At 32.8% G+C, this 105939-nt stretch overlaps 2 protein-coding genes across 3 annotated transcripts; one reads left to right on the forward strand and one right to left on the reverse strand.

The window, feature by feature from the left end:
• Positions 1 to 3975: 3975 nt before the first annotated feature.
• On the forward strand, positions 3976 to 66299 carry LOC124360178 (monocarboxylate transporter 10). Of its 2 annotated transcripts, none has more exons than XM_046813561.1 (9): positions 3976 to 4211; positions 22785 to 23111; positions 31218 to 31369; positions 33871 to 34082; positions 37683 to 37881; positions 43113 to 43253; positions 50703 to 50928; positions 52170 to 52392; positions 63618 to 66299. In XM_046813561.1, the coding sequence occupies exons 2-8, from the start codon at positions 22931 to 22933 to the stop codon at positions 52358 to 52360; spliced, it is 1302 nt and encodes a 433-aa protein (XP_046669517.1). In that variant the 5' UTR covers positions 3976 to 4211; positions 22785 to 22930; the 3' UTR covers positions 52361 to 52392; positions 63618 to 66299. The 2 variants fall into 2 exon arrangements, with proteins under 2 accessions (XP_046669517.1, XP_046669516.1); XM_046813560.1 differs by having other exon boundaries at positions 3978 to 4211; positions 52170 to 52295.
• Positions 66300 to 66797: 498 nt separating this feature from the next.
• On the reverse strand, positions 66798 to 95420 carry LOC124360177 (glutamate receptor ionotropic, kainate 2-like). Its single transcript, XM_046813559.1, has 17 exons — positions 94930 to 95420; positions 90757 to 90918; positions 86643 to 86827; positions 83682 to 83839; positions 82853 to 82994; positions 82485 to 82655; positions 80032 to 80184; positions 77927 to 78151; positions 77636 to 77842; positions 76474 to 76558; positions 75561 to 75699; positions 75105 to 75242; positions 74128 to 74332; positions 73233 to 73461; positions 70294 to 70409; positions 69050 to 69193; positions 66798 to 67945 (listed from the first exon to the last, which is right to left on the reverse strand). Exons 1-17 carry the CDS (start codon positions 94994 to 94996, stop codon positions 67769 to 67771), a joined length of 2703 nt encoding a protein of 900 aa, XP_046669515.1. The 5' UTR covers positions 94997 to 95420; the 3' UTR covers positions 66798 to 67768.
• Positions 95421 to 105939: the final 10519 nt, after the last annotated feature.

Here is a 105939-nt window from a genome sequence, read left to right on the forward strand (position 1 = left end):
TCTCACTGTCAAAGTGAATAAACAAAGTGAGACAATGATGGTCAACAAGGAAAACTAACTCGCATAGCAAAATCGCTATTGATCTGGAAGTTTGTCTGTAGTTGTCACATGAATTAACCTCAAGACAATGATGGTCAACAAGCAGAACTAAGTTACACAGTAAAATCGCTATTGATCTGTAGCTGTGAATAAATCTGAGGCATTCGTGGTCAGCGAGCAGAATCGATTCATCTCACAAAGCAAAATCACTATTGACATGAATATCTGTATTTATTGTCAGCTGAATACACAAAAGACTTCTTTCTTAGCACTGAGAGATATTTCTGAAATTGTTGAGCTTTATCTTTACTGTGATTTATTATTACTAAGATGGTTCATTACTAGATGTTATATCTGTTAGGCAGCATAGCATAGGAGAGACCGGAACAATGAGTTAATAACCTACTTAGGTTTCAGTAACCAAGGGAGTAAGCATATCCTGCTAATCATGACCAAATATATGCTAGTATGTATGTGTAAAACTGGAGCTTTAATGTTTTATGAAGATATAGCTGAACAGTAAAGATAGAAATACAGGATTGGTCAAAACTGGTGATGTAAATTCATTCCTGCCATCTTAATTTCTTCTATTGTTATTGTCAGAGTTTAAGGGAAAAGAATGACTTTTTCTGATGAAAGGCCAACAGAAACAGCTTCTGTAAGTTATTAATAATTATAATGAAAACTGCTATCATTGAACTTGTAAAGAAATTAATTTTGCTTAATACCTTTGTCATACAATCCAATAAGAAAATAAGTAGGTACCATCAATCTCTTTGTCCTATTCAATTCTAATGCAAATTGTTTTCAAAAAAGGTCTTCATTCCACCGTTTGAAAATAACTTCTGATATGTATCATATTTCTTGATTTGTTTTCCACCATATATTTATCTAAAATGATGTTAATAAACTTAATTTTACTATCTTATTATGTATTGTGTTGAATGGTTATATCCAAATCCTGAATTATATTTAAGTAGGGGACTCTGTAGTTGATCATTTCAATAAGAGTAGAGCAATCAATGAAGCCATTCAGTAGCTTGTGAACAAGATCCTGAACACTCCATTTGCTGTGGAGACTTCATTTCCAGCATAACTGCTACAATATCCAAAGAAACCTCTCTCTAGGAAAATCCCATCTTCAAACCGGCCAGACGTAGAAATGATTTTTCAACTCTGGAGCATATATGTGATTGCTGGAAAGGGGGCCATACCACAGCAGTAATGCAGTATACCCAAACAGAGGTCATAGAGTACTTGTGACTAATGAAGTAATTTGCAGGTTGACGGCCTTTAGAGAAGTTTAGAGAATCGAGAAACAAGTCTTAACATTACTGGCACGATTTATTATTACATTTATATGATTTTCATGACTAAGAGAAGGCAATAGTTGAACACCCAGATCTTTTGTTTCAAATGTTCTTGTATGTGGCAGGAAATTCCTTTAAGTCAGAAGCCGCAAACTTCACTTTAAGTATTCTAACGGAGATGTAGCATGCAAACCACTCCAGTAGGATGCCCTCAATCCCTTAAGCCTGCAATTTCCTCAAAAGTTAGACATGACATACTCTGTCAAAGGCGTTGTAAGCCAAATAAATTGCATCAACCTGTTCTCTCTCAGCTTCATTAGTGAAAGTTTCATAACATAAGAGGTTTGTCATTGTAGATCTTCCCGGAAGAAAAGTATGCTGTGTCGAACTGGATGGAGAAGTGATATAAACCTTAATAACACTAATCTTTCAAACAATGGCAATTATTGATTGAATGGAATAGGTTGGTAGTTCTTTACGTGCTTCTTTGGCCCGGATTTATGGATAGGAATGACGTAGCTAGCCATCAAAGCATCAGTATACATACCTTTATTCACTGAGGTTAAAGAGGCATTGCAGTATAGGAGCCAGTTCTTCATTATAATGCATCAGTACCTCTGTACTAAGTCCAGCCCACAACCCTTGGTCACATCCAGCTGGCTCAAACAAGTGAAAATGTCCTTAACCGCAAAAATGACAGGACGTTAGGGTGCCGTATCCTGGTTGATACTTATAATAAAATGAGCATGATAGATTTCCAAATATGAAGGAGAAAAAGTTTGCAAAAAAATCACACATATATTTGTTGATCTGACGGGATGGTCCCGTGTGATCTTCCAACGATAAATTAAGCGTAATTTCATCATAAGTTTTCAGATATAGTTCCAAAAACCGTTGGATTGGATGAAATATCACTTTTACATTGTTTGAGTATGCCAATATGCATTCTTTAGCAGTGCTTTCAATTAGCCCTTAAACGAGTTAACACAAAGTAATAATGATCAGATAAGGACTCCCCATATTTGTTTGATTTTAATAATAGTTCTCTTCAGGTTATTATTGAACCAATGAGGGAACTTAGTACCACCAAGCTTCACGAGAGGTGTGTCTAATAGAATATTTGTCTGCAGGAAATTAGTAAAGGAATGAAATATCAAATTTAAATATTTGCTCATGTCTATCGAACTCAAATTAACTTTTTTCGAGTTCTTATATTTGTGTGAGTGTGCATATCTCGGTTACATTTGAAGGTCCCGTCAATCTTTGAATATATGATAACAAACTTTATCCGACGCATCATATTTGTTGTTTCTGTCGTGATATATTCCTACATATCATACCACAATCAAGGGTTTTAACTGCACCACTGAAATAAATAACTCAACCTTCATAAAGTACTAAGACTGAATATGCCAGAAGACTACTGAAATAGCCGTAAAGGGATGGCTTGCTAAAGTGAAACGGTTGACAGTCACGTCCGTGTAAATAAAGGCAGTAATAAAATTGTAACCTGTAACGTCTATCAAGTATATCATTTAAACTGAACATACCTGTATTGCCTGGTTGCATTATGACAGACGCTTAGGCAGCATACGTGTCTACTGACTGACGTTGCTCACGTGTGCAATTACATTATGATTAACTATAACCAGTGATGGACATCAACGTCCGTTTATCAATGTCAAGAACTAAACCGATCCAGACTGAGGAGACTCATTCATCAATTGATAAATTCGTACTTGGTGTTAAACTATTGCAACTACTGTGTTTCTGAACTAATTAGCACTAAAAACTATTGGCTAACCAAGTAGTTGCTTCTCTTTTACCAATCTTTGAATGTTATAGTTATCTTGGTTCAGTAACTATTATTTATTAGAACATTTTCTTGCTGGCTCTGGTGCTTAAGTGCTAAGCGTCTCAGCTTATCATCAAAGGGGTCCAGACAAAAAAATCCCTGTTTTATTAAGACATCTTTGCAACCTAACAAAATAGTCACCCATTTTACAGTTAAACCCGATCCAGTTTAAAATTACAAACATACAACAAAAAATCTTCGAAAATGAATATTTATTAGTCTCGGGAATGGAACAGATCTGGCCGTATACAATCACATTATGTAGCCTATTAGTCAATGAGAAGATATTGCATCCAATGATAAAATCTTTTGCTCTTTGAAACATCGTGGTTGTGCGCTATCTAGGAGGAAATAGTGATCATAAATTATATTGCAGAAAACACATGTTATACTGAGTACCAAATAGTAAAAATACTCAATATTCTAAATTCAATTTATAGAAATGAGGTAATTACTATAAGGTCTAAATAAATTAAAATTCTGAACAAAAGATTTTGTAAAGTAGCGATTTTGTAAAGATTTTGTTCTATGCTTTTAAGAACAGAACTAACTTTACTGAACAAAACCTTTGCCACAAAATCCCTCATGTAGATGAAAAATCTTTTCTGCAAAATCGGAGATTATATCTTTATCCACCGTATTAATGATCACCATCACAAAAGCACTTACTTAGAACGTTATAAGGGTTACATGGATAAAAAAAGTCCACTCCTAACCGTCAGCTGACTGCGTTACAGATTTTATTAATACTTCTTGGCGTCTGCCTTGTCCTCATGGCTTACTGTTTGTTATTGTATTAGGTTATGTTTTCTGTTTGTCTGCAAATGAGTAGTACCATTAATTTACCACAATAAATTAACTTACTTCGTTTATAAATAGATAAAAAGTAAAATAACGAACGTTATTGTTACGGGCATTTATTTTGAAAATATTGGTGTGTATTGCATGTTTTTAAAAGTTTTTTTAGGTTAAATATAAATCGTTTCCAGCGACATTCAAATGTATTGGTAAGTAGACCTAGCTTGATTATGTATGTTTTTATTTACAATTAGTGTTAAATTGATTTACTAGCTGATTCCAAACTTTATTATAGGCCTAATTCTTCAGAAAGATGTTTGATTGAATTGTTAAGCAATGAACTCTGAAGGACATGAGGATAGGTCAGGAACTACATAGTGGAGAAAAACAATATTATAAATAGTCATGAAAGACAAAAAAACTATTTCTGTATCTTTTTTACCATTGTAGTATGAACATTTTTTTAAATTCCAGTAAAAAGTGCCGAGAGTATTTTAAAGTTTTGTCCAAAATTACAGATATTTTTAGTAATGAACATATGATGATTAAAAAGTGTCATAACTTTGTTACTTAGTAGCAAATTATTATAACTTTTTTGTGCAAAAATATGTACAGGCCAGAGGCACTCTGACAAGGGAGGAAGAACGGGACTTGTCCTCCACCTCCCAATCATTGCCAGGAATCTACTTAGTTGTTTCAAGTTTTTAGGAGCAAGGAACTTGGCTTGCATCTACCTGTGTGAATAATCACAATATGATTGGCAAATGTGTAGCCTAAAAACTGGATGTTATTTGCTGCCAGGGTAATTTTCTCCGGATTGTTAATCCCACTTGCTTTAGCCGACTTATTACTTCTCGGAGGTAGCACAAGTGCTTATCAAAAGTTACATTTGTGTATATGCACAAATCATCAAAATCTTGGAACACATATTTGTATTTGATATCTCCAAAAATTTGATCAATGAAACATGTGAGGACTTGAGAACTGGTTGCAAGGCTAAAGGCAGAAAATTGTACTCAAATTGTCCCAAAGGTAGAATAAACTCTGTATTTCTTTGAGTCTTAATGACAAGGGACCTGTAAATATGCCTGATTCAAGTCCACCAAGCTAATGAATGTTGCTTGCCCTAAATGTTGAAAAGCAGACTCTATGGTTGACATGGGAGTTGCCCAAGATTTATTAATGAGTTAAGCTGTCTACAATTAACAACCATGCACGTTTTTCCACCTTTCTTTGGTACTAAAAATGCTGGAGATGCATAGAGAGACTTAGATGGTCTGATCACCCTGTTGGTTAATAAATGATCAACATGTTCTATGATTGCCTCCATTCTTAGTAGAGCGAACTGATAGGGTCCAACTGATAGGGCTGTGTTGTTTTTATAACGATTGCATCCAAATTTATTTTTTATTTTATATTCAACTAAATTTATACGACCTAATTTAGTGGTAATTGTTTCTGAAAATTCATTTACCAGTCTTAATAGTTTGTCTGTTTGACCTGATGAGTGGTTTTCTTTATGGGACATTTTGTTGAACTTGGTAATTCAGCTGATTGAGATTCATAACCGAAGGAGTGCCATATGGGAATGTTAATGTTTGATTTGCCATATTAATGATCACTGATTTTAGATAAAAAGTCACAGCCTACAGTAATTGGCATTGGAATTTCTGTAGCCACCAGAAAAATAAAATTCCATGACAAGATTGAAATTAATTTAAAGTGTAATGTAGTCTTTAAATTAAATATAATATTTTGTCCAGAAGCCGATATGTCTGACACATGTGTCGTTAAAACAAATTTTATCACTGGGGATATATCAAAACTGAATTCGTGGGAAAGAAGGAGCTTGCGCCGACTTGGTGAAAGGTATCTTCACTAATGGCTTAATTTTATCCAAACGGTTGGTTAAAGTTAAAAGAGGGGAGTTTGCGCCCAATAGAACCCTCTTTGGTGGTTTAAATAACCACGTTGAGATTGATTTCCTGAGAATTTATGGCGAAGTTGATTACTAGCCATGGCATACACATGTTGAAAAGGAGGTATATGTTGGGCCAATTACTCTGATTGACTGCGGTTATGGGAACTATTTTGCAGATTTCGTATGGGATAACGATTATAAATTACATTATCTCTCTAACATTTATCTCTATAACATTTATAGCCGATCAGTGAAGATAAAACTGGTTATAGGCATTTAATTCTTTTGCCATGTCTAAGCACCATTGAGTACGAGCTGAATCGTAAGCTGAAAAATTAGAACTTTTTAATTAGGACATAGTTGTGGAATACATTTTAAAAGAGCTACAAATTGTTATTTTAAAATGTCAGCGGGCATGGCGTTAAGAGTATCATATGTGCCTATCAGCAGGAATAAGTGGTAATCAGGATTTAAAAAAGGTCGTTTAGATTTGATCTTAGTTTTAAAATCACACTTCTTAACTGCTGAAAAACTAACATTTGTTTCAACCTTTAATTGAGAACTTTCAAAATTGCTTAAATAAAAGAAATAACGTCAGGCTAGTCCCATTAATTGAATTATGTGAGAATTATTCATTTACATTTTGGTAGTGCGAGGCGTATGGCTTTAAAAAAGGTAGAAAATTCATTAATTTGCTTGATCTATATGGAGTCTACAATCTATTATTTTTAGTTAAAGACAAATTTCTGATAACAAGGTAAAAAAATAGTCATTGTTTTGTTTGATCCAACTATTGATTCTTAAAACTATGCCAAACATGAAAATAACCGTAATAACTATATTAGGCAAGTATATTTCTTTTCAGCTAGCTGAAATATTTAAGGTTTATGGGACTAGGTATATAAATAACAATTTAATAGCATTGTAATTAAATATGTTATAATTAAACAGGTTTCAATTAAATAACGCAATACTTTAAATAACTATCAGACGTTACTTTTACTTCAATATTTTCAGGGGTTTCATGTTTGAGATTTTCCCATAATAATATAAAAAAAACCAAAATTTTAAATGTGCTCAATAAATAAATTATGTAAACCCAAAGGACGTTGTATAAATCCAGCCAAAGCCAAACAATAGGGCCAATTTCCGATAACGAAATGAGAAGATAGAAAACCCAGTTGAAGGGTAGAAGAGAGAGCAGACTTATTTCTAGCAAATTTATTATCACACTATCAGTAACGTACATTAAGCTTTATTAATATTATAACTATTCTAAGGTAATTAATATGTAATTTGTACTTACTGTGAGTGTAGTGTTGTGGCTCTAACAATCTGAATTGCAGATATAAGTGGAAGAGTGAATACAAAGCAACCTTACTTGGAATTCAACAATATTGTACCGTTTTATCAAACCTTACCTATCCACTCCCTATCCTGGAACCAAAATGTAAAATCAACTCACTTAGCTAGTGTCTTAAAAGTTATAGTGAATGAATAAAAGTTACAATTTTTAATAAAAAAGAACCTTAGATATTGTTCAAATTAGCCTCATTGCTAGGATCAAACATACCTCGATGAGAGCTGTAATGAAAGCTTTTAATCAACAGAATAGCTGGCAGAGAAAATACTGTTAAGTGAAATAACTGTTACTAAAAGATACCTCCACGTTTATTTATGAAATTACTCATATTAATTTTAAATCGTACTACCGTTATAGTAATCAACAATAATGATTCTTTAAGCACGGCTAATAATTTTGTATTACTTGAATAAACGACACATTATTGAGTGCTAATGCAGCAAATATGTTACTAATTAATAAGTCAAATTACAAAACCAGCCATCTATTATTCAATGTATATTGTAACAAGTAGATAATTACTATTGCAAAAAGATTAATTATATCTTAGTTAATTTTCACTAAGCTTGTATAAATAAAATAATAATAGGGTGGATATGCAAAATAAATAAATTGTGGATGTGAGCATTCCAGGTTAAAAGTATTATGTAATTTAAAGTATTTTTGTTAATTTTTTTGCATTTTTTATGTCTTATTTTTTGAATACTTGAAATAAAAATAGATCAACACTGTTGTATTTGTTTAGTTTTATGCAATTTTTTTTCAAATATCACAACTCAGTATTTTTTAAGACATTACTTCTAATGTCTATATCATTTATACGCCAATAGCTATAGAAACTAAATTTAAATTAATTTTGAAAAAATGCCACTTGACAAAAAAGTTATATTAGTTATATACAGGGCTACACTTACAGTTATATATACAGGGCTATTAAACTGGAAGTATTGCCGAATATTTCCAAAATAAATTGTTCATATTTAATATTTTATACGGTTATAATACAAAATAAAAGGTTTTTAAATAAAAATGTAAACAAAATTATTTTGTAATGTACGCCAATTCCCCATTTTCGGCCGTGGTGTCAGCCATGTCAAAAACTAATTGTATCGATTTTCGTATTATAATGAAAGTAATGAGATAAATAACCATCGTAAGTATAGCTAAAGAATTCAATTATTGGCAGGAGATATAATTGTTTAAAAATAACTGTGATAAACTGCCGATAATAACACGACAGTTTGAGGGCAAACTCATTAACTTTTCGCGATAAAAAATAATCTGTAGGTAATAAAAATATTCAAATTGATAATTTGTTCAGTAATAGATACTCAATTAAAAAAAGGTTGTATATTGTTAATAGAGTTGTTTTCCGTTCTATTAAATATGGTTTATAAAATGGTTTTGAGATGTGAAAATAAAATAATATGAATATTGTTGACAGCAGTTTTTATAACGGTTATAAAATAATTTGGTTTTATTAAATTTGTATTTTTCGCCTGCTACCAATTGTGGTGATCTGGTATTTTATTTTAATGATTGTGGGTGTGTAAGGTAGAAGCGATAAAGACATCGTGCAGGGCTAGGCACGTTCCCGTACACGATAAGGTCGTGGAGCGACCAGAACCCTTAATTACACCCATTCTCCTGCACAGCTTTGATAATTAATTAATATACTAAAGAAAAGAGCTAAAACATTAAAAACCCTTTATTAAATTAAACCGGACAAAATAAGATCACACACATGCCTATACAACACCACGCTGATTTCCCAATCATGCTAAAACCAGTTTCTACATATTTTAATTTAGAAAACCAATTCACCCCTCACAATTTTTTTGCACCTACCATTTTCCTACTAATTACATTATTCCATAATAACGCTAATATCAAATATGCAACAAATTACGGTAAGAATTGCGGTATCCTTGCCTCCGGAATGGTACGCCACAGCCCATCACTCAATCGCGACTCCACAGTTCCGCTCGGTTCCGAACTCATGTTATCAGTCCGAAGAACCGGTCGGTGATCCACAGTTCGGCCAGCTACCTTATCAACACATGATATGTTGTCCCAACTGCCGACCCGATTGCCTGATATAAGTGGTAATTAGCCACCAGTCACCCCAAAAGACCATCGCAGTGCAAACATGATGATAATAAGATCGACCTAGTCGACGTATTCAGTGCACCTCCAAATCCTCGACATTTTCTAAAAATCGTGTGATAAGGGATAAGGGTATTTATTTATCAATAATGTTAATTTAAATAATGTTCAATCAAATTTTAAACATTTTCAGCTTAACTAATAAATTAAATACAGGATTAGTACAAATGATGTTCTCGATTTTAATAATCGACACTTTGTACGCCTCAAGAAAATTAAAGTTGGCATCACTGCGAAGAAAACTTTATAAAGTTTATTATCAGCTGTTTGGGAATGTCAACAATCTAAATTGTATCTTCGTCTGCAAGACAGATGGGTCGCTCGTTCCGGTGCTGATGGCGGCGGACTCTTGACAATGGCCGCCTCGATCCCCTGATATCACTCTCTGTGATTTTTTATTGTTGGAATTTGTGTGGAAGGTGTATACCACGTTTACCAGAAATAATAGGTGATCTCCAACAATGGATTACAACCGCCATCGAATCAATCGACCAAGACAGTCTTGTAAACGTATGACAAAAGCTCGATTACAGACGATGACACGGATAAAACTTTTTGACATATTTGTTAATTGTATCCATTTTTATTTGTATGGTGAATGAAATCAGAATTGCGTACACTTAAAATTGTGAACTTCGTTTGTATTAGCCCCGTTTGAAGGATTCGCATGACTTAACCCCACGAGGTCGGTTCGGTTGGCGGTGTTTGGCACGGCGCGATTGAGACGCACGTCTCGACTTACCTGCTGTTCGTGCATCGAGTTTCAGTGGTGCATCCTGAGTTATGTCGTGTCAGGCAGGGGTGTATTTAGGGACCCCGAAACGCATAAGAAAAATAATACAATTATCTGAAAAGGATTTAATTATGATTAAAACTGTAACACTAAATCAAATTGTATATTTTACGACTTTTTGTTTTAAATATAAATATAGAACACTTGATAAATTGATTTTGGGGTGATAATTTTTATTAGTTACTTTCATCGCTTGGATGGTTGCGTGCGTTGATTCTTGATACGTACTTGTAATTTAGATTTATTTCGAGGGTTACATTTAATATATATGGTTACAATCCATTACAACATAGTAAGTAGGTAGGGCCTACGCACCTTCTAGCACGGTATTAAGTAGTTGACAAAGATATATAAATTCATTTCGGTCTTTTGCTGTCGTTATAAGTTACAGAATGTGTGACACACATTTTTGTATAAAAAGTTTTACATATCATAAATTTGAACAATTTTTCAAAATTGGAAATGTGTTGAAAATTAACAACTGTGACATATTTAAAAAAAAAGAGACTTCTTTGGTGACCTTGGATAAAAAATTTAGATTTGCTAAAGTTTTGAACGATGTAACTGTAAAAAATGAACTCTGAAACAGTACAACTTTGTCATTTTGTATACAAGAAACGAAATAAATTAACACTTTTTAGTGACTAGTATATTAAAAACATTTAAAATGAGGTACGGCTCCACTTACCTTTGCATTTGAAATCATTCGACAATTACTCCTCCCTCCTCTCCCCCGCGACATTTTTGGGTGTTATTTTCTTCTAATTATTTGGGGTCGAAATATGGAGGTTTTAGTTAAAACGGAAAAGGCAGGTTTCTCGGTTCAGTCGCTATACTTGGCGGACAGGTGGTCTGCCTCACCCTTTATAATGGTACAAAAGCTATTTTGTTTCAGAATCAAAATAATTTATTCACACACAGCACAAAGGTTTTCTGTGGTTTCTGGATCTATCGACTTCTCTAAGTTTTGGTCCATATTTTTCAAATATTCTGTATCTTCAATATATAATAGAATAACTACAAGGCTGCCATAACCACCCCTTTCCCATGACTTCCTATTAAATATGAGTTGATAGGTTTTGACCCCCAAATTAAAATTATGGGTACGCCACTGGTGTCAGGTATAGGGTTTCAGGTATATATGTTAATTGGATGTTTAATTGTCAACTTTGACTTTGACGAGTTCATCATCTATCTTTGAGTTGTTTAGTGCCTTTATATGATTAATATGTTTGACTTTACATCTGAGGAGGAGGGTAAATAACCAATTCTCGAAACGTTTATTTTCTGTTGTGACGATTCAACTCAAAATCTATTTAGTGCTGTGTATTTTATTGCTTTATTAATATATTTTGGACGTGTGTAGGTTTGGGAATTTCTATTATACCTACAGAAACCAGATTTGGAAGTTTCCAGATAGTAGTTGGACACTACTATCCCTTAAAGAGAATACTTTAGGGATAGTAGTGTCCAATACACGTTTCAGTAGGAAACGTAAACACGGTATTTCAGGCGTTAGATAAACCTGCTTACAGGGTGAAATGATGCTTAAAGAGGCTATAATAAAACTTATAAAATAGAAGAAACACTATTTGGTCTCATTCATATCATTATCTTTCCAGTATCAGTCCAAATTGTCCGAACATTCTGTACATCCAATAGATAATATTAAAAAATAAGATATCGAACAGCATCGTCCCTCAAATTCAAATTATAGATACACTACTTTACCTTTACCTATAATTCAATTGAATTTCATTTGTGTTTTTAGCAATTTAGTATAATTTCAATGAGGAATATTTCCCCTACAATTGCCCTCAATAACATAATATCCTCCATACCATAGAGATACCATATACCATAGGTGCCCGCCTGCCCGGCCATTGGTGGTGGTTCGGAAGTCGCCTTTAAGCCGTTGGTCCCCAGTTTGTGTTAGAGAGGGCTTCTTAGCCCTAACTTCGCATGGTAAAACATTATTGCCATAAAACCGATTTCTATGGTTCTTTTGTCTCGTATTTTTAACCCACGTTTTCTTTTTTACAGGATAAGAATTACTAGACTATATTAATTTGAACATTTATACTCCAGGTTTAATATCAAATTGCATTTCTATCTATGCAAATCTATTTGGCTAAGCGTTAGCGAATTCTGTTTCTCGTGTTGCTGTAAAATTTAATTTATGTCTAGCTGCACAATATTTTGAAAACAAATTTACCAGTAGACTTTAAATTTTGCTTGAAGTTTTATTGATATACGAGGAACACTGAGGTCGATGATGGTGCATGTCACTCCATGGGATTTGGCTGTGCATCAGCGAATACTTCTACACTGGTCTTATGGGTAGCCATGACGGAAACGAGAAAATAGCTGAATAAATAAATGTGTTAACAAACTGAATACAATCTTATGAGATTTTAATAAGTGACATTTATTCATAGAATAAAAACAAAATATAATAGAATCAATGTTAAAAGTCGGTGACAATATTTGACTTCATTACATTATTACGACGGTGTAGCTTACCGGAACTTTGTTTGTACATTGCTATAAATTCTAACAAACATATGAATTTAATACATGGCAAGATATCTCGAAGAAGTTTACATATGTTTTGAATTTTGCATGAAAGTTCAGGGACAAGAATGAGTTTTATGGTGGTGCATATCCAACCCTGGAATTAGACTGAACGCCATTTATGCTTATCACTCATTAGGCTAACACATTTTCTCTTTTGCCAGTCGGGAGGGTGTAAACATTTTTTTCTGTATAATTTCATGTATGTCTATCTGTCCGTAGAACATCTAGAGGAGTTATACAGATTTGAATTTTTGCATGCCACCTTAGCGAAGTCTGTAATGCGACACGTGGTTTGGCGTACTGTTACCTTGTTATTAATATAAATGTGTTTTATTCTCTTCTAGACAATAAGTTGCAATAATCTAATGCCACAGTCACAACTTCAGACTTGGTTCATTTGTCTGCTCGACGGGTTGTCGGGCGCATAAACACGTGGAATGAGGAAAACGGAACGGAAACTTCTCTTTTGGAATAGAAAAGTCGGTTAACTGGTTGTCAGTGCAGATTATTGTTCGAGGTGGCCGTTCCAGTGTTTGGCCGCTGCCACCTCAATCATGTCACCCGCCATAGATGTTAACTCTGCCGCCTAAATAAGGCCGTGGCGCAACATCAGCGTCGCTTTCGTGTACGTCCACGACCATCCGTTTCAAGTTACTCGTTCTTTCATCATCATTGTTTCCGCAGCTGCCATTGTAGACATTTTAACATTTCAGCCGATATTATTTTTGTAATTTTGGAGTAATGGATAAAAAAGAAGCCGAATCCCCAGCGACGACTCTTGCTAATGAATTCTCTTGCTATGTTCATTACTTCCGCTTTGTAGCCAAATTAGTAATTGAATAACAGAATTTGGAGGATTTTTCGACATTTGAGAAAAGTAAAAACATTAAGTAAAAAATATATTTTGCCGCTTTATACAAATACGACAAAATTACTAACAAAATAACAATTGCTAGGCTACATAAACAGTAACATTATTTATTACTGGTTCATTCAATGTGAGATTTTCAGGACCGCCTTGATCGGGAGTGCTTACTCATTGTCTTTATGTTATACAAAATGGCTGTGTGTATAGTAGAAATATATCCGTAAATCAATTTTATTATTTATCATAATAGAAATTTAGAATGTTTAATTACTCAAACAATACTGTTGGAATACAAGTATTAACCGTCAACAAATATAATAATAAATTATTGTTATTATTATTATTAGTGTGCACATCAACTCAACTCAAATCAAATCAGTTTTATTGCAGCGGCAATATTACATTGTATAGTAAACGTCACAAATTTTAATCTAAAATTTCTTACATCCATACCACAAAATTCTCATTCACACATACAATTTTACACTTCTTATGCACCGCACCTTTCATCCTTCGCCAATATACGAGGCACGTCCAGAAAGTAAGTGTACTGGTACTCTCACAGCTGTAGGGAATACTTTTTCGACATGTTTGCATCACTGCCGCGTAGCCTGAATCCTTCCCTTCAAAACGAGACCAATCCGAGGTTAGTATGTTGAAAACTCTTGACGCAGTAGCATCTCTCGCGAAAAATGTCGATCATAGCTCCCGCCAAATGCGAAATTCACTCCGTCATTCGCTACCTCGTTGTGAAGGGAAAAGATCCGGTTGAAATGTATAATGAGGTGAAAACTGTTTACGGTAATGGAGCTATGAATCGTACGAACGTGTACACGTGGTGTCACGAGTTTAAAAATGGGCATACTCCGTACATGAAGATCAGAGGAGCGGAAGACCTTTAATTGTGACTGATGAACTTGTGTAAAATATCGTGAATGCGGTCCGTGACGATCGCAGTTGACGTTAGATGAACTTTCTGTGATGTTTCCGCAAATCTCCAGATCCCTGATACACGAAACAATCACTGAAACTCTCGCATATCGGAAATTGTCTATGAGGTGGGTCCCAAAACAATTGACAGAACAGCACAAGTTGAATCGAGTGCAAAGCTCTAGAGTTTTTGGAACGCTACGAACTCAAAGACGATCATTTTCTCAACTCTATTGTTACTGGAGACGATACTTGGGTTACCCACTACACGCCTGAAACTAAGAGGCAGTCTAAACAGTTTTCACCTCAAATTTCAACCGGAGCTTTTACCTTCACAACGAGGTAGCGAATGACGGCGCGAATTTCGCATTTGGCTGGGAATATGATCGAAATTTTTCGCGAGAGATGCTACTGCGTCAAGAGTTTTCAACACACTAATTTCGGATTGGTCTCGTTTTGAAGGGGAGGATTCAGGCTACGCGGCAGTGATGCCAATATGTCGAACAAGTATTCCATACATCTGTGAGAGTACCGGTACACTTACTTTCTGCACGTGCCTCGTATATCCCACTTTAAACAGCAGAAACAGTCGTGTAATTGGGCGGTCTCCCAGTTAAATGCTAAAAATTCCCCTGCATTATAAAATGCTTATGACACCAAAAGGTGTTTAAGGCACATTTTGAACGCCTTGGGCGATAGGGAATTTGTTATTGAATTTGGCAGTCTGTTAATAAAATTAACCCTCACAGGCAGGTGTTCAAAAACCACTGTTCTGTGGCTTGCAGTTCGTAGTAGTTCTCTACCTCGTGTCTCATGCGTATGTATGTCCCGACCTCTGGTTAAGGCACACTTATACATACAAAACAAAGTGGTTTCCAAAATGTACAGACACACGGTAAAGTTAACAGCTGCAATTCCTTAAAAGCTTGCCTGCACGACTCTCTGAATTTTATGTTTGCAATTATTCGAATAGCTTTTTCTGGAGTTTGAATGCTCTCTGAAACTGAGAGCTTGCCCACGCTTCCCACAGGACCACTCCATAGGACAAATGGGGGTAAATTAAGCCATAATACGCCGTTATCAGTACCTGGCTTGGGCAGTATTTTGCTAAGGATCTCAAGACATAAATGCCTGAAGAAATGTTTGCGCAAACATGATTGATGTGCTCATTCCAAGTCAACCCTCGATCAAGGTGTATTCCTAGGAATTTTGAAGAGAGGACTTCTTCCAGTGTGGAATCAGCTAACAAGACGGCAGGTCCACAATGGTTGCCTACATCGCGCAAAGCAAAATCTAAAACGTTGGATTTTGAGGTGTTTGTTGTGAGATTGAGGCTTTGGAAGTATTGTAAAAAGTTATTGATGTGAACAAACGCCTGTTGTTCCAACACTTCACTTGATATTGCACTAAAACAGAGAGTCGTATCATCAGCATACTGCACTAGTCCTTCATGCAGAAGTGATGATCCTATGTCGTTGACATAAAGCAAGAAAAGCACAGGACTGAGAATGGATCCCTGGGGAACACCGTAACTCAGTTCTATTGGTTTTGACGATTGATTTGATATTTGGTCAACTTGGAATCTATGACTTAGAAATGACCTAAGCCATTTAAGGGGCACGCCTCTGATGCCATGTCTGTCGAGCAGTATGCTATGATCAACGCAGTCGAATGCTTTGGACAAGTCTAAGAACACACTCATTGTGTGGTTCCTACATTCTATTCCCTCTACAATCATATCGACAAGACTCAGTACTGTATCTGTCGTCGATTTGCCCTTTCTGAATCCAAATTGTTTCATTTGAGAGCTGACTATATTTGTCCAAAAATTTAAGCATTCTTATGAGAAAAAGCTTTTCAAAAATGTTGCTCAATACTGGCAAAATATATAGCGCTAACGAACGAGGAGGTATACAGAAATGATAATGACATAATATGTAAAATTATGTTTTAATTATTTAAAAAAATTAATTTGCAATATAAAATATTTTCTACGCCGACCATCTTCTATTAAAAAAGTTACGCCTGAAGAAGAGAGCAGATACTAGTTTTCGAAACGCCCTGTCTATGTTGTGTCACACATGACCGTGACAAATGTCTGTAACCTTCATATAATCCATTGTTGAACAAAAAAAGTACGTGTTGTCTAAACTGAGAGGATAAACCATTACATAAGTTAAATGTGGCCTAGCTGATATTTTCAGATTGATTATACTTTATGACTTCCTTTATGATGCCTTACAAATATATGTAGCCATTAAACTTTATCTCGCAAATGATTGTTAGGTTAGAAGGGGGGGGGTTGTTTTGCACGGGGTTGCGAAATAGCTAGTGTCGGTCCCTGGAAATTTGATCATGTGATAGATAAAAGACACAAATACAATCAGAATCGAGACTGTGAGTAATAAGGACTTGATTTACTTGTATATGTAATACTGTGAACAATTGGAAGAGATTTATCATTATCCTCTTGTATAACCATTATCCTGTTAAATGTTTCAGTTGTGTGTTGATGAAATGTTGTTGATCTTTTTCTCTATTTGAAATCGACCTATTGGCCTACTCTCTGAATACTCTTCGTCATACTTATCGTATATTAGCATGACTAAACATTAAGTAATTATGTGAGAGTAGCGAGGACAACTCTGGCACGCTAGGGAGAGAGGAATCAATATACCGATAACCACATCTGACCTACACTGACTAATACTCAACACACGGTAGTCTATTTGTTTCATTATTGTACCCACCTGTGTCGCCCCCATGAAATTTAGAAGAAATCCATTGTAGTAGTTAGTAAGGTCGGCAGCTACCGGAACAGTGCAAATCTCCTTATAGGAATAGGTGCAATTTCTAAGCTTCTTGGCCTAAGATAACAAAAAAGTCAGCAGATCATTCGGTTCATCGTATTTAGCTTTCTGTGGAAATGTTGTTTTCTAGTAGGCTACGACAATAATGTGTTTTTATTTGAAAATATACAGGTGTTTACGATCTCTCCAGTAATATTTTTAGAATTTGTTTGTTTGTTATCATGGGTTAGGAATGCTTAGTGTCTGTCTGTGTGTATTTTATTATATTTTATTTGTTATTTCAGAAATAAGTAAAGATTAAATAACTCAAATTACACTTTTATTTTTCATAAAACTGAAATTTGTTACAATTATTTTTCTTGCCGTCTTAATTCAAAAGAAAAATTAATATTTTATTATCATATCACGTTTCAAGATACCTGATGATTAATTATTTTAAAGCTTAGTAACTTAAAAACGATTTACATTATACTAGTTTTTAAGGAACAATACAAGTTGCTACATTTAAATACAAACAGTTTTATACCTAGATATAAAAATCGGTCAGTCAATAATGTATATATAAGTTTTGCTGTCGTAAACAATAACAATTTATTTCTTGAATTAATTGAGACTGCAAGAACAATAATTGTTGTAATTTATATTACATTTTTGTTACCTTGTCCCGAAGAACAAATTCCCAAAATTGTTACCGGAAAGTTCGTAAACATTCTACATGTTCAAAAATAGACAATCACAGTGGAAATGTGTCGGCTATTTTCAGTTAATGAAAGATAATGGTTTTTACATCGTTTACAAACAATAATTACTATGAATAACTGTGACGGCAACAAGAAGATTTAGGAAAAATACATTTGTATAAAGTTGAGTTCATGCATGTTTTATTTTAACATGTGACCTATCATATATAGATTATTCATACAAAAAAAAATGAAAATAATACAGTGCATGTCAATGTTAAAAGTTGGTGACAAGATCTGATTTCAGCGCATTCTGGCGGTGTAGTACCCTCTCTCAAATGAAAATAAAAATATAGTTATTTTCCCAGAAAGAGTACAACATAAACTACAATAAACTGTATATATTTTAAGAATTTTGTAAGCATAGAGTTAAACCATACCGATAACTAAAGAATGAACACAATAATTTAAACATTACATTTATGAAATGATGCTTATGTAGTAAAATAATGAAAATAAAAATAGGCTGTGGGGAAAAGGCTGTATGGGCACCGGTGGAACCTACTTTTCGGAACTCTTTATTATTTACACACTGCTATAAAACTCAATGAACAAAAATGTCAATGTATCATGTGGCATGATATCTAAATAAAGAACATCTGCAGGCTTTGCAAATTTTGCGTGCAACTTCTTTCTGCATGGACAAGAATAAGTTATATGTCCGACTATGCTATTTGGCTGAGCGTCGAGTTAAGACAACCACTTATTAGGTTGATACTATTTTCTTTTTTGCCAGCCGGGAGGATATAAACGTTCTTTTCTGTATGATGTCTGTCTGTCTATCTGCCGCAGGACATCTCGAGAATGTAACTAGGTATAGGCTTGAAATGTTGTATGCAACTTAGTGAAGCCTGTTGCACGACACTTGGTGTGGCGTACTCCTACATTGTTAAATATACGTATAAAAAGTGTTTAACTGTGGGTGTTTCATGTTGGGGAGGGAGAGCGTAACGATATTGGAACATAAAGTCATAAAAAGATTTCAGAAGTCCCAGTAGAGTAAATTTTGGCCCTGATCGCAACAGTAAGGATTTTTTCAAAATCCAAAATAATTAATGTATTTTCAGATAGTTGTTTTTAAATTTACATTTACTAGTTTATCCTTCTTTGGTACCTCTTTAATTTACATAACTATCGTGGATATTTCGTCATCACTAACAGAACAACGCTCGGAACGAATAACGAATTATGTAATTGGTGTGAATAATAATTTATAAAAATTGTGAAATCTTTTCGTAACGAGTAATCTCATTTAGCTTACTAAGTTTTATTGTACCTAATAGTATATGAAAGAGAAGTGTCAAACTTATCCTGCCATGATGTCAAAAACAAGCATCTAACACTAAAGGAACATGCTCAAAACAACTTACGTGTGAATATCGTCACATAGTCATAGCTCAAATGATACGTTCATATCTCCCAATAACTTTTGAAAGTTTTTATTGAGTAAATAAAAGTTATTCAAACTGTGTGTTGCCAGCAGGGTTACTCCGAGTAGGATCACCCAAACAGGTTTTTCAGATAGAGGAATTCTTAGTCCTGTCTTCTGCTGAATCGCTTTGGCCAAACAGGATTGTGCAGAGCAGAAAAAGCGGATTGGTGATAATACTGTAATGCGCTCCGGAAAAGTCCAAGGTAAACAAGAGAGGAATTTCAATCTTGTGTAGCCCCGACCCTGTCCCACACGGCAGTGAACTTGTTATGGATTCGGTGCGGTGACATGTGAACCAAAAATAAAGGATGTAGAAACTTGAATATTTACTTCATACATAGTTTTTCTCTGAAACAACAATGATTGCGTGGTCGGAGAAGTTCATTTTGGAGTGCACCCGATCGCGAAGTTCTCGCAATGAGCGTTCTCTTGAGCCTGCAGTCAATACCAGTGAAACTAACGAGGGATTGAGTTCACGAGCCAAACTAGCAGATGCCTGTTTACGTGTTGATGACATATAGTTAACTTTCGATCGGTAACTCAGATAACTCAGGTATCAGATAACGGTAGATAAGTTAAATTTGGGAGCTTGAAATACATTCCACCACAGAATCAACCATTTCTATAAATGACAACTACGTAGTAACAGGATGCAGTCTTTTTCATGGAGCAGTCTTTTATGGAGAAATAAAAGCGCATTCTCTCTTATGAACAAAACTATGAGGATCCGTCCAAAAGTAGTCTTTGTAAAAGACCAACGGTAAACAAATTAGTGCTTAATTCATTTTTTGCACATTTACTGCCAGAATAGTGTTTACTGCTGGTGGTTGGGGGAAGAAATTCTAATAACTCCGGCCTAAACAAACAAGCACAGAGATGACATCGAGCATATTTGTTTCTTTTTTTTAGATGTGGGATTATCATCGCTTCCGCTTATGAGCAGAATGTAGCTTTCTTGCTGGCAGTCGGTCAATGTTAGCATTGACGACCTAACGAAGTTTTTGCCTGATTAACGAAATATATGATTACGTGTCGAATGAAAGGGTGGAGCGGGACTTGATACAGACGATCCTACTACACTTGTACAAATTCCTTCCCCTGAAGGTGTCAACTTTTTATGGCTGCCTTAGTAGCTCCCAGCTGTTCTATAGTTTATTCATTACACATGTTTTATCTATTCATACTCATCCATCGTACTTTCACCCTGCTGTTGCATATCAGCACGTTTCTGGGACAAGTTACTTGCAGGGCAATGTCGGGTGTTAGTGGCCATGAGAAGGAGATATAAATGTGTGATAAAACAACAGATTGTATAGTTGCCAACAAATTAAAGTTAAAACACATATATTTATTGTGCAAGAGTGCATTTAGAATATTAAAATAAAATGTGTGTCGGATAAGTTAAGAAAAGATTCGATTGAGATAGACCCAGCTTTGGCCGAATGTTTGCCATTTGGTTTGGCTTCCGAACTTGCACGGAGTAATTTAAAACATATATTTAGATTAGCACCAATTTAGAGAACTAGGCGGGGAGTAATCGGAATGGATGTTGTATTTGGTTTACATACATGTATATTATAAATTTGAAATTCATAATTGTATTAATACAATAAGTTTGCATTGTTTTTACAAATTCCCACCTCTCTGACATATCCAACGCACGGTTTAGAAAATTTATGCTTTCTAAAACACCTGTTTTACTTTATCTAGGACCATAAGTAGCGGAGTTGTGAATTTGTTTTAAAATGTGAACGTTCATATTGGAACGAAATAGTGTACCAAGCTGGGTAGTAGCCTTAGCCAAGATATGTATAAGGTCGGTTTTTGTACCAAGATTATACTTGTTTTTGCATTCATTACTCCAGTTTTTAGGTGGTAGTAAAGGTCTTATAGCATTTAATATAATCGATATTACGAAAACCGTTTCAGATACAAAAATGCTTGCTACAAAATGTTTAAGAAAACTTTTAGGTCAATAAATAATAGATCTGTGATTCTGTTAAAGTTTGAACGACCGCCTTGTACAAACAAAATGAGGTATAACAGCTGGACAATGAAATTAGCCAATGAAATATTTGTAAGACCACTACGTTTTTGTACCAAGTTTCAACTTTTTGGGTTTTTTTTGTGACAGTTATGTTTATATATGTAAACTTTGGAACGATTAGTGATTTGAACTCTGGGGGGTCATGTTCGGTGAAGTTTGCAGTCATTTTTGCTAATTTCTACCACGAGGACAATTGTAATAGGCTGATTGGGATTGTGGATAATCCTGTTAGCGATGAGAAAGACGTTGAATAAACAAACAGATTGAGCTTTGTCGTACGAGTCAACATCGACTATATATTTATTTTTCATAAAGTTAGCTACACGTGATATATTATTTTGTGGATTTAGCTGATTTTGTAAAAAGCTAGACATTCATGCAGTGTTGATATATTGGAAAATCTTATTAATCCAGCGGAAGGCTTTGCCAAAAAGTTTAGAAAAAGGGCTTTCCGAGCATATGGTCTCAGAACTTGTCATAATACCGTCTCCAAGAGTTTACTTTCAAGTTGATGCGTTAATGTTAACAACGAGTGATTAAATTATAACTTTTAGTACTAACCCGGTGTCAGTAATTGTAAATATTTTCCGTACGTTTTTAAATAGTATGGTATAACGTATAACTTGTTTAAATTACACTAAATACAAGGGGCACTAAATTACGTTTGAAGTTTGTAGTACAGTAAATAAAAGTATGGTTTTAGAAAGGTGTTTCCCTACATTAATAACTCTCATATGTAAAATTGAATTTGAATACTGTGTTTTAGTTTGAGCGGTACGTAATCAGCTGTTTCCACACACATTCGATTCTACCGCATATATAGCCTATTAAGGCATGGTTTTAATATGCATAGTTTATTGTTATTATTTAAAAAAAAAACTATAAATAAACGTGTCAAAGAGTTACAGTACTGTATCTTAACAAGCGTAACACTGTCGAAGGCAAGTGCAGTAGGTCTAGCGTAGCGCAACCGCACATGTCGGCCAGTGACTGATTGACAACAAGGCGTTTGTCGCAGTGGCAAGTTCTCGCACATGTTACGTCAACAGTCGGTGTCAAAGTGTAACTTTATTATAGAGATGGGTGAGATAGCATCGCCATAAGGGACAGTATCTGATGTCGATATTTTTTTCAGACGTCAGCTGCACCGGCCTCCCCCACCACTGCGGCCTGTAGTGCGGTGGTGGGGAGGACACACTCGCTGTAACCGTGGTCGCCGTGGTTAACCCGAGCTTCAGTTGGCGTTGGCGCCGCAAGCTCCTGAGACACGCCTGCCAGGCCATGGACGCGCCCGCTCGCCAAGTCCCACCTGACGGGGGTACACGTGCATGGCTCGTCATGATCGCGAGCTTCTTCTGCAACGGTGTCATCTTCGGCGTCATCAACTGCTACAGTGTCATCTATGTCGAGCTGCAGAACAAACTCAACGAGGAGGGTGTCGCCGAGTCCTCCTCCAAAGCCGGTAATCCACCCTACTTTTCAGTGACGGTCGGTAAAATGTATTTACCACACAACAGTAATGCAATATGAGGAAATAATGAAAGTCCACTCAGATATTTCATCACATTCAAAACTTCTACTAACTTTTTATGTTCGAAAACCAGGAATGATCTAAAATCTTCAAAAGTTTGTTTAGGACAGCAACAAGTTGTTGACCCCACTGCTTCCCTTTGATTAAAGCAAGTAATCTTCACAAAATAAAGTATTGGAAATGAAAATATTGTAATTTTCCAAAATATTCTAAAATTTTCATGATTGAAATCATTATTTACATCATTCAGAATATGTATCTTACTTAATATGTTGGTACATTTTTACGTAAGACCAAGGGAAGCTTCTCCTACAGGTTTTTAGTTGACTATGAGATTGTGTCAGCATATAAAACCTTATACCTTAGAATTTTGCACAAAAGAAATTATCCATATGTAAGCTTCCTTAAGTTTCCTGGTATCGTGGACCTTTGAACATTAAGTGAATCAAATCTGAACCTTCAAAACCAATTTGAAACCTTTTTCCGGATATCTGAGCATTCATTAGCAATTTTTATTTCCATCCAGCACTAGCAAAAAAGAAATTCACATGTTTGTTATAAGATGTATGAAGTCCAAATATTTTAGTTGTTTTTATTAGCAAGTTGTCATAGACAATTACATGGGTCGCCCTCACAGCAATACCTTAGTTTAGTAACTCCTAAAACACATGTTGAGCGTCTTTATAATATTTATATAATCAAATTATTGAACAGATCTTCACATCATTAAAATTGGCACAAACTTTCTTATGAAGTTATCTAGGATGTGCTTGTTATTTGATTTTTATTAAGGAAATGAGATTTTAAAAATATTTACTAAGAAAACATGTTTTTAGAAATTCTTTTTATTTTAGAGCAAAATTTGAAATTAGTCAAGCTCGTAAGAGTTTTTTTAAACCTAAATTATTTACCCAATACTGTTATTGTTAATCAAAACTTACTTTTATCTGGTGGTCTTATCATCAAACTTCTTTCAGAAATATTGTTATTTCTTCTATTAACTACATAATCGATTACAGACTACATAGTAAATCAAATATGGATATGGTTCAATGAAATTTAATTGAAAAACATTAGTCGTGAACATTAGAAAATAATGAATGGCAATGTTCTTGTTTATATGTCTGAAGGTAACATTTTCACTTTATTATGTATGTCCAGGTATAAAAATCTCATAAAATAAATAACTGATTGACATTATATTTACATACATATTCATGATGCCTCAGAGTTACTGACTAAGAAACTGTAACATATTTCAGTTTCAATATAAATTACTAAAACTACGGAACTGAATACCAGGAGGAACACTATTGAAATCTTGAAATATTTCGTCCTTGCTCATCTTTAGTCAACAAATATTTTAGCCCAACACTTGTTAACTGACAAACGAGATTTGATGGTTCCCCATACAAGGATAATATATTTTAATATTTAAACTGTGGTAACATTAAAAAAAATAATTTTTATCTGGGAAATCTTGACGTTATCTCATTTTACTAACAAACACAATAAAAAAAGAATCTGACTTCAGGGTTTCACTCTTTTTGTGTTTGCAGTAGAAATGACTGAAATCTCATCAGATACTGAAATCAACACAATGTAATGCAATGTAGCTAATGTTACCTCAGATATTTCCTCTGGAAAATGGTTATAGTACCCAAATTTAGTGCTCTACCCCACTCATCTTAAATATTTCTATAGCAAACACTGAAATCTTGAACCTACTTTACTAAATACCATGAAATGTTGCATACACATTTTGTTACCACATCATTGCTCACTGAGGAACTGTTTTGCCCTCGACCTTCTGTTACTAATGTGTGTTAATATATGTATTCACCACTTTGCTAGAATAGAATTAAATTTAGATTTGTCTGGAAGATGTTGAGTAGTATTTTCTGATGTAAAAGTTATCTCTTAGTTACCATAATTTATCCTACAGATTTTTGAAATGTCGTTTAAAGAGTTTACCTATTTATTGCTTTTTTGTTATGCTGTTGAAAGATGTATATTGGTTTTCCATAACTTTACCATTTTAACTTAAACTATTCCTAATTGACTTTAGGAATAAGATAATAGTCATTCCATCCAGGATTATAATAGTTCACTTCATTTTCACCTTCCGCCTATTGAATTGTAAGAAATCGTCAGATGTAGTGTAGTAAATCATAGTGCACTCAATTTTGTACTGGATAAGATGATGAGAACACCTCATCTAGATCACCCACTTGATTTTGTAGTCTAAGTGATACTGTAGTTGAACGATGCAAAAAGTTTGTTTTGAGCTTTTTTGTCACTGACTCGTTTTGGATGGATGCGGATTCCAGATTCCAGGAGTCAAGTCGAAAGGAAAAAAGGAGCTGAACTCAATATTTTCCTTAAATCAACCTCTCGCATCATATCTATTATTTGGATTTATTCCTTGTATTTAATAACATTTTGGAAATAGGTTTATCAATATTTGAGTGGATTCTCAATTATTGAGTAGTAAAAGAAGAAAACAAATAATTTATTAATTTAAAATTCTCTCTAATGTTATGCATTTTCATTGTTTTATAAATGACACACATTTGATAGATTAGTTTAAAACTATAAACTATTAAACTTTAAAACATAAGAGTAATTAGTTAAAAACTAATTACTCTTTACACTTTACATTTAGTTTTAAACTTAAGTTATTCTGGTAATGGCTGAGATATATAAGGAGAAATTTTAACATTCTATTCACAATTACTAAATATTTAGAGAGACATTTAAAAAGTTTTGAAACAATAACAAATAAGGCATGTCAAGCTTTACTTATTTCTCTGTTTTCATGTTTGCATAGTTTGTTATATACCTAGACATTAATAGATAATTTTATTTGAATGTGTAATAAATGTACAGGCAGGCAAATTTATATATACTTATAGTTATATATTTTTGTATAAACTTCATGAATTTATAGTTGCTTGTTTTGCAGTTATTTCAGTAAATATCATTTTAAAATATCAGTTGTAATATATTTGCTTGATAAAATTAATGTGAAAATTCTTAATTCAAAGGTTAATTTTGGGTGTATGGCTATTTATAACTAAATCAACATCGGCTCCTTAGAATGTTTGTGTGTGTAAGTATTTCACATCTAATCCTTTAACTGACATTCTTAATGCAATGAAGATATGTACCAAAACACCTGTTTACTAAAACTTCCTCATACTGGTTTAATGTTACAAGTTTGATATCATACATTGTTTTTCTATTCCCATTAATACAGCTTTACATTTTGTTCCATGTTATGTAAAAATTCAATTCTTCGTACATTTTACATGCCATCTTAAGTTCCACATGTTTGGGTTGCACTACTGTGCCTATCATCACAACTTCAGATGGAGCTTAGTGTAAACTATGAAAATGCCTCTTCCAACTATACCAATTTTATCACCCACATAGACAGAAATAGCATCTACCGATTAGAGATTGAAGTTTGTAAACACTTACTGTACTGAAAGTGTTGTCAGAAACATCTAATTGCTGAGAGGGGGAGCTAATTGAAGTGAGGAAAGTGTTCCACTGAAGACACAGTGAGTCAATCAATAGATGAAGGTTCAATGCCAACAATATGTTATAGACCATAACTGACATAAGGACATAAGGTGGATACTTGATGTCTAATTAAAAGTTTAGGAATCACAAAGCTGTTAACACAACTTTTGATGTTCAGTTGTACATGTTAAGAAAGCGTAGTTAAATGTATATTATGATTAGTCATTCAGGATGTTAAATTTCAAATGTACTGGCAAAATAAAATAATAAATCAAGAAAAACCATTTCGTTCATTTACAGCATAAGCAATTTTCAAATTTATTAAGCATTTTTTTAAATAAATGTTGTATCTTATACAGTATACATAGATATTTCCAACCATTCATACAAAAAGCAGTAAAAAATACAAAGTTTAAATTATGCTCATAGAATTATTTTTAGTGTGTTTATTCGCTTATTCTATATAGTTGGCACATCTACTTAGATCTCCTTCAGCATTTAAAATTGCAGACTCAGCATTTGGTACAAAGCTTGTTTGTGTAATATCTTCGTTTCAGTGAGTAATATTGAGTGTAATGTTTCAGTATAATTACAAGGAGATGATATCCATCTGACATTTGTCAGCTGCGATTTAAATCAAGTACTATTAATAATGTTTTGCTATTATAAAACTATCTTATATAATAAGAGTATGATGTAAACAACTTTATGACAAACTTCTTGTATAATTCTGCCACTAGTTCTGTTTCATAAATATAGAAATAAACGAAGTAGAAGATCAATTGTTTTGATAAAATTATACTGTACTGACCCAGTGAACTAGATTTTTCGTACTAAATTGTCAAAGATTATCTTCATGTGGGATTATGACCTATTACAAGTATGGTCAAGGTTGAAGCGGTTTTAGAGATAAATAAATATGCAAAGTTCAATTATTGTTCTATGCAATGAACAATCTTTGTTATTAATTCATTGACCCAAATAATTTTACTTTTTGGCTTTATTACACACAAGCTCAATGCCAGTGTCAAAGATAAATCCCGATAAGATCCTAACAATACAAAAGGAAACTATCAGTGTAGTATTTAATTCAAAGTGGAAAGAAACTGTGAAACCCCTATTTTACGATCTGAACACGTTTACAGTATACAATCTAAAAAATACTTAATTTAAAATCCTTTTTATTAATTTGAAGAATTTTTTAGGTTAGAGCAAAATTCTAAATTTAGTATCAAACATGAGCTAGTTTTACATTCCCAACAATAAATAATAATATTATTTATATTTTAGATTCAAATATTGTTTATTGTAACTTATTGTAAAAAAATTTATTATTTCTTTTAGTTAAAAATATGTGTTAGCCATAAATTTCTGAAAAATTTTGTTTTAAATGTAATACTTTAAGCCCATATAATGTCCCTATTCAATTTGTATTTTCTGTATTTATAAAGTAATGATAATAAATAATAATAAATTCATATAGAAGCATGAATTTTAATGTATTATATTATATGGGAACCTGGTGTATTAACAACAGAATGAAAATAAATGCTGAAAAAACAAACTTTATTAATTTTGACCTAAAACAATACTCTTTCCCTAATACTTTAAAATATCACGATTATTTAAATTGCTCAATCAATGATAACTGTCCCTGCCCGATTATTAGTCAAGTAACTCATATAAAATATCTGGGCGTAATTCTAGACGAAAACGCTTCATGGAAGCAACACATCTATCATCTACAGACCCAATTAAGAAAAAATATAAGAACGTTCTATTATTTAAGAAATCTTTTAACCGATGACCTTTTACGTATGCTATATTTTGCCTTAATCCACTCAAGACTGACTTATGGTATAGAAGTGTGGGGTGCAGCAAACAATACCACAATAAATCCATTAGAAATCATACAAAAACACTTTATAAGGATCATAACATTTAAATCCAAACACGAACCGTCCTTGCCTCTATTTCGCCTCCTAAAAATTCTGCCTCTGAAATACCTTTTTATTTTTAAAGTATTAAAAATGTTTTACATACGTAGTGGAAATAAATGTTCAAAACAATTTCGCTTCTATACCAGGGCAGCTTCTAAAGTAACATACATTAGACCAAAAGTGAATAAAACTATGTTCAGTAAAACATTTATATTTTTAGGCCCAAAAATTTTTAATATTTTACCAATAGACATAAAAAACAGTCAAAACATAAGGCTATTTCAGATTAAATTAAAATCATGGCTGTTTGATAAAGACAACATTAATGACCTGGTAGAAATATTACATTAGCTATAATTATAAAAATTAAAAACGAATTCCTATTGTAGATATATGGAATAGAGTTTATATGCGTTTGTGTAAATATTTTTAAGTATTCAATTGTTTGGCTTTATTTAATGTATTGGATGTTTTTAGTTCACCTACTGACGAGGTTACTTAGTGAAGTGAATAGTTTACTTAGTTTATTTTACTTACTCGTATTAATGTAAAGTGTACTTTGGTTCAGTTAAATAAATAAGTGCTGACACTGCAGCGGACCGCTAGGTTATAAGTAATATTTAGACTGTTTGATGTAAGAAGTTCTTGTTTATTTTCATTGTGCTAGTCACCTTTACTTGATGCGGTGACTAGTCATTCCAAGTTTTTTTACATATGTTTACCTTTGTTATTTGATGATGGAATAAATACATTCTTATTCTTATTCTTATTCTTATTCTTATTCTGATAAATAACATAAATATATTTACAAACATCCTGTCTATTTTAAATTTTGTTTGCATTAAAATAGTTTGTCCTTTTGCAAAAGTTCAGATCTTCGCAATACCAGGAAACTAAGGAAAGCTCTGTTATCTTGCCTATTTTCTCTTTTTTTAGTCATAACCCCTTTACGGTTTTGGACGTTATATTGCATTCATAGCAATTGTGTAAAACTGAATACTGTGCAAGAAGCATTTATAGGACAATCGCGCATCTCACAAGTAGTTCTGGCGTTTACTGAATGTCAGCACTTCCTTGGTCCTTTGTCATGAGTGTTTGCACATTGGTGAGTTTGCTGTAGTTGCATAGTGAAAACAGCTACCAGGTGTTGTTGTTGCATTGAGTATTTTGTGGTTTTATTTCTAGTGTTTATTGTACCATAGAAATATCTGACACTCAAATAGACAATTGGTTTTGTTTGATGATAACATGGACACAGATAATGAAAATGACTTTATGGGGTTTAAAATCGGTAGCTGTTATTCAATAAACTATAATCTCCTTTTGTATGGTAATATGTTATTCTTTTTATATAAATTGTAAATAAAGGTTTATATAATATAATAATGTTAATGCTAGAGAACATTAGAAAGTTATGTAGAAAATAATGGACTTGAGAGAATGTTTATACAAAATAAGAACTTTCATCCAAAAGTAAATGCTGGCAAATATATAATTACGGCAAACATAAGTATTAGTCTATGTACTAATAAACATTCCATACATATTCTCAGCAGTTAAATTACAAATGCAACATATTATTCTTTACCAAAGTCAATAAAGCTATTCATTAGGAAATACTGTAACAACTTAAGTGATAAAAAAATAGATGTTGAGGAAATATAATAAAAATTCAGAAATACAGATGTTATCAATTTGAGGTAGAAATATATTTTACAATAAATTATTTTAGTACTTTACTATAAAAACATTAGTTTTGCGTTTTTATATGTTTTTCTATAGTAAAACATAATTCTAATTTGTTTGGGGGTTTGGTAAGCGAAGCAGTCTTGGGATTGGATGTTTTGTAATAAAAAATTAGACTAAAAAAAATTCAAATTAAAATTTGATCACCTTAAGTGTTATTTGAGATGTAATTGTGATGTTCACTTTTTTGAACTAAAACCTGTTGAATATAAACTGATATTTTAATATTAATTTGATTTATATTTTAAATTAAATATAGCTCTTTTGTAGTTCAATAACTTTTTAATATCTCACCTTATCTCCAAAAATAATTATTCAGTTTTTTAATAGTTTATTGAAGACATTTTGAAACTTTGAAAATTCCATAGCATGTAAAATACATCTGAATAATGACTCCATTTTTAGTATGATTGTTCACAAATTTAATAATTATTTTAGCTAAATACAAATAAAATAAAAACTGTATTTAGAAATCATAATCACAATTATTCATCAAAGTATTGATTGTAAGATTACTGGTGCTGTTATTGCCCTAAAATAATGTCAATGGTTTCAGTACCTACTTAAATAATAGATTGTTTTTGTGTTTTCCTTTAAAAATCTTATTTTTCAATAAGATATAGTAACTATTGTATATACATAGGCAGGTAGAGGATGTTTTGTTTAGAGATTAAAAATCTTCTCATTCTTCAGGTGAATCCTCACAAGTATTTATTAAACTTTCTCTAGCAGATCGGCTAAAACTATTTTTTTTAGTTTTTTAATTGTTGCACTATTATTCCAAAAACGAACCAGTTGCATTTTCACATGTTTTCTGTTTCAGCTCTTGTTGGATCGCTAACAATTGGAACTACATTTTTTCTATCCCCCATAGCTGGGATTTTGACTGATAAAATAGGAATCAGATTAACGACATTCATCGGGGGCTTAATGGCGACAGGAGGCATGTTTCTGTCTTCCTTCTGTACCAACAGTGTGAGTTTGCTTCTTTCTCAGTAATATTGTTAGCATTCCACATACCAAAGTAATTGGTAATATGTTTACTGAAGTAGTAGTATTTGAGCAATAGAAACAAAGTTAATATTTTTGTAAATTTGATTTTTTTCCCTCTTAACTGTTATTATGTTATCTTAGTAAGATTCTGCTGCCTGTGTATGTAAATAATCACGGTGGAGGTTAGATTCCACTCCATTGAATGTCTTATTTGTTCAACATTAACATAAAAAATTCATGTTTCATTGTCAGTGACTATGTGGTTCTCTTTATTTTGAATTCATCAGTCAAGAGTTGAGGTACCCAATAGACATAAAATGTACAATATTAAAGTTTCTAAAGTTTCTTAATCATAGTTTCCACTGGATATAGCTACACAGCACCTCCCAGATCATACGCTAATCCCTCCCTCTCTCCTCCCCCTCCCTGGTGATCTGATGCCTTCAACAACTTACTCTGTGGACAGCTCTCATAGAATTCAAGGTGTCAGATATTTTTTTATTTTGGTTATTTTTTTATATAAATTAAATATACAAATTCAAAGCATTTTACTACCTTAGAAGCTAATTAACTAAAGATTCTACAAGCCTGATATAATGTTTGTGTAAATTAACTTTTCACATAGAAAATTGTTTATTTTTGTCTTGTGTAGTCGTAATATTTAAATAAAATGTCAAAATTTCAACAAAACATTATTCTTTTACAAAATGCAAATTATAAAATAAATGAATCACTTGTTTTCTGGCAATAATAATTGGTGATAACGTCAATTTATCACCTAGAAGGGGATTGTTATTTTACTTTTAGTCTCTTGTTGTAAGCTTATTTTAATGTTGTTTTTGTCTTGTACTTTTGTTTAGTAGTAATTTTGCCCAAAAGGTGTTTAATTTCATAGAACTGTATAAATATTCAAATGAATGCATTAACAAAATATAGGTAAACAAAAAAGTTAACAAAAAGACACTGGGTTATTTTAGTTCACGCAGGGTGGGGATAATTCCCCTCCACCGCTGTGATGCTGCCCTCTCCCAGTATCCCCACCACTGCTCGGCAGTCACCTGTCCCCTGACTTGGCCACTGCCACTTAGCGGCTAACCTCACACCAAAATGCAAGTTCCCTGTATACTTCTATGGCTACATTAGTCTGTTCAATTAATATTTTACACTTGGACTGTGTATAGGCCTACACTAAAAAATACAATATAGTTATAGAGTAGGTAAGTAGCTGCAGTGTAAACAAAAAAGACACGATCGACGCAGCTGATAAAACAGAAAGAAGAGATGCTTGTCCCACTCCCCACCACTGGAGGGGGTCCTCCTGTGCGCGGCTGCTCAGTTATTTACTTCTGCGCAGGTTTCTCTATGAGGGGTTTATCTATAGTTGAAATATCCAAATCTCCTTGAAAAATTCACTTACATCTTTTAACCCTCATTCTGTTATTTAATAGTTGTCCGCATCCTTTTTCTGGTTACCTGCAAGTATACAAATGCCATTGTAATTGTTTTATTTCGTTTTATATAGTATGTTACTGTCATTTAGAGTTATGATATAATTTTTGAATGGTGCTGAAATGTCTGTGAATGAAACATGGTTTATAATTGATTTGATTTATAACTTTGATAGTGACATTGGTCAACATTAATAGAGTTTTTCAGTTTGTCACATTTACATCACATTTTTATTTGTAAAAATTTACTATGCATTCTGTATATTATGTTTTAAAAACTACAAAAATATACTTGCTAAATGCTATCAGATTGTTTATTTCCTACAAAGTTGATACATTTTCAAAGCATAGTTTTTCTCCCATTCCATAGTTTATTCAATAAATTTGTAAATAAATATATAAATATGTATTTTTAAAGTGATTATTTTGTCAAAACGTTACATATTTCTTCTAGAAAATAATAATATTGAACATGACATATATTATTTTATTTTTCTAAAAATACTCTAATATGATGCTCAAAAATAGTCTGTCAATAACAGTAGAAATGACTGCCAGAAGGGGATTAACTCAGACCTTAGAAACTCAAAAACATTAAGTCTCAAACGTTTTTGTCTTGCTAAAATTGTTAAGACTAATTCTGACAAACAATGAGGTATGTTGATAATTTTAATTGTTGTAACTAATTAGTAATTAGTGTAGAATGTTATTTATTTCAAAAAAAAAAAAAAAAAAAAAAAGTGATAAATCTTTAGAATATTAATTTAATATACTGTATAAATAGATTAGAGTTTTGGTCCTCATCAGTCACTGGATGTTGGTATGACTCATTAAACTATTTTAACTGTCAATTATTAATTGATTGGTTTTAATAAAGAGGTTAATTGATAGCATCACCCACATAAGAGAGTACTGAGATCTTAATCAGTTGTAATCAACATTTCACTGACAACTGGACGTTGGAATTGAAAGACCTTCAAGTCCTTTTTCATTCTTCTCAAAATAATTATGTTGACTACTCTGAACTGTCCGCAGGTGTTGCTGCTGTATATGACATACGGTGTGCTGTTTGGTGTTGGCGCCTCGCTAGCGTACACACCCTCGCTAGTAATCCTAGGTCATTACTTCCACCGTTACATGGGTCTCGTTAACGGCTTTGTAACAGCGGGCAGCTCCGTCTTCACCATGATCATGCCCTACCTCATAGATTTTTTGCTCAAACAATTCGGGTTGAACGTCTGCTTAAGGTGCGGAAAATCAAGTTGAATATCCACTAGTTTTTATAAACCAGATATTTGATATTGTAAATCAATTCAATAATATAGGTTTGTACTGTAAAATTGTTAAAGAATATAGATGTATATTTACTATGCATTTTTTAATGAATATATTCAGAAAATAAGATGAATATAAAGAAATTAAGCATTACATATTTTTCTGGAACTAACTATTTTCCTTCAGATTGAATTAATTACTAAAGAATCATAACATAAAGTTTAATTCAGCTTTGTGTAAAAGGCCAATGTCAAAAATAACATTGATGAACTAAAAATTGTATATGCTCACCCATATAAATTACTAATAAAATAGGTTTATATATACATACAACTAATTCAAACCAATACCAACAACTTGTTATAAAAATGGATTTTTAGCAGAAATATTACAAATATTGAACATTATAATAATGTCTCGGGTGTACATTAAATTTTATGTAGTTTAATTTGTTACCAAAACAAAAATCCTGTATTACTGTAATGGATTTATTTGTATAATAATTATATTTAATAAGTAATTGAAAAAAAACCAGGTTAAAACAGTAACAAGAGGAATTTTAAAGTAATTGTTTTAAAATGAACATATTTTTTATATTCTCTAAGAGGAAATTCGCTTCTGAGTATTCCATAACTAACCTTCCTGAATAAAAATCTTAAAAAATAACATAGTTATGGGACTTAATCTGTTCAATAACACATTCATATCTGCTTTTACATTATTAGAGGAGTTGAATTTTTGCCCACATCTCAACATTAGCATTTGTACTACTAATTATTTTCATGAACATAAGACATATACAGTAGAGTCCCGTTAATCCGACCTAATTGGGACCGAGCCCTATTCGGATTATGTGATTGTTCGGATTAGCCAGAATTACAGAAAAAATACGGTTTTAAACTTGAGAATGGGTCTATTTTGTTATAGAATTATCAACATTGTTTTATTAAAACATGTTTTCTGACTGTTGCATTGTATTTCTTGACAAATAAACGTGTTTGCGAATACTAAGCACATTTACCGTATTTAGTGTGAGAGTTCTATTGTTAAGCAATGTGAGCGTACTGGATATTGTACGGGTCCACGTGTTCAATAGTTGTACGAAACTACGCGTCATCCAATAGACTCTCTTTAATGCGACAGAAGACAATAACTGAATTTATGTCTTTTAACAATTAATATTGTACTCAATAATAATATCAGTACTGTACGTCCAATTTTTGTTTGATTTCACTTCTTAATACAGTAATTTAACTCATACTTAACCTATAAGTTTCAATTTGGTACTGTATTTAACTTCATTATTTATGTACTGTACCGTACACAATTTGTCTTAATAAAATACTGTATGTCTATTTAATTAAAGTTTTCTTTGTTTATGTACGAAATGATGCACCCATTTTCATTTTTTAAGTAATTAGTTCCTATAACTGTTCATTATCGTTATAAATAATTCCTCCTGGACCTGTTCGGATTAACCGACGTTCGGATTACACGTGTTCGGATTAGCGGGACTCCACTGTAAATGTAGGATTTGTTTTATAGTCAATAATATTAGATTCAATTCAAAACAGCTTTATTCACTTGGCATATACACATATATACAAGAATAGTGTCAGGATTTAATTCATGTTCTTACCAAATTAGAAAAAAACAAGAATACATAATAGCTACAAGATAAAATGTAATACGTTGACTGCAGTAGACTAAGAGTAGCCAGTCTCACTCAGTATAGAGCTTCAGTGAAGAAGCGTTATGAAGAATTGTCAATATCTGTGACAACTGTTTGTTTTAATAAGCGACAACTTAAATATTGTGACAACCTGTCACAACATTTGTAAGTCATGCAACGTAATACTATCATTTGAAATTACAAAGAAAGAAGTTATTGAAATAATTAGAATTAGAATAAAATGTTCTCAATGCCTGTAAAAATGTATAACATTTTGTGATCAAACTAAATGTAATGGAATAGTAGGGGTTATATAGACTGTTTTTTGTAGAAAATAAACCTTACAGCTATTCTAAATTTCCGGATGATACATGGAGGATCAATACCAAACAATTCTCAGGTTTATCAAGAAGTGTTACGGAATAAACAGAAAATTTTATCACCAAATATTGATAATAAAGTCCCTTGCCATTGTGTTATTGAACTCGAGTTACATTTGGTTTTGTTGATCAACCAGCTTCTGAATAATTGTTGCAAATGTTTACACTGACAACATTGTACGGATGTGGCCAAAGTTTCTCCTGATTAAAAGTAGAGTTATCATATTGATAGTACTAATCTGTTTATTTATTTTAAAAGAGGAAAATTTGGGAATTTTATTAAATGTTTCTACTTGATTGTAATGTCAATAGATTGTTGACTATATGCATTTAAAAACAGTGATAATATAATAGACTTTATTGTTTTCTCACAAGATGTATATTTAATCAAAAACATTTCATTTTCTAAACGTACATTTAACAACAAAATATCTCTTAGGTCAGAAATCTTAAAAAAATACACAGTGTGTATCACTCATGTGTCTATTGTAAAATTCACATTTTAATATTAAAGCTAATTTATTTGGACTTAGATTCAATATTGCCCTAAATTACACCTAATTTCTTGTGTTGTGATAAAAAAGTTTTTGGCTATTCTTCCTGTCTTCAATGAAGTGATATTATAGGTTGTGACTCTGTAATTAAAAAATTATGGGACACACTTATTGTAGCATCTCAAACTTACAATTTGACCCATTTTTATTTAACACACTCACGACGACGTGTACCCCATAGGTTACACACAATCTTTCACAACTACCTTCCTATACCTGATTGGTATAGGAAGGTACAACTGGGTCAAGGAAAGGTACCTGATCGGTCAAGGGTACACACTGGGCTTCGTGAGGGGGTGTTGTGTGCTCGATGGGGCACATGTTGCTATTCATTTCCTTATTGCGTTTTTATTGTTTGCCTGTCTTGGTAATTTGTTAAATTTGATCCCGCACTTGAATAAATACCTCAGACTATCGTGTACCCTGTTGGATGCACCATTGTTTAATTTTTTATTATGAACTATTTTTTAGGTGTCCCTTGGGGTAAACAAAGAAAATTAAAAAACATATTGAAATACATTTTTTTGCTAAATTGAGAAGCCTCATACATTTCTTATTATACGTAGATGTTTAACATTAAAAAATTTCAGTTTTTTTGCCATTATTATTATTGAAAATTTTGACTGCAAATAAAAAAGTCCGAAAATAAGCCATTATCATAAACGTGTTAGATAAATATATAAATGACAATATTTGTCCTATTTTTCATATAATATTAATGAATCGATTTGTTCAATCTCACCATGAAATTAACAATAATTTTTTTCTGTCTTCAGGGATGTTATATTAAAAGTTTTGATTCTAAAGTTAAAAAAAATAATGCAATATGGAAATAAATATAAATGACAGGCTATATTATTTATTTATATTATCCTACTTTTTAGCATTTTGTGAATTAACCTATTTTCACATTTCTACATACCATAAAGTACTTAAACCACAACTGTATAATGGTGATATGTACAGGGTGCTGGCCCTGTTCATGTGTCTCATTATGGGCAGTGCTCTGCTGTTCAAGCCCATACCTCTCTCTGGTGCTGGAGCCGAGAAGAAAGAGTTCAAGGCTCTCATCAATACAGACATCTGGCATCTGAAGAAATATGTGATATGGGCTCTGGCTATACCTGTAGCTTTATTTGGCTACTTTGTTCCGTATGTCCACATGGTAAGTTTACTTCCTTGGTCAGCTACAATTTTACTCAATTCAATTCTTTATTCATACATTTGATTTGTACAATTTTACAAAAAATATGCAAATATTGTGTTTTGTCAAGTAATATAATGGAGTAAAGTATAATCAATGAAGGAAAAGCAAGAACGAGATACCTTGACTTTCTAAGTAAAAATTGAGAGGAAGTCAAAAATTAAACTCAAGGTACTCCTTAAGAGAATAAAACACTGAACTCTTTAAGAGGTTTCTCAGCGATCTCTTAAATCCAGAAAAGGAGGTTTCTGCTCTTATTCGTTTCGGTAACTTATTGAACAGCCGAATACCAAAGTAAAACGGATTCTTCTCAAACTTGGCCATTCTGCGCTGTGGAAAGCATAGTTTAGTTTGCTGAACATATCCATCAATAATACTGAACAAATGGAAAAACAGGCCCTACAACTGATGGTCGATGGCACAGAAGTTAATTTATACAGTTTGTAAACACGGCACGTCAATCGGTGAATTTTCCTCTGCTTATAAATAAAAATTAATTTTGTATAGTTTACAAGAATATTCGTTATACTACATGTTATCAGCTAACATCGATCCAAAGGCCACACGGCATGTAGCTGACAGACCTCAGTACTCGCCACGTGGATGATGGCTTTGTACCGATTGTATTAAATAATAATTCTGGGGTAACTGGATTACCGGTGGAAGGAGTAGGCCCAGAAGAATGATAAGGACTGGACTGTACAAAAGAGGCTTCTAACAGCGAGGTGCACATCGCAGATGGGAGTGTTTGATAACGAAATTGAGAGGTGGGGTGAGTTAGACGTGCCGTACCTCCCGTCTCAGTTGATCGGAAGTAGTAGTAACGAGTATAGTCTTTGAAAGTGCTTAGAGTTAATTTTTACTAATCGTCATCGAACCTGCGGGTAAGTGAACCTTTTAACTGGAGTCCAATCAATATTCATTCTTAATTATTTTGAATAATTTTGGGGAAAGAAATATTGTAAAAATTAAATTTAATGGGAATTTAGGAACTTGTCCTTTTGATCTGTGCAATATAAAACTTTTTGGTGCAGTGAGCACATGTATATAAAATTTTATGTAAAAATACTAAAAGAGTTTTGTGGTTGTTACAGATGCTTTCAGCATTATATAAATTCTAACACTGAAAAGAAGTAATAGTTAAAGTAAAGTAAAGAAAATTAGTAATAAAATAAAATTGAATTTTGAAGATAAATTAAAGTGAAGAATTGCCAGATCAGACTAGAGTGTGAAAGTTTTGAATTTTGAAAATTGAATAAAAGACAAGCTGTAAGAACTTTGTACATTTTTGAGTGACGAATATATTACAAGTTTGAACTTAAAAGTCATCAAGAAGCTTTTATTTTAATTTTAAATCCAGTAATTATTTTCAAGAAGGTTTATTTTAGTTTGAACTTTATTTATTTCAGAAGATTTTCTTTTCCTTTTTGAACCTTCACAAAAATTTAAATTTCAAAGCTAACCCCTCATGTGCTAGTAAAACGGTACAGCTTGATCATTGTTGATGTTTATTGTTTCCACTGTTGCTAGACTTTTATGAAGTTGCTCATGTTTAATTGTTTTGTTATAAAATGGGCTTTGGTTAGCGAGGGAGACCAACATACAACCCAAATAATACAGGTTATGGTGGTCGTTTACTTGCATATTCATATGGAAAAAACACAAAAATTTACATTGTTTGCGCTCATAACCTTTGTATAAAAAAAATAAGTGTTTTCTGGTGTCTTAGTTGCAACTGTGGCATCCATCCTACATGTTACAATAAATTTAGCTCTACTCTGTGCTTACACATTCAGGGATGAGAAAGATTCCTGACTGGAGGTGGTGACTACGAAAGTGTAATAAATACCGTACTTTCAATTGTTATAATAAATTTCTTTGGTTGTATCAATAATTGTGCATGTGTTACGTATTCTTATGTACCACAAATCTATGTACATTTGAAGTATTTTACTATCTCAAGTTATGTGAAAGCTGCAATGAGGAAACTTGGAAAAAATAAACATTTTTTAATTTACGTTGATATAAATAAACAAGGCTATGGTAAATTCATACTATGATTATATACCACTTATTCCTTACCATTTAGCATATATTTTTATAAATATCCGAAAAATCTGCTGCAGAAGGACAAATACCTAAGCATTATTCTGTGAATTTACTATTATCAGTCGGTGGTGAGAGGGGGGGGGGTCAATAAGTTAAATTTACAAATCTTAGAGAGACTAATCAGTGAGTTCCAAATCAATTTAAAAAAAAAATAGGTTGAATTTATAATGTCCTTGGTCACATAAAGAAAAGTTATAATTTGAATTAATTTTAATCTAAAGCCAGTTTACGAGCATAAGTATATCATCCGCTGTATGTATATTATCTTTATACCAAGCACAAGCCATTAAGCTACAGCAATGAGGGTCATTATTACCCATACCAATAAAAAAAAAACTGCAAGTTCTATAGTAAACTGTATTTTTCTTTGAATTTAGTTACCTTCACTTTGTTGCCACAAGTTGCCTGTATCTTCTGTTGATAATCTAGTAATAATAATTTTTTTTTTAATTGGACTAGTAATAAAAATATCAATCCTGTTTTTATTTAAAAGACAAGACACGTCCAAGTGAGGTTATAATTTATAATTTATTAATACGTTATAATTCTCCTTCAGTGCCAAGCACTTTACTTCTCAAGATACCTTAGTTTTATCTGGTGAGTGAGATAGGTTTGTTATGTAATTTCATATTGTTTCCTATATCGAACTTTCTTTGATATATTGCTGCCAACAACATGGTTGCAGTTTCATGTCTATTTTCAACTGGTTACTTTAATATATTAAAGGATGTCAACTAACTATTTGTAAAACATATTCCATTTAAAATTTCGTTTCCCCACTCCACTCACTCATGTATGCACTTCTTATTTTATTTTGGAATTATGGTTTAATAGATTTTTACTATACGTAATGTCGCTATGGTGACAAGGGTTGATGCAATGTGAATTTTAGGTTTCATTTCATTCACCTTCTACTTAGTGTAGCATCTGAAATCTGACACTGTCACAGACTTGACTCATGGAATCATTTGTATCATGATTTTGTAATTGTATTTAAACACATTAAAATGTTTTTTTTTTGTATCCAACTGTGGCTCCAGTGTGTTGGCTGACTAAAAAGCATGTGGTCATTGAGGATTTTGTAGTTTTCTGTTAAAATGTTCATAATGAGTACCTAGAATCCTAACATGATTCATACTTCAAATGACAAACAACCTTTAAACCAATATTACCCATGTAAACTACCAGCAGCTGGTAGAATAAATCTTAAATTAGATATATGTATCACAAAGTATTCTCCATACAATGTTCACAATTCACATGCTGATGTCATCAAATATTCTTTTAGAGAATCACACTAGAGGTCCAAATAGACAATACTGACACAGTGCTAGTTTAGATTTAAATTTCCAGAAGTATGATTTCTTTCTGTCTACCTAGCTTAGATCATTCTATCTAGCTGGGCTTTTAAGAGGACCTTATCATACATCCACAAAAGTTACATGGACAGAACATATCATTGTGGCTTGTGCTGTGATAAGTGTTTTTTTTTTTATAAGTAACACTATATATCACTCATTTCTGATGTAGTCACATTATAACCAAATTAAAATAACTTGCAAAATTGAACTGAAGTTATAGTTTTTTATTTGTCATGAAAGGAATAGTACTGAAATGGGTGCATGGGGCAAAGCGGGCAGTAGACTAATAGATGTTAATTGTTGAATGGTCATCAGTGTACAATTAGCTGTCCAACAGATTGGAAAATGACTCTGGGCCAGAAAGGTTAACAGATTGACAGGAGGCTTTCTAGACTTACCTAAATGGAGGATAGGAAAAAATATAGGCATTAAATACATACATGAAATATATTAATATTTCACTATTTCTTATAAAATAACTACAAGAACATGTTCACAACACAAGTTACGGATTTAGCTCTTCAAGTTAACTTCTGGCTTATTTCAAATGACAAAATAATAATAAATCATTTTACTTGAGACCAGAATCAAGAGACATAATTTCAAACTGGCCCAACTTAAAAGCTTTTTTAAATATTCTTAGTATACAATAACATCTAATTTATCGTTTTGAAAAGTTAAATTGATATTAAATCAGGTGTGTGGGTTATAAAATGCAACAGAGTGATTTGTATCTCAACTTATTATTTGGGGAATTACATTTGAATCCTGATTCGAGCAGGACTGTTGCGTATCCTCATATTATTCTTTAAATCTAATCAGAAAATAGATTGTTACAATGATACATCGAAATCACCAAATAACTCGTGGAAAGAAGACTAATATGAGGAACTCATTAGCTTAATGATTTGAATACTGTTTCGAGCAGGATATTTACGTATCCTCATGCTATTCTTTAAACCTACTCAAAAATAGATTGTTACAATGATGCATCGAAATCACCAAATAACTTGTGGAAAGAAGACTAATATGAGGAACTCATTAGCTTAATGATTTGAATACTATTTCGAGCAGGATATTTAAGTATCCTCATACTATTCTTTAAACCTACTCAAAAATAGATTGTTAAAATGATGCATCGAAATCACCAAATAACTCGTGGAAAGAAGACTAATATGAGGAACTCATTAGCTTAATGATTTGAATACTGTTTCGAGCAGGATATTTACGTATCCTCATACTATTCTTTAAACCTACTCAAAAATAGATTGTTACAATGATGCATCGAAATCACCAAATAACTCATGCAAATAAGACTAACATGAGGAACTCATTAGCTTAATTAAATTCACTGAGAGAAACCTCATAATGGGAAGAGTCATAGTACCCACAAAAACAAAAAAGTAAATCATTCTTTTGATTGTGTGACCTACCATGGGCTTGTAGTTTTTTTCATATAAAGATGAAATTTTAAGTTTGCATTTTCATGTTGTCAATATTTTACTGTAGTTATTATCAATTGTTTTATGTAGGTTATACAGATATTGAGAGGATTTACAAAGTAGATGGAGTGCTTAGCAGCACTCCATCTGCTTGAAACTGCAGAGAAGAATTTAGGTCAAAATCCATGTAATAATTAGTAGTTCCTACTTTTAAGTATTGGATTTAGTACCTAAGTCAATGCTAAATTTATAGCTTTATAAATACATTCTTATATTACAGGTGAAGTTTGTAGCTGACAAATTTCCTGAGGGAGATGGCAAGTCACTGGTGTTCTGTATAGGAGTGGCGTCAGGGACAGGTCGACTGCTGTTCGGCCGCATCGCAGACAATCAGCGAGTCAACAGAGTTCTTCTACAACAGGTAGTGTTGTCTTTACAGCAGGAGAGTGTATTCCATAGTCAAATCATTGCATGTATGGTACAAATGTATGGTCACATCAAACCTTGATGTCTCTATTTCAAACAGAAGTAAAAACTGGACAGTTTGTTATAGGTGGGAAATGTCAATTCTTCCCAAATGATGTTGTATTGTACAGTTTTAGCCACCACAACTTATTATGATTAAACCTTCAAAGATTGACACTTGAATAATTTAGCAAAATTATTATGGTCTGTATATACTTTTTTATAGTTGTATTGAAATACTGCAAACTAAGATGGTAAATTATGTAGACCTTCAGAAAAAATAAAAACTTATCAAATATTGTATTATTATAGTTGTTATGTAACTTACAAAATTTTAAATATCTTATTTTTCCAGTTTTTTGAGAAAAAAAGTCATGAACTTTTTTCAAAGATATTTATATTAATATCAATTTGTATAACCTGTATATACCATAATGTGATTTAACTTTTAAATATATTAAAACTGTGAAAAAGTTCATGAGTTTTATAAAATAAATTTATAATTTTGTTAAAATGTATTAATATTTATTAGTTTCAGGTCTGTGCAACATTTCATCAATCAAATTAAACCACTATAATCACAGTTAGAAAGTATGCACAAAAAAGAGCAGATAGTCTATTACTTTATTGAACTCAAATTTAATCTACACAATATTTGTTTTATATTAATAATATTTATTCTATTTAACACTCTGTCACCTAATCCTGACAGTTATGCAGGAGTACACTGCACGTGACAGTGGTAATCCCGATCACCATGTGGAAATTCTACAGTGCTATTCTCTAGATAAACTGTTTTGTGAACCATTTTCTCCACAACTACTCTAGATGATTTGTGATTGGATGTAGCTTAATAAAAATTGTTGTTAATGTTTAATGGAAAAAGCGTTAATTGAGCTAGTTTGTAAACGGCTTTGGAGTGAAGAAGTCAGAGCCTTCCTGCAACATAGAGAAAGCACAATTCTAGTGCTGGACCAGTAGCCTTTGTCAGAAACTATACAGGACTTTATACATCTAATACAAAGTTACTACATTCATGATGGATATAGTAAATGTTATAAAAAGGCGTTGTTCAATACTTGTGACACTGTTAAATGAATATAGTGTGTTAAGCAGACAATAATCTGTGTGTTAAGCAGATAATAATCTGTGTGTTAAACAGACACACAGATCTGTGTGTGTGTGTGTGTTTTATCTGTGTGTCATGTGCATGTTAATGAGTGTGCTCAAAACTCAAGTGTGCAAATATGGAAAGAAACAGCTGTTGAGACTTGTCTGTCGCAGAAATGGCGCCTGCTAGTAAGAACCCGGTTTGTGGTGGATGTCCAAGAAAAGTGACTAATACGAGGGTCGTCCACAAAGTAACCTCCGTTTTGAAATAAAAAATAAACCAGTTGAGATACAAAAAGTTTATTATATAAATGTTAAAAACTACAGCTTTTCTCTACTTTTCTACATATTCACCAAACAAATTCAAGCACTTATCATATCTTTTAACAGTTTTTGAAATTCCGTCTTTAAAAGAATCTGCCTCCTGAGAACGTAGCCAAACCTGTCACAGCGTTTTGGAGCTCTTATATCACTCGCAAACCTCTGAGATGCAAGCCACCGCTTCATGTACGGGAAATGATAGAAATCACTGGGAGCCAGGTCCGGGCTGTAGGGGGGTGGGTCAAAAACGTTCCCATTTGAACTTTTCCAAAAGTTCTGTTGTTCTTTGAGCTGTATGAAGACGGGCGTTGTCATGGACAAACCCAACACCAGATGTCAGAAGACCATGACGCTTGTTTTGAATCGCTCGTCGTAGCCATTTTAAGGTTTCACAGTAAAAGGTTTCAGGAAAATGATCCGAAAGTTCCGAGATTGTGAAGCGATGGTTCTTGCGAATTTTCTCATCCACTTTTTTCACCAAGTCATCACTGACGAGAGATGGCCTACCACTCGGTCTTCATCGTGAACGTTCGTTCTTCCATTTAAAAAAAAACGAACCCATTGACGGACTACACCTTCCCTCATAATGTTTGGGCCATACACCGCACTCAATTCACGGTGAATTTCAGCTGCTGTGTAACTTTTCGACCACAGAAATCTTATTACACCACGTACTTCACACTTGGCGGGATTTTCTATCATGGCGCTCATGTTTTTACGTTTGTAACAAAAGAACGTGCGATCGCACGATGCTCTCCCTTGCACAGCTAGAAGCGTACTGAAGGGCTGCGCACACCGATGTGAGAATGGCGGCGCTACCCCCACTACTTATCGCGCCACGCCCAAACGGCGGTTTACTTTATGGGACGACCCTCGTAGCTCTGGAGGAGTTATGTGTACCGGAAATTGTAAAAAATTGGTTTCATTTTGATTGTGCGGGTAAATCTAAGAAGGATTACTCTTTCTCCAAAGGTGAAAAGTCGAACTTTCAATGCAGTGAGTGTACGCAGCAGCAGTTGGAGAAACGTGTATCAGTGAGTAAGCCGCTCGATGCAGTGGCTGATTGCAGGGAATTGATATAAACTCGTGTGAGTGCTCGGTGCATATTAGAATTCTAACAGACCAGATTTTTGATATAACTCAGAATCAAAAGGATCTTCGTAAACAGGTTACCGATCTGTTGGCCCGAGAAACGCTAGACTAACCTCAATTTTGACCGATCATTCAGAAGTGATTAGCAATATCTTAACTAGTAATAGTAGTCGGACCTCTTATTCTAGTGCTTTAAAATCATCTCCTAAAAACACAAGCTCATTATATTTGGTAAATAATTCAAATAGGACTGATGGTGAAACTAACATTAGTGAGGTTATTAATGATGAATTTGATTTGACTCCAGGTGGTTAACTCTGACATCTCTTCATGCATAGGCAGACGAAATTCTGTTCCGTCAAATAGCTTTTTGAGGGAAATAACTATTCCAAAGAGGAAGGAAAAAGTTTCTAAGCCTGCAGAAGATCCAATTGGTCGTGTTAATGGGGCAAACAACTGTGAGGCTTCATGACAATACTCAGTCTCCTAACTCTAAAGCAAGGCAGTTCTGTTCCAGTCCCCAATTCCTATTCTACTGTTGTTTGGGGTAAACAGTCACTATCAGAATCAGGGACAATAATTACGAAGATGAGTAAAGTTGAATCCGATCGTACGGATTTCAAAGTAGTTCAAGCCAAAAGAAAAGCGTGGTGTAAATATTGGTTTCAATAAACTGCAAAACCGAAATCGCGCTGATTTTATTATGGGACGTGCAACAAAGAAATGACCAACTCAAAGTTGTCGAGAAGAGTAGGTTTCTGTTTGTATCCAGGTTTGATGAGGATGTTGACTGTATGGCCATGAAAAGATATATTAATGAAGGTGCAAACGGTAACTGTGGAGTTACGAAACATAAGAACAGGTAAACCCCGGTTATAGTTCTTTTAAGGTTAGTGTTCCCGTTACCCTCTGGGATAAAGTGTACGATGCAGATTTCTGGCCAGTTGGGGACTTATGTGGCTCGTTTTTCGATATAATCAGAAGAATAATTCTCATAATGTTCCCAGTGAGTCTTTTTTGGAATCAAACCATGGTGCGAGTTTGGTAACTTTAGGCCTACCAAAGTTTGCAGTTAAGGTGAGTGATCCTATTCCTTCTCAATCTATATCTGGTTTGAAATTGGATGTAAATTTTGTGCACATAAACACTCAGTCAATTAAAAATAAAGTTAACGAGCTGGAATGTTTTCCTTGAGGATGTCAATTGTGACATACTTTGCATTAATGAACACTGGTGTGTAGATAATGAAATATTGCTCTATCAACCAGCAGGTTTTCTACTAGCTGCTAGTTATTGTAGGCCTACTTCATTTGGCGGAGGTGGCAATATTTGTGAAAAAAACACTTTTTTACATGCGTTTTGAAGTTGTTGACATCCATTGCCTGTGTGAAATTAAGCAATTTGAAGTGGCTGTGATAGTTTTTCCTACTTTGCGCTTACTGACTGTGTCTGTTATCGTACACCTGATTCGTCAGTCGACATCTTTACGGAGAAGCTGGCTAATCTTATTGACTTTTTAAATAAATACAGAAATTTCAAGATGATAATTGCTGGCGATATAAACATGGATCCAAAAAGTGACGACCCTAAAGTGCAAAACTTTGTTAATATTCTACGATCTCTTGATTTTGTCTGTTTAAATTTTCCAGCCCACCCGCCTTACCTCCTGTCTTGATAATTTTATCACTAACCTACACCCCTCAATGCTCACCTGTGAAATTATCCAACCTCATCTTTCTGACCATTGTGCTCTTCTTTTAAATTATAATATGCAACACCTAACCTCATCTTCTGAACCTTTTCAAAATATTCACTGTACATTTGATACACATAGGCTTTTGAGCAAAACCTTGTTCTAGATAGACTTAAGCATAGGTTAAGATCTGTAACCTGGGATAGCATTTTTTTAACAGTAACTAATGTTGAGTTAGCTTTTCAAACTTTTCTGCAAGTTTTATCTGACTGTTTTAAATGAATCATGCCCTCTAAAAATGAAAAGTCTTGTCAACCATAGTAGGCCTAGATATAAGTCAAAAAGCTTAAAGTTGAACTGGTACACTCCTCTGCTAAGGGAAATGAGGCTATTGCTAGACTTAAGTCATGAAAAAGGAAGGACTGATCCTCAGTGCATGGCAATTCATGGTAGGCTTAAGAAAATGTATAGGCAGGAAATTATTTTGGCTAAAAAAAGAGCAAATGAAAAGTTTATTTTTGAGTCACACAATAAATGTAAAGCTGCATGGAAAGTTATAAACGCTGAAACAGGTCGTGTGCCTAACAAAGCCAAAGAAAAAATCCCAATAACAGCTGATGATTTTAATAGCTTTTTTATTAATGTTGTTAATGTGTTAAAAAATAACTGTGATATTTTAGATGTAGCAAGTTCTGTTGATATGTTGAAATCGTCAGGTATTAAACCCCCTGGGCCTATCTAGTTTTAAGTGGACAGTTGTAAATAGTAGAGATGGTATATAGTTCTGTGTATAGGTTAAGTAATTCCAGATCAGAAGATGTCTATGGACTTTCCAACTTTGTATTAAAGGAAATATTAGATGCTATAATCTATCCTTTAACACAGCTGATAAAAACTGGTGCTTACTGATGGAATATATCCACAGTGCCTTAAAAATAACAATTAAACAGTACCTATACATAAGAAGGGTGACAAAATGAATTTAAACAATTACCGTCCTATTGCCCTAGTACCTGTTATATCAAAAGTTAATAGAGACTATTGTGAAAAACCAATTGGAATATTACTTTGAGTACAATAATTTGATTTCTTCATCTCAGTATGGGTTTAGGAAAAATCTGTCAACTGTTAAAGCTGTAGAAAATATTGTCTCTTATGTATTGAATAGCTTTGAAAATAAGGAAGAAACAGCTGCTGTGTTATTGGATTTAAGTAAGGCATTTGACGTTGTACCTCATGATGAACTCATTCAAAAAATTGAAATATTATGGTCTGGAGAACAATGCTTTGTCTTTGATTATGTCTTATTGAGCAATAGACTTCAGCTTGTCAAAGTAGGTGACCAGAGATCAGGACTTAAGAGGGTAGCAAGCGGGGTTCCCCAGGGCTCAGTCTTAGGCCCCTTCTTGTTTACTGTCTTCATTAATGATCTCCCTAAATTTGTCCCTGGTAAGGTTGTCTTGTATGCTGATGATACTACTCTGTTATCATCAGACAGAGACTCAAAATTAAATGATGTCGTTATGGGCTATATGAGGGAAAGGTCCTATCTCTGGTTCTCTGCTAATAAATTAACTGTGAATAATAACAAGACCGAGGAAATTGTCTTTAGTTTACGTAATTCTGTAAATAAGTCTGTAAAACTGCTTGGTATCAATTTAGACTCAAAGCTTAGCTGGGGAATCCATACAAACCATTTATGTATTAGATTGGCAAGAGTAATATTTTCTACTAAAAAAAACTAAAATTGTATACAAGTCTTAATCTTGTCATTAGTGCATATTTACGCTTTCTTTAATGTACACCTTCTGTATGGGGTTTTTACTGTGGGGCAACTCTAGTGGAGCCAAGACTGTGTTTAAGTGGCAAAAGAAAGCTATACGCTGCATAGTAGGAATTAGCGACAATGAGTCCTATAGGCCATTTTTTGAAGAACTGGGTATACTTACGCTTCCATGTATATATATATTACACAGTTTTAGTTTTTGTTAAGGAAAATCTCGACTCTTTCAATCTTAGAAGCTTTAACCATGAACACAACACTAGAATTAAAAAATACAATTGATGTGCAATATGCTAGGTTAAGTAAAACTCAACAGAACTATGCAATAACCGGAGCTAGGCTATTCAATAAGTTTACCATTAAGTGCTAGATCAATTTCTGTTGGTAGGTTTAAGAATGTTGTTGCAGAGTGGCTCAAGAGGAAAAAAACATTTTATTGTGTAGATGAGATTTTTAATGCTAATTTTAGTGACTTACAATTTTTAAACAATTTTAAAATTTTAAACAATTTTAAACTTTTAACAAATAGATATAGATTGTATTTATTTTAGGCTCTGTAGGCCTACTTAGTGATATTTTTAATATCATATTTGACTTTGTCAATACAATTTTGTAATTGTTGGGACGACAATAAAATGATTCTGATTCTGATTCAGAAGTATATTGTTAATAAAATCACCTTTCTTTTGTGCATGATCACTTACACAAAACTTAATTGTTTTAGAGCACAGGGATTTTATTGAATTTAGGCTTCTCATCTCAGTTGCTTAACACATTCACTGCGAGAAATGTGATGACATGCAACCACAAAATGCAAACCACTTTAAATTGTATTACTCACCCTAAAATGAGATGTGGGTGTCCAAGATATGGATGGAAAGTGTCCAGCAACCCTTTTGGACTTGAATTGATGACGTAATTTCCGGGTCTGAATAGCAGCCCGTCACCACTGGTGTCAGTCCCCCACAGGCATCCATGAACCAGTGTAACTTTTATTTTTTAAATGTTTATTTAGTAAACAAAAAGTTAAAATTATCATCATCAGAGCTGCCTGAACTTGATCAGATTCTTTTCTGTCAAAAGCAGGTGTTCATTGAGTTTAATATCTTCTTCCATCGGACTACAGTTACATATACATAGTCACGATACAATAAACACAACATAGAAGGCGATCCGAGAACAGTTTGCATGAAAAGAAACCGGGACTACATTGGTATGCAGCAGTACTACAAAAGCAGCCCACCGCAGCAAATGTGTAAAGGAAATCAAAAATAGGATTATTAGAGACAATTATTTTTATTTTAGTAATTTGAACAAGCTAGCCACTCTGCAACAATTAAGTTTTGTGGGTTCAAATAGGTCAAAATATTCAGCTCGAGGTTAAAGGCTGTTCTTTTTTATTGCAGTTGTCATTTCTGTTCATTGGACTCCTGACCATGTTAATGACGGTCAGCCCCAGCTTTCATCTGCTGCAGCTGATTGCTCTGGCCATGGGTCTCTTTGATGGTTGCTTCATCAGTTTACTCGGGCCTATAGCCTTTGACCTGTGTGGCCAGGAAGGAGCGGGACAGGCTATTGGCTTCCTCTTAGGCTTCTGTAGCATCCCTCTTACGGTTGGCCCTCCTATTGCAGGTAACGGTAGTGCCTTTATTAGATAGAAGGGATCATAACCATGTTTCATTTCATAGAATTAATGAGCTATTCATTGAGATGCTCCTATCCCCTTTCAATTTTAGTTTTATTGAAAATGGAAAGATTAAAATTAAAATTGATAAGATAATGCTATCCAATATTTGAAAAAGTCATTTATGAGTATAATTATCAAAATTGATCAAAAGACTGTTATGACTGTTCCAGGAAAAACATTATGACCTCACATTATAAATCTATGGAAACATACTGACTACCTAGTGGTATCAAGAAGGCAGAATCATCTCGAAGCCAAAATTGTTATTATGTGTTACCCATACCATTCTCTACATCACTTTAAGGCGGTGGAATAGGTTTTTGACGGAGAAATTTTTTAATTTTAAATCCATAGCTTTTTAAGGCTTAAGGCAGAAAAAATAAATATTTTTTATCACTCCACGGGAAATTACAGGCATTCAAAGTATGACATTTAGGCAATTTTCTAATCAAGCCCAAATAAATCCGGCTGAAGACAAAAAGGTTAAATTTTTACATGAGTTATAGATTCATGGAGTAGCACGTTTTACTGGCATTTTATCGTTTATGGCTGAAGAAAATTATATTTTTAAAATTAAGTACAATTTCTTAAGATTATAGATATTGCGCTTAGGAAGGCGCTTTTCTTAGGAATTTTGTAATAATTAAAAACATGTCAATACTTCCAGTCATCTTAATGTGCTTACTATACAAATTTTATATCCTTATAGGGAACCATTTTTCTTTGGTCCTGATTATAATCCTAAATTCTGCATTAAATATCTAAAAGAATTTGTAAATTGTAAATTTTATTTCTGCCTTCAAAAATAGTGCATTGAGGGGCTGGGAAAATTTTATTTTCTATAAAAAATAGTCAACCCAAATCCAAATAGACCACCTTAATGAAGAGATTTAAATATTAACCATTAAATTAAATTAATTTAAACCGATAAGTTTGTCAAAATAAATAAGTTTTGTTTCCCAAGGATAAAACAAGCGATTTCCTGTCATGCAGTGGATACAAAACCGAACTTCCAAAGCTAAATCAATGTGTGATCCATCAGTACTTGGAAATCAATATTAGTCTCAATAGCAAATTCTTTATATTCTATTTATACTATGTTCATGACTGTAATTAGTGAATGTTTATTTATGTAATTAAAGGGACAGTGATAACATTTAATAGTTATGTTTTCATTGTTTTTCAGGGTTAATATATGACCACACCAAGTCGTACACAATGCCCTTTCTACTAGCAGGTGTTCCCCCTATAGTTTGTGCAGTTGTGTTATGCTTGGTCCATTACGTTCCTAACCAAAGACTCACCGACACTGGTAAGAGTGATCGACAACCTCTGCTTGGCTCTTCCTGCACTCGCATGCACACGGAGGTCACTTGACTGGCTTGGTTCACTGTTTTCTCTCTTTCTCTGTAAATATACTATCCTGTCTCTTTCTCTATCTCTGTTTCCCATAGAATCTTTGTAATCTTTTAATGATTTCAATGCGTGGCTTTGTAATTCTAAAAAAATAGTATGGAATGTAAGTAGTAGCAGTAGTAGTATTAAGGAGAACATCATTTGATGGGTTAAGGTCATGCAATTATGTTTCATCGAGAACACTATTAAATGAAATAACATTTTATTGATTATTTTTGAGTTTATTCCATGCAAAATAAGTCCTGTTTTTCTAAAATATTGATTGGTTAAAAAGTCATACTGTCAACAAGAGTGATTTTGTTACTTTTTTAGTAAAAAGTCTGATAATATACTAATTTTTATTTACTGTTAATTTACAATACCTAATAGGAGCCAATTCGTAGAATTTTTAGTGAATAATTATATTAAATATAAAACTGTTTCTATAGTAAAAATTCAAATAGTTAATTTGCCTCCTCAACCCTTCCACTGACATTCTCTTTGGTTTTCATATTTCACATTGTTTGAATATGTTTCACCAAACTTAAAAATTATATTTCTTTCACTGTAGTATTCATTAATCTTTTTACATTAGACAGTCTGGCAGTTCACATTTCAGTTTATCATTAGTAGTTAATTATTTACTTGTTTTGTTTTACATGTAGATTAAGTCAAGAATTTAAAATAACATGAGCTTGTCATTCAAGATTTCATAATACATTGTTTTTGTGTTGAATATGTTATATCAATAACAAAATCTCTGGTTTTTAATATGTCTGCTGTGGCCGATGCAGATTGTGTTATGTTTCACACAAAATTATTAAATAACTGAAAATTGATGGATTTGTCATTGTAAAAATATTTACTAGTCAGAAATGGTCTCGTTTTTTTCTTTAATGTAATTGGTTATCAAATCCAACAGAATTACAACGGGTTAATTGTATAAAATAATCAACAATGCTTTGCCTCACTTGCTTTTCAACATTATGTACTTTACATTGGGCAACCTGAATATTCATTTTATGTCTTACCAATTAGGCAGCTTCATCAAAACACATGTGCCACTCATAACTCATTGGTCTAGTGACAATCTTTACCCTTCTTGGTACAAAATTGAAGTTACACAATTACTGCTAAATTTGATTATTGGCTAAAACTTACAACAATGTTCACAACCAGTGCAGGTCTCAAGACCTGAAAGGTTTCATGGATCTTCTCACTGTATCAGTTGAATCATTCACATATTTCAAGAACATACTCATTGAGAATGTTCTTCATCTGGGTTTTTAGATGATTCTTGGTGAGGATAATGTGGATTTGATTCATGGGTTGTTAGTTACCACTTTATCATAATTGCTCATATAAAAAAGACAACAATATAAATAGAAAGAACTACAAACTCTCATTAGAGAAATCAGTTATCTACTCTAGAAGATAATTAGAAAGACTAGTATCTCGGGAGTACATTAAAACATAAATCTTTATAATATAATAAGTTATTTGTTATATTTACATCTTTTAATTTGTTTACTTTTATTATTTCTATATTTATCTGCACACAATGAGAAAAATAGAAGACCAAAGCAGAAACATCTAGAATATCACAGCCGCAGCAGACATTTTAAAACATTGAAGCAATGCATAATGCTGCCATTCATATACTTTTAATTTTAATATTTTTGTTGAAATTAGTACAATACAAGGTGTGTCCATAAAGTATCCGACCTTGACGTCTGGTATGAACTGACGTTACTCGGTGGCAACGGCAAAGTACTCCCCTCCACAAGCCACTACCTTATTCCAACGCTCCTCCCACTTCCGGAAACACTCCTTAAATTCATTTTGCGGAATGGCTAACAGGTCCTTCGTCGCATTTTGTTTTATTTGTTCAACATCGTCAAATCTTTTTCCTTTTAAAGAATTTTTAATTTCGGAAATAGCCAGAAGTCACAAGGAGCTATGTCAGGAGGCTGTTGTAGTTGGTTGATGTCGTGTTTGACCAAAAAACGCTGAATAAGATTTGAGGAATGAGCTGGCGTGTTGTCGTGGTGCAGGATCCAGTCACAGCTTGTCCACAGTTCAGGTCGTTTCCTTCGCACTGCATCTCGTAGCCGCCTTAGGACCCCAAGATAATACTCCTTATTCACTGTCTGGCCTCTTGGAGCATATTTGTGATGAACAACGCCGTCCTGGTAAAAAAAAAACTGTCAGCATTGTCTTGACATTGCTTCGACTTTGTCTTGCTTTTTTCGGCCATTGCTCTTCGCAAGTTTTCCACTGTGAAGATTGAGCCTTTGTTTCAGGGTCGTAGCCATAAACCCATGACTCATCACCAGTAATAACTTTTTTAAATAGTCCTGGGTCACTTTTTATCTAATCCAGATTGTCCTGTGCCATTTCAAGTTGATAGTTCTTTTGGTCTTCTGTAAGCAGCCAAGGAACAAATTTTGCCGAAACACGGTTCATTTTTAAATCTTCGTGTAAAATGTTACAAACTGACGATTTTGGTATTCCTAAATCTTCTTCCAGCTCTCGGACAGTCAATCGACGGTTTTCATTAATTGGTGCACGAACACGTTCAACATTTTCCAGTGTTTCTGGCTGTTGAAGTCCTGCCAGATTGGTCATCACTCTCCACTTATATGCGGCCAATTTTAAACCGCCATATAACACTCTTTATTTGTGTATCGCCCATAGACACGTCACCATAAACTTTCCGTATCATAGTAATCATCTCTGATGCTGAATGGCCAAGTTTTTTGCAAAATTTAATACAAATGCGCTGCTCAACACGTTCAGTCATATTGAAATGTGACGCACACATACAGCAGTACTGTACGGAACGAGCGCTGTGACTCACTGAGTGACCGGATCGTATTCAATGCCTAATATGGGAAGGAGTAGGCTCACCCCTCCCCTCCAATAACCGGTTCGAGCTGGTCGGTTACGCCGCAGCCGCCTACTGGATACTTTTAGGACAGACCTCGTACATTATTTTAGATTTTAATTCATATAATGTTGTATCAGTAATTCTAACAAGTAGTTGCATGTTTTGAAATTTAAGATCAGTTTATTTTTAATGTTTTTTATCCATTTGTAAATAAATTTATATAGTATACGTATAGAGAAACATAAAATTTATATAGTATACGTTTAGAGAAACATAAAATTTGCACATTGTATTTACCTATAGCTCAAATAGTTATTGCAATTAATGTTTTTTATTATTTAAGACCACAGTTCAACTTTAATCACTCCAGATGAACTTGGTATATAGATGTAATCAAACATGTGAAATTGGTTACAACTTATAATTATTTTGTAGAAAGAAACCTAGCACAGATATATAACTGTCATTTTCTATATACTTACCACCACAATTTGGCCCATTTCTCATCTTGGATTTACCATGTGTTGTTCTCACAGGAAGAAACACAGAATATTCCATTATTGACTTATGTTAATTTTTCCTTTTTTAGCAGAATATAATGTTGTGTCTAATATAAATGTGCTTTTTAAAAGGTAATCTATGTACGTGTGGTTCATAGATGTATGAAAATTGTTCAAACTAAACTAGTTGGCCATATGAAATGTAAGAAGGTTACACATAAAAGCATTGATAATCTAGATTAATTGGGACTGGACCCCTTCTGGATTTTCAAATTACCTGGATTTTTAATATGAAGCCATAAAAAAATTGGTAGAATTCTCAAATGTACAAACTTTGATACATCCGACCATAATTCTTTCTAGCGGTTAATTGTGAAGTGGAGTCTATGTTAAAAACCAATAACCATAATACTCTTTGGTACAGTGATGCACTTATTAATTGAGTTATTTTATCAGGTATGTATATACACATACATATATACATTGTTATTTAAACACATAAGTGACAGGAATGGCTAAATAAAATATAATTGAATTGTAAAAAGTAAGGGCTCTCTGGTGTGGTGGTAACACACTTACGGGCAAGTGGATATCCAGGTTCGAGTCCCGGTGGAGCAAGTACTTTTTGTGATTCAATATTTACTGAAATTTTATGTGTGTGTGTGTGTGTGTGTGTGATTATTTATTCATTAATTGATTAATTTCTATAATGATTAAATCACAAAAAGTACTTCCTCCGCCGAGACTTGAACCTGTACCTCTCATTTGTTGGGCGAGAATGCTAGCACTACACCACAGAGCCCTTATTTTGTACTGTTCAATTATCTTGTATTTGACCGTCTCTGTCACATATTTATTTAAATAACCAAACCAACATATAATTAGAAGACCAAATACCTGTCAAGCGACTTTTTCATTTATTAAATTTGTATAAACGCCAATAGCCTGGTTTAATTTCAATAAAATTGGTATTTAGTCTTCTAATCGTATGTTAGTTTTGTTATTTAAACTCATGTGATAGATATGGTCAAATACAAAATAATTTAATCATAAAAAGTAAGGGCTCTGTGGTGTAGTGGTAGCATTCTCTCCCGGCAAGTGAAAGATCCGGGTTCGAGTCAAAGCAGAGCAAATTATTTTTGTGATTCAATCTTTTTTTAAATTATAAATATATTTATATACTTATATATTGCTGCAAAAAATACATTGCTTTCATAAATATACCAATTTTTGAGGAATGGCTGAAAGCAAATTTTGGGGTAGTGGGGTATAGGGTAGAGCAGCAAGATTGCCGTCTGTGTTTCCTTGATGTTTCAGTCATTACTGCCCCATTCCTGCCACTGCCCAATACACAATTTGCTTCAATATCCATAGTACTCAGCAAGTTGAAACTAAACTAACACAATGCTGTATGTATTTATATAATGCAATTAATCCAAATTATTGATAGTCCGGATTTTTGACATCCGAATTATTGATGCTCATCTGTGTTCACATCAGTGGGTTGTGGTTGGTAACACATTAGGTTAATGCTTTCTTTGCTGGTTGTGGGGAATGAGAGTAATGGTTACAGGGTTCCTTGTTGAAATTATCTAAGAAATTACATTTGTATAAATAGTGTATATTTATATTTTATGTTTGGAGAAATTACAACAAGGTAGGAGTATACCACACCAAGTATTGTATAACAGGCTTCCCTGAGGCTACATTTTAAGTCTACTGCTATTTTCATTATTGTACATGTCATACTATGTAACATGTTAAAATATTGTACGATTGTATTCAGTTTGCTTACATATTTATTCATTCTGCTATTTTCTTATTGCTATCATAGTTACCTATAAGACCAATTAATTAGTCCAGTCGTATTACCTGATTGAAAAAAATAAATGTTTTCTTACAGCAAACTAATGGCACAATTTAGTCAAATACATCATAAATAAATAAAAAAAAAAACCATTCCGAACCAAAATCGTCTATTAGGGGGTATAGGAGGGGTGGTTTTTAGGGGTGAAAATGGTTTTTTTTGCAATTTGTGAGTAAAAAATGCATCCTATTGAAAAAAAGTCAAATGTAAAAGTTGTTGGAAATAATAAAATCTACAACTTATGTAGTAATCATTTTTGCCCTACAACCTCAAAAATTTCCCCCAAAAAATTCAAATAAAAAACAGTTTTTTTGGTTTTTTAATTTTTTTCTTTTACAAAAAATGGTTCGATTGAGCTCACAGTTTGATCAAATATACTTTGTTCTATTGTAAAAATACTGTATTTTTTCATTAAGAAATATTCAGCCGTTATAATAAAATTTTACTTTAAAAAAATATTTTGATAATTTTCAATCACCATTTTGAAAACATTTTTTTAATCAAAAAAGGTTCTCTGACGGCTCATTATTTTCGTTTTTTTTGTCTATTTTGAAGAAATGAAATAAAAAAAATGTAGTTTAATTGAAAAAACTGCAGAAAAATTGAAAAAATAAACAAAATATTGACATTTTTTTCATTATACATTGTATTATTTACGTGGAAAAATTGTTATTATTTATTTAAATTATAATTTTTTTATACCAGTGCTATTTGTAAGCATTAAGCAAAATAATAATGAATCATGCATATTTAACAATTACGTGGATATTTTTTAAATAAATCAAGAAACAGAATTCGAGTCTTAGTAAAATTTTTTTTTTAATTTGTATTTTTCATTATAAATTTTTTATTTCTTTACAATTATTTTTCACAATTCTTATTGAAATTGAATCAATAAACCATTATTTATTTCCAAAAAGTTTTTTTTAAATATTTATGTATTTTTTTCAGTGAACTTAAAAATATAAATATCTTTTTTTTCATATTCTACATCATCTGATCGTGATTCATAAACCATATTCTACTCAATTTTTTCTCTGATTTTTTTTAAATGTAATGATTGTATCTCCTTTCATTGAAGTAAAACCAAGATCGTTATCAAAACTATCACTCAATTTTTTTATAAATGTATTTAATGTTGGGATATCACCATCAAAATCTTCTTCGTTAATTTCGTTAAGGGAAAATTGGCACTCGGATGAATTTCTTTTTTAGGTAATACACGCAGTAACTTATGAAATCTTTAGAATCTACACTCGATGTATGTCTACAAGATGTTGAGCTTGTCCCATCATAAAAAGATGACATGCACCTATTATGATAATAAGTTTGAACTTCATCTGATTCTTTGAGAAAAATTCAGTCTAACTAACAGACTTTTATTAAATGATTCTGAAACATCTCTTCCTTTTAAAGTTGATAAAATTTTTTCTTTAGTCTCAACCTTCTGCATGCCATGAAATGCTCTATTTTTGGTTACAAGGTTCTTCACAAAAAACACAATGATGCTCAAAATCAAAATCACATGCTTCTTTCATAATCTTCTTCCCAATAGATTTTTTTTCTTGTTTGTTCTTTGGAAGCTGTAACAATTGATCGATGTCTATTGTATGCCGATTGACAACCATCATGAATGTGTGCTTCAGTCAATTTCTGAAATGTTTTTGTACCGCTGATCATTGCTTTGTTTACTTGACGAAATAAGAGTATCTATCCCTCGACTTTTTATTTTCACCAAATCTCCATCGCCGCTTTTACAAATGATACAAGAAGGTACCTTTTCCACCATTTACACAAATCTATAAAATGCAGAAAGCACAAATAAAATTAGTATACTGAAAATACGTAAAAATTACTAGATAAATAGCTTGCGTAAAATTGTATGTACAGAGACAAAGATTTATGGTCTGTATTATTTTTTAATAATTTTTATTGAAATAATTTGTATACAATTTTGTTTCGCAAAATTTTAAAGTTTTACTTACGATTTGTATTTTATATGGACAAAAATCTTGTAAAGTGCTAATCACGAGGCTTATTTCACGACACTACTCCAATATAACTTGACTGACGACAAAGCAGCTGCTTATTAAATGCTTAGAAACATACTGAGACCTGTATAATAGAAGAATAGGATTGACCCCGCCCTTTTGCTTCAAGGACACTATTATATACCTGTACTATATATACCTGTAATCCAACTTTCACATCAACAATGTTTTTTAAACACTTTTCAAAATATTCGAAAATTCTTCAACATAAAAAAAATTGTAATTTAAATGAATAATAACAATTTTTTTTTTCCACGTAAATAATGCAATGTATAATGAAAAATGTCAATATTTTTTGTTTATTTTTCAATTTTTATGCAGTTTTTTCAATTAAACAACTACATATTTTTTATTTCATTTCTTCAAAATAGACAAAAAAAAAAAAACGAAAATAATGAGCCGTCAGAGAACCTTTTTTGATTAAAAAAAATGTTTCAAAATGGTGATTGAAAATTATCAAAATATTTTTTTTAAAGTAAAATTTTATTATAACGGCTGAATATTTCTTAATGAAAAAAATACAGTATTTTTAAAATAGAACAAAGTATATTTGATCAAACTGTGAGCTCAATCGAACCATTTTTGTAAAAGAAAAAAATTAAAAACCAAAAAAAACTGTTTTTTGAATTTTTTGGGGCAAAAATGGGGCAAAAATGATTACTACATAAGTTGTAGATTTTTGTTATTTCCAACAACTTTTACATTTTGACTTTTTTCAATAGGATGCATGTTTTACTCACAAATTGCAAAAAACCATTTTCACCCCTAAAAACCACCCCTCCTATACCCCCTAATGGACGATTTTGGTTCGGAATGGTTTTTTTTTATTTTATTTATGATGTATTTGACCTAAATTGTGCCATTAGTTTTGCTGTAAGAAAACATTTATTTATTTGACCATTTTTAACTTCTATTTCTCCTGGACTAAATGTAAAAATGTTCAGTAACACTTAGAAAAATCCCATGAATTGGCATGCACCATCACAAAACTCATATAGAATAATAACCTTCCTTATATAGAAAAGAAGCATCATGCAAAATTTCAAGTCTTAGGCAAAAAGTCATGTTGAAATGTACAGAAATAATCTTATGGCTTTGTCCTCATTCTATTATTGCATCAGTTCTGATTACCTTTGCTTAGAGAACGTTGTGCTGTTATAGCATTGTGTACCAACTAAGTCCTGTTAGATTTTTGTTCATGCCTTTTTGTAATTAATAAATCTAATTGTATAATAAGTATTTGTGAATATTTATACGTAATAACAAATTTCACTTTTTTGTTATGTCGGTACTACGAGTTATAAGTAAATGTAAAGTAAAAAATTAACTAATATTGAATATGTTTTCCATTGCAAGTAACGTACCAGCAGTCCAGGTGTGTTTTTTTTTGTTTTTTGTTTTTTTTGTATGAATTTACCTGGAATTTATTACATCATTACAACCTAATCATACAACCTTGAACCTTCATTACATCAGTTTCATATTTGACATTAATACTGGAATTTTGTTCATGAATATCTTTGACAGGTGTTGATTATGAAATTTCTGCTTTAAATTTAAAAAAAAGAAAGTGTAATGAGTTTAGCATTATCCTTGTTTTTTCATAATTAATTGTATTTTCCATTTCTAAACTCAATATTTTACAATGTTTCAATAAAATAATTTTGGATTCAAACAAAAATTCACTGTAATAAATTTCCACAAAAATGAGTTTTTAAAAAAGAAACTTTTAGTTTAACAGAGAGAGCTAATTTTATGAAAACCGTTAAGAGTGTGGTGGGCTATATAAAGTGGTAAAAGTGAGAAGATGCTGCTTTGAAGGTTGAAGAACTGACTGCAGGGTGGTGTCAGGGATGTTGGGTTATTATTTAATTGTTTTCTATAGGGTTAGATAAGATTACTCGGGCATACCTAGCTTGCTCTCCCTTACGCCAAACATACAGAGTGCAGCACCTATCGGTGAGGCTTACAACTATGATAGTGAAATGAACAAAGAACAATGTGTGTTGAGTTTAGCTTAAGTTCACCTTCCTCTTAGTGCAGTATCTAATATAGCTACATTATGTGGAGAAAAGAATATTTCAAAAATCTGTTTGAGATGCAAAAAAAATTATCTTTGACAAAAAGATTAGGAAATGTTATAAATATTCCAGAATTATTTTTAGTTTGTCATATTTATAAATAACGAAGCTGGCCAACGAATTTAGTCTAGATACATATTTACAAGATCAATTTTTATTCAAAAATTGTAATTTGTTTGGGCTCGTTTATTATATATATATACTTACTTACTCTTACTCCCAGGGCCATTTATATCGGAGGTGATATTTAGCCACACCAACAAAGCTCCTCCATCTTGAACGGTCCTCTGCATCTTCCTCTGAAGCGCCCATCTTCTCCATATCAGCCTTCACCTGGTTCCACCGTCTCACTTTTGGTCTCCCCCGGGGCCGTCTTCCTTCTGGGTTACCGTACATTACCCTCTTCAGTTTGCATTCCTCTTCTCTTCTCAAAACATGGCCTGCCCAACGGAGTCTTCTGCACTTTATTTCTCCTATTACATCCGTACTATTGTAGAGCTCCCTGATTTCTCTATTATGTTTTCTTCTCCATACCCCTTGTTCATATGATGGCCCATAAATTTTACGTAGAATTCTATTCTCGAAAACTAGAAGCTTTTTCTCATCCTTCTTATTTAGCCTCCACGTTTCGGATCCGTACAAAAGCACTGGACATATAATTGTTTTGTGTATTCTAGTTTTAGTTTTGTGGGAGAGAGATTTGGTTGAAAGTATCCTATTGCATGCATATACACATCTATTTGCTGAGTTGATCCTATTTTGTATCTCTGGTTCATCTGTGTTTTTATTTGATATTGTGACCCCAAGGTACTTAAAGTTCTCCACTTGTTCAAAAACATGCCCATCAATTTGTAGGGGTCCTCCTCTTTGATTTTGATTCCTTCTAAAGTGCATATATTTAGTTTTTGCATCATTCGTCTTCAACCCCACTTTCTCTGCCTCACTCATAAATAGTCTAGTTAGTGACCTCAAATCATCTACATTTTCTGCAAATATGACAACATCATCTGCAAAAGCTAGGATGTTTAGTTTAGCTCCAACTTCCACCCCTAACTCCCTCTCTGCTACACTCTGAAGTGCTTCTTCTATGGCAATATTAAATAAGATTGGAGAAAGACCATCTCCTTGCCTGACTCCTGAGTTTATCCCAAAAGGTACACAGTCCCGACCATTAATTCTTACTGAGCCTCTTGACTCTGTGACACTCATCTTAACTAAGTTTATTAATTTTCTCGGGATGCCAAATTTATCTAGTTGTGTCCACAACTCCTTTCTGATTATGCTATCGTATGCTTTTTGAAAGTCAATAAATATGGCAAAAAATTCTTTATTATATTCCCAGTATTTAGCTAATATTTCTTTGAAAATGAAAATCTGATTTGTGGTTGATCTGCCCTTTATGAACCCTGCCTGTTCTTTCATTTGTCATATCAACCCTGATTATTTCATTTGTATAATGTTCAAGTCATATTTGAAGTTTATATATATAAAGTTTTATATATATATAAGTTTTATATATATATAAAACATTTTGAACCGAGGTTGATTTTAAGCTCTGGGGGTTGATACTCGGCAAAGTTATGCTGAAATGCTTAAGTGCTCTACGAGGACAATTAATAGGCTCATTTTGTATACCTAAAAGAACTGGCATCTGTTTTAAGTAAGTTTTTTTTAAAGTACGTGTTACAGAATAGTAGTTTTAATGTAAAAGTTGTATAATATACATATGATGTTTAGCATAATCTAACTCACCACTCACCACCTGTTCACCTATGACACTAGTGCCGTTGGTTTAAACAATAACTGGTTGAATTACTTGTATGATGACTTATGAAATGTTGATGTTTTAGAAAACCGAAATGGCGAAGCCAATAACAAGACTGAAGAAGTTCCTGAAAGTTCGGAATTCAATGCATTATTACATATCAATTCAAGTGACAAGGAAATCAGCAGATAGTCAAGTATGACATTTATTTTGTATACAGTATTTTTATCTGCTAAGTGATGTTTATTGTTAAGCAAACTGAAATGGTTTAATGTTATATTTGACAAATAGGACACAGTATTTTTGTTATAATGGTTTAGACTGTTGAATTATAAAATTTTAAGTAATTTTATTGTTAAAATTATTGTTTCATTGTTATAGCAATATGTTGATCAGATGAAGGGTATCAAATACTCTTTATTACTTTAACAATGAAAGGTGTAACTCTCAAGTGTTTTGTAGACCAATTGAATTGTTTGTTTTAGAAACAGATGTGCATTTTAAAGTTTTAGTGTAAGTGGATTTATATGACTTTATTGTTATCTAATAATTTTTTGTTATAGACTTTTGTATTTCCTATCAAAATGTAAGTTATTAGGGGTCTTGTTTATTAGCCCACACCAAACCATGCAAAATCGAATGTATAAAACCATCTTTTTACTTTGTTTTCAAAAATGAGGATAAGAAACGTTCCTAATGACGACAAGAATAACATCCCTCGAGATAGTTCCTATCTTTTACTAGCAAAATAAAATTCTAAACAATTCTTTTGTGTGGGCTTACAAAAAACCTATAATTATTAATCCAGTGTTTTATATATCACCAAAAACACCAGGAACTCACAAACATCAAACTCGAACTAGATCACTAACACTCTGCTTTAGCAGCTGACACCTTAACAACATAGAAATCCTGATAGCGTTCCTTGTTACATAAAATGTTCTCTTAGTTATCAAGTTCATCAGCTTAGCTCTTCTTTATAGTTAAAATTAAGTAGCAATTAAAATGTCATCATTTTGTTGTCTCTGAAACAAACAGTTCATTTTCAAAACATTATTGATCTCAATATATGTTCCATTTTTATCATGTTAACTTTTTCTTTTGCAAAAGTCTGAAGTATAAGATAATGTAAATCCCAATAATAAAATTCAGTGTTTCTATGCTATATAATTTGTAAATATTAATTTTTTATTCCACTTTTTTTTTGTTCATCTTCAAAGACATATTTAGCTTATGATTATAAGATTTTCGTAACACATTGACTGTCTTACGCACGAACTTCCAGTAAATTATTTTATGCTACAATAGCATGGAATCAACCTGATATATCAATAGCGGATGATGTGGATGTAATTTTAAGTTTTATACTCTCATGGATAGGTAAGGTTCCGTTTTGTTAGCCGACTTTAATGCTGATTAACATTTGATTACTCTCTCACGTAGTTGTGAACAGATCCTTCAGAATTTTATTTTGTACTGTAAGCTCATAAAGCCTGAAGTCTAAATGACAATGGTTTATGAACCTCATCAAAATCATTGTCTTGAAACTTGTGGTTAACAAGTTTGTGCAATATGCTAAATTATCTTGGACAGCACGGAAAAAAACAAACACAAAATGTAAAATTACTTGTAAGTGGTAGTGCTCATTAGTTGACAAAAAATGTTAATGCCCTTAAATTTGCAATGATTTTATGAATTAACAATCCTTTAAAGTTACAAATGAACAATTACTAAGGTACAATAGTGAAAATTTTTAATTACACATTATCTATCCATGATAAAATAACTAATACGTAATCACTATTATGATGATTAGTTCTCACAGTGAATAATCATTTTGCCAATTGTTGTTACTTATCACCATAAATTTGAAATGACCAATCGTTATAACATGTTTAAAAGAGATGAATAAAAAAAAAAAAGAAAAAAAAAGAAAAGTATGAAATAAGTTTATATTAGCCGATATGTAGCCCTTAACAAGTGTCATGTAATTAAACATTGTGGTTTTATATTTATTTGGGTATATAACTATATTATATGGTCAAAGTTTTGATTCAAATTAGGAAGACCCATTTAGTTTCTTTTTTTACAATGGCATCAAGCCAAATGGTAATTCACTGTGAACTTCACTCAGTAGTTTTTTACTCAATTTCACTTCCACATCACAAAATGTATTAATAATTTTATCTTACACAGATTAGAAGAAAAACAATTAACATTTTCTTCCCACTATTTTGGAATTCCACTTCACAAAAGCAAACAAAATATGTAGTAATTTACAAGCACCCAACATATAATACAAACATAATTTTAGAATCGGGTGATAGTGATAGGTCAGTAAATAAATGAATTGATTAGGCCTATCGTAAGACTAGTTAGTTGTATATTTTTTTTTTAATTTTATTATTTGATCTTTAAAAATTAATCTACACCGTGTTAGGAAAAAGAGATGGACATATCTCTAAGATAGCATATCATAAGCTTTTGTAGTTAAAATGTTGGTAATTTTAAATAATCAAACCCATTCATTGGTAATGTGCATTTAATAAAATCCACTTTTATCAATATAAGTTTCTTATTATATCTTCAAACAACAATGAATTTTGTATACTTGTAATTTTATATGTTTACTGCCACTTTAGAAGGAGATTTATTGAATAGTAATTTATGTATTGTTAAAAAATTTGTTTTTTTATCTGAACGTTATACTTTTGGTTAATTTTTATTTATATATATTTGAATATTACAAATTTTCAAACAGTCACTATTTATGTGAGTTTTATTTTTAACCTATATTCTCCTTTATAAATTGTTTTTAAAATAACATACTAATTGTATACAAACTGTGTATACAATTAATACAATTACCGAAGATGTTATTATATTTGAACTAAGTCTACATATCCTATATATGTTACCAGGCATTACCGTGTCTGTTATATGGTTTATTATTTTCATACATAAAACAGCATTACTTAAATTTTTGATGTCTGAAATGTGTGAAAAATGACTTTAGTCACACTTACAGAAGAATAAGAGTACTTCTAGAAATAACTTTGTTTTTTTCTGACTATCTCTAACAGACCCCATAATAGTTAAAATTTTCAGTAAAACTGTGTATATCAAATGCCACCTTGAAGCTGTTCAATTCACTATTGCAATTGTGATCGATTTGGAGTGTTGTCTGATTGTGATATATGTCATAATTACTGAACGAGTAGGATAATATACACATAACAACTTGGAGCATTAAGGAAAAAATTAACACAATTCAGAATTTTTTTTATTTTTAAGATGAAAATAAATCAATTTTTTTTTCAAAAATGTTATCTTAATTCAATTATGGACTAATCAAACATAGAAACAATAATTCTAACAGCTTCAGCTTCAAAAGCTAAAGCATTTTAGCTTTTTAAAATTTTTATATATTTTAAAATACAAGTTTATTAATTATTACTGAATATTTTACAAAAGATAGCCTACAGATATTTTCTTGTAGACCTTTGCGTGCCTCTCTATATTACTGTATATAAAAAACTCATTTTCAATCATTAATATTTGTGTAAGCTGAGTGAAACCCATTAAAAACATTTAGTATAGTGAATAGAGTAGACAATATCTTTATTTGTGTTAACAAGTAATAGTGCATACAAAGCATCATAATCTTTCAACCTTTAATCATTTACATAAAGATTGACAAAGGTTCTCATCAAATTCAATCATTTTCAAACACACATGGTGCTTGCTTATACATACTAGACTTGGAACATTGTAAGGCCATTCATTTGAATGATACATAATCAGTGGATTTAGGGGAGAAGTCATAGGGTTCATGATCCTTCCCCAAATATTTACCAAAAATAAATTATTTAGTTCGGGTTTTAAAGTAAATTTTTAGACTCTAAATGCATAAAAATGTATTTTAATAAGTTTATTTTTTTTAACTTTTTTGTTAACTTTTGCTTTTTCCTGGACTCCTTATGTCATGAAGGTTATTATCCATTGATCATCCAATTATGACTCTTCCCAAAATCTCATGCTAAATCCACCCCTAAACATATTCATCGAAACATAATCATAGTTCTTATAAGAAGCCTTACAATCATGTTTTTTTAATTATGAATCTCACATGATATTAATTGCCTGCACATTAAAAAAATTATTAGGAACATCTAGTTGGGTCCTATTCCCTGAATTGGAACTACTTGCTCAGAACCAAACACACAAAATATGATGTCAATCCAGAGGGTGCTTCACATCGACGTGGTATTTGTTGTAATGACCGCCATAGAGATCAGGGTTGTCTGTTGAAGTGGTTTCTTCCGTCCTATTTCCCCTTCGCATTGGTTTCATAGACCCTTGGCAACTTGTTATGAACTTAACCTCTTCTACCAATTCATTCCAAAATGAAACCTGGAAAATTTCACTTGAGTTAGATACACAAAAATAAACTAACCCTTGCATGTCTGAAATATCCTTGAACAATTAAATATTAATCACTGGAAATTTTTAATGGTGAATATAATAATTATGATGCACTTATGGAAGAGATTTGGAAATCGAAGAGACTGCTTTTTGACATAAACATAGGTAAAAATGTATTTTTACACATTCATGAGTAGTTGTACTTCAGCCTTTTTTATTCCATCTGACAAATGCATTTTAAAATTTTAAATACAAGGTACGCTTATTCAACAATATTTTATAATTTAAGTATTATAACTGCACAATAAACTTTTTTTAACCATTTAGTTTAAAATTTGTGTTTTTAATAATAAAAAATAATTCATTAGTTTTGCTATGCTTTGATTAATATGATTTAGTTATTTGATTAGTTGAATGTAAATTATTCTCTCATTTTGTGAAATTTTAATAATAAAAGTCTAATAAAGTAACATTAAGACTTGCAAACAAATTTACATACTTCCCTGTTTCTATTGAAAAAAAATATTTACACCCATATTCCATGACTGTCAGTTTGTATCAGTTTATATAATTTTTTCTATTTTAAAGTCAGTCTTTTCAAATAATCTTCCTAAACAGAACATCTTTTTGATCACTCTGTGAGAAATTACAGATGTTAATTGTAGAATATTTGGGAAATTTTGTATAAAGACAAAAAATGTATGAGGATAAAAATGTAATTATTTTACAATTTGTATATAATTTATAGCTTTAAGGAGTGACATATTTTTAAATGGCAGACAATTTAAGAAAATTACATCTCTTTAATTAAACTATTTCTCTAAAAAATTAAACTCTTAAGAGTAAAAAAACATGTCATTCCCATCAATTCATAGTTAAACAATTCATATAAGGATTGGTAAGGATCATCAAATGTTTTTATTGGACCTGGTTATTAAAAGCCCCTATATTTTGCTTCAAATACCTACAACTTCTTGAGGAATTATTCAACATTTTTTTATGTATTCAGAAAAGGTATCTAAAAGAGCTGTACTTTCATTGCAACCAAAAACAGACTTTATCACCTTAACTAAACAGGCCATAAAACATCACCTTGTCCTTCTTCTTGTAGATCTCCCACACAAGTTCAATAAATGCAATAAAGCAAGCGCATGACGCCCCAATCAAGAGGACCAGAAACACACCACCAACATTGTTTAGATCCAACTCTGCTGCGTCCCCTCCAGGTTCATCGTCCTACACAGATACAAGTGGATCAACATACAATTAAAATGACCAGAAACACACCAATGATATTGTTCAGATCCAACCCTCCTGCGTCTCCTCTTGGTTCATCGTCAGACAAATCCAGATAGATCCCTAGACAAATAAAATGATTTTTCTATAAAGAACAACTGATTCAATATGCAAATGCAAGACACGTGAATTATATAACTTTTTTCTCTTCTCTCCATTTCACAATATAGACAATCTCTAACTAATTTTCAGAAAGGTTTAAAAAAATATTGTAATGCCACAGTTCCATTAATTTTCTGGGGAAGTAAATGCCCTAAAATGGTTGAACTTTTGTTAATTTTGTAAGATTAAGGATCTATAAATCCCATTCATACCATTTAAAACATATAGTTTAATTAGCAAAATATATGAATCTATCATCAGGTTATTTTTCTGTGCAATGCTCTTTATATTTTTCAGATAGTGTTCAGTACAATCAGTGTTTTGTTATATTTAAATATAAAAAACTGTTTTTCAACTTTTAAAAATATATTTCTGTTAAAATTAGTAAACAATTAAACTCAAATTTAATTTGTAAAAGTAACTGACTTTGTTTTTAAGTGAGAATAATAAACTTAATTAATGAGTATGTCAAAATTATATGTGGTTTGAACTCACAAAAAAACTATGTTCCCTAAACAGTGACAGACTTCAAATTTCTGAGGTCCTGGTCAAAAAATGTTTGTAGTTCCTCCAAAAAGTCTTTTAAATGTTTCTACCAAAAGGTGACAAAAACACAATTTCTATAAAAGATATTTCTATTGAATTTGAAGCACTTGAAAATAAAATACATAATTTTTTAACTAACAAAAGAATTATAAAATTATTAATTGTATAGGTTAAATAAATAGCGTTGCTTAAAACTACACATTTAATTTTTTAAATTTTGTTGTGATAGCATTTCTGCACTTGTGTCATAAATTATAATTTGATTTAATTTTGTAGTTTGCACCCCATTTGGGCTTGCGGCCTGAAAGGTGGGCCTATTGGTAAATCTGCCACTGATTCTAATATCAATTTAGGAAGTAATTGTTATAAGAACATTTTTATTTGTAACTCACATTGCAAGAACCTCCACCCCGTTTCTCCTTCCACCATTTGTCATACAATAGCCTCAGTTTTCCAGTCTCTTGGAGCTGCACTATACTTGAACTTAGCACACCTCGATACCAGGAGTCTAGAACATAAGTTGAACACTGTAGTGATCGAAATTAGATATCTCTATATTATAACAAGTTGTAGTGTATTTAAATGTGGCTGCTTATATTTTGAGACTTTTGCCTTGGTTAATACAATTTGTGCTTCCTATAGTAAGTTAAAACCAACTACAGTACCGGTACCCATAAAAATTATGAACACTATTGTAATTTTTATTTCGCACAGGTTGGGTTCCTGTGTTATAGTTATAGCAGAGTGATTTGAATCCTTGTAAATAGTTCAAAGTTTAAAAATTGATTTTCTTGTGTTTTTGCATTAGTTCATTGGCATTGTTGTTGACTGCTTAGCCTGGCAAACTACACAGACCTGTTATGGGTTATTACTTCTTCAATCTTGGTTCAGTGCATTAAAGTATAAAAAACCCATAAAAACTCAATTTTATCAAATTAGCCAATCTTTACAAGGTTATGCAAACATAGTTTTTGGAAAAAGTCATCATGTTCTCTTTCACCATGGTAGTAATGTATGTTAATGGCAACCCCTTCTATTTACCACTGTAGGTACATATTTTGTGTAAATATTTTCACTAAAACCTCAGATCAGACAGATGGTGAATGGTCTTGAGACTAAGACTAGGTCTAGCCTCCTACCAGTGAAAAGAGGTGTTCCACAAGGGTCGGTCCTTGGCCCGATTCTTTTCATTTTATATACGAATGACCTGCCTCAGTACATTGAGCCTTTAAGCCACACAGTTATGTATGCTGACGATTCGGTTTTGTTAACAGCGCACAAATCTTTAGAAACCCTTGAAGTAAATTCTTTTATAGCTGTAAACCTTGCCATTGAATACTGCCAGAGCAATGACTTAGTCTTCAATGAATCAAAGACTACCCAAATCATCTTTGGAAGCAAGAAACAAGAAGTCTCAGCTTTGCCTGACTTCCAGGCGGTAAGAGCGACAAAACATCTTGGAGTAATCATTGATGACTCGCTGAACTGGCAGGACCACATAGATTCTCTCTGCAAGAAACTCAGCAGTGCCCTATTCGCCCTCAGAAGAACGCAAGCAGTTAGCACGCCTGAAGCAGTTTTAACTGCCTACCATGCCCTTTTTGAGAGCAATATGAGGTATGGTATAATGGCGTGGGGTGCGTCTTCCCAACACAACTTAGAACGTGTGCTCGTTCTTCAGAAGAAAGCAGTGAGGCTGTTATCTGGGCTGGGATGGAGAGACAGCTGCAGAGGACATTTCAAGGAGCTGAAGTTGATGACAGTTGTGGGTTTCTACATCTACGAAGTCATCGTCCTGGCGACTTCAAATCAGCAGACTCGACATCAAGACCTGCATGGGTATAATACCAGAAATGCCCAAAACTTTAGCCTTCCTGCTCATCATCGGACACTTTTTGAAAAAAAACCATCATATGCAGGGGCAAAATTCTACAACATCCTGCCTCAAGTCATCAAGAGTGAGAACCCCAGAACGCTAAAGCTTCATCTCACCAGGTGGCTTCTTGAAAACCCTTTCTACAGTGTGAATGAGTTTTTGAACTGGCAACACTTTCATCACTAATCATGGATTCAAAACCGAAATTGATTTGTGAAGCAAGAAAATTGTTGTAATTAATTGTATTAATTTGTAACGCCGTTTCAGGTCTTTGTGATTTTGAAATAAAGCTCTCTCTCTCTCAGACCTTGAGCAAAACAATTTTTCCGCCACTCTCGATCTTTCAGTGACCAACAAACTTTTAAATTATCAAATGCAAGGGTACAAAGTATAATCAATCTGCAAACAGGCTGGGCTCCCTGTAACTTATGGACTTTTCTATCACCTCAGTTTTGACAAGCACGTTTTCTTTATTTCAGGTTCATTAGACTTATTAATTGTAACTTGTTTAAAAGAATAACAAGATTGGACATTTGCCATTGCTATAAGTTACAAAAATAGAAACTGTTATCTACCCTCTTTAAAAAATCATTAGATAAAATCTCATGACTTATAAAACTTATAAGATTGAGTATACATAACAAATAAACCATTATAGAAGTCACTGACATCATCAGTCAATATACGTTATGGAATAAGTAATGAATCATGACCATAGAAAATATTTTGTGTGCATTTGTGGCCCCCTTAGTATTTTTTTCATTTTGTACTTGTATGAAATACATCTCTAACTGTGCCAGACTTGCTTAAATCTCAGAAATGTTTTACTAAAACCTTTTTAATGGTTAACAGTTGTTTGGAGTCGTTATTCTGCACTTATCAGCCACACAAACTGTCTAAGACTATCAGATCTAGTCTTAAGGTCAGGCAGAATATCCTTTTTTTGTATTAAAGACCTCCACTCTATTTCAGGTATGGCAGAATAAATTATATTTTTCTTTATCAATTGAAAAAAAAAAATATATATATATGTTAATAACATATATGTTGTTCATTGACTGTCTCACTATAAAAAAAATCTTATATTTGTATGAAATTGCCTAAATGAAGTTTCATGCTAACTTTCAAGTCTGTAACTGAATTTATTCCTGAGATATCATCGTGAGGTTCATTGAGCCCAGCCAAATCCCATATAGAAATAAAGTTTCGGGGCAAAATTTCTTATCTGTAGCTTAATTCATTTTCAAGTTATTCTGCGGACAAGATAGACAGATAAAAGAGAATTTTTACCAGCTCTCTTTGTTTGCTAATGCTTAGCTAGTAAAGAAAATCAATAAAAATTCAACAACTGCCTACATAACTAAGTAAGATGAAAAATAGAACTTGTGAGACACTAGGTACTTTAAAGGAATGGAAATCACATGACATGCACCAGTTCAAGGCTTTTTTACTCACTCTTGCGCATGGCAATGCCATAGCCCTTGTTGTCCAGTAGGCCGCCAACTTGTGTAAGGTCACACTTTCGCTGAACTTCGTAGCTGATGGAAGTGGACTCCATGAGGAAGGCATAGTCTTCTGTGTTACTCATGACTCTGGCGACTCCATCCTCATTAGTGGCCACCATTACATCTGGGTTTTCCTGCATAAACTGCCACATCTTTGTGTACGTCGTGTCATTCGAGTCCTGCACATCAATGGGTGTGTCAGGAAGTTGTAAGACAAAGACTTATAAGATTGTAATATAAATAATCCTACGTAGTACATTTCTCACAATTTAGAAATTATTTCAATTGAAAACATCAACTGTAGCAATATAATGTGAGAATGTCAAGAAAAACCTAATGAAAATATATAAAATCACCAGAGGTAGTACTTAATAGTTAGGTAAAGAGGGGTCAACAGCATGAGGAGTGGGTAATACTGGTAACAGAAGAAGAGAGGGGCAGAGAATTTGCCAGAGAATGCTTTCTGAAGGAAGCAGGAGTGTGAACTAAACAATGAGGAAGAAACAAATCTTAAGTTAAAATAAATTCAAGGATAAGGAAACTAACCAGTGTATAGAGGAAATCCAACATGGAGTGAAATCACTAAGGAGGAAGATTTTATGAAGGATTTGAAAGAATAGATAAATATAAATAAATAAAAGCTAGGTTTAAGAGGGATAAGAAATGCTGGAAAATAAAATCTACTATTAATGGAAAAGTTGATGGATTGGACTATTGCAGATTTGGAGAAATTTATTCTGTGATCTGCAATCTGATCACTTGCTCACATCCAGAAACAAACTTTAAATATAGATCTATTTCTATACATTATGGCTTACTCTATTTCTTTTTCATTTATTACTTACTCTGAAGAAATTAGCTGTTGAACCTCCAGCTCTGGCTCCGTATCGAATTTTTAGAGGCTTTTGGTTGGCAAGGTCTCCAACAGTGCGGAATTTAGGATGAGTGCTCTCAATGGTGAGGAAAGCAGCCAGGTTTGCTGTATAGGATGATACCATGATCAGTGTAAAAAACCACCAGATCCCTGCCACCATCCTTGTGGATACTGCTCTGTACAATCATAAAATGTTTTATTAGTCTAGGTCACAAGTTTTCATGTTCTTTACTGAGAATGAAAGCCAAGTTTAACATCAGTGTAAACAATTACTATATTACTTGCAACCTTCCATATAAACACTATTCTGTATAATTATAGAATATTTTATTAGTCTGTTATAAAGTGAGAAGGGAAGCCAGATTTGCAATCTAGATGTATTGCCAAGTTTGCCATGATCGGTGAAGAACTACCAGACACTTGCCAACACCTAGTAAGAGTTATAGCACATTAAATTCTTCCAAGCCAGTGAACTTGCTGGCCCCTTACTTCTGGAATTATTAATTAATATTTACAAAATAATTAGTACTACCTACATTATAGCAATATACACTCCTTATGAGTTTTACTGCATTTAATTATTCTGCACTAGTAAACATACAAGTCTAATCTAATATTTTGGAATTCCTTTTAAACAATAAAACGAAACAAGCAGTTCGAAAAGTATCAGAAAATTAGTGAACTCTATTAATTTATTAATAACTTCCATTCAGTATACATTTTAATTGATTTTATTTATTAATCAAGGATAAGTTACTTAGTTCACTTATGATTATAGTTTGCAGAGTTTTCAGAATAAAATTACAAAAATTGTGTTACATGATGTACAATATCATGCTCTAATACAACATTGTTGAAACATGAGTTAACAACAAAGATTTTATTAAATTTCATATGTTAAAAATATTTTTTATTTTTTAAGGATTAGAGAACTCTAGAAAACATTACATTGGGGCAATCTCGGATCCTTGCTGCATGATGGAACCAAGAGTAAACCACAAAGCGTTGTTGAGGCTGAATTGGTTTTCTAGTAGCTTCGGTTCTTCTATACAAGGATATGGGTTGATCCACTCCCTTGGAGTTATCCTGCAAATATAAATTATGTTACACACAACCAGCAACACTACTTACACTAATCATATTTCACTCCTGATTACTGATAACATTAAACAGCAGACTGGAACATACTGATATTTGTAACTACTTCTTGTACTGCATTATTTCAAAACAATTTTCAGGTTTTTAAAAATATTACATTTTAGATCTCTGAAAACTTTATTTCTAATTTTTGTTCCAGGACAATTGAATATTAACATCTCTAACGATTCTATCATTAAAAAAGTCACAATGTTCTGTTAAAATTGCTGGATTACCACTTATGTGGTGTATGGGAAATTCACTCACCTGGCTATGACGAATAGAAGTAAAGAGACACCAAGATAAGCTGCAACTGTTGCATACCACACATGAGAACTGAATGGCAGCAAGAACGAGAATAAATTTGGTGGCATCTTCATAGGTTTTTTGTACAGAATACTGATTCCTGTAGACAATTTATAACGTTGAAGAATTATTCATAGTATTTATTAACAAATTAAGAGTAATGTAATAAAAAGCATGCAAGCTGAAAAAATAATGAAAACTTTTTTTAATCTGAATTCAATTCTTTCATACTTAAAAATCATCATAGATGAATCAATCTCATCGACATTAACCATTTCCACTTGCAGTTGCTAAATATAAGTGTGGATTTCAAAATAGTTTTTGTATATATTATATAAGCCCAACAATAAATATAAATTTACACTTTTAGTTCTTTCCCTAGTAATTTGTGCTCAACATAATGCCTTAGAACCAGATTCTATTAACAAAACATATTATGCAATAGTGTAAATAAGTTCATAACAATATTTAACTTAATGCTATGCGCTTTCACTGATAATAAACGCAAGTGCAAGGTAAAAACTAGGTTCCAGGAAAGTCTAGAGGAAAGGATTAAGAGAACTAACATGTCTGTATAACTACTAAGAAATGTATGGTAAAACATCACTCTTTTCTAATTTTCTCCTGAATACTTTTTTCTTATACTTGTGTTAGTCCTGGTTTTGCTTCATCATAACCCTGTAATGGCCAACATTGGATAGTGAGATTTATTTGTAAATCTTGTTTTAGAGTAAGAATCCAACAGGGGTGTATGCACAATTGAAGTTACATGCAGCAACAAACTAAAATTTGATACATTGTTCAGTAGTATTAAACAAACTCATAATTTATTAATTATAAAACACAAACATTGAAACTGCTTATGGTGTCTTACCTAGGTCTAAGAACGGCAATGTAAAATCAGCATCTTTTTCTCTTTCTCTAGTGATTGTTATGTCAGCAATTGCCAAATCTGCTCTCTGAAAAGGACCAACCATTAATCAAAATAATAAAAAGTGTTGCCTGTAAAACAAATTTGTATATAGGTGAGAATAACTTCTCCTAGTTGTAGGAGATAAAAAACAGAAAACTACAGGAATTAGATCAAGAAAACATAGATGCTGACATTGCAGGTGAGTTGGCTCTAGAAGTTTGTTACTTGTGTCTATTAGTAGCCTAACATTGATGTGTAATATGGTCCACAGTGATACTGTTTCAATACTGTAACAATATACTGTGTAACAAAATTTGGTTCAATAATAATTACAATATTAGCTATTGATTATTTATTTCACTTTAACCTAATAATAAAACAAGTTTTTATAATGTAAAATGTATTACACCTCTTTTTGTTCATTGTATTAAGAATATCATTATTCTAGGTTGTATCGCTCATTAAATATTTAAATACCTTGGAATTGTATGTAATATAATATTACACACCAACATATATAGGTTTAATATCATGTGTAAAATTGCCAAGATCAAGAGAGGTAAAGAGCTAAAAAAGCTGTCAAAGTAAATTCTGGCAAATTGATGTTTTATATTACTCATAAAAGGAAGCTTTATGTTAGTAAACCATTATTAACTGTGCAACCATTTGTTGGGTTTATGTAAACTACTATTCACCTTTCGATCTATGAAATATCTGAGATGTTCTGTGTCCATCCCAGATACTAATCAAATAAAAAAGCCAAATGTATATAGAATATTTCTTTATTTAAAAAAATCTCCATTACTGATTTTTTTTAAAATTACATTTTCTTGACTGTTAAACTGTAGTTACTTAATTGCTTATATTAAATTAAATTATAACTACAGTTCTAAAATAAAATAATATAAAACAAACAAGAAAAATTAAACTTTAAATACGATTCATATGTTTGCAGAGTAGTACCTAAGTAATTTATCTAATTGGTATTATTATGTAGCGGCAAATAAATAAAGGAAGACAAAATAATTATCAATATACTTTTCTCCAATCTCTTCCACAGATATCTATAAACAATGCTTCTATAGAATATTTTAGTTTATAATTGTATTTCAAAAATGCTTACCCCGGAAAGAACTTCTCCAATCATTCCTGTCCACTCTCCTGTGACTTTGTCAGGATTTCCACTGCTCCCATCCGCTTGGACACGAAAGGTATAGTTGAAACCATGTAATGCAGCAAGTTCCTGTATTACATCTATTCCCATCCCCTCATATCTATCATTTCCTATCTTTTTGTCTGCTGTTTCCTTCAGCATTCCATATGGATGTGTCTAAAAACAAAGACATATCCTTGATGTAAATAGAAACCTCCAGATATTTTCATCAAAGCTATGTAAGAATAATACAGTACTGACCAGGGCAATCATCACTATGAAGGACATGTTTCTAAGCTCCCGTCTGAGATCGTCCAGACCAGAATCATCATTCTCAAGTTGTGTGAAGTTAACTCCATCTGTGATATTCCATGTTCCTGTCTTTCTTAGTCCTTCTGGTTTTAAGTCTAGAATGTCCAAACGGAAGTCAGTACGAAATCCCTCATTGTCAAATTTTACCAATCCAGTTATGCCTTGGAATTCACTCTGAAAAAAGAATAATTTATTTTATGCTACTAATATTAAAATCAAAAATATAAAAATATTATGGAAAGTATTGGTGTATCCAGGTGTACTGCACTTGTACCGTGATCAAGCATGCAGATACCACACATTCACATAATATGCTGATGTCTGCAATTGATTTGAAATTAATATCACACAGTTGTTAGCATATTTAAGTTTTGGTTTTATTTACTAATGGTTTTTTTTGTTTTCAAAGAACAAGAAGCCGAGAAACCTCTCATTGCACTTCATCCTATAACGATCTTTGTGCTTGCTTCTGGAGTGACAAGATATTAAGGATAGATAAGGTTGGGGGTAGAGACTGCTTCTTGTACTATCCATGAGGAAGGATAGAGAGCACTTTATCTCAGTTAAGACACATTGGGAGGCCAGCTCTGTACCAGCCTCTTCAGTTAAAGAGGGCAGGGGTAGCATGCCCTTATGTCCAGACTAGTAACTGCCTTTAATATTTAGGGAACTACACCAACTCCAACAGTAATCGTCCGCTCTACTAGAAATCCTTGCACCTTATTTTGTTGACATTTGCAGTTAGTAATTTGCTGCTCCTGGACATCCATAGGGTTGCCCAGATGTAAGTGATGCATTGATTTTGCTGTGCCCAGAGTAGGTTTAATTGGAATGTATAAACCAGCCAGAAGTGAACCCTCCTAAGGATTTGTATTAATAATATTCCAAATCAAATTGATATAAGTTGCTTTTTAAAAATATGATTATTCTGTAAGAATCATATTTTTCATGAGGTTATTTTATTTTATTATTTATAAGACAAGATTTTTATTTTCTTCTTCATTGTTTATTTATGTTGTTATAAGAAGTAACTATTTTTACTGGAATGATAAGAAAATGAGCAAGGGCTTGAGTATAACGAGTTTTATCCTAGTGCAGATCATCACATGACACACCAAACTTCACCAATATTAGCTAATCTCTGCTAACCATAACTTTCTTGGGATTCAAGGTATGATCAAATCATAAGGAATCGGCCCAAATATATTGTCATAAGTTAAAAATGTAACAACCTAAATTGTAGGAAATGTTTAATATGAAATGGAAAATTTTGTCATAGTTGCTAATATACTAACTATCCCAGACATTGATTCTGCATACAACCTCTTCTGTCAACATAGTAATAAACCATGTGAGCCCTTGTAAAGGAGAGATAAAGATGAAGAAGTATATTAGCTTTTACACTACTAGGGTACTAACCGTTCAGCACAGTATGATGATGAGAAGTGTTCCTATAACCTCTACAATCATGGAAGTCTCCAAAAAGTATTAGTCTTTCTTTTTAAAATGCATTTATATATAAAAGACAACCTACGTACACAATTTTGAGTGCTATTTTGTATGTGTTATGGGACAAACCTGTATAGTACCCTACTTGTAGACTACTAGACACAAAACAATTTCAAGAACACACTGAAGAGATAGACCCTTCAACATCCTTTCCATAAATTGAAGCTGGAGAACATCACACATTAAACAATAATCAAGACTTCTAGACAAATATTTGAATTGTTATACATTTTTCTTTGTTACACAATTGCTATTCTCAACTAATATGTAAAATAATGAAAATTGATCACATACTTTTTAATCTGCTATTTGTTATTTAATCAATGATTCAGAGGTTAAAACATGACACTGTTGGCAGTACACAGTTTGTTTGGATATCAACATTTTAGAGTAGATTAAACATTTATAAAACTAACAAAGAAAAACTATCAATGAATTTTATACTCAATCAATTAACTGTTTGGATACCGTCTAAAAAGTTTGGTTAGAGTGAGTATGTCTAAGTAAGTTTTCAATTTCCTAAAGGGAAATAAATTGTCGGTTACCATTTTCATGTAGTTGATCAAGCTGTAACCATGCTCCCAGCTGATTGTGTCCTGGCAGTCAAGGGCTCTCATTTGAATATCCTTGCTGAGATTGAGATGTCGGAGACCCCGAGCAAACAGAGCCACAGAGTCCGCGATCAGTGCGGTCTCTAGCTGGAAACAGTTTGAATAGAGAGACCGGCTAGTGGTGAGATTTTTTTGTTAAAGCATTAGATACTAATGCTACTAATATTTAATTATTATTATTATTGTTAAACCATACTAATATTTTAATGCTGAAATAGCTTAGTAGAAAGCCTTTAACACGTGTTATGTTTAATATATGTACTATAGGAGTTATATATGGGTTAGCACACAATTTCATTATGTAAAACAGGGACACCATGAACGTATTCTTTATAAATGGTATTTCCAAACAATCCTGGGATTATTGATAGTCACTGAAAGATCTTCCAATCTCTTGATCCATTTTAGATTTAAATTTAAAGATAAGAACCTGAAGTCTGAGAATGAAACTGTTTTTTTATAAGTACCTACCTTTAAAATTTCTTGAATTTCTCTTCAGTATTTCATGATATTTTCTTGAACAGCTCCAATGATTTCATTATAATTCTAAAGGAATTCCTTAGCTTTTCATTTAACAAACTTAAGATATAATGAATTATGGCATTTTACTGCAGTTCATTAAAATCCAAATAAAAGCAAACTCAGACAAAGAAAACTTTCTGCATGTAACATGGCATTTGTAAAGTGTAGCTGACTTTGACAGATGAATAACAACAAATATTTACTATATACTAATTAAAAGTAAAAAACGAGTTTTCAAGTCCAGTGGGGCATAACCCGGAAGATATTTTTTAAATAGGAATAGGCCTATATGTTAACAAGAAACCTTAAGAATGTATACAATTTCAGAACAATCAGTCTGGTAGTGAAACCACACATCCCCTTTCACACACCCAAAGTAGACAATTAGGAAGTGAGCACCCATGGTACCGAAACAGTACAGTCAGTGCCTTCTGCAGCCACAACGAACAACACTTGCATATGTTATATAAAGACACATACATGAGCCGGGGAGATAACTGTGCTTAAGACTTTGAACCGGCTCAGTACTTTTTACACAATTTAGTCACAAACATGTAGAGAGACCCCATGTACATGCATCTTTTATAGATATAAAAGATATTTATAACAGTAATTTTTCTCCAAGGAAAGAATAATCTAAGAATGCGGAACTGAAATTCTCTTAAATTAAAAATAACTATTGAGGACGAAAATGTGACTTTTTCCTAAAAAGTAATAAAATAAAATATAATTAAGTTACAAAGATTTATTTTGCTACTATATCAGTAAATAAATATATTGTTTTCTAGTTTTGTGAGTTAAATGTTAAATTAAAAATTAAACATATATTTTATTTAATAGTCAGGCTCATTCAGTCGGTGATTGACTCATCTAGGTTTTCTGTTCCATACCACATCAAAAACTTGTTCACACAAATAAAATTTTAAGATATTTTGACATTACTATGGCACCATTTTCAATCAACAAATGTTAAACCAAAACTGGCAGTACCATTAGCATGCATCCACTTACAAAGGTGAGTGGAGGAGAAGAAACTGTACAATAATACCATAGTCAAAAAGCTAGGAGTCTGTGATAAAGAAGCCATATTGATTGGTGACGTTGGTAGGTAATTGGTTGAACTTCAGCCAAACATCTTTTCATTGGATGTGAGTTTCCTCAGTAAGGTTTAAATATCTCAAAACATTGAGAGCATTAAATTGTCTACTGGCTTTATTTCTCTTTATGACTTTTTGAGAAATGGTGACAAATCATTCCTAACCACAGAGAATTTGAAGCTTGCTCAATGTATTCCTTGGGACAAAAATGTCTACACATTAGCTGGTAAATTGCTTTGTTAGAGATAAGCTACAACATATCCACTTAAAAGCACATTTTATCAATCTCTTAAGAGATCTATATAAGGTAGTACTGTATTAAGACTATATTGAGTGGGGTAAGACATTTATTTCTTCAGGGCATACATGTATATTTTAGGATTAATTTAGTCTCTTACAATAGTCATGTTGTTCTTGAGAATTAATATTTAACACACAAAGATGAAAAGTAACTTTGCGCCAAACAAACGGCTATTTCTCATTCCTATTCTATTTCTGAGTGTTAGTCTTCTATTTTCTCTGTGAAATTTGGTTACTGTGAGTTTCTCTCTAAGGTTCAGCCAAATCACTCACTTATTCACACTAGTAATTTGCAGTGTGGGGAACTAAAGAATTTCACACAGATCTAGTAACTCTACTAATAATACTCTTTGTGGGCAAGTAATAAAATACGTCACTGAAACAGTTTTATTTTTGGCCTTATAATTTAAAAACAAACTATATCCAGAATTTAAATGTTTAAACATTTATTATATGTTCTCTACTCACCTTCATAGGTGACTCACTAAAGTGAGTCAGGCTGCCTTTCTCTCCCGCCTCTTTTATTCTGAAATACGCAGTTGCCTCTCTCACTATCGGATCACTAGGATCGACCATTCGAATTCCTGTAATATTTGTGCCTCCATAAACAAAAGGTTCTAGGTTTTTCGTATGCATATCCTGAAAAAAATGTACAAGGGTTGTAACATTTACCATTTGGATTGTCTAAACAGTTGCTTTGTGTTCAGTTATCAGAAGCAATTTGATACAATGCTTTCACTGATTTTGATTATAATAAATTTGTATTAAGATAATGCAATTTTAAACTGAAAAAAGCCCATACAGTATTAATGTACAACATACTACCCTGCCCGTACCATGTCAGTGATGATGTAATTGTAGTCACTGCCCAGTAGACCGACTTGCATCGCTTGCAGAAGCACGTCAGGCAACTTGTCAGCAGCGCAGTCCAACACTATATTCTTTTCATTCACATGTTTTATTCTTCTTAATGTTTCCCTAAAAGAACACACACTTTTAGAAGCTCAATTCAATATAAATCCTATGTATTATTTATTTTTTATTATTAATTTTTGTCAATAAATTTAAATAAATTTTATAACATATTTAATAGTTTAGTAATGCCCTTTCTCCAAAGATCTGAAAAGCCTGATGATGTTGGGTAGAAGAGGCAGAGTTTTATGTGACTAGTATAATATTATACAGTATTAAAAAATGTTATGCTTTATATGACATCATCTGTGATTGCCCTAGACTTGTTAAACCTCATAAAATTCTGTCTCTTTATTTTAAATAAGAAACAGGCCTGACTGATTTGCCCATGAAAATGCTCAATTCTAAACTCTCAAAAGTGTTATGCTTGTTTGAGACACTGTTCCACAAACTTACCATATAAACAAGGTAAGAGTTAAATTAATCAGCATCAATTTATTTCTGTCCTTAAATTACTCTACTCAATTTACAGAGAAGTTTTAATTGTTTTAAACTGTAAAATCCATGTAGGGTGGCAAAAGTAACAATAGCATTCTTAATATTTGTTGGCATAGTGAAAATATATCTACTTCATTAATTATTACAATATACAATCCTCAATGTATACATTCTTCAAGACACCATGATAGAAATTACGTGAAAAATTTCAAAATTAATATAAGATAAAAACTACTTCCGAAAATTCAAAAATACCTATAGTTGTTCCCCTCATCCAGTTGCCTCACAGTGACTGGAAATCCTCTGTGATCGTAATAACTTAGAAGATCTTTCAGTTTGACAAGACCTTCACTCTGGTCAAATATAACTGTAAAACTTCCCCATTTAAAAGCTGTTACCAAGTCTGCAAGTGCCTGTAAAAGAAACATGGTTTCAATTGATCAACTTTCAGTATAATCGATTTTTTTTGTTCTTTATGTCCTTAACTTAAAAGGATCAAACTATGGAACAGTTAATTACCCTAATATGATAGAAAAAGATTTGGAAAGTAGTTTAAATTATCTCATCCTTTTAATTGCTCAAATAAATGTTTCACCACTATAACAAATATTTTGAAATTAAAACTTTTTGTTGCTCACTTTTTATTCTTTTTCTTACAAGTTATTGTTCTCAAATTATAATGTAGAGCTTGAAATGTTTTTAATCCAGAGAAGATAACAAATATTTTTATATTTTTCTTTCAAAAAGAGTAAACGTATGCTGGATAATGATTTATATAATCTATAGTGATGTGAGTGTGCTTTGTTAAAATATTGTAAATTCGTGGCTTAATTTACTAGGTACATTCATATACGAATATACTTAAAACTGTTAAAATTTCTAATATTATGAAACTTTCACTGCAATGAGAGAGGGGAGATAATCTCAATATTTCTCTAATTGCCTTCTTTCAACACGTGGACATTTTCTTTGCAATTTGAAGCAGAGCCACCCCAAATAATCATTGAGTAAGAGACGTATGACTCAAGTAAACAGTGATAGATGCTTTTTGTCAATTGAGTGATTTTGTATCTAGTCTTGTCAGACCAAATATGACACCCAGCTGCTCACCTGAATTAAAAACTGCTATGTTATTTTCACCAGGCCGAATGCCACCTGAAGACCAGGAGATGCATCCAAATTGCAGTATGTTTTTGTTTTTCATGTTTCAATTTTAAGCAATAATATAACATCCATCATCCTTGGCATTTTATAAAGTGGTGCAGTAACTTTATGATTGGTATTAATACTCTGCTTCTGTAAGCTGTGGTGGTTAGAGTGTTAAAAATTACTTCTGGTCAGAGCTAATGTTTAATATTAAAATTTGGAAGCATTCTAAATTTGTAGGATATTCAGTTTTACATACCAATTGTTAGGAATTCTGAAGAAAATTATTTGGGATTACTTATCTTTTTATTATTTAAGATTCCTCAACTTGGTTCTGATAAATTATATGAAAAACTCATGTTTTGTTTCCATCACAAAAGTTTGTTCCTTTTGTTACAATTATCGGTAAGTGAATAGCCTAAGTTTGTAATTTAAATTAAACGTGTCAACAGGCTTTGTTTGAAGCTTAGAGGGACGTTTTATGATTTTTTCTAAAGAATAATCAAATATTTTCAGCAAATTACAAAATAAAAATGCTGATTTATTGTAGCTGTATACAGCTTCAATATTTTCATGAAAATTTGAATATAAATCAAGTTAGAGCTGGAACTATATATTACCACCCTAAACTGTTAAACTATTTAATCTGATCAAATTATTTTAAGTGTTCAAATTTCAATTTATAAAGGAAATATTATTATTAATATCAAGCAATGTCTATGTTTATGAAAATAAAAGAGTATTGATTCAGACCTTAAACATTGAAATTTATTGTTTAAATCGGCAAATTAGACTAAAACAGTATATGAACTATCATTACGTATTATAATTTCTTAATTTAATTCATACCAGATTTTAGATATTGATAGTCTGCTACTCTAAAATGCAGTTATCAAAGTCTACTTTTGTACACATTGTCCTCAGCAAACAACACTCCTCTCTCTGAAATGGTTTGTATGTATTTTTGTGGGCTTTTGCTGGATTATAAAATTAGCATACTTCTTATCATGGGCTTTTCACTTTTTCTTCAGTGATGACTGTGAAAAGAGAGTAGCCACTATATTTCTTCATACAGTGTTCTATTTTTCCATTCTTAAAATTGTGCCACCAACATTTTGTTAAGATAACTTACAATACATAAATTGTGATTTTTTAAAATTTGCTCTATCTCCTGTAGATGCGAATCCCTTAAGGCTAAGCAAGGATTAACTTGAAGAAATCAAGAAACACAATACTAAACATACTAAAATCAAGTGTCACAACAGAAAATTAGTGTTTTAGAGGTCACCAAAACTTAAAATTTCTTTCTAGATTTCAGGCGAAAGATTTCATTCAATTGTTCTCCATTAAGTTAATTCGAGGTCATTCAACTCCTTGTTTTTTATTATAGTTTACATTTCGTGGCACTTTGCTAGGATCACATGATCCTTCTCCATAATATATTTTTCTATATTAAAAGGATATGCTTATCACTAAACTTGGTGTCTTCAAAGAACCTATTGTCAATCTTAAGAGCAGGCTGTTGTGTTGAAGTCTTGATTTCAGCCTTCATTTTAGATATAGTTTTATAAGATAAATGTAAACCTCAAACAATTTTACGCCTTTATTTTTCATCGAAGAATTATGGAGATACCTCATTTTTAAAGATGTAATGGTACAATGCGTAATCAAAGTTAAGCATTTAACCGCTTTTTATGTTTTCACAATTTTTTAGTTTTAAACTTTAACTAGGGTATGTAAAGAGTATTTAAATATTAACATGGTATTTACCAACTTTACAAGATAAACTAAAAAGGGTTTGGATGTTTATTAATCATACTTTTAAAATGAGACAAATATAAATTCTACTACCAATAAAGAGTTTAAAACTGTATGAGGTTTTTAACATTGATCTTAAGGAGGAAAATTAAAGGTCATTTTACTACAGCCGGCTATGAAAGCTGAACGCTGAACCTAAATTTACTAATTTCCCTCCCCCCTCCCCCTTATAAAACTCAACCATGGAAATAACTCAGGAAGGCTTAATTTTTACAGAGATTAATATTGTAAAAAGTAGAACATTTCATTTACCTTAGCGATCGATGAAGGGTGTGGGTAAAGATTGATGAGGCAGGAACCACGCCGCTGTCGGATGTCCCACCGCTGCTCCACGTGAGGTATCTCCTTGGTGTCACACACTGACTGGACATGATCTGTCGTGTCTGGAGACTGGGGACCAAACACTCCTGCCACCCCTTCACTTAGCAGTTCACACACTATAAATAAAACTTCTGATAGCTTGAACAATTGTGCTAAAAATGTTTCTGTTAGATTATTACCACTATTCTATTTGCTAACTACACTAATAATAATTATGTTCTTCAACATGAAACACAATCTAATATATCTATCTACTAGGCTCCTACAATGTCAGGCATTTCTTAGATTTCAGTACTCGCTCTACATAGGCAGAGAGAGTATTCCAAGTATGTCTGTTAGAGACAAGTTTTTGAACAATGGTGTCCTATGGTAATCTCAAGTCTCCTTCTTTCATTTTCCCACCTTCTGCAGAAGAAGAACAAAACCATAATCCATTTGGCGTCTTCGTGATCCGCATCTCCATAGAGACATTCTAACTTACCCATTTTAAATAAGTACGCTTGAAAGTTGCCATGACCGGTTAGAAATTGGGTCGGGTAGAAAAATGTTGATAGAATCACACTGTTCTTAGTTGTATAAAAGAAATCAATATGTAAATAGAAATAATCGTGAACAGTGTAAGCCAACGAATACAAAAATATAAATTATAAAATGACTAATGTTTAGCAGCAGAGATATGGCAGTAAATTTCTCCGACAACGTAAACAGGTGTCAGAAGTCTAATTCCCAAAATAGAAATATATTCAACAGTATTCCCGACGAATATTCATTAATTTTTAGAATACTTAGGCTCAGTTATTTCAAGAATATTGAATTAGAAATTAATGTTTTTAGAATATTACTTATTATGAAAACTAGACAAATAGACAAAATTTTTTAAGCTTATTACAAATTTAGTTCTCATGTCTAAGATAAAAAGTAAATACGGTATTTGCTAAATGACAAATCGAAGGAAATAGGTGATTAATTATTTATGTGTTTGACAAAGTAATTCCCAGTGACTTTTTTTTAACAATACAAAATCATGACAATTACAGTAACACTCATAAATTCTAAGGGAATTTCATTTCCACACCACTACGCCCCCGTTTGTCGACATTCCAATTTTCAAGACATTAACTGCTTCATTCTCAGGACAACAAACGTGAAATATGCTTAAGATATTTTTATTTTTGTAAAGGCTGTGGCCTTTTAAAGTCTAACCGGCAGTCTAATAAAGCTATCTTAAAACAAATTTAATATTTGTTGTCTTAATATTCAGTTCAAAAGGATGTACCAAATGAGACCCTCTTCCCATAAAAACATTCTACCTAAATTCAAGATGGTAAATTTTTAGATGGCTGATGCCACAGCTTCTATGAGTTTCAATGGTTCTCACCTACATGCTAGTATAAGTGCACAGTTTGACATCTATAGTGGTACCTCAACTTTTGCCGTACCCTGTCAGTTAGACTTATCAGATCGTAACTCCTACAAAAATAAAGATATCTTAAAACAAATTTCACATTTGTATTCCTGAGAATGAGGCAGGTCAAAATAATGTGTCACATTAAAAGCTTACTCAATAAAAAAATCTACCCAAATCCAAGATAGCCGCCAATGTTGCCATAGGGAGTGCCGATGGCCGAACGGTCTAAGACGTTGGACTTAGAGATAGTGCAGGTTCGAATCCTGTCTGTGGGGCTTGCACTTTTTATCAGTACCATCGACCTAGTACTGTATCGACTCTTCCCCTTATTCTGTTTGATAAGATCCTCGCACAGGACAGTAGCCCATGAGGACGGGCAGAATAAGGTATAAAAGGGGATCGGCTTCTCCTTTATTTAAAGAAAGCTCATACAAATGCCACCCACCTGGAGACACGCCATACCAGACGCCTTTATTTTTAGAATAGAACAGAATACTTTATGTTCCTGGGCATATTAAAATGTTTCCAACATAGCCACAATATATTAAAATACTACTTCTTTAAATAGTATCAACATACATACAATTATTTAAAGAAAATGATAAGACTGAATAACAGTCAACAAATTCTGATACGTTATAAAATTAACCATTTATAGAAAGGATTCAAACATGAATTTAAAAAGCTGATTGTCAGGGCAGTTTTTATAGTCAGGCAATTCATTAAATATTTGTGCCCTCAAATTACAGTAATGATTCTTGGAGAAGTTTTAATATATGTTTAGAAATTAATAAACTGTTTTGTTTCTTATATTACACTTGTGGGAACATTGTGGAAATAGGATTTTATAGTTGAAAACATAAATTGAAATAGAGTAGACAAAAAGGGAGGTCAAAATTAAGATTCTCCTTCAAAGAAATATCTTTCACAACTTTCTCTTCATCTGAGGTCGTCACCTACATCATGACTTTATAAGTTGAGAGTAGCATAAATTTGTCCCAAATATACAATTTTTAAAGTGTCTTTGTTTAAGAAATTTAATCAACGCCGAAGACAATAGAGCACCCTGGGAAGCCTAATTCAAACCTGATCAACTTAAGAATTCCACCTTAGGTTAGAATCTATTTTAATACTCAAGAACGATACGTTATCTGAATGTGCGAGAGAATCCCCATCGTAGTGCAATACCTCGTAAACTTATTCACCTAGTCAAGTTTCCTAATCTTAGTCTTATCGACAGTTAATTGGAGATTTTAAATTAAAAACCATGAATGAAGTTGGTCTAAGTTACTCCATACAATCCCTAAAAGAGATTCCAGAGAGCGTGGGTTCAAGACAACATAGTATCGTCAGTGTACTGAACAAGATTACCCTCAACACGATCTTCAAGTTATTTGACACTATTTTTTGTACTGATCAACTTTTTATAAAGGTAATCCACACCATAGATTACAATATTTTATTGTAATCTATGATCCACACCTTTGCCTTACTATGTATGCCTCACTAAAATACACAAATTAAACTAAAATATGGTTTAATTTTTCCCACAAAAACATAATTTTAGTAAATCTAGATTTCCAAAATCTACTAACTCGTGAAAAATATAAGTAACAAGAGTTTCAAACCTCCAATGAATGTTTATTTTCTTATCTTACTTTTTGGGTGTAAGCCTACTGTGCACTCTCATCGCGATTCCCTAATTAGGCCTACGTACATCTATTAATGAAAGTTCTTATTTTCTATTTTATCTTTATTTGCATAATAATTACACTTTTTCAGGATTAATATTGATCATAAATTAGATGGGTTAAAGAAATATTGGGTATTAATTTATACATTGAATAAATTGCGTCTAAATCACTACAGCAGTTTTGAGGATTTATTCTTTTTCAGAAACATTGAACAAATCTCAGTTTTAAAACTCGTATCTATATTTGGGTTTTGAGCCTATTTCTGTATAATTTTAAAATAACTCAAGTTATATTTTCATTTAAAATCGCGTATGGCAACAGTTTAATGTAAGATATACTAAATGTGGACACCACTCTGGCTATATATAGTATACAATATTAACACTTTGCTACCGAGTGGCGCAGTATCTAATGTTGGCACACACACACACACACACACACACACACACACACACACACACACACACACACACACACACACACACACACACACACACACACACACACACACACACACACACACACACACACACACACACACACACACACACACACACACACCACAGAGTGCCCTTGTGGCCATTGGTAGCGAACGTGTTAAGAAATTTAATTTATTTTCTGGTACACTTACAATAAATGTGATTCACGCATTACTGACACCTACACACATACTTCCCTTATTCTACTAAATACTCAATGCCGCACTATATACATATATACATTACAAATTAATATTTTTAGATTGGAAAGATAACATCACTCTAATCAAACTTTTATATAAATTTTATGAAAATATAATGAAGCGAGACTTTATATCACTGTTCTCTTTGGGTTAATAAAATAGTAAAGTCATTTTACTAAAAGAATTGTAACATTATTTTTGCTCATTTAACTTTTACACAATATACTGTATTAATTAGATTTAATTGTATAAGTTACTCACCTGCCTTAGAAACTTTAAAACTATCATATCGTGGAACTGTTTTCACTGCAGAAGTGTACACATTCATAGGCAGCCCAGCTGCTAAATTGTGTTCATTTAATCTTTGAACAGAATACCTGAACACCTTTTCTTTTTCAATTTCCGTATCTTCAAAAAGTCCACCTGTACAATACAAATAAAGTACAGAGGAAAGTAAAGGATATTCGAATAACACTTACTTTATACAGGGGGATCAACTCAAGATAGCTACCATTGGGATATCAAAAAGAATTCATTTTACAGCAAACTTTAGACGAACAGTGTACAGAATAGTACGGTACGGTTGAAGAAACGCGCATCAAAGTGACATTTTTCATAACAATCAACATGTCACGTTAGTTCGAGTTGTTAAATGACGTGGACAGGAGGGCGCATGCATGTATTTATGAAAATGAAGCTCAGTTTGAAAACCTGCTTTAATTCATCATAAATAATTACTTTAACAGAAATTTAAGAACATCTTTTGTCTAAAACAAAGTATTTGCAAAATTGCAACGGCTTTCATACATTAAATTGAAAAATATTGCTCTGTTCAGATCTTTTGTATGCTAATGATAAAACACACCTCTTTAATAACTATCGAAAAAAGACTCTCTGAAACTTTCAGCGCTCCTTGTGGTTAAACGGTCAAGGTTTTGTTATCACCAAGACAAGTCTTAGAATTGCTCACGTTAAACCCAAATCCGTTAAAAAATAAGGATTTCCATAAGAAATTTAAAAATAGTCCCCCATATTGGAAAATGACAACAGAATTTTAAAATTTCAACTACGTAATTGTAATGAGCATAAAAATAAAGCAACGTTTCTGAGATTTATTAATACTTTTTGAGATCCCAATGGTGGACATCTTGAACTGATCACCCTGTATGTAATAAAGTCAAGTTCTAAAGGTTTCATGCCAGTAGCTTCAAAAAGTTTAAATCTTAAATTCAGACAAAATTAAGAATCACAGCTGAGCGTATGCATCTAGTGAAAGAAAGCAGCCCGTGAGTAGGTTTAACCTCAATGCTGCCTTCGGGCTATCGAAGTTTTGTTGAATGCGAAAACATTGCATTCCCAATAGGCTGCTATCCTATGTAACGTGGCCTCGATGAGAATGCAGCGTCAGATGTCGGAAGCTGCACCATGCGGAAGCTGCACCATGCGGAAGCTGCATCATGCGGAAGGTGAACTGGAAGCTAAACTCAACATTCACACTATCTCATGCCTTCGATATCGTTTGGGAAGTCCTTGATGAGGAGTTACATATGATGAAAACTATTACACATTGGGATTGACAATAATTTTATGAAAGGATTGACATCGCTATCAACGAATTTATTAAACAAAACTGGCGTCAATCTGAGCCTTATTAAACCATCAATCCTTTCATTTTACCCGCTAATGAAAGATTCAAGCAGCTTTCGATATATGACAATATAAACGTATGACAGATTTAATTAAGCGTAACCTTGGTTCACACGCCAGCCACTGCGCTGCATCAAAAGTTTTCAAACTTAAAAATACATTTGTTAGATACAGTTTTGGCATATTGATCCGAGAGCTAATTTATTTTCCGAGCACACAACCTAATTATTCGTGCACTCAATAGAGGAAATCGAAAGAAATCGAACGTTAACAGTGCTAGTTTTCATGAGGTTCGAATAAAAGAATCAAAAGGATCGAACGATACCATTTTTACAGGTCATGTTTAAGCTGAACGCTTAAACTAACAGTAACAGTAACAGTAACAGTAACAGTAAACTAAATGAGTAAAACTAACAGTTATACTCGTCAATATAAGGTAGTTCAGTAACACTGACGAAATAAATAGCGAAGTTTGGCTATTATAACTTAAATTCTCTTTATCTCGTTGATTAACGAAGACGTGACTATTATTCAGGTGTCTTACAGTTGGTTATAAGTGTGTAAAGCTAGCAAACATGACATATAAAAATGTATCAATGGGTATTTTAAATTCTTTCGATGTCCTTCCATTAGACATCATACAAAACCAGTCGACTACCGATCGACTCCTTTCCCAAGTTAAACTTCTCTATCGACTTCTACAAAAATAGGTTATGTTCTTATACCGTCTAAATTGATTCTGGGACTACCCTACCAGGGTAGTTTGGGGTGGTCATTCTCTTCACAAATGCTTCAAGAATTAGAACATTAAACTTCACTGTTGGAGGTTTATTACTAAGCGATGTTGATATTGTTACCTACTGCCGAGCCTGGAGAGTCCTCGGTTTTGGATAGTTGTAGAACTTGAATTACCTCTTGGCTACGGAGCAACCGAATTATTGTTTTCACCATGGGTCAACATCTTCCTCCAGGAGAGTTCACTTCTGGCTGGCTTATAGATTCCAGTTGAACCTAAACTGCCATTTACCGATGTGTCTTTTAAATCTGGGCAACCCAATGTTCAGGAGCGGCACAATAATGACCGCAAACATCGAGATATTGAGGTAAAATGGTGGATAGATAGGTCTAGTCTACTGCAGAGGATGACTGTTGGAGTGAGTGGAGTCCCCTTAGTGTTTAAAACTGTCGCAAGTCCAAACATGAGGGAGCACCCTTTCCGCCCGCTCTGACTGAAAGAGGCTGGAACAGAGCCAACCTCCACATGTTCTAACATGCTATGACTGAGATGTAAAGTCCGCTATCCTTCCTCATGGGATCTCGACAGGAGGTGACATCTATTCCTAACCTTTCCCGTCCTGAAAATCCTATCACTCTTGTAGCAAGCGAAAAGGTCATCGTGGCTAAGTGCATTGAGAGAGTTTCTATATGTCAGAGTAATTAAATAGATATTACATACCAATATGTGAGTCACAACATAATAAGACGATACAGTGGAGTACCCAAGGACAGAACGAAACGAAAGTCTTAACAAACATGGAACATGCCAACTTCATCAATGTGTTACTATGTTATATTATAACACGTTGTATGATTGTACTCTGTTTATTTGTAGATCTGTTTATTCTGCGGTCTTCTCGTTGCAACTATGGTTACCCATAATGCAAGAGTAAATATGTTGAAATATTTTACTTTTAATTTTGACCTTTTAAAGTTCTTCCTTGGCAAAGAGGGACATACAAGTCAAGTTTAAAGTCTATGGGACATTTCTATCAAGAGTTACCGCACAGGGAACGACCAGATTGTAAAATGGCCGGGTAAATTACAAAATTGCAACAAATGGGAGCTGTAGCTGATGTAAATATATTTTTATTTGAAGTTAAACACCGAAAGTGGTTTCACGTCGCGGGCGGTCGTTGGCCGCAATGGGTGCCTCGGATCTTCCAAGGATTAGGCTCAACCCGAATTAGACACAGATAGATTTACATGAGTAGACCGTATCCCAGTGACTACAGCATCGATGTCACACTTATCCATTTCTTTTGAATAGAAATTTCAAAAAGTTCAGTTTCAAAGAAAACCATATTTGTCTCATCATGCCCTTAACCTTAGTAGTACCAAAACTGGTCGTAACAGCCTACGCCGGACTTAAGAATCCAAATTCATTTAACCCACATGTATTAACACCATAGCTTGCATTACTTCATCTATAAATTTATTATTTCGTAGTATAGAGCACAATAGCTAATATTTTAATTTTATAAATCCAGTATGGTTTAAGTGCTTAATGTAAACGACTCTTGTCATTTCATTTTTACATTTGAATTAATTTTCAGAAAATAATTAAATGCATTTCTTGGCTCAAGTAGGCTAAGCTTTAATTTTGAGTAAAATTCTATATACTATTAATTGTTTCATTATGATATAATAATAATGATTTAATAATAATATTTTAAAATGTATTGCGCACCCATCAGTACTCAAGGCCTTTTGAGCATGCTACGGTACAGACGAGTACAGTGCAGATTGCGTTCTTATGTAACCAAAGTGCACATTTAGGCCCGGAATGTATAAACATTCATACTTCTAAAATCTAAGTCTGAACATTTTTAGATTGGATTTAAGCCAATTTGAACTGAAAATTAATATTACTAAAATTATAGAGTTAATCATCACACAATTTAATCAATAAGTTATTATAAATCATGATCGATATAATTATAAAAATAATAAAATATTTATTTAATCTACGAAATTCATCGAAAAAAACTAAAATGATGGTAAACTCACCTAAACATATTTTACTAGGACTGTAGTACGCCAACGTGCACCCAAACAAGAGGAAAATGAACAACATTATAACATCACAGCTTACACAAATAACTAATGAGTCCTACTAAACATCTCACTCGGCTCAACAACTAGCACAAGAAAGTTAACTCATAGCGTACTTCGTGAATTGCAATACTGCAAACAAACAATTCAGTTTAAACAAATACTCGGCCAGTCGAGATTGTTTCCTTTCGGTGATAAACAAAACAGAGGCCGGTAAACGTCGTCGAGTCAACAATCACTCGGCAGTCCCACATCGGGGGCGACGGAACGCCTATTCTGGCACGGTTCCTCGGCCGAGGCATTCACGGACTCGGATTCGTCTTTTCATTCAACAATCGCGACCGACACCTTCCGGTGGTGTGTCAACGTGGGGAACAATGCCGATCACCCGAAGGCTGCCAAAGCCAACTAAAGGGCCAGAAATAGTGGTGAACGGCTGGGAAAGACGCGTGCCACGAACCATATCTCCAGTTGGCTCTGGTCCAGCATTCACCGTGCCGCTACCTAGAAGCTTCCGCTGCAAGTCGCCCAGATATTTCTGGCATCTTGTAAAATCTGATAAATCTCGACCCTCCAGATCGGCCACTGCTCCGGCACGCGCGGTCTCCAAGAACACTCGTTTTAGGCATTTTTAATTTATAATTCCATTTTAAAACTATCACAAATTCTATATTAACATAACTCAAAAATTAAAGTTACACAGTTCGTATTTTTTTAACATAAGGAAGTATTTACCAATGGCTACATATTAAAATAACACCTTGACTTAGGTAAAAAATATCGTACAATTACAAGGTCAATACAAAGTCTCGATATGAATAAATTTGTAAATTTTCAAACTAATTATATTCGCACGACGGGAGTTTTTAATTCGGCACTTAATTTAGAATTGAGTAACTTCTTGATTCTTTTTCAAAAACCAACTATTTTAATTAAATAATTAATTAAAATATTTTTAATTAAGAGTTTATTTTAGGAACATCAAGTACTGTTAAAAAACGTGACTTTTACAGAAAAAATATCAAAATATCAAATCACATTATTTTAAATACTCTTCAAATCAATATACACCATATATATATATATATATATATATATATATATATATATATATAAATATATATAAAATAATAATTTACAGAAGAGCTCTTTTATGCTGTACTTGATGTATTTTAAATAATATGCCCTGTTCAAATGATTGAAGAAAAAATATATTTAAACTGTGATGATTATTAAAATGCACACCTGAAGATATTAAATAAGAAACTGTATGGTACAACCTCGGTAGTGATAAAAACATGTGTTTTAATGAGTTTAAAAGTTATTTTAATAATATTTTTTATACATAAAACCTAAAAAGATTTTGCAGTAGTAAACATGTTCTGAAACCAGTGCTTTGATTTTTTATTGGATTTAGTTAGTTTAACTCATCACGAGGGTTAGTTTTCTCTTTATAGGACTTATCCTTCCCATTTACCTTTTCCTTATCATTAGATAACACAGTTAATAAATTATCACGGCAGTACGTTTAAGTTAATCAGTAGTGACGAGATTATAACAAGGATGCATGCGAAATGGTAGCAGATGAGAAGTATCGTTTCATAAATCGGAGAAACCGAGCCTCTAGGATGGGGCAGAAGAGGATACACGTGATTTAATTTCCGAAGAGTTAGGTCATGGAAATATCAGTCTAGAAGCCGAGAGCTAATTTGACCTGTATAGGTTTTCGTGAACTCGAAAGAAGAATAAATCCTAAGAAGGAAATTAGAAGTCTGCAGTGGTAGTTTTGGTGATGACAAAAACTGGAGGTTGGTTCTTATAGAGAGTTAAAATCTTCAAATTGTAATTTTTTTCTACAATTTATTTTAGCTTGACCTGCTTGATACTTATAGTAAAAAATGAGTATCAACAAACCAAACGAATGCCGACTTGGGCGAAAATATCAACTTTCCAACAATCTAAAAAATTCCATCTAAGAAAAAAATGATCGTTTGATATTTTAAATAATTTTGATATCTACAATTTCGACCCTCACCAAAGCCGGTCAATTTTTCCCCTAAGAGAAATTTCTCTGTCTACTTCACGAAAACCTAGGTTATGTGATTCTGGAATTCAAATTGGCTATTGGCCTGTGGGCTATAAGATCAAACACTTAACGAAAGCCGAAGAAGCTACTGGGCCCTTATCTCAGAGAGACAAAGTATACAATCATATAGCCTAGTCACAGGACTATACACCGTCTGGAAGGTGGAGTATCCACGCCTGAACCCGTCTTTTGGTGCGCCAAATATAAATCGTTGTGCTCAAAATATCACACAATCTGCTTCTTTGTAACTGATTCACATACTTTAAAAGTCTATGAGTCATGAAGTAACGATACAAGGGTGTGCTTATACGCTGGACAAATACTAGTCGGTCGTGCGCATGACGTCATTAATTAGCAATGACGCGATGTGACGCTCCGACTCCCTTTTCAATACAATCTCAGCATTGTAATATTACATAGTATTTTTGCTACATTGCGTTATGCTTTTATTATTTAGATATTAATAAAGTCAATCTTATGTTATGAAATTTAATACGTGTGTAAATTAAACACCTAAGATAAATTAACGTACTTATTTCATATTAAATATTAATGCTGAACAATTTAAACATACATTCCTTTAAAATAAATAAAGTACCGAAGTGAATGAAACTGCAGATGTTCGGAACTTCATTACACATTTATATAAGATTACTAAGATAGTTTTTATTGCAGTGGCTGAACAAATATCTATATTTAAATTTAATCGAATAAATCGTGCCTCTTGATATTTACGCGGTACCTACTTCTTCCGACATGCCTGCATTTCGTATCTTCCTAAACACTCTATTAGTTACTACACGGTATTAGATATTGCTAACTCATCCAATATAAATTTAAGTACACTTAGTTTTCAATTAAAAATAACATCAACATTGTCACTAAAACTGAATAACTAAACAGTAGGCAAACTTATACTAAACAATGGTCGATTGGAGCGGGCGAGTTCGGAGCGGTCTGTAATATTCAGATCTGCTATTACACCCTCGAAATAGAAAAGGAGCCTAATGCGAGCTTCTCCTAAACTGAATATTAGCAATACGTTAATGCGAAGAATGTTCCAAAACATTGGTGGTTTTCCCTACAAACTGGAAAACCTTTAAACTGTAGAAACAAACTAGCCAGAGTTCAGTACTGTGCTTCAATGTTAGTAATATGCTATGAAGATCTGACTGAGTTTCTGAGTGACGTATGGTTTACAGATGAATGTCATGTGTACCTTAATGGTTTCATAAACAAGCAGGCAACACGTTTCCTTGGATTTGAACGTCCTGACATTGTTGTAGAGAGGCCACAGTATAGTAAGCGTGTAACCATTTGGTGCGCTGTGTCTGGGAGGTGTATAGGGCGACCATACTTTTTTGACGGCAACAATGGAGAGACTCTTACAGTAAATCAGTATCGATATAGAGCCATTCTTGATCGTTTTGTGAGAAACCTCAGGAGATTTTGTCGTGCACGAAACCTTCCGTTAAATTCAAAGTGGTTTCAGCAAGATGGCGTAAACAGTTTCACTGCCGTTAACAACATTGCTTTCCTCCAACAAACCTTTGGCAACCGTCTCATCTCACTTAAAACAAACTTTCCTTAACCAGCCCACTCCCCCGATCTTACAACACCGGACGCCTACGTCTGGGGAATGTTGAAAGAACACATTTTCCGCGAGGACCCGCCATCTACCATCGCTCAACTCAAAAAAAAATAACCATGTGTATTAGGAGAATGGAACAACCCCTATTCATACAAATTATGCAAAACTTACAAAAACGGTACGAGTGTTGCCTCAAACTGAATGGGGGTCATATTGGACATGTTAATACCCGAGTTTAACCGATTTTGCTTCATTTGACCTGCATTTATTGGTAAAATCTGTATGTAATGTACTGTTTACCATAATAAAATATTACCATTTCAGTACTGTTTATTTTGACTAATACTGTAAATGTTTTAGGAATCGAGCGCCAATCTTTTCATACAACAGAATTCAAAAGAATGTACCGACCTTGAGATTTTTACTTCTAGAGAAACCAGCAATTTAATGCATTGGTTTCAAAGAAACCGACTACTGCTGAATGAAGCAAACCCCCAAGTACTAGATTTCTGTATCGCCAATAGATCCAAACAATCGGAGCAGCCTATGTTGGTTTAGGGAGAGTTGACGTTATCACTATGTGATGTCTCAATGTTTCTTGGGGGTCTGACAACCAACTAAAATCTCAGGATCACATTGATTTAGACTGCAAGAAATTGAGTTCAGGGATAATTACAATTCGTACCTTATCCAAGTTTCCAGACACTCGATTAATTTGGCCGCTTACTATGGGTTGATATATCCATACCTGTCTTATGCTGCGGATGTTCGAATATGAAGGCACTAGACCGATATTCAAACTTCAAAAGAGGGCGTTGAGAGCAGCATTCAGGAAACCTCGGCGGTCCTCCAGTAAGCCAATCTCCAAGGATTCCAATATTGCATCTATTGGCGCTGTTGTATATTTGACACTGTTTGTAAAACAGCATTTTAAGTTCTGAGAATACGTAACAGACAGGCTGTTAATTCCTTTCATTGTTACAGGTACCGAATTGGACATGTCATAATAATAAAGGTATCAAATTATTTATTAGAAATCTTTTATAGATTTTTAAATGTTAAATCATGGATAATCAACTGAGGGTTGTAAATTTTATAAAGCTTAGACAACTAATATACTTACTAGCTCCTCTATTTCATCACTCGATTTATTTCACTGCTGTATACATTAAATTTAGAAAAACTGTCAAAGAATGCATATGAAATCATTTATCTAATATCAATAATTATTATAACGACTTCAATTCTACAACAATTATAATGTGTATTATTATAATTCTATTAAAACATGAGAAAGATAAACGGAAACCGAAAAATAGTAGTTACAAAATTTTGCTGAGAAACCTACCGAGTACTCCACTGAGCGTCCAGGTGCTCTCTCGGTCTTCTTTCAAGTGTTGTGACAACTTCCGGAAACACTAATAGCCGAAATACATGCCAAGGCTGTTGTCAAAGCTGAACAATAGGATCTATCCACGTAACGTAACCTTTGCTTTTATAAACTGCTGTCCCGTTCAGTAACCTTTGCACTGTACACTGGACCCTGGAGACTCAGTTAACTTTTATTTTTGTTTGTGCATGCGCGTTGTTATTTTCAGGCTATTTTGAATCGCATATAAATTAATTTCCAATCTGACTACATTTAGTTAAGTTGACAAACATCTTTCAGGTTATTTGTCATTTTTCTGTACAAAAGTTTTCTGTACTAAAAGGGCTCCAGGACCATGATAACTGCGCCTGCAAGTCGGCCGGACACCTTATAGGCGGGCAGTGGAGAAGGGCGTCTTTCCCAGGAAAAACGGGCTTTGCCTTAAGGAAGAGGAGGCTAGTATTTGATAAATGGGTAACTGAGAAACTTTTACCTAGTTTAGGACCTAGAAGTGCGATTGTAATGTTTCCATACCATAAGGTTTTAGTGGAAAAAGCACTAACAGCAAAAAAATAAGATCTTAAAGCTTGGGAAAATAATATCCCTTAGAGATATGGTTTGTTTCAGAACTTTACCGATTAGTGCCCAAACATAACCCTAGATTATACTGCTACCTATTGAATGAGTCTATACAAAAAGATGGTCATGCTATTTTAAGACTATCCTCTTAAAGATTATTTATTTGTTGATTATGATGCCAACTAATAGCGTTGTAAATATTGTTAGAAGAAAAAGCTGGCACGAAAACAATACTAATAATAATAGTCTGTTTTTATTACAAGTAAGTTATAATCAAATCAAGTGTGTTCTGGTAGTTTAGTTCTTTTAAATCAATCACATAATGACAGAGTGTAGGTCAGTGTATCGTGGATGGCTAGTACAGACTCTGCTGGGCGCACAGATATGTCTGCAGAATGTGACTAAAAGTTTTAATGGAAATCGATCATAAAAAGAACTGATCTATGGTATTTACAAAAGCAAAAACTAACTTCAGACTCCACATGGAAAGAAAATTCCCAAAACACCAGGAATGGATTTTTCAAAACCCTTGCTAAACACCTTTGTAGACACTACCATTATGGAAGGCTGACCTAACCTGGAATTCAAATCAGAAAACCAAAAAAGTATAAGTTCTTGGAAGACCTGTCTTCTGTGAATTTTTGTCATTTTTTAAGAACATATAGCAGACCTCTGTGTGAACTGTGAGCCAAAATCAGTAAACAATAACTAGAGATTGATTAATCCTCACTTCAATTTTTGATGGCAAATATTTAATTTTGTTTCATACACACAATTCAACTAAAGTTAGCATGTTTCAAATGACAAGTTTCAATGCGTTGATGGTTAATAGTTCAAAGTGTTTAAAGTCTGTATTGTTTTATAACCAGCAATAGTCACATATCTATATAAATACTTATTTTAATTTCTCCTTTGTAACTATTAATTATCATATAATTGAATTTATTGTTATATTATTTTAAAATATCAGATATAGACAAAAATTATAATGGAATGTTTAAAAACATATTGTAGAATTAATTTTTCATTACAAAAATTAAAAATTGGGTATGTAGGGTCAAGATAAACAGGGAAACACTGACAAGGGTATACTCTTCAAAGAAGGGTTAACTTATACTCTTGAATACCTTACAAGATTGTCCCTTACATAAAAACATCATCTAGGCATGTCTCTTATTATTTTAAAGTAGCTGAAAGCTTGAAACTGTATACTGAGATGTTTTAAAAAGGTGATGATTAAAAATTAAAAATTTATTACAAACTGTTGATATTAAATGCCATTAATTTAGACAGTCTTCTTCTTTGCATCACATTGTACAATAATTTCTGTTTCCAGTTTGAAAGTTACAAATATATTCATTTTTTTATTGAACAAGCACTTTTAATTTTGATGTACAAAACATTTATGGCATTTTTTTGTTAAAAATATTTTTCCAGTTGTCGTCAGCCACATAAGTTTTTCAGTAATGTTCTATAGACTTTCAGGAACGGACAGTTTAAAATATGTGATAAAGATTGAAAGAGACAAATAGAGGCAAGAACTTCAAAAATTAAAGAAACCATTTCACAAAACATTGAAAAAGATTCAAGCATTAGTACGAGATAATTGGCTATTGTTTTGCAATAGAACTGATGAGTTACAAACAGAGAGTACTCAATGAACAAATGTTAAACCCTTACTGTATCATCTGCACAGGCTATTTCCCCAACAGAATGTCCAAGATGTTGTCATCGGTTCTTGAAGCAGACGATTGTCCACCAATTTATCATTTCTATATTCTGACAAGGCACTTTGAAGATAAACAGCATTTATACATTTTCATAATTATTCTTACCAGAGGACTTATAAAAATCTACTTATATCTTACCAGACAAGATACGAGTAGTACCAAATTTATGTAATTAATGGGCAGGTATTCTGGAGATTTTATTAAAATCTTATTATCTTCCACTTAGATTGAATGATGAAAACTATGGATATTTTACGAAGTATAAGCATCCTGATAGAAAATGATGACACACAGATTTGCAATTGAGACAATATTTGTTATCAATGCAAGATAAGGCTTTAGCTCACTACACGTTGAATATGAAACTTCTTGAACAACATATGTGACGAGAGGTGGATGTCTATGAGAGGACTAATAAGATGGCATTCTTGATCTTCACCTGAGGACTTTCTTTCTGTGAATTCTAACTGTCTGTCCGCACGATATCTTAAAAGTGAACTGAACTATATAGACTTAAAATTGTGCATGAAGCTTCATTTCTATATGACGAATACTAAGTTTGAACATTGTGCATGTCATTTCAATGGGATTTGGATAAACGTCGGCGTATATTTTTATATTGGTCTCCTGGTTAACCATGATGGAAACTAGAAATACATGAATAAATAAATTTGTGAACACTCATAAGAGATTTTATCAGTGACTTATTAAAACATGTAGCCTAACTAATCCAAGACATATAACTTCATTTTATGCTGACTTGGTGTGTACACTTATTATTATTTAACATTGATACAAAGCCTAATTGAATGACCAAAACTGTGTGTGTATCATGTGGCAAGATATCTTGAGAAAGATTTAACTTTTAGACTCTACATTTTTCTTGAACTTAATTCTATTGACAAGAATGAGTTCTATGATAGTGCATGTCCAACCATCTAATTTGGTTGCTGTGTAGATCCTCACTCAGTAGGCCAGTGTTTCTCAAACAGTTTCATACAAGCCAATCGGAAATATTTTATAAAGTCTATGCGAAACATGAGATTTTTTCCTTTAATTAGTACATTACAATCTGGAGTCTTGTTCAAAACTGCAACATAGACACTTATTTTTCAATTTTTAAGTTTGATCTGTATTTTTAATGTTGTAACTGTCACAGCTGAGAAGCCCGCCTCAGAAAGATAGTAAATAGCAAAGGGTATCAACACAAGCAACGCTTTCCTGGCAATTTACAGGTTCAATTTTTTCGACGTTACACCAAAACTCTTGCAAATAATTAGTTTTAAATCCAGTCTTTAATGAAGCATCTGTATAAAATTCAACTAGTTATTCAATCTCTTCAAAATTTAGATGCATTTCTTTGTTAAATGGATTTGACACCCACATAGGAGTTGACACCGTTGATAGGGAAATATTCATCAAAATACACTCAGTTTGGAAAGATCAATAAACTGTGTCAAGGCAAAAGATCTAGTATTCACTTTTAACCATGATAGCTTTCCACAAATCGAGTTTATTTTTAACACTCCACAATGCCTGACAGGTTAAGATATTTATCTTCATTTCTTGCAATTTATGTTGTGCTCTTAGAACAAGAAGCTTATAAATTGCACATAGTCATATCAGGACCTTTGCGCTCCTTCCGGAGTGACAGGATATTTTGGATTTGTAAGGTTGGGGGTAGGGGCCCTCTCCTATCCAGATCCATGAGGAAGAATTTAGGGGACTAATCTCCAGTCATGACCCCTTGAAAGAAAGGGAGGCAGCCCTGAACCAGCCTCTCCAGTCAAAGCGTGGCACACCCTTATGTTGAGGCTAGCAAGAACCAGACACTTAAGGAAAAAACTCCACCAACTCCAACAGGCATCTCCTGCAGTTTACTAGACCTATCGGATTAATCTTGCACTCAAGAATCTCGACATTTGGGGTTAGCGATGTACCGCTCACGGACATCCATAAGGTTGCCCAGATTTAAGTGAAACATTGGTTTTTGATGTGCCCAGTGATAGATTCAACTGGAAGGTATAAACCAGCCAAAAGTGATCCTGCTGGGTATTTCTTGCAATTACTTACTTAGTATGTTCAACTTTTCAAACAATTCAGTAAGAAAATCTAACTTCAACAGAAAGTTTTTATCAATAAATGTATCGGCAATGACATGGTTTTTATCCTTCTGGTAAGCATATATTTCGTGTGTCAGATCAAACACCCTAGAAAGGGGGTTAAGAATTACTGTAGAATAAAACATGAGTGGTCAGATCCTATTTGTTTAAAAAATATTATTAGGAGGGTTTTTAATGTAGTTGATTTCACTCATAACAGTGTTATATGTATTGTGTGGTTCCTGAGATGTTCAGCGGCTAATACTTCTGTATGGATCACGCAATAGGTTATAATCGCAATGGTCGTTTTCGCTTTGACCAGAGGTTCAAGCCCCCTTTTTTTGACCCGCCTTTGAATTGCCATTATCAGTAGGCTACTTATTACAACACATTTTGCCATTCGAGGTCATACTTATTGGCTTGTCTTATTTAAAAAATTAATTTGAAACTGTTAGTCCTACATAATAAAAGCTACATTTTAAGAAACAATTCAATAGAGTATCAAGGTACCGAAACCATATTATAAAGAAGCTTTATGAAAATTTGTTTAAGTTTTTACAAGATTTGGAAGTGAATTTATAATTTACTTCCAATATTATTTTTTTAGTTTTAATTTGTGAGCAATGAAATGTTACCTCTGTGCCTTGTTACATATTCAAGATTGGCTCCCAAGAGAGAGGCAGAACTAGGGTTCTGCTTTGTGAAAAAGTACAGTGATAATAGTAGACTGTAGATAGTCATTATGTTGAGATGTTTAAAAAGTTCTTTCATAGACTTTGCCAATTTACATTTACCATAATTCATATAACTCTTTTTTTAATAAAATTAATAATAAATCCTTATTTTTTAGAGGTTCCTACATACATATTAATTCCAAAAGATATATGGAACTGGATTTGGGCAAAATAATCATTTTTTGGTTTCTAAACTGCAAACATTTTAAAATTTGTATAGGGCATAAAAACTTAAACAAATATTTTTATTACAAATTTTCACATGGTGATCCCTTAATGTATTATCCATCCAAAAATTCTGTCTGTCTTATTTACCTCTTCAATTTCTTCTAAATTAATATTGATTTATTTCTTAGAGGTATTACATTGTGTGGTGAATTTGATAAAATTAGCTTTTGATTTCAACTGACACGATAAAACATTCATTATAAACAGATAGTAATATTTTTAACAATAGTCATTAGCATCAGAATTGTGGCTGCCAGCTAACTAGCATGCCCTCTTTACACACTCCAATTAAGATAGAGATCCTAGGTATAAAATATTCAGCATTGGTCACATTATTGAGCTCCTAAAAGTCATATTAGGCGTGTATTTTGTAAACCACTATAGTTTTATCTCGTTTGAGCATGTTTTGTTTATTTACCGTGGCCGGCACCAGCTTGTTTGAACGCATCAACTGCCCGACTGCCGAGGACAGGATCATAGCAACAATGCACTGGGTGAAGAATAAAAGTTAAGATTGTAATTTAATAAGATTGTTTTTAATATAAT

This window comes from Homalodisca vitripennis, chromosome 4, assembly GCF_021130785.1.
Source record: "Homalodisca vitripennis isolate AUS2020 chromosome 4, UT_GWSS_2.1, whole genome shotgun sequence".
Taxonomy (NCBI): Eukaryota; Metazoa; Arthropoda; class Insecta; order Hemiptera; family Cicadellidae; genus Homalodisca; species Homalodisca vitripennis.

Bases quoted from the DNA above. Each gene is read 5' to 3' on its own strand.
- LOC124360178 (XM_046813560.1), top strand. From the start codon at position 22,931: ATGGACGCGCCCGCTCGCCAAGTCCCACCTGACGGGGGTACACGTGCA. The intron at 37,882-43,112 runs GTAAGTTTACTT...CTTATATTACAG, and splicing joins TTGTTCCGTATGTCCACATG to GTGAAGTTTGTAGCTGACAA. The intron at 43,254-50,702 runs GTAGTGTTGTCT...TTTTTATTGCAG, and splicing joins ACAGAGTTCTTCTACAACAG to TTGTCATTTCTGTTCATTGG.
- LOC124360177 (XM_046813559.1), bottom strand. From the start codon at position 94,996: ATGTTGTTCATTTTCCTCTTGTTTGGGTGCACGTTGGCGTACTACAGT. The intron at 74,333-75,104 runs GTAATGTTTTCT...ATGATTGTACAG, and splicing joins GGATCCGAGATTGCCCCAAT to AGCAGTATCCACAAGGATGG. The intron at 70,410-73,232 runs GTGAGTAAAAAA...CTTATGTTCTAG, and splicing joins TGGCATTGCCATGCGCAAGA to ACTCCTGGTATCGAGGTGTG.